This window comes from Platichthys flesus, chromosome 18, assembly GCF_949316205.1.
Source record: "Platichthys flesus chromosome 18, fPlaFle2.1, whole genome shotgun sequence".
Lineage (NCBI taxonomy): Eukaryota > Metazoa > Chordata > Actinopteri > Pleuronectiformes > Pleuronectidae > Platichthys > Platichthys flesus.
The window spans coordinates 16,604,662-16,735,910 of NC_084962.1; the positions used below are offsets into that span (position 1 = coordinate 16,604,662).

The 131,249-nt window shown below is 44.7% G+C and overlaps 4 protein-coding genes across 5 annotated transcripts; 2 read left to right on the forward strand and 2 right to left on the reverse strand.

Moving 5' to 3' along the window:
* The first annotated feature begins 3,811 nt into the window (after positions 1–3,811).
* LOC133973729 (mucin-5AC-like) lies at positions 3,812–13,742 on the forward strand. Of its 2 annotated transcripts, none has more exons than XM_062411753.1 (10): positions 3,812–3,868; positions 11,025–11,107; positions 11,214–11,271; positions 11,374–11,407; positions 11,523–11,648; positions 11,804–11,833; positions 11,922–12,093; positions 12,418–12,527; positions 12,617–12,791; positions 13,357–13,742. In XM_062411753.1, exons 3-10 carry the CDS (start codon positions 11,260–11,262, stop codon positions 13,451–13,453), a joined length of 756 nt encoding a protein of 251 aa, XP_062267737.1. In that variant the 5' UTR covers positions 3,812–3,868; positions 11,025–11,107; positions 11,214–11,259; the 3' UTR covers positions 13,454–13,742. The 2 variants fall into 2 exon arrangements, with proteins under 2 accessions (XP_062267737.1, XP_062267736.1); XM_062411752.1 differs by having other exon boundaries at positions 3,815–3,880.
* A 9,581-nt stretch (positions 13,743–23,323) lies between these two features.
* On the forward strand, positions 23,324–80,238 carry LOC133973810 (glutamate receptor ionotropic, kainate 2-like). Its single transcript, XM_062411867.1, has 16 exons — positions 23,324–23,850; positions 40,635–40,802; positions 41,496–41,753; positions 44,275–44,456; positions 46,049–46,102; positions 47,606–47,779; positions 62,653–62,796; positions 63,596–63,703; positions 63,843–63,956; positions 64,047–64,253; positions 65,012–65,235; positions 69,361–69,479; positions 70,369–70,586; positions 71,287–71,512; positions 74,773–75,023; positions 77,740–80,238. Exons 1-16 carry the CDS (start codon positions 23,724–23,726, stop codon positions 77,902–77,904), a joined length of 2,739 nt encoding a protein of 912 aa, XP_062267851.1. The 5' UTR covers positions 23,324–23,723; the 3' UTR covers positions 77,905–80,238.
* Positions 80,239–91,343: 11,105 nt separating this feature from the next.
* lin28b (lin-28 homolog B (C. elegans)) lies at positions 91,344–105,280 on the reverse strand. The gene is made up of 3 exons (XM_062411832.1): positions 104,779–105,280; positions 94,202–94,389; positions 91,344–91,656 (listed from the first exon to the last, which is right to left on the reverse strand). The coding sequence occupies exons 1-3, from the start codon at positions 105,220–105,222 to the stop codon at positions 91,344–91,346; spliced, it is 945 nt and encodes a 314-aa protein (XP_062267816.1). The 5' UTR covers positions 105,223–105,280.
* A 10,572-nt stretch (positions 105,281–115,852) lies between these two features.
* Positions 115,853–121,767, reverse strand: prep (prolyl endopeptidase). The gene is made up of 14 exons (XM_062411887.1): positions 121,594–121,767; positions 121,158–121,232; positions 120,659–120,792; positions 120,405–120,535; positions 120,035–120,244; positions 119,745–119,866; positions 119,551–119,656; positions 119,117–119,308; positions 118,818–119,015; positions 118,564–118,667; positions 117,804–118,035; positions 117,314–117,445; positions 117,058–117,214; positions 115,853–116,722 (listed from the first exon to the last, which is right to left on the reverse strand). The coding sequence occupies exons 1-14, from the start codon at positions 121,729–121,731 to the stop codon at positions 116,428–116,430; spliced, it is 2,226 nt and encodes a 741-aa protein (XP_062267871.1). The 5' UTR covers positions 121,732–121,767; the 3' UTR covers positions 115,853–116,427.
* Between the last annotated feature and the right edge of the window lie 9,482 nt (positions 121,768–131,249).

The window sequence follows — 131,249 nt, forward strand, 5'->3', positions numbered from 1 at the left end:
TCTGCACGATGGACATAATTATCTGAGAAAACATGTTTGTATTTGTATATTTAGAAGTAGAGCAGGTCTCATTCAGTAGCAGACAAATTTCCCTTTCCTCATATCAGTGATCATTTCCCTTTAACAGACAGGTAATCAGCGCAGACAACACTTATTGGGAACTGATTAACACTGCTGTCTGTCACACGGCGGCTTCACGGTTTTCTCACACATGAATAATGGAGGAAATGGTGTCGTAAACATATTGCACTGTCATTATCTCGGGCGGTGGAAAGAGCAAGTGAGGAGACAGGAATGAGGATAAACACGATGATGCTCATACCGATGTTTTCGTCTGCGTCTAATTAATAAACAGGTGGCGTCGTTTTTATCATGGCATCATTCTTTTTTAATCGGAGCTCTGTCACGTCGGAGGTGCCCAACTCATTCTGCACACCTACACCAGTTCAGTCAATCTCACAAACTTGTATGAAGCTCCAGGTGTAGACAGGAACAAAGCATTGACTATAATAATCTTCATTGCAGATAAACCAGGTAGGATGAGCACAAATGTCTGAGCCAATGGTCTTTTTCAAGGACACATCAACAGCAGAGACTTGAGCTGGATGAAGGATGACTTTTTGTCACCGAGGAGAATATTAGACGGGAAATAGTCCAAAATATTTCTGACTTTGTGAAGTTCAAGTTTTAATGAAATTTCAGCCACACAAAAAATTAGGATACAAGTACATGACCTTCTTATAAAAGTGCATTATCAGCTAAACATGTCTATAGTTTCAAATGAAAAAATGAGAGAGAGATATTTCTTCTCATGTTGAGTTCATACAAAAACTGATTGGAAACTTCAGTGATTGTTTTGATGACTTCAGCCTGGGAGAACAGGTGCTCCTTGGCTCCACATAAGCTGCAAATCCGCATTCTCAACATTTAACCTCATGAAGGCCAAATACAGTTCAAGAATGACTTTCTTTTAAATCTACATTCCTGTTTGAGAATGACACAGAGTCATTCAGTTCAACCTAAAGCACTTTACACTTATCTTTGAGTATGTTACACCTTTGATGGTTAAAAGGAATGTAGGCCTGTATGCAAATTCCAAGACAGAATGTTTATGCGTTTGTTTCATGTTTGAACCCATGAGCCTTAAAGGATGAGCAACTTGTATGAAGCCCCACACATAAACAGGAACGAAGCAAAGTTTGTTTCATTGGATAAAAAAAACATTGACTGTCATAATATTCATTGCAGATAAACCAGATAGGATAAGCACAAAGTTGTCTACCTTCACTCTGAATCATAGACTGTTCATTGCTCTGCACACAACGGCCAGCACATGAACAATGAATACGTTTGTTGTACAACAGCTTGAGGCAAGGCCGAGCAAACAGCCCATTCCAGACAGGCAGGTTTAGAACAGACACTGCACTAGTGTGTTCAAATAAAAATGCAGGTCTATCTTTCATTATTAAAGCAAACAAAAAGACGGCCTCATTTACTACACGCTTCCTTTTGTCGGGTACAAGACATCTGGATGTTCTGTCACAGACCCCCCCCCCCCGTCTCCCAGGCAGTCAGCGCCCGTCAGACCGTTTTTTAGGCAAAGAGGCCGCAGAGGAAAGGCTGTCAGCGGAAATGGATGCTTCCAGAGCTCATTAAAGGCCTGTCTGCGGCGTGCCAGGCTCGGGGAGACGGAGCCGGAGATAGAGAGCAACATCAGAAAAGAAATTTCATCTATCATGTTCCACCATGACATTAATATCTGTCACAGGAGTCTGACAATGCAATAGCGCACACCCGGAGTGAGACATCCTCCTGTCATGGCGCTGCAGCTCGTGCCACGAGGGGAGCGTTCATGTGCACGTGTCCCTGTGTACTTACAAGTTTGTTTGAGGGGAAGAGGGAGGATTTCTACATGTATTACTTCTCCTCTCTTGTTCACATTATTAAACATTGACTGTGATATCGCTGCAAGTGAATGCATTTTGTTGTTTTTTCCCTCCTCCCACCAGACTAGTTTCAGTTGGATTCTGCACCACGGCAGAGCTTCCAACGCACAAACCACTCCGGGCTGTTGAACCAAATCTGGAATTTGGAGCACTACTCCGGGATGTTTACAATGAAATGATTCATAATGCGCAATATCAGGGCGGAGCAGCCATGTTGAAGTGAAAAGCACTGTACTCAGCACATTATGGATTCAAATGTAAGTCCTTGCTGTAGGACGTGCCAGCGCCCCCTGTCCGGTCCCTTAACTGAGCCTCATGTGATGAAGCAGAAATGTCCCCAAAATTGTTTTGTAAATTCTTTCTCCCTTGCAGGCCTTTGATTCCCAGAGGAGAGATTCACTTCTGCATGACTTTCCAACTCTGTCTCTGCCCGGCGGGGATTCTGTCCTCCTCAGTGGTTCTCAAACCGGGGGGGGGGGGGGGGGGGACCCCCAGGACGCAGCCTCTGCAGGGCAGAGCACTTAAAGGACCACGGGGGAAACTGTGGAGTGAAAGTAAGTTGAATGAATTTGATTTATTGTTGGGGGGAAAAGCACAAACAAAAGATAGGGCTGATGCCACTGTGTTGACCTTTACTTCACTAAGACTCAACTTGGGTCCTTTTCCATTAGTTGCTTCCTCTATCTTTGTTAATGAATATTTAAAACTGTGAGCGGAGGGGACATTAACCTTTTTCAGCTTCTTAAGGGGGGGGCATGTCTGAGCCACTGGTCTTTTTCAAGGACACATCAACAGCAGAGACTTGAGCTGGATGAAGGACGACTTTTTGTCACCGAGGAGAATATGAGACGGGAAATAGTCCAAAACATTTCTGACTTTATGAAGTTCAAGTTTGAATGAAATTTCAGCCACAGCAAAAATTAGGATACAAGTACATGACCTTATTGTAAAAGTACATAATCAGCAAAACATGTCCACAGTTTCAAATGTAAAAATGAGAGAGAGATATTTCTTCTCGTGTTGAGTTCATACAAAAACTGATTGGAAACTTCAGTGATTGTTTTGATGACTTCAGCCTGGGAGAACAGGTGCTCCTTGGCTCCACATAAGCTGCTAATCGGCATTCTCAACATTCAACCTCATGAAGGCCAAATACTGTTCAAGAAAGACCGACACGGAGTCATTCAGTTCAACCTAAAGCACTTTACGTTTGTCTTTGAGTATGTTGTAGGAATGAAGGCCTTCATGCAAATTCCAAGACAGAAAGTTTATTGCACTTTGTGTCATGTTTAAACCCATGACCCTTAAAGGATGAGCAGTATAGAGGAAGGATGTTTTTTGAACTGGTTGGTACGGTGGTGCATTGGTTTTTACTGTGGGCTCACAACAAGAACGTTCTGGGTTCGAACATTGTGGCTGACGAAGGAGCATTTAATCATCATATAGTTGTTATCTGGGTTCAGCCGACACTTTAAAGACATTCAGAATATACGTGGAATAGATATTAAAGTGTTAACAGACCAATCTGGGCCGTTTACAATAAAAAAGTATTAACAACACTGTAAAAATGTGTAGTTTGAGTTATAATACAGTTTGAATACTGTGTTGAATCATATAACTGATGAATAGTTGGAGCACATGCTTATTAAGTCTCTGTGCTCCTTCAGGAGGAATCTTTGAACGATGCCGTTGATGAGCTTGACTCATGAACTCAGGTTGTCATCTCAGTCTCAGTTAATTACACAGTGTTTGGAGCCTGGAATGTTGCGTTACAGAAACCAGTTTGGTCACAAGGACCAGAACGAGAATTTGCTGACTGAGCATAGGATAAAAGAAGTGAACAGAGACACTGTCAGACAGAGAGCTGAGTCGTCCACACAGACGGAAGACGGAGCCAATCGGTCGGAAGCTGCTGCACTTCAGTTCCTACCACGGTAAGAAAAGTCAGTTAATATGAGTAATAATGACTTTTAAGACAGAATACTTTTAATATGTACATATATAACATGTACAACTATAAAATACATTTTCTGAAATTTCTATAATTGCAAAGCAGCACTGAGCGCGCCCAAGCACATGCATTTTGAAGCGTTGCAGGCGTTTTGCCCCAAAAATGTAATAATGACTGAGGAAATATTGACACATAGTGCTGCATAGAAGTTTGGTGGTGATACAACAATGCACAGTGGAGTTATGACAACATCTTCTCCTTTGGCGAAGGATGAATTTACTTCATTGCTTTTTTAATGCATTTTAAACGTCAATGCTCATCATGGGATTAATCTCAAAATACTATTGTGAAGGTCAATTTACTTAATGCCTCTCCACCTCTGCATTCTGAATATAAATTTTTCGAATGCGGCTTAAATCCTTAGCTGCATATCTTTTTCTTTCTGTATCATCATTTGACATTTAACATCAGGTCAGTAAATTAAGCAAATTGCAGTTTTTCTCCTTGGCAGCAACCAAAGCCTCTTTATGCTTTAACTCATCTGGTGTAAAGCACAGCCCTGGTGAGGCATCTGTTATTGATGTTATGGGATTATTAGAGACTTCAGTCCCCTTGTGTCGAGCACCGAGTCTCCATGTAAAACTCTTCCCTCCCTCCACCCCTCTCCGCCTAGGATCATAACCAGACTCAGCACTTTTCACCAGAATAATCAACCAATAAAACTGTAAATCAAAGCTGCTGTGGACGGCTTTTCAATTGCACACTGGTTAACCCCGAAGCATGTCCAGGGTGAGCTGTGATAATCACTATCGCTTCCTCTTGTTGCAGCAGCGTGCATCGATCGCTGCGTCCGGCCCAAGGATTATTTCAGTTTTTATGGAAATCGCTTTCATCCCCATCTCCGTCAGTATCTCGTTGAAAGACATTTTTACACAAATCGATTAAATGACTGGGTCCGAGACTGAACCTACAAAAGTTTGCGTCTGTTATAGAACTTTTTAAGGATCCTCAGATATATATATATATATATATATTTCGTGGACATCTTCTCTCCCTCCCCCCTTCCTCCCTGCTTGAGGCTCCCTTCCCCCCCCCCATATCTGCTCAGATTGCTGCAGCATCACAGGGCTGACTGCCTCTGACAGGACTCTCCTTGGACCTCTCCTCCAGGCCATTTGTCAGAAGGCAAGCCCCGCACGGCGCAGAGCAGATTGGCAGTTGGCTGTAACGGCGTTCGACGTGAGCGAGCAGGGGCCACTGTCAGGGCTCTGAAAGAGGAATCACACGGAGGCGAGCTGAATAAACACGATCCTCCGGCGTAATGACTCAGTTCATAGCACTTCCTTGACAACGGAGGCCTGTCGGGTATAAATGAAAACCCATGCATAAATATTCTCCCTGGTTAATATTTTATCAGCTACACGCCACACGGAACATCACAATGTTGATGAACCAGCATCCGTGCGAGCGCCGACCATATGTTGTTGCACATTTCTCTCTTTTTTAAATGTCTGTGAGCTTGTTTGCCACGTGTCTCTTCTTCCGAGGTGATTAATCATAATTTCAGACGTAACGCTGAAGTGAAAGAAAGAATAACAACACCTCAATTCTCCTGAGTGTTGTTCTGTTTTGCCGTAACACTCTTGCAGGAAAAAGCCTTTCATCAAACACCCATTTTGCAGCAGGATGCTTAAATCACAGCTGGCGTGGAAGCAGAGGTGACCAGTGTTTTTAAAGTAGAATGGAGATATGTGCTTCTAATTAGACCACTGGCTATCTCAGCAGACCTCCTGTCACTGTCGGTGCCCAAACCCTCTCTTTAATTACTCACAGAGGAAAGAGGATGTCAAGAGAAAATAGCGAGAAGGGGCCGTGTAAGACATGCTGCATGATTTCTGCTGCGGGCAGCCGAGATTCACACTACAGCACGGGGAAGGGTTCCCAGGCAGTTGACCGCAGAGAGAGGAATGTAACTTTGAAAGAATAATTACTAGAATAGAAATGTTTTCTTTTAAGTAATTTTCATACTAGCATCATTTCTCTAGACACTGTAAGTCGGTTGCTGAGCCTGAAATATCTTAACAACCATTAAATCTGCTCCAGACATTCATGGTTCCCAGAGGATAACTCCTAATGATTGATCCCCTGACTCTCCCAACATGAGGCAGACTTTTGTGTTAATGGGCGTTAAGTTGATTGCTGCACACATTCAGGTTCCATTCACGATAAATTGTAGTAACTCCCCTGTTTTCTTATCTAGCGCAAAAGATTTGATTCGTTGTATTTTGTTTGTGAATACTGAATGTTTAGCGTTTAACGATGGACAACGTTTCCCAGATAAGATACAGGTTCTGCCATTTTGCGATGTTGATGTCACTTTGAGCCAGAGCCGAGATCGTGCCTGAACCTCAAGTACGAACTCTTGAGCAAACATCGGTGTGATAAGAACTAACTAAAGTGTCAGAAGCCATGTTTGAAAAAAATGGATCTAACATGTAGGTTCTCCCCCAGCCACCAGGGGGAGAACAAGATGATTTGGCTCCAGTTTGTAATAAGTATAACTTGGAGTCGTAGCTTTACAATATGTCCCATCATATATATCAAATGCTACCATGCTAATGTGCTAAATTATGATGATAACTTAATAATGTACCAAAGAAAACCCCATAAAGGCTCCTTCTCTGCAGGAACCTTCAACAACGGCTTCATATTGAATGGTGTAATCACGTTTTTTAAAGCAAATGCACTTTTCTTGAGCACGTTTTCGGTTTATAATGTTTTGACGGATTACAATTTCTGGCAGTAATATAACAGTAATCAAACATTATTACCGTGGTGCACAGCTCCGTGTGGTTGTGGTGCTGCAGCAGATTCCACAGCCTCTGCTGGGTTACTATAGTGTGGAGATTTTCCAGGCTGAGATGTGATGGGAGAAAGCTTGTACTCTGACACCTGTGACACATCACAATTACCCACAAGCCCCAGGATTCTAATTGCATGTGTGTGTGTGTGTGTGTGTGTGCGTGCACGTGTGAGACAGGTACATGCAATCCTGCTCACCGGGGGAAGAAGAGCCAGATAGAAAGAAATGGGGAGAGACAGATAAACACAAAGTTGATGTTTTCACAGTGGAAAAAAAGAAAAAACACACAAAAAAACAAACAAGACAACACTGCATTCTCCGGCTTGTTGGTGGGTCGCACACCTCCGCAGTTACCATGGTAACAGTCATCCCTGTGGAGAAGAGTTCCGGCTCCATCCCTGAAGCCGGCGTTTGATTGAATGGTTGTCAGGATGCAAGACAAATGATGACGTGTCAGAGCACCGCTGACAGACGCGCCACACACCGAGGCACAGTTAAGAGCAATGAAAGGTTTACGCATATATGTGTGTGGACAGCGTGTGTTAAAAAGCGGGTCATCAGGGTGTGTTGGGGGGGGGGGCCTAGAAGGTTTCTCATATATATTTTTGCCGCCCTGAGAAAAATATCAATGAGTCCGCTCACTCCTCATCCTGGAAATACATGCATGCATATTTTATGGCACGAATTCTCCCTGAGTAAATGCACGCATCAATAAAACAACCCTGCGCTGTGTGTCTGTGTGTGTGCCGGGGTTGGATGTTTACCGCGGCTCAGATTTTGCATGCGCAGCAAACGCAATACTACCTTTTAACAGTAATGTGCCGAGGTTCTACGAAAACACCATTCTCCAAATTGGAAAGGGATTGCTGTCGTCTCTTCGAATCGTGCCGCCGCTTCCTCGGCAACCTCTTGCCTGCACACGCTAATAAGCGAGGCCAATAAATAAGGCTTTTCGCGCGACCCGAGACGTGCCAGACACGGGGAGCTGCATTTAAAAGGCGCATTATCAAATCTGTGTCTCGTAAGTGCCTCGCTTTTGTTGCCTTTGTGCGATGTGAAGTTCATTTCCAGTGATAATTAAACCCTTAGCACATTTTCATCTTCTTACCTCTACTTTGCATAATTATCCTCGAGGCCACTTTCTACCGCTAAGGAATTTTTTAGCAGCTGGATAGTGAAGACAAAGGCTCCTCTCGAAGGATGTGATGTGTGTACAGAGGAAAGAGACTTTTCAGCTCTGGGCACGTCGGAGCAGTTGGACTCTTATTGTGGCACCGAATTAAATCTGTTGATCATAACAACATTAAAACCCTCATGCAAACGAAACACTGTGAACACCAAGGATTCCTTATTCATTTATTTTTTTAAAAGGCAATCAGCCGCTATTTGGTCACGATGATTCCGGCGAATATCAACAAACACGTTCACTAACAATTGCACACAATCCTGCTTCTAGAAATACAAAACCATTCCAAAATCCACAGATATTACAACCCCCCTCCCCCCCACCCACCCGAGCTCATATATGCATTTTGTACGGCTGGTAGGAGAGTGCAGCAACAGTGGGCTGCCAATTGCATAAGTGGTTCGCTAATGCTATGGTTAAGTTTATGACCCCCGAAACAGGCTGTTTCATTAGAGGTGAGTGTGGAGCAGCGGGAGGTCAAAGATGCGTTTTATAATATACGGCACTTACCACAGCCGAGTCCGTGCACCTGTAACTTTTCATCTGTGAGCTATTACAAATGGCCTTGTGCCTTGCGGCCACTTTAAGCACTGAGGGGGCCCAGATATTCAGAAATATATATAAAGACAATGGAGCAATGCTTTGAGTTTGTTCTAAAGGCGACTTTCCTGAATTTGCGACCTTAATGGGTGAATCATTTTGTCATAATTTCTCTTTTCTGAGTTTAGAGTTTAAGATTCGAGGTTAAGATATTGATAAGTAATCATTTACAGCAGATACAATGCGTAAAGCAGAATAATCCTTTTCTTTGAGGTTGTAGCCTTTCGAGCTACATTAGATTCATAACACATTATTTTTTGTTGTATACTGGAGTAAAAAATTTGCTTCACAATTTACTAAATTATATTAAATAAGCTAACATGACCAAAGATGAAACACCCTCAGCTCTTTGGAGCGTGGCGCCAACTTTCAGCTTGTTGTTTTAAGTCCAGTCATCATTTTAAAATGTGGCCTGTACTCATTTTGTGTGTTCAGCCGCTGCAGGCTGATTTTTTAAGCAGAGCAAAATACTTATTGTGCGCTTCCTCCTCAGCTCAAAGACAAAGTTAAGCAACTTGTTTGACCCAGATTTTCACTACAGGAGTTGGTAGAGAACACAAGCAGAGCTGAAGCAAAACTGTAAATTCTAAGTCCTGTATTTTGTCTGACTTCCTTTGATATGTATGTGAATCATCCTGATTATCATCTGGCTAAACAAGACTTAGTTATTCGTCTCATTGATCAAACACCTTTAAATTATCAACATAGGATCTGGTTTAACTTGAACGGACTAAACACCCCCCCCCCCCCCACTACACCAATGACAATGAGGCTTATGAGCTCACATTCAAGGTCATTTTCCTCATGTGACAGTCAACACAGGGTTACATGACATGTGAACGTATGAAGAGGAAGGAAATAACAAAGCAACGTAAGCGGAAACCATAATGAGCCCCCCCCCCTCTCAATAACTAGAGTAAAGTAGAAGAAACACGCACACAATGTCAACTTAATCAACAGAGAAGCTTTAACACAGTGTTTTTTTTTTATACAGACGACCTTCAGGTATATATCAATTACTTCATTAGGATCAAGACTGTTTATTGTCAGTGCCCCGGTAGAAATCTCTGTTGACTACTAGAGTCCACAGTCATTCATCACCTGACCTCCACTCACTCACTGATCACTGCATAATGTCCCCGTCACACCTCCTCCTGCATTAATTGTCACCCGTGCATCCGCGTTACATAAGTATCAGGTCTCCGGTTGTGTTATAGAATGAATGCAGTCAAGAGAAAGTGTGTGGTTTCCATCGAGGGAGTGACTGCGGGTTTGTGTGTGTGTGTGTGTGTGTGTGGGGGGGGGGGATGGGTGGGCGGCGGCGGTGAAGGGGAGATGATAAATGAGTCCCACACCATGCTGTCATTTGTAGGTTGGCATCCAGTCCAAAGCACAATTTAGTGTAAAATATGACGCCGGCTCCTCCAGATGACAAAGTTTAATGCTGATGTATGAACAGACAGAGAGCGTCGCCAGCTGCTATTGAACAGAAGGAGGTGGCCATTCTTCTCAAAGGGCAATTAATTAGCGCGCACACAGGCGCCACAGAGGACGGACTCTGCTCTCGTGGCTGTAACAACAACAACAACAACAACAACATGCATTGTTTCAGTTGTTTCTCACTGTCCATCAACCGTCCAGGGAATTCAATCCATAACCCTAACCCCCCATTTTTTTTACAGCATCAAACAACGAATTAAAACAATATTTACTTTATTTGAACGTGTTATAAACATCAGTGTTGTATGAACTTAAGTGAAAGTCCCTGTCCCACTCACTAACATGGAGGAGACAGGGTTTCACGTAAAGGTCATCGTCAATGTCTGGGAAGATCCCTATAAAAACCTGTTTCGTTCATTTTATCTCTACGCACCCAAACGGGGCATCGGAGCATTTTGTTCGTACGAGATAAATCGTCACACAACCACAAACAGCTTCTCACAGGGTATTGACTCGGAGTCCAGGTGCAGTGAACTGACTCCTTTCAGCCTCTCGCACTCGAAACATCCTTTATTTTTTTAATTGCACAGATATCATGACAGATCCCAAGAGGAAGTTAAATTTACATCTGGATTTTGGCATTTCACTGCAGCTGTGCACTTTCAGCCGCCACCAGGCATTCTGCAAAGGTAAACGCTCGTCATGTGACATCTATTTATCCATCGACGTGTGATGTCAGGAAGGGCAGCAGTTATTTTTTTATTTTTTTTAAGTAAATAAACATTAGATTTACACGCCCCCACACCTCCTCACAGCTCAGGTGGTTTTCTGGTTTAAATCTCGGTCGATGACACAAATTCATCATGAGTGTAAACAACCTACACATTCCCTACGTCCTATTGAGCCTTTCAGAGAAAATGAAACCTTATCTTCAACTATTATTTACAACTCGTGGAACACAATCCGCCTGTGAACTTCACTTTTGCATGTTGTCCGTAACTCATTGTCTTCCCTCTTGTGTTGGACACTGTATTTAAGGTGGGAGATATTTTCACGAAGTCCAGACACGGTCCTTGTTCTTCTGAGAGGTTCTGCGGGTGAGAACGACAGAAACAACTACAGTAAGTGGCATTAATTAATCTTTAAAAAAATATAAAATAACTTATTTTGATCCTGCACAAATTTGTCATTTTATTCTCTTTTCTTTATTTTTACAAATACCAACAGCTCCGCTAGGAATCGCAGGTCTCAAGCTCCGATATCTTCTGCAATCATGATCAAACTGGTAATGCATAACTCTGTATTATGTCTATTAAGTTTTCTATATGCACAGTTCGTCCTATTCTGTAAGTGCAACCTATCTAAATCCATATTTCCCCTCATATAGTTGTGTGTGGCGATTGTTGCTGGATTGGTTTTCGGTAAGTTTATCTCTTCACCTGCAAAGACCCCGATCATTTGTCAAATATATTGATGGCATTACAATGTACGGGCACAATCACAAATACACAACATTGTTCTGATTATCTTGACCAGAGAGCAACCAGCAGAGACTGGAGGCCAAGAAACTGGAGCCAGAGAAACTGGAGCTCAACCAACTGGAGCCAGAGAAACAGGAGCTCAACCAACTGGAGCCCTTTTTAGTGAAACCAGTTCCTACAAGTAAGTACCTTTTTTTTGTCTCACGTCTGATCAGGTGTTGTTGAATGCAGTAAACCGAATTTATAAGCATATAAAGTACAAACTAAACGATTCTGTGGTTCACTTTGCACGGAACAGTCTGACAAACACATTTCTTTGTTTTTACCTCCATCCAGAGTTTCCCTGCGACTATCCAACCCACATCCGTGAGAACCTTCAGAATCTCTTTTTGGACATTTCACAATAACTTATACAAAGGACTCAACTTAACTTAAATTAAATATCTTGTTCCAGAGTGCTGGACGGACTGGTTTGACAGAGATGACCCCACTGGATCTGGAGACTGGGAATTGCTCTACAATCTTCGTATTGAGAACCCAGGAAAGATCTGCCCCAAACCAATCCAAATCGAGGCCAAAACTCTGACTGGTCTCAGTGCGGCTGCAGCCGGGGATGTGATTTTTAAGTAAGTATTATGCAATTAGCCTTTTAGATACACTATTTACCTTTTGCTTTTTTTGTTGAACTGGAAACATGTATTGATTTGCCTTTATTATAGTATTGTTCTTATATTGAGTAATAATCATCAGATAAGTTAATGACTTCTGATATTGAATCTGAGCTATGTGCCAATATTACAGATAGACATATGAAAGAATGGAACAATGTGGAACTTTTATTAAATTCATTTGTTGTATTAAACTGCAACTTTAAAAAAACGTTTTTAAAAAGTTAATTTCTATCCAGTTTATTGTCTTCAGTAATTATCTCTCTTTGTTTGTTTTGTCAGAAGCGACTCAACAACAGGATTCATCTGCAAGAACCAGGACCAGAAGTCCAAGAAGATGTGCAACGATTATCGCGTTCGCTTCAGCTGCCATCCCCCGTTCTGTGGCGGAGGTACTGTGTGAGCACGCTCCACACCTGCAGAGTTAAGTTGTTTCCCTGCCGTGCAGTCGTAACATCTCTTGTTTCCTCACTTCCTGCAGTGTGCTGGACCGACTGGTACGACCGGGACCGTCCCTCTGGGACAGGGGACTGGGAGCTTTTGAGTAACCTGAAGAAAGAAAACCCAGGACAGATCTGTGACAGCCCGATGTACATTGAGGCTGTCACCACTGACACCATGACCCCAGCTATCAGCACAGGGGAGAACTTCCTCCAGTAAGTTTCTGTGATAAGAGACGAGAGATAATAATCTCTATGTGGTAATTAATGACCATCAAACAAAGTGTCCTAATCATCAGGATAAACCGCCACAGAGCTGCTGCTGAAACAGTGAAGGGAAACTTTGTAAACGCACATTTACATTAGACACATTTTAATGAGCCCCAGGAGAAAACCACCTACTTCCACTTCCTGTGTGGTGTGAGGGGCAAGAAACATGGCCGCTCAAATTGAATGCTGTGTATTATTTATTTAGTTTTCTTATTTATTTTTGTACTATTAGGGTTAAATGTTAATGAAATCAAAACTAGAAGGGCCCTCTGAGTGTCTGTACCTTTATACATTATCACCTTATTGCATTCACATGTATTGGGATCAAATATAATAATAAAATCAGTTCAGTAGTTTTGACGTTGCCCAACCGACAGACTGACAAACCAATAAAATCATATCATTCTTGGCAGAGGTAAAAAGTTGTGTTTTAAATTATTTTAAAGTGAGAAAGAAAAAACTGATTCCTCGATATTTGACTGATTCTTCATGACCTTGGTTCCTTTTTCAGCTACAACCCAACTGTAGGATTCGTTTGCCGAAAGGCGGACCAGATAGATGGCGAATGTCTCAACTATAAAGTGCGGTTTGGATGCCCGTGCAAGTGATTCCACGGAAACACTGAGGTGCCGCGGCGAGAGAGGAACCCTTTTCCAATTTTGATCTGCTCTGTCTTTTCTCGTTGATTATATGATTTGCTTCTCCTGATTGAGAAGCACACAGAAATCTGCCTTTGTCACAGTAAACTTGTGGTAATTTTATCATTTAAATTGATTATTTTCCCGTTGTGAAACCAAATTTGTATCTTCAGTGGAAAATAGGTCTTAGGTGCTCTTTCTCTTTCTTTCCCTGATCTCGTGTGATGACGACTGTAGAAGACAAATCACTATCAATAAAATAAAATGATAAAAAAAAATATGAAATCTCTTTTCTCATTAAGTTCCACGCTGCTCAGCTTGTTTGCACTGCGCTAATGGGCTCACAGGCTTACGTGGGGCTGTGGTTCGGTGTGAGCAGTGCAGCCGTAGTATATGTCAACAGATGGCACGAGGCACAGACGGTGGGAGGTGCCGGGTCGCTGGGGGAATGAGGAAAAGTCAGTGAATCTAAATCTGAAAACCTCCATGTGGACACTGACAAGCACATGTACAGCAGTAGCAGTAATCATCTGTATTATCAGCACATGTTCCATGTCCTCTTCTGGGGTGAGAGGTCGTCAACTAACTAGAAGGTCGGGGGTTCGATCCCCATTCCCATTCCTTAGGGGGATGGATGCTGCGATACTGTAACGCGAATCCCTCCTGGCAGTGTGTGAGTGATGCATGAGAGAGAAAGATGCACTGTTGGAATGTGAAAACACACGCAAACAGGAAAAGGACACGTGCAAATTATTTCATCAATTTGACGACACACAAGCTGCAAAAAGTCACAACACGTGCAAATACAGAAACAAGCTGCGAATTGAGAAAACGACACCGGAGATGTTTCCAGCTAATTTGTGCTGTAAAGTTTTTGGAGCGACTACAAAACTTCAGCCACGTTTCCCTCAAAGTCGAACGCTCCTGCAGAAACACGAGCTCCAGCGAACAGAAGCAGACACACACGCCTGGTGAGGGGAACATGAAGATACAAGGTGATCGTCCTCAGGAGAAGAACACTTGTGATAGGAGCTGAAAGAAACTCATGATGCGCAGAAAATAAAATGAGGGTGTGACCACTTCCTCAGCTGTGGATTAAGGTGTTTTGCTCACACTGGCACCGCATCGATATTCCTATAGAATCCTACTGCTCTGTAGCTTTGAACGTGCATGTCTGTCCTCTGGTGAGACTACGGTGAGGCGGTAAACGTTCCCTCGTCCCCATTTTGTTATGATTAAAACCCAAAAAGGGGAATTCTGACAGTGGTGGCGAAAGCAAAATGAACTCTGCACTAGTACAGAAGTGTCGGAGCTCCGGAGCGTTATGGGCGTTCCATTCTCTCCCATTAATCTCCCGATATTCCATGGCTGTGAAGGCCTATTTATAGAGCAGGGGATGATTAAGTGGTGAAGCACTGTGCCACAAAGGGAACCAAGCTCATTTTCTTTCCTCGTCCTCTCTCTTCTTTCCTCGTGCTCTACCTACATCCTCTTTTTCATTCCCTCCCTCGGTGTCTTAATGTTCTCTCTCGCCACCTCCTCCCTCTATCTCTACGTACTTTATTTTTTCACATAGATTTTATCATAACTTCATACTCAACCTTCTCTTGCAGAGCTGTCAGTGGAATTACAGCCTCGGGGGGGATAAGTGCCTAAATGCCTCTTTTTTTCCCTATCAAGAGTTTGACTGAAGGGTTTATGGACGTGCTAATAGTTCTGGGAGACGGCTTCAGTAAGAGAGGATGAGGGGCGTCCATTCAATGTGAATAGCCGAGAAAAACAAGTGCAAAGATGCAACTTGCACTTGGTTTTGCAGAGCGTCCTTGAGTGGAAGTAGAGCACGGCACAGCAGAAAAGGTTAAGCTAATTTTCAAGTGTACAGACGTGATTAATGGAGGAGGAGGATGAGGAGAGGATGAGGATGAAGAGGAGAGAAGTGACTGCGCTCATGCTCAAGAACCGGCCTCATTCACCCCCCCCCCCCCCGAGTTTGACGCTGTGAGGGATTGGTAGCAACGTTTTTCTGCAGGGTGGATCTTCTTCTGGGATTTCTACAGATGCTGAGCTCCTCTGTAGCAAGTGTTTGCACCTTGGAAACTCCACTGAGGAGTTATACGAGAAGCAGAAACAACAGAGAGTACTAGAGAGTAGTAGTAGTAGAGTGTCTGCGGGTATTTGACCAGTGGCTTGTTCAGATTCCATATTGAGACTTAATGTAGTAGTTTAACTCTTATATGATGAACTCTGAGCAAAAGAGACAAACGCTGTGTTTCTGTCAGTAACTTTAAGAACTATACTCTGTAAACAGACATTTACCATCAAATTACAGTAAAGCATTACAGTATTTTTATATATAATTCAAAAGTTATCAAACATTCAAGACCATCAATAACTTTAATAACATACATTTCTATAATGATGATCCTATTATATAAAACTTTTAATTAATGGTTGATTTTATTTGGTAAAGGTCTGGCAGCTGCATACATTCAGCTTTATGTGCATTTTTTACATATAGTTTAACATTTAAGACCATTCTACAATTGAAATGTAGTCATCCCGTAAAATGTAACTTTTATTTAATGATGAACATTTTTAATAAATGTCCACGTGTCCTTAAATCCACCACAGCTCCGTGCACCCATGGAACCGGGGGTTTGCATTTAAAGACACAATCGTCACACTTCCTGCATTCCTCTTTATCTTGTCCAGTATATTTCTGTCCCACTGCGGTTCTTGGCAGTCCATGAAAACACCGGAGCTGCAGAAGATCAGAGTCCATGAACCTCCAGTTATTTTAAATAAATCCCTAAATTTGACTCTGCTCGTGTGTCAAATGCCGGTTTTAATCTACAAGACACATTTATCACACTCATCGTGGTTGTGATGAATGCTGAGTTACATGTAAATGAGTCTCTCAGCCTCCTACACGACACCGTCTGGGCATCGAACACCAACTTTAAATCCCCCGTACCAAAGCAATACGAGCCTGAAAAGCTATTAGAGCATGACCCCCTCGGAGATGAACGAGACAAAGGCGTTATGGCTGCACCTCCGCGGAAGGTGAGAACAAATCCGGGCTATTTTCACTTTGAAAAGCCACATTAGTCGTGCCAGCTTCTGCCTGCCAGCAACTCCTGCGTGATAGCTGTCTGGGACATTTTTTTTCCCGGTCACAGTAGCTGAACCCTCCAGTGAAAACACAGAATGCTGAGAGGGTGTTATCCCTGTTTGGAGTTTCCGATCCTGGACGTCTGAGGCGGTTGATCCCCGGATCTTTGTGGAAACACAGTGGATTGCGTTGCGGAGATGGAGGACCTGGAGGTGTCAGGGCTGTGTGGCTGCTCTAACCCCTCGGTGAGAAGAGAGAAACAGCAGGAGTGTATGTGCATGTAAAGCAGGTTTTCTAAAGGACAAGTTGAGGCATCCCAACCTAATGGTGTCTGTCTTTGTGAACTCGAGAACTTCAAGTCCTGACTTTTCTTGCTGTCACTTCCTAAGTGACGTGATACAGCATTTAACTTTATGGGGGATTTCTCTGTCTCTGAGAAATAGGCTCAGGCATAAAACAATATTTGGGGACAGGAATTGCTTTTTTTTGGCAATCTTGAACTTTGAGAATAAGTAAATCAGGATTTTCTATTTAACGTTTGCATATCGAGAATGAACTTGAAGCATTTCTAGCGCAAACTTTTAAGAACACACCAAACTAGTAATGTACGAATGTGAATGCTTCTACAAGAAGGGCGAGTGAAGATGAAATTGGTGAAATTGGAAATAAAAACTGTTTAAACACAAACACAATGTGGTGATCAGTGTTCGGTCTCTGTGCCAACAACTGCGTCTGTTCAGGAGAAGAAACCACAGATGTTTAGAATGATGAACTGGCAGTCGTTCACCATTTTCAACTTTACTCTCAACGGTTCAACTTTATTCTGTACATTTTGAATGTTTTTCTACGTTGACTTTAATTTAACTACAAACTTACAAAAAAACTCTCCCTCTGATTTTGTTTGACTTATATTCTCAAAATCCTGAAGGGTTATATCTTCCTCTCCTCTTTCTCTTATGCTTGGCCCTAATACTCGTCTGTCCTTCTGTCAGCGGTTTGAAGAAACTGTAAGAATTAGATCAAGCACTAATGAGCAGCGATCCATTAACACCGCCCTGCATTCACAAATCACCCGTGTGTCTCCGCTTCCTCGTCTCCGCCCGACAGGCCGTCCCTTCGCTCCAAAGACGGAGACGTCTTCTGCTGAGGGCCAAGTTTGATTGGAGGCTTCTTTTCCTCCTGAAACAGTTTGTGAAGCCGTGTGAGTTCAGCTTTCATTCTCCCGTCTCTCTCCCTGCAGGCGAGTTCCTGACACAGACTGTTCCGATGGGGAAAGTTACTTTTAGCAAGCTGTGCCAAGATCTGTGTTTGAGGGCCAGATAATGGAGGCAGGCTGATGCTTCTGTCCACATTCTGTACTCTCATGCACACACACACACACAAACACACTCACATCCATGCACACACAGGGGGGCTGTTTCTTCATCATTCAGGGTGAGTACTGCCCTGTAACGATGTCCTTATCCTGCAAACCAGACTCCGCTGGGTGCTCTTTAATAACAACTCCAGCCGTCCACCGTCCAATCAGCCTTGCTTGCATGTGTACGTGCACGTGCGTGTGTGTTTGTGTGAGTTAGTGAATATAAATGATTTGATCTGAAACCACGGAGCACAAAAAATCTTTTATTCTTCTGAGAAGAACAAAGAATATATATTGCTTATTCAAAATGAATAAAAGGGGGAAAAATACATACATTTATTTATACTTACTTGTTTTTTGTTGCATTTAAAGGTTTATTATTAGAACCTCCGCATCTCACTGTGTATTTCTCACATAAATAATACCACTGATGCTGACAACCATAAATAAAATCCAAAGCAATAAAATAAAGATGTTTAATTAATGACTGCTCGGAGCATAGTGAGTATGTGGATGGACAGAAGCAACTCATATATACAGAGAAGTTGGAAGACCCTCTCTGTATTTAACACTGAGGATATATCTGGGATTCCTTCGCTGCAGTATTCAAAACATGACGCATGTTATTATAACGATCCTCATTTGTGCACGATGGATGCGCAGCTTTTATTTTGAACTTCTGTGCGAATGCTTATGGCCCCTCCAGGACGAGGAAGCATTATGCTTTACTGCCCTGTTCACTCTGGTCTGAAATTGTGATGCTATCTTTAACTAAATCTAATTAAAAATAATGGATCCGGAGAGTGAAAGAGATTTAATTTAAGATACATGGTGTGAGTTAAGTCTGAGCAGGAGCCAATTTAAAGGTTGCACAGGTGTTGCACTTCTTTTGCCTGATCAGACCTTTTCTCGTGCCACGTGGGGCCGGAGAGGAACGTGCTGGATTGACGTCACTGGAAGTTTGAGGAGTTTGTTCATTCCAGTTTAGCTCCAGAGACAGAATAAGCTAAAACTATCATAGGTGTCCAGTTGTTCTTCGATGTTTACTTGGCACAAATTTAAACCAGTTCTGCAGGTGACCTGATCATTCCTCCATTACTGCAATGATATTAATGATGATTTGTTAAGGTACCTTTTGTAAAGCTACAGGGGTTCAGCCTAAGTGCTTTACAATTGTAACAAAGGAAAAACAAAACCCGAACAGAACAGACAGAATAAAAAATGCATCGGTAGAATCAATGTTATACAGATCAAAGGTGTGCGTGAAAATCAGCTGATAGAAATGCAGAAAAAGACACAAAATATTAAAAGAACAAAGGGACAGCATCATAAGACAAACCGAGGCTGAATTCATAGCCAGGTTTTTAAAAAGGTAGGACTTTAAATTAGAGTTTAAATCATTGATAATGCAGCAGTACCTCATGTGGAGCCAGAGACTTCTCCTTCGTTTGGAAGCTGCAACAGAGAAAACTCATTTTAGTGTTTAAATACGAGATTAGGGGACTGATAAGAAATGTCAGGACGACCCGAGTGACCCAGGGGTCGAATATGGATCCAGGAGATCAGTGATAGATAAATGACAACAGATCTGGTAGAAGTTACCACGCTCAGCCATCACGGCACTGACTTACATACAGAGTCATTTTTCAGAAAGTATCGCCGCGGCAGAGAGAAGTTAGATGTCACATCTCAAAGTCAGGGTGCAGCAGCAGAAGTAAGCCTGCCTGACTGCAGTAGCTGGAGGTGGGGGTAGTGGGTAGGGGGGGGGGGGCATCCGTCAGCACTAACGGGAAGTGACAGTGTGCAGAGAGGTCCTAATTACTGTCACACTTGACTAATTGTCATCTCTGAAGAATGCAGTCCCACTTAGGTCTGAGGGATCTCTTTGACAGCGCCGCTCAAGTCACACGGGCCGCTGCTGACTTCAGCACGCTTCTGTTTAAAGGGATCCGCTGAAGCACGACCTCGAGCGAGGAAGGTAAATACGCTGAACGCCTTTAAAAAAGTGCAAACGATGGCAGGCTGGAGCGAGGCGAGCGCCTGGCACCGTGCGCTCACACAGGGGTGATGGCGGTGATACATCAGCAGGGTAAAGGGACCAGGTCCGTGCGGGGCGATTTGCATGTGTGAGCGCTGAAGGACAAAGTGTGTGTGAGAGTGATTTTTGTGGAGGCCCCTCTTCTTCTTCTTCTTCTTCTTCTTCTTCTTCTTCTTCTTGCCAAAGTGTTAAGACATCCTCAGCTACAGTCAGCCCCACATAATAGGCAGATGAAGTGAGACCATTGTGGGCTTTCCGGACCCGACCGTGACAGAATGAACTGGAGTCGCTGGGAATAATGCTCTGGAGATGAGGCTTTAGTACAGGGCAAGTGAAGTGAATGGATGTCTTCTTTTTCAGGGTCTTACCATGCAAAGTGCATCAGCTTCTCGTTTCCATGGTTTCCTTCCCTGTGCCAATGCTATCTTTCCACCAGTCCGCCTGTGCAAGAGAGCGAGGGAGGGAGGGAGGGGGCAGAGAGAGAGAAAGAGAGAGAGAGAGGATGACAGAAGGCTTTTAGCGGTGGTTATCTCTCCTTTGCATAAAGTCCCCTTTGCATTACCCAGTGCATGAATGGCATCTGAATAAACACACCAGCCAGCTTGTGTTGAAGCCTCCCCGGGTTACAAGTGAGTGGGTGTTTGTGAACTCATCTAATTCTGGGTCTTCTTCAAAAAACACAACAACAATGAAAAAACATGGTTTGATCATGGATTAAAAAAAACAGAGAACATCCTCCAAATGACACAGGGGCATTGTGCCATTAGTCACAACAAGCTCATGGAGCAGGAGTCATCACCCACTCTTTTCTAACTGGTTTACATGGAAGTGAAAAGTTTGTTATTTCAGGTCGCTCATCAGGGTATTTACACACAGAACAATTTAACTTGATGTATTTGCTCAGACTTTCATTGCTCGGACACAGACTAAAGAAGAGGAAAGAATATTCAGTCACCTGACACAGTCAAAGAATAGACAGGTGAGGGTCGGTGGTGTCTTTAAGGTCCAGTGTAGGATTTAGAAACATCCAGTGGTGAAGTTTCATGTTGCAGCTGAATCCCCCTCCGCTCCCCCTCCACTTCCAAACAGGAAATAGAACCTGTAGCCTTCTGTTGTCATAAAAACTCAAAAAGTGTTCAGTTTGTCCAGTTTGGGCTACCGTCAAAGACATGATGAACTCCGTAGAGATGTAAATACAAAATGTATTTAAATATAAAGGGGAAAGAAATCAACATTTGGTACAATTTAGATGAAACACACAAGTGAAAACATCACTAGGAATATTTCTTATTCAATGCCTGCCAGTAGAATCCTTTCCCACTGGACCTTTAATTCCGGATGACATGTTCGAGTCTAACCAACCTGATGGCTTCTCACACTTAGTGCAATGCCAAAGTGTGGGGCCAGAGGGCGCTGTGACTTCAAGAGGGGTGGGGGAGCGAGTCAGTGGCTGTGTCTTCTCCCCTAGCTCAATAAGCATTCCTTTCATGCCGTGTGAGGCTCTGCTGATACGGAAACCCTGGATTCCTCCATCATTATGCTAATGGTCCAGATGGTCGCATGACGAGTGCCGCTCTCCTTGGTGTTTCTCACACGCGCTTGCACAGTTGCTGGTGTGCCGACCCACGCACAGTGACACACGGCTCAAAGTCAACGTTCACACCACCCGGCTTGATCCCGTGGAACTGCATGTCATGTCTCCCTTTAACGCATACAAGCGCCCCCTTCACAATATGAAAAGTATTGCCTTTTTATTCGTGGGGGAGGGGTTGAACAGATGACAAAGTGATACGATTGAAATTTAAATACCCTTCACTAACTATTGCAGGACTTTTACACCACACACACGCTCACACACACACACACACACACACACACACACACAGGCCGTCCATTCACACTCGAGTCACACAGTGATAGTGTTCATCCAGGCCTTTGGGACGCTGATGGCTCCGATCAAAGGGCTCCTTTCACAGCCCTGTTGGGATTAAACAGCCCGGCACCTATAGCTCCAGCTGACGCACCATGGGCCCATGAAGAGCTCCTCACTGGAGGCGGACTCTGATAAGGTGCATGTAGTGTTAAATCAATGGCACGTGGGCCCACACAAGAGCTGCAGATATCCATCTCCTCAGTGCCACGCGCCGTACAGAGGATACACCCTCGTTTGAACCGGCTAATCAGATATGAACGCGACAATCTGGACAGATATGCTGTGGCACGTCTCCTCCTGTGAAATGTAACCAGCAGTGGAGCCTTTGTGTGCATATGACACCCACACGCACACCTTCACATCATCGGGGGACGGCTCTCACTCGAGAATAGTCTGTTGCTGGAAGGCTTTCAAGTCTAAAGTGGAGTTATTTGCATAGGTTAAATAATCGTGCCTTTCAGCAGCGTCGTGTCGATATGGCCTAACGGATTTGCTGTTCTGCCAATTTTAATTCCTTTCATCCCACTCCTCCCACATTCCTGGAATGATGGTGTGAATTGTTGAAAGGTTGGGGGTTGAAATCTCACAGAGTTTCAGGAAGAGAAGTTATCAATGGCAAAAGAAAACAGAAAGTGGACCTGCTAGCCTATTTGTGTGTACGGGAGAACAATGCTATCCTGCAGGCGTGAGATGACATCACTTGTGTGGTTGCCAAATGGACCGTGGGTACAGAGTTGTGTTCTTATGTGTCCAATACAGGAAATGCCTGTACAAACGGCCAATGAGCGTAAAAATCCGATTCAATAATACGTGTCTTTTCCCAAAGTTATAGAGCTAAGGAATGACTTAAATGTTTACCTTACGGAATCAGGACTTGTGCACGGATGTAGGAAATATAATTGAGTCCTCTGTATAAATTGGTGCCTTTTATTGCCCCCGATTTGGAAAATCCTAGCTCCGCCACTGGTCTCTGTCCATGGACCTGAAAAGAGAATATTTTAATAAACAGCGTAGATGGAGTTTATCACATGAGATGATCACGTTTGACTAGATTGGTCATAATCGATCAATTATCAAATAACTTTATATCCATTACAGCAGATTGCTTTGTTTTGTTGATTAGTGGTCACATGAGTGTTATAGAAGAAACTGATAGAAAAAAGCAGCCTAAAAATATGATATGAAATAAAGTTTTTCCCTCACCTTCCCCATTTTTTCTCCCCCTTCTCTACCTGTCTCTCAATCCATCCATCCCACCTCATCCCCTCTTTCTATCCATACCCCCCCCCCCATCTCTCCCTCTCTGGTGCGCGTTCACAACACTAACCTTGGCTCGACGTCAGAGCCTGTGCAGCAGTGCAGTATAATGGGAGCGCAAGCTACCCAGAGCGCCTCATAGGGGGCTGCATATCGCTGCTGTATCCTCTGCTCGGCGCTCTCCGGCTCCTCACCAAGCCTCTCCAGCTCATCTCCCACAGCCCATGCTTTGGGGCTCTCTCTCTCAGCCCCCTCCCCACTGGATCCGTACCCTTCGACATGGATGTCCCGCCGTCCCTCGACCCGGAGGATTGTTGTTTCTTGGCGCAGTGAAGGAGGAGAAGGAGACGGTGGAAGGGATCATGCCGGGACTGCTAATGGATTTAGGGAGAGCGCAAGTGACCATGCCGTGATCTTGCGCATCCAGGGCCGCCGTCACCCTGCCTTGCCCAGCGACCGGAGAAGAATTACGGGGGAATCGAACCCGCGCACCGGGGGGGTTTAAACCGCTGTGCATTCTTTTTTTTTTCCCACAACAACATGAAGATTACCTCCCATCATCTGATGATAACCAGTCTCGTTTTCAGGTCCAACCTCAGGCTGATCCCGCTTCTGCTGCTGCTGCTTCTTGGATACACTCGCGGGATGCCACACGTTTTGAGATTCGGTAAGATTTTGGTTTATGACCTGTTATCAGCTGTAGCGATGTGTGATCACGCGGTGCCTGCATGTATGGAAATCCACGGTGTAACGACACCGATGCTGTGTTCTCGTCCAGTTCTTATTCCTCGTCTTGCAATTGACGGTGGAGTCCGCGAAACCTGCATGCAACAAATCATATTTCTGGATCTTTATAATCTCAAAATGTCTCGTGACAATGTCCCCGTGTGGCTTTCTGCAACACGCATGACACAGCGAAGGGGGAATGGGGTTTTCCACAAGCCTTCAAACCGGTGTTACAGTAACTTTGGAAAGAAAATCAACTGTGGCTATGACCGGAAGGTGCCTCTCTCTGAACGCAACAGCTCGGGGACACGCAGCGGATGAAACTCGACCCAAACATCCAGGATCCTCACGGACTCGTGTATCTTCCGCTGCCTTATTTAAACTGCTGACACCCCCCAACACGTCCCCTGCAGTAAATGTTTACACGCAAACATTACGGATCGATAACTCTGATCTGTCACATGGGCCAATCGATAGACCAGGCAGCACCACTTTTTGTTATCCTTAAACCCAATGAACCGCTATAAGTGGTTTATTTAGATTCAGGTCTACTCTAGTTTATTGGCTTTGATTTAAAGAGCAGTTCCAGTGGTGACTGGCTGAGTCACAAATGTCCCCACATAACTGTTAAGTGCAGATAATCATCACTCTCACTGATCGGATGAAAGTTGATTGGCCACTTCTCTTCAAGAACTACCAAGCACCTATCGAGGGAGGAAATGTACAATGACCCTAATGTTGATTATTAGAGAATAGTTCTTCAGCTGCTGCTGCTCCAGTGGCTGTGTTGCTGATTCTTAGCAGTAACACCGCAATTAAAACCATTTCTCTCTGTTCCTATTACAAAAACACTGAATCGCGGCCTCTCGTGGTTTCAACTGTTGCTTTATTCGATCCGTCTCAGGATGGCTGCATTTTGTCGCATGTGCATGGGAACATCTCGGAGTGACAGGGGAGCCCCTCCTGACAGCGGATGTCATCAAGTGGTGACAACACATCCTCACAATCCCCCCCCCCCGAGGGCCCTGTTTAAGAGTCAGGCTGCGTCCGCCAGAGCCGCCGCTATGGCAACGGGATGTGCTTTTCCTCCCGCTGCCTCCTCGGCCCCGACGAGCGGTTTCCCGTCTCACACGTTGTCTGACAGACGCCCGGCGTCAGTAAAGAAATCCTGGGGGGGGAGACGGCGACGTCCCTGCGTAATAGTATTTGACACCAAAGTTTCCAAGCCGGCAAATAGGCTAATGACTGAAAACCTGGGAGAGAAAAGGGAACAATAGTTGATACAATATGTGAGGTATATATACGCGCCTATTCTGACAGGGAGAGATGTGAAGTGGACAGGAACACGGAATATATTTATCATTTTATCATCAAGTGTTGATAAAACTTGAGGGTTAATACTTGCTCTTTGGTTTAGCTTTAGAAAAAGGTTTAGGTTAGGGTTAGGCATTTAGTTTGGATGGTCAACGTCAGTGTGAGGGTCTATGGAATGAATTATGCTGATAATTGTCCCTATAGATTGAAGTACAAGAGTGCATGTGTGTGTGTGAGTGAGAGAATGTGGATAGACATAACGCGAGATGAGAGGTGATTCAGGTCACTGAAATCTTTTTGCTGTGAGGCAAAGCTCAGGTTTGATTATTTCATATTTTTTTCCAGTCTGTGAGAATATTTGACGTGTACGCAGCGATTCTCTCTCACAGGGAAACATGTGGAGCGGATACTTGAGTGACAAGGAACAAGGAATATATGTAATAATTTGTATCTTGTGTGTTTGTGTGGGTGCTGCGCGACGTAAGCAATATGTTTCCTGACATGTTGAATCTTCAGGGGATCTCTATAGACAGGACCACGCTAGATAGGAGGTGATTCAGTTGACGGAAATCTTTTAGCTCTGAGGCAAAGCTCATGTTTGATTATTCGTATTTGATTATTATTGTGTCTGTGAATGACACTCGTGAACACAGAGGCTGAAAAAACCTCTGATCTGTGTCCCAGTTTCTGAACCAGCCCCTGATCCGCCTGTTCAGGACCACGGACAGGGACCAACTCCTGATGTTGTTTAAAAAAGCTCCAGTCTCTTTTTTTTGTGTGCCTTCCCTTGACAGTCAAACATCCTCTTCACATCTCTCCGCTGTAAGATTGCTCCATTTCTTCGTTGTCTTTTGAATGGATGATATACTTATCTCGCTCGGTTTGCTTGTAAAGGGGCTGAGCGGAGAAAAGACAGATGAAGATACAGTTTTGTGTTTGGGACGATTCTTATCAAGAAAAGTAAGATGTATGTCAGTGCGTGTGCTTCGGGGGAGACGGGGGGGAGATGCCGAGTAGCGTTGAGAAACATCGGGGGCCCGCCGGTCCATTTCCCCTGCCCCCCCCCCCCCCCCTTGTCCTGCAGCATGTGCCTTATCAGCAGACAAATCCCAGCTGCTCCTGCAAGAGGCTGGCCATATGAGGAGGTCGGCTCCCCCGTGGGGCTGTCTGCTCCCTCCCCGCCCAACTTCCATTCTGGGCAGACAGGCAGTTCACATGGTACTACCGCTGTTCTCCTGTCAGAACGAGACCTTTACACGCACACACCAGAGCATAGTCGGCCCCTTTGTATTCACAGCACCGGTCTCACGGCGCAGAGCGACAAGTGTCAGAGAGTGAGGGGGGGGGGGGGGGGGGGGGCACACAACAAGAAGTATACGGGCCACCAGCTGCAGGCAAATAGTCTGAGCTAATTCCCAGACAGAATTGGATTATTGTGTTCAGGCTTCCTCATTTATAAATCATACAGGTAATTTGTTTAGTTAGATGCTGAAATGGACCCGGTGCAGCCCTTACAAGGTGTAATAAAATCTGCCTCAGCGAGACTGCTCTTTTTCTAACTAGCTCACACCTACACTTTGGAGAACTGAATGAGACTTTGTGGCTTAGGATCTCAGAGAACAGGAACAAAGTGGGGGAGGTTTGTTTGGAGTTGTGGTTTTTCTCTGAAGGAAAAAGCTGCAAAATGTCCACTTTACTCAAGAAATGAAATCTATCAGCTTCAGTCCCCGCCACCGACTCTGCAAGCTGAATCATGTTTGGCATCCATCATTTTTTTATTTTACGAAGCCATTACTGTGAAAGTTCAACCTTCTCGATTGCTTGTTAGGATCCAGTGAGGTGGAAATTCAGGGCTGCGTTCAGGATGAATTACGTTGTGACAACAAATTAACGGAGCTCATTTGAGCTCAATTCCATGGAAAAAGGGCCATATTTACATGATCTGTTTGAGCCTTCCCCACAACAAATGCTCAGGAAGCAGTGACTCATCATATCTGCCATTTAATTAGAGTTGATTGAGTTTTATTTACAGACCTGTCTTATTCATTAAATGTCAATTACACTGCGACAAAATCAAAAGGCAGCAAATGTCAACAGTGGAAATGAGATGGTTAGCTGGTGTGGTATTTTTTAATGTCCACAGTTGGTCTGCGGCGTGTTGTGGCTGAGTGGTAACACTATCACCACCTTCTACACACAACATTGGCAGATGCAGTGTGTCCCTGAAAGCATTGTGGACTCAGAGATGTTTGTTTATTTCCCTCTCATGTTTATGTTTTCCCAGCTCAGCCATGCCAGGGAATATTTATGACCCAAACACAACATTGTCTTTTGATTTTGGAAAAGAAATAAAATTCCTTATTTTATTTTTTTGTTTCAGTCTTTTGGCAAAGGACACAATCCCCGCTGGTGCAAGCTAAGTTTATCTGCGTACCTCCACAACACCGGGCCTCTGTTGTGTTCCCTAATATTTAAGACTCCCCCCCCCCCCCGTAAACTACTGCAGCAGAATAACAAGCTGTAAGAACAAGCAGGAGTATGGAGGGAGCAAATTCAAGGGGAGTTTGTAGTTAATTGACTTTATTTTGCGTGTCCTTTCCTTCAGCCTGAATTATCAGCGTGCCGGAGTTTAGTTTGGGTTCGTGGGAATTATGGATATCACCCCGTGCCCTGGCACTCTGCCAGCTTGTGCACGGCAAACACACTTAAATAGGCACAAAGCCGCTTAAAATATTCATGTGTCACTTGGCCCTCGCCATAGCTTATATGAAACTATCTCTCCTCTGCTGGCGAATGATTTCCATGGTTTAAAAATACCCGCTGTGGGTTTGAAGAACAAAGAGGAGATCTGTCGCACATTAGCATGCGGCACCACACATGGGCTGGAAGCAGGGACATATCGAGATGGATTTCTAAAAACATGTTTACAGTCCTGAGTCTCTTTGAAGGTCTTGCTGTCATGCCTCAGCTACAAAAGGCTCAATGGTGATTAATTCAGGTTGCAGATTTTCCTGGCATTTTGAAAATGGAAAATATCTGTGAGGTATGAAATTAGTTTTCTTGCAGTGGTTAGAATCAAGTCTCTTTTTTTATTTATTTTTTTCAGATTTAGCAGCTACATTGGAAAAAGATTATCTACATTCAAGGTGGCTTCAGATGATTGACTTTGTGTGCAGGGGAACCGGTTCCAACTCAACGAGCCTCCTCTGACAAATTGTTTTTTAGAGGAGGCCCGTCTGCTGCTTCGTGGACAGCTTGATTTCTGCACTGGCTTTCATTATTCACAGCCTCTCACTTCTTTTCATTGTCACTCTGGGAGTTCCCTGGATATCAGAGGGGTCATAGGTTATATGTGCGATTGTTTTTTGAAAATGTCCCCTGAGGAGTACCCTGCAGCGTGTCTGGCTCTGAGCTGACTGACGGTCAGAGCCGAAACTCCTCACAAGGAATCATTTCCCTCTTTTGCATCTTTTAACCAGTGCCGTTCTTCTCACAAGCCCGCCAAAGAAGAGGGGGGGGGGGGGGGGGGCAATTTGAAGTCACAGAGAGGTGTAAGAAAAACAATGAGTGTTTTTCGGAGGGAGGGAGGGAGTAAAGCGCGAGCGAGAAGGAAAACAGTGAGTGTTGAGACCTGCAGATACGGAGTAAAGATAGATTAGTTTGCCTCAGAGCAGTCCACTCTCAGCCCACTCTCACTTGTGCTCTTTTATTACTGTTTTTGTGATGGCTTCTCTGAAAAGAGGCCGGAAGGACAGTCGAGTGCGCTGTGGAAATGCAGTGGGAGGCCAGGAGTCGTGCACCGCAGCTCGGAATAAATGTCAGCAATGAAGCAAGCTGAAAATTTGCCCGAGACTACAGATTCCCACGAAGAACCTTTTAAAAAAGGGAATTTAAACTGCTTTAAAAAAAGAAACGTTATGGCACAAATATCCCTGCAGGGTCCTCAGGGGCGGGGTGAGAGGTCCAAATATGTATTTTCATTAGCCTCCAATGAAATGATCCATTAGGTCTCATTACGTGTTTGGCTGTCTCCACTTCCACTGGAGCGTAAGATGGCAGGAATCAATAAAAATCAATATGTTTGCATAGCGATAGAGGAGACGACAGAAACTGGCAGCGCGGCGATGAACCGCTGCCAAGTCCCACATGCCCCTTCCAGTGTGCGTCTATCACATGTTACCATCTGTGACAACGCAAACATGGACGCTGAGGAAAAAAGACACAAATATGTATTCTGAGGTGGAAGCGTAGGTGTTGATTTTATTAATGTGTGGCTTTGAATTGACGAAGACTTTAAAGTTCTGTCCGAACTCGGCTGCCCTCGCTCCTTCACTCTGAGTTTTGATTGTTCATACTGCTCGGCGCTTCAAGCCATTTTGAGAAATTCCCCTCGCTGCCGTGTCGCAGCCTTTCTCTGCGATATGAGATCTTTAACTTTGCAGGAGCTCACCTGTGGTAATTAATTATTAAGTGATCGCTCAGAGGCTAACAAACAGGCTTTTTTTTTTTTCAGTGGCTTCTTGTGGAAGCTGCTGATGATGCCGTCTGGGAGCTGGAGTAAATGTTTCATGTGTTTGCTCGAGGGCCCATCGATTGTCTTCTGCTGCTCAAGGGGCTCAGATGTAAATACGCTTTTGTGATTTCATACAACATGAATTCCAGCCTGCGTCCCGATGTGTCCTGCAAACAGAGGCGGCCGAGTGCGGATGCCAGGCACACGGAACCAAGTAAGCATTCTTGAAGGCACATAAACCCGTAAATGAAAGCATTGACGTCCAAACTACACGGGATTCAGAAGTCAATCGATTAGAGAAAGCCCTCCGGCGGTGGTGGGTATGATGTGAGGCGCCGATCAGGTTAGGATGCGGTGATTCGCCTTCATCCACAGCCAACGGAATAAAGGAGCGAGAGGGCGGAGGAGGAGGAGGAGGGGGGGGGGAGCGACTGGCTGAAAGAGAGAAAGCTGAATTCTCGGGCCCCCATTGACAGCAGCACAGCCCTTTGGATGTGAGAACGCGTCTCTGTCTGAATCAAGGACACACGGGGAAATGGGCTCTGGGGGAGGACGCATTGAGGCAGGCTTACTTAGAATCATGTTCTTTGAATCAGCATGACACTCTATTATACCACGATCCAGCCGGGCTATGCAAAACATCCCCCTGTGATGGGAAATTTCATTTTTCTGTCCTTCCTCTCCTATTCTCTTGAAGTGGTTCTGTTGGGGCGTTCTTTAATCATCCATCCAATCTTTCGGTGTTCGGAGGTATTTGCGGGAGGAAAGTTGAAGAGGAGACACGCGGGAAGGAAACCAGCGGATTTGTGTCTGATTTAGTGAGTTTAGTGTTAAAACAACGCAGAAGACGAGACGTTAAAAAGATCCGACTTCATTTTAGGAAACGTTTTGACAGAGATTAATGGCTGATCAGTCCACTGTTGGTCACTCACAGTCAAAACTGGAATAACACTCAGTCGAGCGCAGGCCTCTGCCAAGGCCCAGCAGTCCTCTTCAATTCAATCAAGCTGTCCCCAAAGTTCACACAATCATTTTCATCAAGATCCATGAATTTTTTCTGTGATTGCACCAAAATTGAAAAGGTTCTTCCTCGGCTCCGGCTGCACCCCCCTCCACTGAATTGAATGGAAATCGGTTGAGTAGTGTTTGGGTTATCTTGCCAACACACAAGCAGACAAAACAACAACCTCCTCGTGGGGAGGTAATAACACACGTCCCCCTTCTTTGGTTGACTCAACAATTGGCCCCTGAGACACACACACACACACTCAAACACACACACACGGTGGACTGGAGCAGACTCGGATTGATTTCCCATCTCACACACTCTGTTTTAAGTTTTCTGAGGAGGCATAATGTAGCCGGGCGCCTGCGTCTCCCTCGCCCGCTGAACGGTGAGATAGGCCCTCGCCCGGCCACCATGACAAAAGACTTTGAGTCCCCTGCTCGACGGGGTGTGAGTGAATGTGACAAATGGTGAAATAAGCGGCAGACTGCAGATCAGGAGGATTAAGAGCCGGACTTTTAATTTCCCCGACTGTTTCGCCTCCTCTGTCTTTTTTTTCCCTCTCGCACTTATCCTCAATAGATATATTTTCCCTGTGTGTTGTAAAGAAAATGAGCGTTCGTGTCGGTGGAGCTTCATTATTCAGTGATTTTTTTTCCATCATTGTGCTTCTGGCTATTTTCCTCTTTCATTTTCTTCCCCCCCCTCACTATCATCAAGCGCTTCTTCCTCTCGTCCGCTGCTCTCAGTGTCCTTGCACACAGAGGAACGATTCCTCGTTTGAGATGCACGTTCTTTCATCCCTCTGACTTACCTTACAGTGTCTCCCACGTATAGGGGACGTGGTCGGGGTCTGCACTGTATCTGAAGCCTGTCCTCACATTGCCTCCTCCAGTCTCCATATCATTTAATGGCAGAAATGGCTTTGATACCACAGATGCTGCAGTATGATAACTCTTGTTTTAACCACCAACCCGTGACTCTCCTAATGATTACAGTTTAACATTATTGTCGCATCTACTCTATATATTTATGTTTTACGACATCATTTCTTTAGCAGTTTCAAGTTCAACCAGCCTGGGTGTCACTTCCTGTCTCTATAAATGATACTTGTCTTCTGTGAAAGGATCTATTACCAAGAATCCAAGTCATATGTCCCCTTTTTATACCTCCTCTCTATTGTCGCTGGAAGAAAAAAAAAAAGCTGAAAGCCCAGCTGTGAGCATTAAAGAGCCGCCTCCTGAATTAATTCTTGACCTTTGCTTCTGACAGCAGATAACATCTGCCCTTCTACAAGAAAGAAAGTCTAATTTTACAGCCATTTTGTCCCAAATTACAACGGGGAGAGTGTAATACAGGGTCATTTTGATGAGCGCCAGAACACTGAGAATTAGAATGAGAGCAGAGAGGCGAGTAAAGGGGATGATAGAGTCTCATGTAATTTGCTGTGACCTAATTGCAGCATTATAAATTGAACTTCTTTTTTAAGCTCAGTACGCCGTGGTCGGCTGCAGTGAAATATATGTTAGATGGATGTAAGAGAGGGGATTTTTTATTCACTTTCTCTTCAGATGGTGAAATGTAAATATTCAGAGATGGCACAGAAGGGAGATGAGAGTCTTTGCCAACCGATTTCTGGCGAGGATGACGAGAGACAGTTGGAGATCCTACTGTTTAACTGTCAGAGAGTTTGTTTTAAGACTTGGAGATTACTGTTCCTCGGGTTCTCATCTATATTTATTTTGGAGAGCGTTACAGCTGGAGGGCTGGAGTGCTCGGGGACGCCGGAGACACGCCAGCCCGTCCTGCTTCACACGTCTCGGCTGCCGTAAATTGCAAAAAGTTGCTGGTGAAACGGCTTTTATCACGACGAGGAAATAGATTATAAAACCGAGAAGCACATGCACGGGCATAGCAACAATGTGCTCAAGGCTGGACTCCTGCCTCTCGGAGCCTGCAGTGGATAATTAGCATCTCTCACACGTGCTTAGGCTTGATTAAAACTCAGTTTGCAGGGAGCAGTGCTGTGAGGTCGCCATCTGTCACCTGCCGAGGCCACCGTGGGATGTTCTCCAGTCAGAGGCGGCGAGGAGGATGGTGTGTGTTTGTACATGGCGTCTTGATAAAGGAAAAGGAAATATGGGGAGATGGAAAGAGAAATGGCAGCGACGGGTGAAGGCATAAAGCATCAGGAGGCGCTCTGTTCAGTAGGCAGTCCCTCTCTCTCCTCGTGGCCTGTATATCACAGCTAAATCACCTGTTTCTGTGTCGGCGGAAAAAAGCTCCTGACTGCAGATCTGGGATTTGTCTTATTTACTTGAACTTTATATCTTGGGGGGGGCAGCAGTTTTGGGAATACTCATATACTATGAGGTCAGATATTCTAAGGGTTGAGTTTGCGAGAACTAAGGATCATAAAACCTACAGCTTGCGAAAGGAGCTGCAGTGCTAAAAGGTTTCTGCTTCTGTTTTGTCCCCATGTTACAGAATCTATCTGTTTGTATGAATTGAATTCCCATCGTTAAATCCTCCATTTCATGTTGTAGCCTGGAATAGGGTGAGGGGACGTTAAGGGAGGATGTGAAGAAGGCGTTAAGAAAAAACAAAAAAGCTGGAGAATCGCCATTATTCCCCGGTTTGGTAACTGACAGGTAAAGTGGAGAAAAGGATTTTCAAAGTGACCCAGAGAGATGCAACATGAGACAATTAGAAAGTCTTTGGTTTGCAAAGAGTGAAAGAGATTTATTGAAGCGTGACTGCTCCTCAGCAGTGCCCGAGGAAGAGCTCACCTCCCTGCATGTTACATTACAGACACTATAATGGCTCGTTTCTCCTGCTCTGTGTGCTTCTGCTGATTTGTGCACATCAGTAAAAATCTACACTTTAATCGTTTCCTCACGCAAAGAGCTTCTTCAGTGCTGGTGCTGCTTAGCTGGAGAGTAGTTGGCAGGAACATGATGTATTATGTGAGTTATTGTGTAGCGTGGATAATAAGTTTGAACGTATTGGATGAGAAGATTTGCTTCTTAGCTATGTGTACTGTGATTAAAAACTGATTAGAATTCCTGAGGTTTCATCTTTCACCTCCAGGAATAACAATGACAATTTCCTACCACAGAAAATATGAGATTGATTCATTTTTTTTATTTATTTCCTGTCTGACAAAACACAACACACTATTTTAAGACATCACTCTGGGTTTTAAAAAGACAAATCTATCTTGGGATGTTTTTGTGGATAACAAACAATTAATCAGTCAACTGAAAATAATATCCACCGTGTTATCTGACCTAATGATCAAAGGTAGCAGACTTAAATAGCATAATGGGCTTTTTTTTGCAAAATATTGATGGATCGATTTCAGGGAATGAAAGACTGAGTCCATCTTCACACTGTGTGTCACTGCATCTGAGCATTGATCGTTCACCAACATGTATGTTTCCACAAACGCTTCAGTAAGACGGTGCATTTTTATATAACACATCATCAAATAAAAACATATTTATGGCTTCATGTTTGTGAGAGTATAAGCTAAAGGAACAGACCATAGTGTGAGTGCATGTGCATTTAATGACACCACATAACCATCATAACAATCAAGCCTGTCTATTCTCAAGAGCCGGCACATATTTCTGTGCAATGTGCGCATATATGTGTGTGTGTGTGCGCGTATGAGTGTGTCTTTCTATTTGTGCAGCACGGCGAGCACTTAGCGCTTTGTACGTCTTATTTTCACAGTGGTTGGTATTTCTTTCCTGTCACAGTCACGACTCGAGAGCAGTGGAGGGGCTGGAGCCGTGTGAGACTCCAGCGACTCCAGGCCTGTGGAAGTGTGCTCACAGTTTGGCACAATTAGAACCGAAAGGGGTCCCTGCTTGACAAATTAGCACACAAAATGTCAGCCGGTAGTTTAGCACATCCACAGTGAGCCCTCGCAAATTAGCACATATTTTGAGGAGGGAGCTGGCACATTATTATGAATCGAGAGAGTCTGGCAAATTAGCACATCTGTTGCCAGTGCACAGAATGAAAACATGTTATAGGATCACTGGTTTCCTACTTGGAGCCGGGTCAGGGATGAGGGCTTGTGTGTTTGTGTGTGTGTGTGTGTGGTCGCTCATTATAAGAGATGGATGAGATTGATCTTTTGGCCACGGTAAAGCTAATTATTACCCTGAGTGCCGCTGAACAGAGGTGTCTTTGAATGCCGCCGGCGTGGGCTTTAGATTCTCCCATCAGTCACATTGTCCCTCGGACTCAGTTGTTTTCTTACCTGACAGGTTTGTTTAGGCTCAATCTGCCGGAGTGCGTGATTCTGTGTGTTCCACACGTGTCCGTGGTGGAGTGTGTGAGTCAGCCCGGGGCTTAGCGTCCAGCGGTGGCAGGTGACAGTCCAGACCAGTGTCAAGAGGCTTTAGGGTGACGGGAGTGATTCTATTCTGGAGAGAATACCAGTAACACGTAGAACAAGTCAAACAACAGCAGTTCAGCTCTGGTTCACTTGAGCTGCTTTCTTCTCTGGGTTCAGTTTCTATAACTCTGAACAGGGCGCTTGATTGAATTATTGATTTATTGCAGAGTCACAAGATTCATTGACCTTTTTTTTTGCTCATATGAAGTTGAGTTATCAAGCATGTTTCCAAGTTATGGATCTTTTGATGTCTTGATCTTTCATGCTTTATAACACCAGCATTCACCTGACTTTACCAGTGCAAGATTTCTAATAAATTTCTTTTACCATTCTCTATAATCTTAAGATAAAGTCATGGGTTGGATTCAACCACGAATATATCATCTCTGAGCCAAGACCTGAGGAAGTGGATAGAAAAGGACCTCACTTGTAAAGGATGAAGAACAGATGAAGTTCTACCCTGTATCTGTACAAACAGCTGTCCGGTGACTCTCATTCAGCCGTCACCAGCGATGGCTTGTTTGTGTGATACCACAGCCCCGGTGAGCGCAGGGCTCAGTTGTTGTATCCCGTGCCCTGGTCAGATTTCCGGGGATCTACAGGGAGAGAGAGAGAATTGGCCCTCGTGCAGCGCAGGAAGGTCAGTCCACCACAAGGGGAGCTTCAGATTAATGACCAGCAGCGGCGACTCTCCACAGGCCTTCATGCATCATGTCCCACTCACTGACAAACATGTCACAGGAGCGCACCCACTGGGAATATCTGAGATATTTACGGAGCCTTCTCCATCACTTCTGCCGGCTGCCTGTTGGCTCCGAGCGGTGGTCCTCACTGCCGCAAGACGGGGGGGAGGCAGAAGCAGGCCGGGGGGGGGGGACAAGTTTGCTAGCTGGTTACCATGGCAGCCCCCCCCAATAGCCCACCGCCGTCCTGCAGCTATGCTACTGGTCATTAGTCACAGAGACAGGCCGTCCACGCTGTCTATCTCAACGCCCTTCCTCCACCAATCAGCTGCTCCGATTCCAAAACTGCCCGTGTCATATAATAGATGCATCAGTCGCCATGGCAACATGTGGGCCTCTCGTCTTCCTTTGCAGCCGAGCGAGAGAGAGAGTAATGAGAGCTAAGTGTAGTTTCATTCAAAGATAATCCTCCCTGCTGTTATTTACAGTAAACTGATGTCACTAATGTCTAGAATATGTAGGTACTGAAAATATACTTGGTACTTATACACGGTACTGTATGATGTGTGTACGACCTTCAGGGGCGAGTGGTTCCTGTTTACGGGGACTAATTTCAAATTAACTCCATTTCTGTCAGAAACCAGTTTTATGATCAATCCACAATGATAAAGTGTGAGCAAACATTAGAAGAGAATAAAATGTACATAGAGGAGACACCCTCCCTCACACAACACTTTCATTTCAACTTTATGCCCTCTCTCTCTCTCTCTCTCTAACACACACACACACACACACACACACACACACACACACACACACACCGAGAGACACTCTGTCTGTTTTCTAGTCAGGGTGATTATCCAGCTCATAACTCACTTAGAGCTTTCATTTGCACCATAATTCACACCAGTCCCATCGACGGCAGCTCCATAATTCACACACACGCTGATTATCTCAGCTGTAACTCACACACCTGCAGTCGGAGAGACGGCAGCAGCGAGCGGGCGAGAGGGAGGACGGATGAGACTAGACACGGGGGGGGGGGGGGCTCGACCTTAAGCTAAATATACATTACAATCTATTATCATGTCTTTTTTCCAAGACGCTGAAAGTCCAGTTTGGGGAAGAAATATCAGACTCAGCATTCAATAGAAACAATATTGAAGATGTGTTCTCTAAAAAAAAGTCAACCATACGCTCATGTAACATCCAATCTTACATTTCTTGTTTGATTTTCCATGTGCCGTCATATTCCAAGGTAATCCAATGTTTGAAATCCCCCTGGAGACACTCAATGTGATGTTGCTGCCTCCTCTGTGATCTCCAAAAAAACTATTTCTTTGAAACTAGCGTACCCGAGCCATACATCGTGCCAAAGAAATCCGATGAACATAACTTGATATCCTCCCGCTCCCTGCTCTCTCTTCTCAGACTCGCTGAGCAGGCCGCTGCAGACCTGTCTGCTCCCTCAGGGCTTCGGCACAATGATGATTTATCAGGCCGGACTGACGTGATTCCTATCATCTTTAATGGGGATTCTTAGGTATTCATTCCTTAGGAGATTAATGTGGCATCTCAGTGTAATGAAATGACCATGAATAGCAACGTGTTCACATCGCACTGCTGGTGCATAGCGCGGGGGGGGGGGGGGGGACACATGAAAACTTCATTAGTGTGGCTCACTCTGTGCTTTGGTGAAACACAAAACATGCACTTGAATGCCTCGTCTGTAGCTCGTATTGGTGTGTACTTGTTTGTAGGACCTCTTCCAGAATAAACATCGACCTTGTCAGGACTCGTGGACCTCATGGGGACCAAAGCCCGGTCCTGATGAGGTTCAACGTCTGAGGTCCTGGATTATGTTTATAGTTATGCAAGAACTGGCGATGGTTAGGGTTAGGCATGAGTAGGTTATGGTCAATGGTTAAGGTTTAAATAAGGCATGAACTGGTTAGGGTTAATGTCAGGAGTAAAATGTGAATTGTGATTAGGTCCTGGTTCGGTCTAGGCTTGAATTGTTCCTGGCTAAGATTAAGGGTTAGCCATGACTTGGTCCTGGTGAATGTCCGGGGTTAGGGTTTTGGTTTGGTTGCACAAACTGTATGTATGTGTGTGTGTGTGTTTGTGTTTGTGTGTAAGAAAAGACAATAAAAAAAGAAAGAACCATAAAATGAAGACAGTAAAGACAACATCCAGTTTGACTGTAGCACGGTGACAGTGAGAAAGCTCACCTCCCTAAGTAAATGACATCTTCTCTGCCCTCCTGCTCTCCCTTTCTATCATTCTCTCCTGCTATTTATAGCCACAGTCCCTCTCACTGCAAAGCTCTCTCTCTCTCTCTCTCTCTCTCTTTCTCTCTCTTCCTCCACTCCCTCTCTGTCTCTTCCTCTCTCCTTCTCACTCTTCCATCGCTTTCTGTAATTGAATCAATAAACAGGCTCTAAACTTTTATTTTTGTCTTACTTTGGATTTTCCAGCCGACTCTCCGTCCTCGGAGAGGGTGGGAACCGCGGTTGGACTCCTGAACTCTGCCTCTTGTCTCCGAGAGGGTTTCTCAGAGCGGCTCTCACAAACCCCTCACTTTCATCTTTTCTTCCCTTTTCCTCCCCTCATCCTCTCTCTTTTAAGTTTGATTTCTGAAAAGCTTTCTCAGGATTTAGTCCGTCCTCAAAGGTGCAGGAGCTGTTAGAGCTGTTTTTTTATTACCGTGTTTACTTGGAAAGTTGAAAGTTGCTTCTTTATTCTACAGCTGTTTGAGCTGTTTGACATAGAAATGTCTCTGGAGTCATTTCATCTTCTTACTTTTGACCCACAACATGGCAGCTTCACTTCAGTCCAATGATTGTAGAGTAATAAAACTTTGTCATCACTGAATCCTTTCTCTCCCGTAATTTGTAGAAATTTTATGATACTGATATCAGCATCATGTACCGCCGAAAAAAGGTCAGGTCAGATATTGGGAAGTAAACAAATCTATGTACCGTATGTGAGTATTAAGCAATAGTTCACTTTGGAAAATGTTGACGTTTAGGAGTGTTGCCAGTTACAACAGTAGCAATAAGCCATACAACAATGAAAGCAGTCATCACTTCCATACAGCGTTAGTACTATGCAACTGTAAAATATACCTTATATAAGTAATTTTATGTTTTTTCTGAATGCACTGGTATTGGGACTTTACTCTGTATCAACGGATATACAAAGTCTGTTTCTCGGAATTGGTATCGGGAACTGGGAGAGGAACTTCTCTAGGAATAAGATATATTCCAAGTGACTGGCTACGACAAAGTGACAGGGCCATATTGAAGAAAAACTGGTTTTGAGAATAAAGTAGTTATATTCCGCGAAAAGGAGAGAAAAACGGAAATAAGTCGGAAGGTAGAACCCGTGCTCGCCGGACCTGTAACCTCTTTTAATATCAGGCAGACATAACCAACGATAACCTCCGAGTTGACCGTTGCAAAACACTTCCTCCTCCAGTAAAGAGGCAATTTCCTCCAGGTCTGTGTTCTTCTTACGTCCTAAGACAGAAGATTCATAATTTAGTTTTTAAACTCGCACTAAGGTATAAACTCGGCTAGATGCTCCACATTCTTCATTTTAATGCGGGCTGCAGTCAGATCTTCAGATAATCCACCTTTAAAATATAACTTCGTTCTCAAAGTCTCATCCATATAAAGGCTTGTAAAATACCGGGAACAAAAATACATACGCTTGATAACACAAGCAGGTACTTTGTTTGAAGTTACTGACGTGCATTCATTGTGATTTAAATAAATCCATTAGTCGCGACACAATCTTGAAATGGAGACACACGTTGGCAGTGGGTCAGTTGGATAGCCGTCTTCCTTTGTTTAGGATTCTGAAGCACGCTGACGGGCCATCTGGAGCTTTAAACGCTTTCTCCTAAGAATAACGAGGACAGGTCTGAAAGGAGCCGCTTCAAGTCGATGGCGTCGTACTTTGTGGGCGTTAATTATATCGTCTGGCTCGCGCGGCAGTGAAACAGGGTTTGTTGTTTGTTTTTAACGTGTTGAGGCTGTTTACACTTAAAGAGTGTAATCGCGAAAGGTGTGATTCTCATAAATCCAAAAGGTAACAAGATTCCTGAGGCAGTCACAGCGTGGTACTCCGACAACCAAAGCAACAGGGATATAGAGTGTGCTCAAAATAGTTTTAACTTTTAATGATTTTATTAAACAGTATCCTTTCTTTTCTGACTTGATTGACCTTCCCTGTCCTTCTTATCTTAACCCTCTTTCCTTTCTCCTTCTCCTCTTTGTGTCTTTTCGCCCTAATCTCCTTAATCCCCGCGCTCTTGTTTTTCTTTGCCCTCCTCTCATCTGAGAATCATTAGAATCAATTGGGCAAAATTGGAGAGTGAACCTTTCTGTCAAGGCTGAGTGAGGGAGTTAAAGAAGGGCGCCCACCCCTGAACTCACCTCCCTACGCAACTAATTGCCCGTAATTACACTGACGACTGCCACGGAATGCAAATCAGCCCCGGATCTCAACACCCCGAGATCCGTCTCATGTCAGCACGTGACTGAGCTCTGAACCAGGCTGAACTCGATTTCATCAATAATACAAGAGCACATATACCCGGAGTGTTGCTAAGAACAGAAAGACGATAGCACTGCTCAGGCTGTAATGGCCTCGATCAGGTCCATCATTTACTTGATTGTCGCTCGTGTTAACAAATCTATTGCAATCACAGGAGAAGGAATTGGCCGTTGTGAGTTCTTGAGTTCTTGAGTTCTTGAGCTCATATTGTTTGTTTTTTCCTCTCGGCCCACAGGAGGAATATTTGAATCCATCGAGAGCGGCCCCTCCGGAGCAGAGGAACTCGCCTTCAAATTTGCCTTGAACACAATCAACAGGAACCGCACCTTGCTCCCTAACACCACGCTGACCTATGACATCCAGAGAATCAACATCTTCGACAGCTTCGAGGCCTCGAGGAAAGGTGAGGCCGGAGGAATCACAGGCACATCTAGCAGCCCCTTGTTTGGTTTGCAGTTAAGCACAATGGATTATTGATCAGTGGAGTTATCTTGATAAGTTAAACTGTTATTTAGTTTCTCATATAACTTTATAACATGACAGGGTTTTAGAAGTGAAGAAATCAACTTTTCATGAACAAGGTTTTTTTATTAAGGATTTTTTTATGTACTAGTTTATCTCTGTGAGCTTCTGCTGATGTGATTCATATTTTCACATTCATTAATATTAATAAATCTAATTTCTTCACAGTATCTGTTGGTTTGTATGAGTTGGGCAATAAGAATCAGTTGATATGAGCTTGAAAATAGAAATTATGTTTTCTTTTTATTTATAGTTAGTTATAAAATAGTTAATGCTTAACTTGTGAAATATCAGGCCTCAATTACATTTGTTTTTAATTTTTAATTTGTATGAGTTTGATCATTATATGTAGATAAATATTTAAATCGGCTGATATATCAGTATCAGACATTTTTTAACTCCATAATATCGGTATTGGCATCAATCCCCAAAACGCCACATCAGTCGGTCTGTGGTCTGTTCTGGTTTGTTTGTTTCTTTGTCTTGACGAGGACTGACACTGAACAGTAAGTGTTTAAAGGTGTTAAATATAACAGAAACAAAAATCCTGACTCTCCTACTTCTTCCCGACCAGCATGTGACCAGCTCTCCCTCGGGGTGGCGGCCATTTTTGGCCCCTCGCACAGCTCGTCGGCCAATGCAGTCCAATCCATCTGCAACGCTCTGGGCGTGCCCCACATCCAGACCCGGTGGAAGCACCAGGTGTCGGACAACAGGGACTCGTACTACGTCAGCCTGTACCCCGACTTCTCGTCCCTCAGCAGGGCCATCCTGGACCTGGTGCACTTCTTCAAGTGGAGGACGGTCACTGTTGTCTATGATGACAGCACAGGTACAGGTACAGATGGTGTCCGTCTTCCTCTTCACGTCCTGTGTGTGGTTTCTTTTTGTGTGTGATGATGAATGCACAGTGTGTAAAGCCCTGCACCCCCCAGAACTGTCCAGAGCAGCAGGAGGGCACCAGGTGAACTCCCCCCAAAAAAAGAAAGTATCACTGCTGCTCAGAGTTCAGCGAGTGCTTTGTAACCTGTCAAGTGAATTCAGAAATCAATAGCTTACTGTTCTGCCTCGGTCCTCCAGGTGCTGCCCACGTCAGTCTTCCAGGAGAGTGAGCAGCAGCAAAGAAAGAAAAAAAAAGAGAACCACATTACCCAGAATGACCCAGTGTCTCTTCAGATTAATGCAATGCAGAATTGTAGTCTGTGGGAGCTGACAACAGCCATTAATAACACGGAGACACTTGATCTCTGAGGGTGGCTATCAAATGTGTCTGCGAGCCATTTTGTCTATCCCGTGACTTTGTGGAGTGCCTCATAATGTGCATTCTAAAAAGACCAGTCGTATTTTAGCCAGAGTGCCGTGATATCTTTACGAGGTAGAGTGTGTGAGCGCCGTGGAGAAGATAACAATATTCAAATGCGTATTCGCAATTTACGAGCGATTTGGCACGATGTGCCTGACAAGTTAATGTAAGTAAATTAGACAGAGTCGAGAGGTCTGGATTCTCGACAGGTTGCATAATGAATTCGCTCTCTTCTCTGTGAAAATGAGCATTGTCTAGCGGGTTGACGTTCTAAATTCTGCCACTAAATAGATATTTAAAACCCGTTCCTGCAGCTTTTACCATCTAATGGCGTCTCAGTGATATTAGCTTTACCGTCGGTCACCGGTACGTCTAGTTTTGCAGCTGTTGCATACATCTCGGTAAACAGCCAGTCCTGCAGCATGCTAGCATTAACCTTGGATGATATCCCAATGACTCGTCCCACTTGCCACATTACCCCGGCTCATCTCCTTGACCTCTCTTCGCCTCGTGCCTCGCAGCTCAGCATGTTATCACCCTCGTTCTCCGGCGAGCTGCCCCAGGCCTCCTCTCTCTCTCTCGGTCAGACCGGAGCAGCCCGGGCCTCCTCTTCGGGAGCAGTTTCGGCTGCAACACACCTGACGCTCTGGAAAGTGTGACAGCTGCATAGCCGCACCGCATCCCCCCCCGCCGCTTCCACCCAGTCCCAGGCTGTAATCACACAGCTTCATGCTCCAGGGCCCCACGCTGCTGATTGGAGCCTATCTGACGGCTGGCAGGAAAAACTATCGGAGGGGATAAAATATTCACACACAGCCGTTAGAAGATCCAGGGGGAAAGTCTGAAGGCATTAGCCAGAGACCACAAACATCTACGCTGACAGTGTTACCCAAACGTTGAGCTCCCTTGACAGATTTTTTTTTTCTCCCCTTGCTTAACACCTCCGAAAGTGTCGGCACGAACTAAAACAGGAAGAAGCAGACATGACCTAGAGTGGGGATCTATTGGGATTACCTGTGGAAAGCTCCAGGAGGTTCAGTATTCCTCCTACAATGGTGCTTTTCACAATAAGACCTGCATGTTCCTATTTCACACCAATCTTTCCATAGGCCTCGGGGAGACCCAGCCCCACTCACATTAACACCATTAAACTGCTCACACAGCACTTCATTTCAAAATAAAAAATAGGCCGAGCTATCTTAAAGTGGTTGCATGGGAAGAAAGAAAGAAAGAAAAAAGAAATCCTATCTCTCTCCAGTTCTCCCTCTCGAACTCTCCTCGCTGCTCCAGCCATTTTTATACCCATGACAAGTAATCATCTCTCCCATCAATCCAGCCTCTTTCATCCCTGAACTCTGAAGTTCTCTACTGAGGGAGAAAGTCATTGTAATCTCATCACAGCATCTCCCGGAGAGCTTTCTACCTGAGCGTGTGGTCGAGAAATGAAAGGTGAAGATTGTCGCTCGGTATGCGGCGGTGGCGGTGGCGGCGTCACGCTCCCCAGGGGCAAGAACGAGCTGGGCAAACAGAGCCGCCCTCATCAGAGCACATCTGAAGTGTGTGAGAGAGACAGGCGAGACCGGATCGGCCGCGGCTTTCCATCACGATCAAATTGAACCTACTCATTGCTACTGTATCGCATCGCACTGCGGACCACGAGAGCAAATCAACATTCGGGAGCCTTTCGGTGGGATTGGAAGTTTCTGTCGGGGTGGGGGGGAGCGGGGGGTTGCAAATCGACATTCTTTCTATTCCGTGCTTTTGGTATAAACGAGTGCAACGTGCTGGCTTGCTGTTAAATTCTCTTGATAGGTCTGTGGCAGGCTGTTTGCTTGCCAGGCACGAGTGGGAGGATCAATAGGCTGCAGATTAGGATGGCATGCATATGAGCCGTTCTCTGCTGAGAAAAACTGACACCAGTTGTTTCTCTTTTTTGGCCTCCTCAGCATCGGAGACAGAACAAAATGGCGGCGGATCAAACACGGTCCGTTGCTGCATCTTTTCTTTCAAAGTCCCCTTTTCACGCTTTGGGTATCGTCTTTGTCTGCAGGTCTCATTCGACTGCAGGAGCTGATCAAGGCGCCGTCACGATACAACATCCGTTTGAAGATCCGACAGCTGCCCACCGAGACCAAGGACGCCAAGCCCCTCCTGAAGGAGATGAAGAAAGCCAAGGAGTTCCACGTCATCTTTGATTGTGGCCATGAGATGGCTGCCTGGATCCTGAAGCAGGTGCGAGCCCACCTTAATGAGCTACAGTAGAAATGTAGATTCACCAACTTAACCAAACGTGTGAGACCTAAGGCGTCGTCAGTACTGTCCCTACAGGTTTTATATTGTTAGTGGAGACAAAACACACAAATCCAAAACGTAACCTTCAAGTCTGAGTCGTTTTCAATCATTGAGCAATAACTAATAATTACTTTTCATTAGCTGCAACGCTTTTAATTTATATTCACCTTCAAGCTCAATATGTATAGACTGTTTATGAAGATGGACTTCATGATGGCGCCAACGCATCTCCATTGCTAACAGTATAGGTCATAAACTCCTCCTCCTCCATGTTACCAGATGGGACATGGACCAAACCAAAATGAAGGGACCCTGCTCCCTCCGACCCCCGATAGGCAAAATGGCGGCGTTCTTATCCGGGATATTTTAGCTTCACCTCTGGGTAGTGGAATGAAACATCTTCATATACGGTCTATGGTAAACAGTTCTATACCTAGAGTTGATAGAGGAGTTTTGCTGCATTCGGCACGAGACAAGTCATTTTATCACAGCAAAATCGTAAATTTAATTCAAAGTGAATTAACTGCAGCGCCAACATTTACATAATTTCCCCTGAAAGCGACGCAGACCTGGCACATCGACTCGTAGTCCATTCATTATGCACATGTCCTCAAACAATAAGCTCATGTGTGTTTTACCTTTATTACTTCTCCTCTCTCTTTAAGCAACGATGCGAGTGATTCAGAAACCTACTCTCTACTCTCTGCGTTCTTTTTAATCTCTCCACGGTTTATATGAGATCTCTGCGACTGACCCATCATAAGAGACGCACTCCATTGCACAGTAAAGGATTTTTTTAATTAGAAAGTCTAATTCTGCTCACAGGCATGTTGAATTTAATTTAACACAGGCACTTTATTTATGAGAACTGCGGGGGGGGTTCTTATTGAATTGAAGTCTTCTCACGAGCATATTGCGGCGTCTCCGTTCAGCTGTATGTCGACAGGAAGCAACCAGAAGGATTATTTATTGATGGTGGAGACTTCAGAGGACAACACAAATACTTTATGTCAACAGCACGGTTCAGCGCATTCCTCCGATATCTTCGAGTTGTGTTTCTATTTTTCATCGTGAACACACACACACACACTGTATTTTCTTTTCTTTCACAGAAAAACAATTTGTGTTGTTTTTTTATACGTTGTTTTTTTCCTCCTATCACTTCCAGACAGAGGTGTGAACTAAACAAAACCATATCAGTACAAACAACACGTTCTGTGTGAAAAGTAACTATTTAAAAAAACATTTAACGCTTTAAATGTGTTTGTGTGAATTTCTCTTTCAGGGGTAGAACATGGGGGGGGGGAGAATGGTTGAGTCTTTAATCACCTGTATGTGCCTCGGTGTGATGCTCAATCAGTAAATCATTAGTCAATCAGCACCGAATCAAAATGCAAGAGTCTATTTATAGAGAAGAGACGTCAGAAGTGACGGTGAAATAAAAGTTAAATGAAGAATTAAAATCAATCGAGCTCATTAAGCCATTAATCTTTGATTTATCAGCACCACCCACTGTCTTCTCCTCCCTACAGGCCCTCGCCATGGGTATGATGACAGAGTACTACCATTATATTTTTACTACCCTGGTAAGTACACCGGCACTTGTTTAATGTTGGTGGGGGGGGAAAATGCAATTACACACCATGCATGTTGCGTGTCTTTTTATTTTTTGCATGGCTCTATCTGCTGTTTAATGTGTTTGTAAGGTTGTGTTTTTCTGTAAATGCTCACCTAGTTCTGACTTGATGCAAGGCAACGAAACATCCATCTGCCCGGGTGTGTGTTAACAGCTTTATCTGCTCTGAGAACAAAATGAAATACCAGGAGCCGCTCAAAGGAAAACAAAATGCTCTCACTTTGTGTGGAGCATTTTGAACCTGAGCCACGAACCCGACTTGCTGCTCGAATAGAAACGCTCGGCCCTGAGATGCTGACCCGTTGTCATACTGGATTTTTTAAATAAGAAATTTGCATTTAAAGCATCCGCCACGGAAAAACAAAAGTTTTCCAACGCTCTTGTTTTTCCCCAAACTCTACAGTAACCTCCCTCACCCCACCGGGCTGTCCGCGGCTCAGAGCGCACAAAAAAAAACAACAAAAGCCGTTGGAGATATTTTATTCTGACTCTGGCAGCGATTGAAGTCCTCCAAAGTTCTTTGATGTCGCCACTACAAAGATTGCCGCGCTCCAGAGGAGGAGCCGCACATCTTCTCTGAGCACGCGGGGGAAAACAAGCGAGGACTGAGAGCTCAGATAATAGCCCCGAGCAGATGAGAGCGTCGCCCATTTGGTCCCATTATAGTTCTAACAAACAAATGGCCGCGCTGGGTGTGTGGTTTTTGGAGCACGGTCGCCAAAAGGCTGAGAGAAGAGGTTGGAGAGAATCTGACCCCGGCAAAAAACATAAATAAGGCATTTACCCGTGTGCAGGACGCCGCAGCTCCCCCGAGTGCAGTCACATAAGAACCAGGCCCTAGATGAAAGGGGGGAGGGGGGGGGGGGTGTTGACAGCGGGTATGTCATCAGGAAAGGAACGAGAACAGTGATTATAGTCGTGTTTCGGCCTCATGCTGCTGCTGCTGCTGGTCGAGATGGAAACATGCCTGCTCCTAACATCAGCCAGTGTTTGGCAGGTTGGAGGCCACCGCGCCGGCCAAAGCTGCCGCACACTGGTGCCGAGCCATCCGTGCGCCGCTTTCCGAATGGGACAGCAAACATTGACCGTGACACACACACACACACACACACACACATTCTGTATCCAGAGTTTTTTTGCTGCTGCTCCGTCAACTGTGTGGTTTCATCCCAGAGACATCTGCCTGGTGCGGTGCCAGACGAGCTGTGCGCAGGACAATCGGGTTGTCCTTTCACTTCCACATGATAGATGGCACTCCACCAGCAGCCTGCCTGTAACCTTGAGAGCTTCGCCTTCATCAGGGCGACTGCCTCAGCAGGAGATAGAATGACTCCTGGAACACCTTCAACCTAATGTTTTAATTTAAAATCATCCAGGTTGTGGAGAATGAGCAGGAATCTGTCATTTGTTTGCAGCTCAAAGGCGTCTGGACTTTTTTTGTTTCTGCTTTCAGGACCTGTACGCCCTGGACATGGAGCCGTATCGTTTCAGCGGCGTCAACATGACTGGGTTCCGCATCCTGAACACGGAGAGCTCTCAGGTGACGTCCATCATCGAGAAGTGGTCAATGGAGCGGCTGCAGGCCCCCCCCAAACCGGACTCTGGCCTGCTGGATGGATTCATGACGGTAGGCCCGACTTGTTTTGTGCAGCTTACGTAACGCACACGGCATGTCGTGCAGGCAGCAACACGCTCAGAGCTCGTTCCTGTGACCGAGTGGACCCGTGTGCAGCAGAGTGCACCTTGGGGGATATCGTGTTGGAGGCTCTTCTTCATGAGGGTGGATTATAATTGTATTGCTTTTAGAGGAGAATTAGTGAGCACCAGGTGTCGATCCGCGGCTCCATGGTGCTGGGCGCGTGGGGCTTCTGGGTTGGCGCTCGTGGGTCTAAATGCTCAGTAATGAGGCGGTGTGAATGGTAATAGCCGTTTATCTGCCCTCCTGCCTCTCACGACTCTCCTCCGGGAGCGTGGCCAAAATATGACAATCTGTCAGTGTTCATGCAGAGAGAGGGAGCAAATTGGATGGAAATTATGGCCTTGGATTTTTTTAGGATGCCGTCCAAAAGAGCCCGGGATAAGGTGATTTGAAAGTGAAAACTGGAATGGAGCTCATGGACGTTCAAGGTCCCTCTCAGTGTCTCTTGCTGTAAACAGTCAATTTACCCCCCCCCCCACACACACACACTCCCTCCCTCCTTCCCTCACGACACCTTCCTTGCAGACAAACACCTTATTTTTCTTTTTCCTCTCCTTCTTTCAGCCGCTCTCTTTCTTTCTTCGTGAAATCTGCGTAATGAAAAAAGTGTCTTTGCTTCAAGGACTTAAAGATGAGCCTTCATATTCGCAGAGGTGCCTGATGCCTGTTCATAAATCAGTCACAATCAAAAATGCAGAAAAACATCACGGCAACACAAGTGTTTTAACTTTACCTTTCCCTAAATGAAGACATGTAAACATCTTATCAGAAACGTGCACACTGCTGTAAATATAGAAATAACAAATCATATTTCCCTCCAGCGTTAGCATGTGCATTCCTGCTTTCTTTTTCCCGTGTGGCACTCGACTGCAGATAAACAAGCAAAGCAGTTATGTATGCAGAAAGATTAATGCAATGCACAAAGAGGTTAAATTACTTAATTTTTTTCCTCCCCTCCACCGGAAATTAATGGGTGTTTGGTGGAGAGGTTGAATTGATTAATTAGCATTGCATGAATCACTTTGTCAGATCCCCGTACCACATATTGACACATCTCACTGGACCAGAACTCGAGTTAAATAATAAATAATACGTCCAAAGCCTCGCGCAGGCTTGATAAAGTACTTCATTAGAGCGCTCTATTTACAAACCCAGCTCTGATGTGTGGTAGTCTGTCGAGCGCTCCTCCCTGAGAGGATTCTTCGTAACGAGCGAATAAAGAGATATCGGGGCGAGCACACATACAGCCACACATTGTCATTTTAATGCTTTATTAAAAGCATAAGCGGCTGTTTATGAAAAGCACCTCCTGCCTCCATTAGGAACGCATGGATTTAAATAAGATTTTTTTGGTTTCTCCGCAAATCGAATCTTCTTTAATTAATTTGTAGATGTGTCTGACATTTGATGCCGCGGCGCCCGGGGCTCGTGAGAAGCCAGGTAGGGGATCACTAAATTAAAATGTGGGAGGGCTGCAGCAGCCAATGAGTGACCTTCCACCCCCCCTCCCCTCCCCCCACCCTCCCTCCAGCCCTCTCTCTGTTTTCCCTCTCTCTCTTCATACCTTGTCGTTCCCCGCCCGTTGACCAGGCAACAGTTGTGTGGCGGCGGTGGTGGTTACCAGGGCGACGGCGTTCCGTGTCACCTTGTGATTTCACGAGGGATTGATTGATTGAGGATGGGGGGGGGAAGGGGGAGGTGAAGTAGGTAAAATGGTGGCGCAGGAAGCAGGATGTGGGAGCGGGTGGTTGATGATGAGAGGGAGGGAGTAGGAGCAGGATGGTCAGGGTGGGGGGTCGGGGGAGGGGGGGGGTTGTGTGATGTTTTCTCACACCACTGGCCTCCCATTAATGTGGGCTGGTGTAAAACCACAGTGACACTCGGTGCCTCTGGTGAGGCCGAGCGTCGTCCGCGGGGGGGGGGGGGGGGGGGGGGGGGGGCATAATGAGACGGCCTCTCAACTCTTTCTTGGACACGGAGCCACGCAGGACCCGAGCGGGGGGGGGTGGGGAAGCTAATTACTGGAGTTTGTGGGCGTGACCTCGTCGACTCTTCACTCAAATCCCCGGAGCTGTCTACAGCTCAAACTGTTTTCCCTCAAACTTCATTATCAGTGTGTGAATTAACGGCAGCCTGTGTGTTTTCGAGAGCTGGATCTACAGATTGGAATCTTTTGTTTTTATTTTACACATTTTAATCGGATCATTATTCCGTCCCATCTGCGTATAATCATCGCCTGCAGCTAATGCCATATTTGATTTGAATGCTTTGTTGTAATTTGAATTCTTTTAAATCCTCCATTCATTTAAACTAAGTATATACTTGGCTTTAATTGAGAGGGGGGGGGGGGTTGTTTCCCAGTGGTGTGTGTATATCTGAAGCTTTGGGCTGCAGCTATTTCCTCCATCTACATCGTTTCATTTTACGTCTTTCTTTCATTGAGCTGTAATTACCACAACAGAGGACTGGATTTCCTCCAGTGTCATCAACACAATTGAAAGTTCTGGTGTAATAGCTCATAATAATGACTCTGTTATTAATAGAGAGCAGATGTTTGGGGCGATGTGTGTGTGTGTGTGTGTGGCGCGATGAGGCTGCTCCTTTTTTTAATTCACAGTATAAAGAAGCTCGCAACACTAATACGAGCTAAATGACTCGGAAAAACACATCACGATACTTCACCTGCTTCCGAATGTGAGTTCTCTCTCTCCGTCATCAGCAGATCTGCAAACACACCCCTGAGCGATGACTTGAAGTCGGCACAGCTCTGTGTAAACTTTCCCAGGGTACTGTAAATAATTGCAAAATGACAATGATTTAAAGAGCCTGGCCCCTAATGCACGAGTGTAATTGCCTTTCTTCTTCCTCCTGCACACTGTGCATAATGCTTTTGTAGCTGTTGTGACACGTGGATGATTAAAAAAATATATTTTCCACTTCTATAATTCTGTGTACTCTGGTGCATCTTCAGCTGGAGCTATTCGCCGTGTTCGCATTTAGTTACTGTTTCCCTATAAAGTTGTTATTGGCAGTCTGCCGTGTCCCCCCCCCCCCCCCCCCCCATGGGACACAATTTGCAGACCCACGCACTAGGGGATTCGTCGATGCACGCGCACGCTGATGTCTCAATTCAGCAAAATCTGGAAGCGTGAAAGCTGTGATCTGCGACAGCAAATCATTTCCTACCCCGTTAATTTTGTGACACATTTCACTAATCAACACAAAACTCCCTGCCTGCAGCCTCGTGCCCGGCCAGAGCCCTGCACACCTGCAGAGATTTATCTGTAATCTGTGACCGACTTGACGTTTGTGAGCCGTGACGCTGCCGCTCGTGTAAATCTCTCCCGTGAGTCGAGCCCCTGGTTGTTGTTGTGAAAACTAAATCCAGAGCGTGCATGTACAGTATTTTATATTCTTTGATTCGTCATCTGTGTCATGAAGAATCCTCTCAGCCCCAGTTCCCTTAGTTACAGAGTTCAAGTTGTGTTTGTTTCCCCCCCGGGCATCAATACACGTGTCGTTTGGAGCTGAACTGAGCTACTGTGACTATTTGAACTTTTTTATTGCAGATGTTGAAGTTTTAAATGTGATATTTTGACTTTTGAAGGTGATCGACAAGTTGTTGCCTCGACATTTATTACAGTAAGCAAGATTAGGCAAAAACACACAAAAGACGCATTGTTTTAAAACCTGGTAGAAGGACCCGGTTTGGGTCCAGTGCAGGTCCAAATATAGATCTGGATCTAGTAAATTTAAATGTGGTTTTCATAAGGGGACCTACATGGGGGGGACGCACACTAGTGAGGACCATTATTCCAATGCACTTGTTATATTAAGAGGTTTTAATGTGATATTCTGAACCAGTTGTTTACATCTATTTACATGGCTACAGACTGGGCCTGTTTAAAAATCTTAGTACATTACCTCTCAGAACATATAGGAGTACATTTACTGCAGAACTACAGTGAGTACACTTTGAGTGGATATACCTAAACTCCATTTAGGCTTGAATTCTCTGTACTGTGAGCAGCGAGTGAAGTCCGAGGGGAAAACGAGAGGAAGCAGGTTTTGCTGAGAAATGCACAGCGAGAGAGAGAACAGACACCTTGCTGCATTAACAAGGACTGCTGGGAGTCGAGTGGGAGCCGCCCACACACACACAGAGAGGAGCCACCTCTCGCGTGTTTTACCGTGCATGTTTACCTACAAGCGTGTGTTTGTACCGTCCTCTACCGAGCTGCGATACACGCAGAGTGCACGGTGCAGGATGTCTGATTCAGTTCCCCACGTTTAGAGGCTCCTCTGAAGCAGGGAAGGTGGGGGGTGCTTGGCTCAGGTTTGGCCTCGCCGGCAGGTTCGTTGTGGGGGGGCACTCGGCTGCCTGTAGTCTGACAATAGAGGGAGAATCCCAACACATGGTCCCCTCTCCGAGCTGCATCCGTACAACATGTCCTCCCCATCAGGGTCCTCATCGCGAGTGGGGAGCCAAATGTGGTTCTCCCCAGTCGATGGTGTATTGAACAGAGGACATACACTTTCATTTAGCCTGATATATATCACTGCAGTGATGAAGTCTACTGGATATTAGATCCAGCATTTAGGGAGTTCTTTTTATTAGTTTGAGGCCGACTTCAGTCTTCACTCTGCAGATTAAACTCGTTCCTGCAGCACCTTCAATGAACTCATCTCCAATATCCATACGGAGCAGTTCAGTGCAGCAGATTCTGTTTGGATGCATCCACCAAGACATCAGCTTGACTGTGATTATTGCAGAGTTACCTCAGATATATTAGTATCGACATTTCAACCAATTAGGGAGAAGGAGTTGAGGCGGAGAAATGCCTCCAAACTGAAACAGCATTTTTCTGAAGAGCATTTGTAAGTTTACTTATTGTCTTTCAACCACAACACCCAGGCTAACACACGTTTTCCACATCTTCTCTTCTCATTCGTGCTTGAACTGTCCATCAGTAAAGGCAAAATACCCAAAATACATCTAAAACAAAACTGAAATATCCCCCTCAGTATATATGTAGGATCCAGAGCAAATCCTGGTTTATATATCAGATACGTTTTGGTCAAATGCAGCATATGCTCTGTTTACGTCTCTTATTAGGTATCAACGCAACCTGCTCTCCAGCTCTTTTTGTAGCTACATAGAACCTTGTGTTGTTTTGATGGAGCGTTTGATACAGGACGGGCCGAGTGAACAGAACGAGTGCACACATGCACCAGGTCGATTGCGTCCATTACGCCGATGTGATCTCACTCCGTCTGATCCCGGTTGGCAGAGGAGCGAGCCTTTTAAAGACAGCGACTGTGGAGAGCAGACACTCGATGCCCTGTGCCGGGCACCACCAGCTGGGCTTGGCGCAGCATCAACATTATTAGCACCACTGCTCCCTCGGTCCACAGAAGCCTTTTGTGGGCGAGAACAGGCGGAGGGAGCGGAGGTATTTAAAGGGAGAGATATATTATCCTTTGTTTTTTTTAGCACATTTCAAATTAATGTGTCTCTGATTTATTATCTTTATATACTAAAAAAGATAAAAGGGGATATTCAGGACAATACAAATGGCTTAAACCAAAAAAGGTAACACAAGTATCCTCCTGCAGGTCACATGCGACAGACATTCCTCGACAGTATAATGCAAGCAGGCGCCTGCTGATGTTATATGGGACAATAAAAGCCTGTGCAATCAGGGAGTACAACCATCATCAGATGAATATCACACAATCAGCCCCTGGAGACGGGTGCAGGCAGCGGGGGCCGAGTGTCATGGTCACACTGGTGCTCAGGGACATTGGCTGGCCTTGGGATCTTTAGGCAAGCTGTCATCCTTTGAGAGGCGGCTCCTCCCACTTCTACGCACACATGCTGTGCAGAATGTATAGAGAAAGTACAAGAACAGTATATATATAATCAGGTGCAGAGATTGTACTATATACTCTATAATTAGTTTCTAATTTCCCCAAAAAGTATGGAAAATTTAATCTGCACACCTATGGCTCCCGTGAATTTATGATTTATTGCCAGTCCATTTCCAGCACAAGGGTCTTTATCTTAGACTTCTGATAAAAAGTCTTAAATCACCACAATCTCCTTCCAACAAATCACGTCAGAGTAGATATCATATCATATTTTTGCACGTGCATTGTCGTGACCCACAAACGAAAATATCTCCAGAGAAATGCGTTGCATAAATAACTTCTCTTGCACACATGGAAAACAAAGAGGATTTCACGCTGTATTGTTGCACCATTAGTGCTACGTTCAAATAAGTGCATATTGTCACGAAATATAAGATAAACAAAAAGCTGTTCCTGCTACACTTTTTATTTTTAATTGGTAGCATCGGTCTATGTGGGGGTTTGTGGAGTGGCGCCCTGTTTGCCCACTGTTTAGGAGCAACCCAGATGTAATTAACACTCGCTGTGTTGTTTACACTATAAATCAAGTGCGGACTCCCTCCATAGCGCCTGCTTCCTCTCCACCAGATGGTAGCGAGATGCCAAGGACTGTTTAGCCATCACAACAAACTCCTCTCTCCTCCTCCTCCTCCTTCTCCTCCTCCTCCTCCTCCTCCTCCTCCTCCTCCTCCTCCTTCTCCTCCTCCTCCTCCTCCTTCTCCTCCTCCTCGTCCTCCTCCTTCTCCTCCTCCTTCTCCTCCTCCTCCTCCTCCTTCTCCTCTCTCCTCCTCCTCCTCCTTCTCCTCTTTCTCCTCCTCCTCCTCCACTCCGCAGCGTCCGGCGCTAACTGCTGTTGGCCCTAGCCGCCGAAGCCGGGCTCTTCAGTGACTCCCCGTTTAATCACAACTCGTGTCTTGGCTTGTTTTCGAGGGGGTTTGAGTTTTGAAAGCTTTGTTGCTGTGGAAATATCAGACAGTGTACGTAATGAACCGGGGGGGTGAAAACCCTGTGGAGTGGGCACCTACTAGCCTCTTTAGCTAGACCTGGCTGGAGGCTGATTAAATATGAGGAAAGGCCATCATGTTAAACAGCCACTTAATCAGAGGTAGGCTAGGCAGTGTGGTGCTAATTAGGGTGGACTCTGAAGTGGACAGTGCTGCCAACAGCATGCTGCTGCCTGGAGGCTCTGCTGGGACACCACTGCTCTGAGGATTCACCGCCTCTACTTTGACAAGTGTCATATTGGTGGCTCCTCGTGTGCAGCGCCCAGCAGTAACAGCCTGTGACATTTTCAGCCACACTAGTAGCATCGCTCCGGGGGGATCGCAGTGTCCGTTTGTCCACCGCACCAGTCCAGACCACGGACTGGATGTAAAGATGGACGACGTGTCTCCTCTTTCTCCCACTGTCCAGACATTTAGCCGAAAATGTCCTGGATACGACTGGTACCATCTTGTGCATTGGGAGCCAAAGTGTGCGCTAATTGGAAAATGTTTCAGCTATTAATCACTGTATTTCACCCCCCGTTTTTATGAATTAATTAACTCATCAGAACAAAACCTGCTGAATAAATTAGCACTTGAATATATTAGTGGGATAGGAACTATGTAAAATGACAGAAACCATGTTCGAGATGATGTCTGATCCAGACAGAAATATCTCCACTATTACGTATTCATGGCCTCCAGAGGATGAATCCTACTGACTCTATAGATTCCCCCGACCTCTCCACTAGCTTGACCTTGAGGTTCACAGCTTTGTTTGGATTAAAATATATGAACAACTGGAAAAATTGTCATGAAATGTACACACTTGAACTGTGGTAACTCTGGTTGATCCTCTGATGTTTCACTCATTAGCAGCTCAGATTTCAAATCTTGCCAATCAGACATTAACATAAACATGACTTTGGGTTCAGTCACTTGCCCAAGGACACTTTGGCATGTGGAATGGGGGAAACTGGGGTTGAACCGACAACCCTCTGGTCAATGAACCAGAATATGACCCTGTTCATCAATACTGGGGAAACTAAAAGGTGAAAATGATGTGGAAAGAACAATGTGAGGTCAGATTGGAATTTAGGTTCCAACGTTAAATCTTCTGTCAGTATTTGATAAGAGAAAGACAACATCAATACTGAATAAATGTATATTCACGTCCATCAAACAGACTTCAGCTCACTCTCTCATCACTCCCACAGGAACCTTTCTTTTTAACTATAGAATTCTCTGCTGTCTAGTTCTTTATCTGTCTCTAAAGTGCACTTAAATCTACAGTAGAGCCATGAATGTGCTTTCACATAAATCCATAAATCAATGGATCCGTTACCCAGGGGTCCTCATCGTGAGAAAGCCGGTTCTTACTTCTTTTCCCTGTGACAAAAACCTAATTTTTAAAAAAGCAGCGAGGCTGCTCTGTTGCCTCAGCATGTGGAAATGCAATGTGAGAAAGGGATTAAACCTCCAACGCACAAAAGAAAGAGTAGAAATGACAGTGACGGCGCTGGCAAAGCCTCCACATATACCCACGGCTCAGTGAAATACTGGAGAGAGCAACCCGGGGGAAGAAGAAGGAGACAGAGGTAAGATGCTAAAAGAGAAAAAAAAGGAGAAGAAGGGAAGGAGAGACGGAAGTGAGCAGGAGGTGAACAGGCCGTCAGGAGGAAGAGAGAGATGGAGGGAGAATTGGAGACAGAGAGAGATGACACCAGGAGCCCCAGTCACCTGAGGCCCCCCCCCCCCCTCTGTTAGGAGGCCTGGAACAGCCGTAATGTGGCCCATGAATCACATGTGTCACATTTCACTGTTTCTCAACTCTTTTTATTTTATTACTGGAGTGAAACTTCTCTACACAGTGACAAGGTTTGGTCCACGAGGGCCTCACGTAGCAACCATCACCAGATACACTGGGTACCATTTTACTTTAAGGGTTACTGAGCCAACTTGAACAAAGAAAGAGGGATAGAACAAATCCAGAAAATAAAAGTAGAGAAGCTAGATATGAGACAAGTGGAGACAATGACATTTTTAGACACTGTAAACATGTGTATCACAGTCATATTGTTTTTTATCTCCACCAAGGAGGTTAGGTTTTCACCCCGGTCCATTTCAGTGTTTGTTGCTTTGTTTGTTTGTTTGTTTGTTTGCATCTCACGATTCCCATGGGCCTCAGTGGAGGGTTGGGACATGTGCCAAGAAAGAACCCATTCAATTTTGGCACGGATCTGAATAAATCCTGGAAATGTTTTATTCACGTCCTTCAAGTTTGTTTTTTTGACATTTTCACCATTTCTCACAGGAAAACATTCATGGGTCTTGGTGAGAAAGATCACACATATTTCATGGACTGATATCTGTGAGTGTTTGGTGCAGCTTGATTGGATCGGTTTGGGGCGTGTTCTGGACAGGAGCCCTTCAGGTTCAATATATGTGAGTGTAGTAACGTAGAATACAGACTGGGAACCTTCTTCCGGCCACTAGAAAACAAAATTTGCCTAATTTCAATAAGATATATACACATCTATTTGACTGGCCCTTACTCCTTGTCTGCTGGACAGGAAGGGGCCAGTTATTTCACCCTGGTTTCAGTCCTTATGCGAATTTCCTCTCTGCAGATGAAGTTAATAATTAGCTCGATGCGGTTTGAATCTCCATTATCCCAGAAATGATGATTTAATGGTGTCTTTTTCTCACGTGACGAGTGAAGGTTTAATTGCTAAAGAAATCATGAAGTTTAAAATAAAATGCGAACATTTAGCTGACAGCGTAATACTACGAGGGCGATACGTGCGCTGCGCTGACCGTGTGCGGTGAAGCGGCACAAATACACATAAACTATGGAATGAAATGAATAATCACCTCCCTCTTCTATCAAATCATCAAACCCCACGGGCCTGTCTGTGATCTGAGGGCTGAGACTTCACGCTCGGAGAAAACAATGAGGTTCTCATTCTCTCTCTCTCTCTCTCTCTCTCTCTCTCTCTCTCTCTATCTCTTCCCCTGATGACATTGTGACTCTGCTGCTGATGGCGATGCTGCCAGTGTGTGTGTGTGTGTGTGCGTGTGTGGTTGTGTGTGACGCTGCCCTGTGCCTGGCAGCTTCAGTCCAGCCATGTGTGGTGAATAACAGGTCAGTGTTAATCTTATTAGGGCTAATCAGATGTATGTGATACGTACAAACAGTGGAGCTCCACTGTACACAAGCAGCCGCCGCACACGTCCATCTCCAGACGGGTAGTGGGGCGTGAATGCGTGTGTGTGTGTTTGTGTGTGAGTGAGTGTGCGAGGAATGCTGGGTAAAAGGGTGAGTGATTGAGAAGAGGCGAGAAGAGAAAGAGAGATGTCGTTTGTCAGGGTGCTACGTTATCAGAGGAGTTATGGAATTATGCACAGGTGGAGAGCTGCCGTGAATACTGATGCCGTAAAAGAAATGAATATTTTGGTGTACACACACTCACACAGACAGACACACACACACACAGCAGCTACTGCTCAGTGGAGTTTGCAGCTCACCTGCTCTAAAGGAGGAAACTGCAGGCAGATACGACAAATGAGGCAAACGCCTCTGGGAAGCCAGCAAGTTGAGTTTTGTCACTGTGTGTTATTTTGTGTACACACCACATCCTGCTAATTGGTTCCGGCATGTGTGTTGATATATGCTCCTCACGTAGCACGTTCATGAGAAGAGAGAGAGAGAGCGAGAGAGAGAGAGAGAGAGAGGGAGAGAGAGAGAGAGAGAGAGAGAGAATGGAAAGATGAACTGAGATATCAAGGCCTGGAAAAGAAAGATGTAAAGTGGGGGGGCGGGGATGTGAGTCATTTGGCGAAGGACAGGGTCATCTACGAGTACGTCTAGTGAAGCGGGGGGGGGATGTGTGATTTTGAATGATTACGTGGGTGTTGGAGAGAGAGAGAGAGAGAGAGAGGGAGAGAGAGAGAAGTGAGGCAGCAGAGGTCCTGGGCAGTTTGTCTGAAACCTTCCATCTCTGTCCGAGTTTCCCCCCGTGGTTGAAGATTGGTTTCGCATTAAGCACTTAAAAACAAACGCCCCACAGGACCTGTGCTTGGCTGCGAAATAAATACCGCGATCGCTCTCAGATTGTTTTGAGCTGAGCGCAATCTGTCGGTGGTGTGAGCCGTCGTTTTAACTCCTCACCTCTCTCCTCCTTCCAGCGACCACCCCTTGTTTTGTTTTTTTCGCTTCCATCACGAGGGGATTTTTCAGGAATTGTTCTGCACCAAAGGCAAGTCGGGGAAAAAGATCTTTACCGCATAAATCATCTGAAGCCGGGGCGATGTTTGATATATCACGGTGGGCAAAAGTTAAAAGATGGGGGAAATATTTCCAGGAAGGGTTGTTAAGTCGGCGCATGGGGGAGCTAACGGAATGACATAAATCATTCAAACAAAGAGGCTGATGGGGGATTCAGGGGAGTATTTTGGCCTCGGAGTGCAAACACAGGAGCGACTCAGATGTGTTTGCACTGAACAACATCTAATAAACTGTTTCTCCTCCTCCTCCTCCTCAAATATAAACGCTTCCATCTTTGTGCTACAACAAACTAATTCCTGTCTCTAATGTCTCCCAGATTAATCCTGTAGTAAACATATTAACTGTCAGTGTTGTTGAGAGGCCATTTCAAAGTCTACATCTTGAAACTAGATTCCTAAACAAATACTGAATGTGATTTATCATGTTGGAATATGTTATCACTATTGGTATGTATATTTTGTGATCGTACATTTTAATGACGCCCCTACGGTGACAGCCAGTAGCCGGGGACATTGTGTTTTGTGGTTGTACATCCGTCCCATACTTGTGAACATGAAGTCCTCCAAGGAACTTCTTTAAATTTGGTGCAGACATTCACTTGGACACAAAGATGAATTGATTAGAATATTTTGTTGCCTTGTGAACACGATATCTTACGAACTCTTCTACAAATTTGGTTCAAATATTCACTTGGACTCCCAGATTAGGTGATTCGAATTTGGTGGCTGTGGGTCGATGGGCAAAGTCACACTGACCTTACAAACACCTTTTTATGTCTTTTAACTGCACCATCTCAGGAACACCTTGAGGAAATGTCTATAAATTTTCACTTGGACTCCAGGATGATGAACTGACTCGATTTTGGTGATTGGACATCGAAGTTCAAGGCCACAGGAACCTCTCAAATCCCTTTTTGTCACATGAATTTGTTATCTTAAGAAGTAATTGTTCACTTAGACTCACGGATTATATGATTCGGTTTGAGTGGTCAAAACCTGTTTTCGGCCTCATGAACATGATTCCTCAAGTCTAGCTTGAGGGAATTTCTTCAAATTTTGAATAATTGATTGCCATGGTTGAAGGTCACAGTGACCTCATACATTTACAGTGGACTGAAGCTGCACTGGTTGTTGGAGGCATACAACCGCAGGCTGGTAATTATCCTTCCACACAGAGCTGCATACAAAAATATAAAACTGTTCTAGAAGTTAATTAAATCTCACATTTATTCATAAAATCTTCCTTCTCCCCGAGCCATGTGAGATTCGTGCCGCAGGAAAATAAATCTTCGCTGGTTTAAATGTTTTTAGTTTTTTTTATTATTATGTGCAGGGTATTAATACCTTGAAACAAAACAAACTGACAAAACATATTCATGAAAAACAAATGAAACTGTCTCACCTCCGGCTGATTCTGATGCAAAACCCCGACTTAAAGACGACAGGAACAAACAGATCGAGCCTGATGCTCCTTGTGCTGCGTGGAGTTTAGGGAGAGAACAAAGTGGTCCAGCACATCCTGTAGTCAAATGTGGGAGGTGACATCTGCTGAGCTTTCATCAAATTAATTAACAGCCTCCTTTCACACATCAAAGTTCTGCTAAAATATCCTCAGCCGGACTTTTTACTCTACGCATTATATGAAAAGAAAAGTAAAAATAAACTTCCAAGCAGAGATTTGAGACAGCGTCTGTTTTTAGCAGACGAGTTGTCAGATGTTTTTTTTGTATTTGTTTTAGATATTTATAGCTGTTGCGATTAGTTTGGCCAAATAGAATAAAGATGGAGGAATAGAACGTGATAATTGTTTGGGGAAAGGACACAAGCAAAACTCGAGTGAAGAAATATTTATTAAAAACAGATTTTGTGGAAGCAGAGGAGGTTTTTTTGGGGGGTTTGGATTTCATGACTGTAACTATTGAACATCCAAACTGAAATTAACTTAAGTTCAAAACACATCCTGTGCATTTACAATGGACGGCGGCGAACTGAGTCTGAATGTGATTGTTACAACATCTCTTAATTCACTGAGTAGTTTGCTTTTGAAAATGCATCTGCAGAAAAAAAAGAAAAAACCTAGATTCACTCCAATTTTGTTTTTTTTTTAAATTTTTTTACAACGTTGGCAACACAACAACTGGATGATTGAAGATGATGAACTTTCCCTTCATTGGAGAAAAATAGTGTTTGGATATTGGCTGTGTTCTAAAAAAAAATCCTCCTCTCTATCCAAGAAATAGATTAGTGGAATGGCAAACTCTTTTTCCTAATCAGCATTTGCCATGAAACGCCACAACCGTGCACACACACACACACACACACACACACAAACACTTCGTCCACACACAAGCCGACACCGGGAGAGCAGATACGGCGCTGTAGCTCTCCCATTTCCCAGAGAGGCAGCGGGGATGAAAGAGTGCAGAGATTGCTCTCCCATCCACTGATCTGCATGCTGCCTTTGACATCAGCAGCCACCAACTCCAAAAGCACAGGAGGACTGGGGTGGGGGGGGCTAAAATCTGACAATCGGCCAACCGCGGTAACCACACTTGAGCCCCCCCCCCCCCCCCCCCCCCCCCCAATCCGCTCCATACGCTCTATCCCCCCTCCTCCCTGCTGGACGGTAGATTTATTCCTTTAATTGGCCTGCCACCATAAATAAGGTCTGGAATAAATTGTACATGAAGCATCATTTTTCATTTTGCCCCTCCCAGACCCCCTCGTCCTCTTCCCCCCACGTGGATGGCATGTATGCCTCACTGCGCCTATGGAGACAACATAGGGAACTGATACGCGCTAAGCAGCAGCTCAGCGGTCTCCTGCTTTTTTGCGGCCCGGCCGAACCGAAGCGCGGATCATTCTCCCCGACAGCCGGCACATCCGCAAAGACCCTATAGCTGCGGCTACTCTGTGGCCTCAAAGTCGTTTCTCATGCTCCCGCGCAGGTTGGTCATCCAGGACTTGTCAAATAAGATCACCACAGTGGGCTTCAGCCTGTGTGGGACCACGGTAAAGAGGATCTGCAGAGGGAACGAGCACAGCGCACGTTCCAGGCAGCAAGGAAAAGATAAAGATAAATCTCAGCACAGCAGCGTGTGAGAGATTTGAGCTCGAGCTTTCTTACTCCTCTTGATGACTTGATTTCTGGCGTTGTGTGAGGCACCGTTCTTCACGTGTCCCTACTCTACTTTGCGTGTGTGTATTTAGCGTGTTATAGCGAGTGTGCCAGTCACAGTTGTCCCATCTGCACTGGTGCCTGTTTTGCGTCGCCTCTCTCTGGGGAACAGGCACAACCATCAGGAACCATTAGTCTTCACACTGACAGGCCGGGCCTTCCACGGAGAGACTCTCCCTGGCGGAGCCTTCGCACTGCCTCAGACAACGGCCGGGTATTTTTACTAACAGGCTGAGACACCGTGCCATTTGTGTGCGGGGCGTTTACTGCTGGCGTTACTCCTAATTTACGCTCCCTTGCCCCGACTAAGGAGTAAAGCAAGTCACCCGATTTCTTATGCTCCCCAGCAGGTGAACGAATTAAACGGATTAAAGGTCATGTGGACGGAGGCCCTTTCGGCGATTGCTCTAAAATGCCTAATGATGTCACCTTCCTGTTTGCAGACGGACGCGGCGCTGATGTACGACGCCGTGCACGTGGTGGCGGTGGCGGTGCAGCAGTCGCAGCAGATCACCGTCAGCTCTCTGCAGTGCAACCGCCACAAGCCTTGGCGCTTCGGCGGGCGTTTCATCAGCCTCATCAAAGAGGTACGAGTCCATCACTAGTGTCAGTGCACACTCTGCCTTGACCTTTGACCTCTGGGATCTGCTGAACCCTGTGGCTTGCTTTTTGTGTTGTATTGATTTGTGCAGTCACGTGTGTTTTGTGAGTCTCCACTTTGTAAATCACAGAGACGTCTTTAATGAACAGAATGGCACATTAGGCTATTTGCACATTTCTCTTGTAGTAAATTGTGATGATGACATAAACGTCCCAAATCTCCCGATCCTTTTGTAGCTCTGCATTATCCACAATAACCACGTTGCTGTTTTTTTGTGATCTTTCATTCCCTTTCTTCCGCTTCCTCTCCACTCCTGTTTATATCAAAGCCTCTGTACGTCTCCTTAACTGCAGTCAGCCATTTGCTTTGTTCTGCAAAGCTCTCTGGATGGTATCATTGCAGGTAATTTTCAGAATGAGCCATTGTGGTAGCTGGAACTCCATCCCCCCCACCTCCCCCTCCTGTGTCTGCTGTCGCTCTCCATGCCCGTCTGTTCCTCCAATGGCTTTGAAGTGAAACTTCAAGCACAATGAACCACATGCATAATGAAGTCTTACCTGTCAACCTTTCTTCTCTCCCCGCTTCTTTATTGTCTCTTGTTATGTTGTTGAGAGAGACAGTGAGGAGAGGGAGCCGGCAGGAATCCGTAATTGGGGAGGAAAAAGTTTTACGGTTAGAGGTTGGATTGATATTGCTGAGGAAGACGATACCTTAAGTTTAATGTAATGGCTGCACTGGAGAGCTCAGGATATTCAGATTATTAAGCTGAGTTTTATTGTTTGCAGGCTCACTGGGACGGCTTGACGGGACGTGTTCTCTTCAACAAGAGCAACGGGCTGAGAACGGATTTCGACCTGGACGTGATCAGTCTGAAGGAGGAAGGGCTGGAAAAGGTTTATCACCCGTTGATGTGTAGATGACGCTGATGTGGTTTCTGAATCTGTCGGATGTCTGGGTCTTTGGAAGCGTTTTTATTTCCTATCCGTGGACGAGACAAGGTGATGTGAGCTTGACGCTGACTTGTCTCAACAGATCGGAACGTGGGATCCTCCCAGTGGCCTGAATATGACAGACAGTCACAGGAGCAGGACGACCAACATCACCGACTCTCTGGCCAACAAATCCCTGCGTGTATCCACGATACTGGTAGACACATCCAAACAAAACAACAATCTAATACCTGACACACACACACAGAACTCTGCACACTAACACTAACATACACTCTCTTTACAGGAGGAGCCGTACGTGATGTTTAAGAAGTCGGACAAGCCCCTGTATGGGAACGACCGCTTCGAGGGCTACTGCATCGACCTGCTGAGGGAGCTCTCCACCATCCTGGGTTTCCGCTATGAGCTGCGATTGGTGGAGGACGGGAAGTTCGGCGCCCTGGACGAGAGCACGGGCCAATGGAACGGCATGGTGCGGGAGCTCATAGACCACGTGAGTCAGCAAACAGGAAAGATTCAGACAATTCAATTTGCTTCCAAAGCAGAACTAATGGTTTGGAGTATTTTCTCAAATCCGTTTCCTTATTTTAAATCCACAACCAACTTGATTTGTTTTTATAATTTAAAGTTGGAGACATGAAGAAGAAAAGGCTCAGTACACTGGTCTGTATTGTTAGAGTAAGATTTATTATCCAGACCTCCTAGACAATATATTGCTTTAGACTATATAATATCCATAAATCTGAAATAATGCATTTATAATAAATTATTTTGTAATCAAACACAATGGCTCTATTTCTCAGGGGGCTAATGGTACACAAATAGTGCTAGTAAACAGACAAAGAACCAAAACTGAAAAGAGTGTCACAGAGTTTCAGAACTATAAGGAAAGATAAACTGTAATAAGTATGGGCTCATCTTGTTTTGCCAGGGGACAGAGAGTTAATTCATCGCACAGACTAATCTTATCCTAAAATTGTAGATTCGGTGACTCACCTCTGTCGCCGCATAAGAAGGATCACATGCACGTCTAACCTGTAATTTCCTGAAACCCCCCCCCCCCCCCCCTCCTCCTCCTCCTGATAACCCAGCCGAACTAATGACCCCGGCCTATTTCCTCCTCTCCGTTGTGGCTTGGCCTCCTGTACATATTGACCAGACCAGTCGCCGACAAGAATCAGATGTTAATTCGATTCCGTTCAATTGCTCTTTTCACAAACACCAGTCACCTCCCGTGTTATCTCGTTGCAGAAAGTCGACCTGGCAGTGGCTCCTCTGGCCATCACCTACATCCGGGAGAAGGTCATCGACTTCTCCAAGCCCTACATGACGCTGGGGATAAGTATCCTGTACCGCAAGGCCAACGGCACCAACCCCGGGGTCTTTTCCTTCCTCAACCCCCTCTCACCCGATATCTGGATGTATATTCTGCTGGCTTGCTTGGGTGTCAGTTGTGTGCTGTTTGTCATAGCCAGGTAACATGTCCACCGTCCCTCTCTCCGTCCTCCCTCCATGTCTCACCTACTTGTTCTGCCTGCTTTCACTAACATAGCGGTGGCTCCCTCTGGAGCTGAAGAGGATAATTCATCCTCTGAAAAATCATCAAGCTGTGACTGGTAGAAAAAAAACACACACAATGCCATTTACTCTTGTAAATGGCAGTGGACGCTTATTTTATTCTATGTTGATGCAGATATGGTCTACGACAAAGGAATATAAATCACAGTAAATATTTAAGGAGAACCTTTAAGGAGCATACCAATGTTTTTGACACATTTGCTTTAGCTTTACACAACTGATAATCATTTTAAGTATAACCAAACATTTTGGATGATTTCCTTATCTCAAATTTGGGTCATTTAAAAATACGAATGCAATTTTAGATCTAACTAGGGTTGGGTACCAAAGTGCGAATGGCCGAGATCTACCAGAAGGAATCTTCAAACTGCATCGAACTCAGGTCGGTGTGACAGCAAAATACCTAAAAGCCAAACGAAAGTGCACGTGAAAGAAAGTCCAACATCAGGGCGTGCAGCAAATATTTCAAAACAATTCCGTGTAAAGTGAACAATGACACAAACGTAATGGAAGAACACGTCTGGAAGAGTACGTCTGAACGCAGATGGATGCTTCGTACTTGACCTCTCACGTGACCCCATCACAAGCACATGAGCCGGGGCTGTGAGCGACCCTGACCCCTGCAGTGGGGGGACAATTTATGATGAGCATATACCTTAGCATGAAAACAGTATTATCTTCTTCTTCATTTTGTGCTTTTTTTAGGAGATAAGCATCTGTTCTGGCACCATTTAAGCATCAATACATTTTTGGGGGAAAAACCCAAACGATACCCAACCCCAGATTTCAAAAATATATTTGTTTTACATGAATTAACAGGGAATGATTAGAATTAAATAATCCAAAGGAAATTAGTATCGGTGATCAGTATACAAGCTTAAGCAATAAGGAAAACACTGGTATGAGTCTTTCAAACTGATTCCTCACACGATTCCAGGCGTTACTAACACACACGTGTCACAAAGCTCTGCATTATTAATCCGCTGTAAGAATTGTCCAAGTGCAATGTTGACATTGTGCGAGCGCGGCTCTTACCACATCTGGATGATCCCACCTCCCTGAACCACCGATGCATGAACGACACAGAGACATGTGTGTGTGTGTGTGTGTGTGTGTGTGTGTGTGTTAACCCCCGGGGCTCCTCGTCTTCCGCTTTGATCCCCGGGAGTGTTTGGGTTTAACACACAACTCATCAAATGTTACCGGCAAAATGATCACATGAGAGGAAGGCTGCAACTGTCACCTAAGGTAGCTCAGAATATGCAAATTGCATACCCATAGCCCTTTTGCTTCCACAGATGTGGACGTCAGGGTAAGTGATGAGCATGTTATATGATGTCTGTTCACCATGGCAGTGAATGGTGTGTGTCCTCAGCGACCAACACAATGTTCAGCAAAGTTTAAACCTGAAGTACAGTGTTCGCTGCAGGTCACTGAGCCGGTTCTTTCATAATTGTATAGTATTGATCACACAACCAGCGATTGATCGGTCAATCCCCCGAATGCAGAGTATATCATTTTCTCTAATCCCCTGCAAATAGAGCGAGTGGAGTGAGTTTATGAAGTCCTGTTGTTGTTGGGTCTTTTTTTTCAGTCTCACCAGGGATTCACAACATCTTTGTACCACTTCCCACACACACACACACACACACACACACACACACACACACACACACTGTTTCTCTATCTCATTTCAAGCTCCAGAGAAAAACCTTCCACTCAGCGGCTGCTTCCAGCTCTGTTTGAGGATGAATTGATTTCTCTCTTTGTTGGCTTAACAAATGATATTCTCTCAGATTGCAGAAAGGAAAGAGCTCTTCTATGGAATGGCTGATTTAAATTGCATGATAACATGTGTACCCGGTCGCTGCAGGTTTGCAGCCCGAGTCGCGGACTCGTGTGATTTTAACATCCCCCCCTAACGCAGCCTCTTCACTCGGGCCTGAGAGGAGAAAGGCAACAGATCTATAAAGCCAGCCAGAGTAATTGAATCCAACAGACAGTTAATGGAGGGAGCGGGTTGTGTTATTGTGGCCAGGGACGTGCGAAGAGGAGGAGGAGGAGGAGGAGGAGGAGGAGGAAGGGGAGCGGTGGGGAGAGGGGGGAATCTTTTTAGAATTCCGAGTGCAATTCCACGTGTCCCTCGTGCTCGATGTGAGGAGGTGACCTTACGTCTGCGTGCTCCACGTCCCCTTCTTCCCGGTGATCAGCGTGCAGTACACGGCCCGCAGGAATACGGGCCAGCTGCAAGCAAAGGTCATACAGAGGAGGCGTGGGGCCCGGTGCACGCACAATACACATGTATAGACACAAACGCAACGCAATCAAGTGTGTGCTTTTATAGATTTACACCCACCACGTCGTCCAAACAGCACGTATCTCCTGGTGTCACCCGCGGTTCGCCTCGGGCTGCAGCCGAACATTATATGTGACATCTGTGAGCAGCATGAATAAATCATCACAGGAAATATTTGACTTTGAGATGAATTTGATTGAGCCAATGCAAATACAGTCGCTAGCACCGAGAGCCGCACTCCCACACGCAGCCATCAGGGCGCATGCACAAACAATCATGCGCCGGCAGCTTGATGCACCTAGACATGAAAACATACACACAACCACACAACCACACACACACACACACACACATTGCATTCCGCTCAGCTCCACAAGGCCACTGTGCCGTTCCTGTTGCCTGTGGTCCCAAGGAGACGGAGCTCATTGACATTCCAGTAAATCAGGCATCCTGATGGAGTTGACGGGGAGAATTACAGTGTGTCATCGCAGCCGCCACCACGTGGAGGATCCTCAAGGGAGCGGCGGAGAGGAATAGCTGTAAAGGGGGGAACAAGCTGCATGAGAAAAAATGGTGCCACTTTCACGACGCTTGTAAAATGAGGCTGTTAATTGGGCGGCTGCGGCAACAAAGGACGATCAAAGACAAATCTGTGGATGGAGATGTACAGCAGTCTGGGCGGGTGGGGGGGGGGGGGTAAATAATGCCACCGCTGATTATATAACATTTGGTTTTGTAATCTGTAATGCTACCCTGTGTCTGTGTGAACACGTTGAGGACATATATAGAGTCATATATGTGTCCGCGGGATTGTTAGCATGGGGAGCGGCGTCTAAACAGCCCTACGTGAAGGACCCCTCCACTCTGCATAAGCAATGTTCTCTCCATCAACCTACTCCAGCACACACTCAATCAGTCCCTGATGCTTAACGCACACCCAATCACCCCGCGCTAATGCCATGCCACTTTTACTTAGGATAATAGATGAGAAATGTCCACGACTGACCTGAAGACACTGACAATCAGCTGAGGCAAGCAGCAGGAGGATTGGGGAGGGGGGGGGTGGGGGGGTGGAGGACGGCGGGTCGCAAGGAGAAGCAAGGCAATCTGGGAAAATAAGAAAATGGAAAATGAGGTGCGGGTCGTTGGGGAGGGAATGGTGCAGGATATGCAACGGAGGTGGAGGTGTGAGGGGGAATGTGAGAAAATGGGATAATCAGCGTGGGAGGAGGAAGGACAGAGGTGGCTCATCGGGGGGAAACGAGAAGGGAAAAGGAGAGACCAATTCCCACTTTGCTGGTGTGTGTGTGTGGGGGGGGGGTGTGTTGCATCTGGAGAGTAATGGTGATTGCAGTTGCTGGCGGGAACGTGTAAAGGCTCCTGAGTCAGTGAATCCAAATGAGCCCCAAAGATCCTCACGTACTGGGACATTATCGCCAGTGACAGGGTTATTCCAGCCTATTGATCTGCTCTCACAATAAACTGATGGCATTTGAATATGCCAATAAGGGGATCTCAGCAAAAGCTTGAATGATTCTCTTTGGCCTCTGCAGCAGCTCCGACCCTGAGGCCACAACACAGGTTTCCTCACACATTTACATTCCCCTTGTTCCTGCCCAGCGTTTCTGAAATGTATAATTTGTTCTGCTGTTTAATCTGCGCCAGCGAACACCCTGTTCTCTCGCTATGTCCTGACTGATCTGTCTCTGTTCTCTCTCCTTTATAGGTTTAGCCCTTACGAGTGGTACAACCCGCACCCCTGCAACCCCGACTCAGACGTCGTGGAAAACAATTTTACGCTGCTCAATAGTTTCTGGTTTGGAGTTGGGGCTCTCATGCAGCAAGGTAGTTGCCTCAGCCTGTGGCTGCTGTCGCTCTGTGGAGCTTGAGCTCTCTATATCCCACTGTCTCTGAGGGACGGGGTGTTTTATGCACGCCAGCGGCAACAGAGAGACCTCTGGGGGTCCAGGCGGAACTTAGAGTAAATGTGCATGTAATGTTTTTTTAATTTAATCAACTTAGCTCATAGGAACGCAGTAAAGCTACAGTGAACAGTGGCATGGAGAGAGGGATGCATGAGATGGATTTAAACATCCCTCTCATACCACTGGAGTTAAATCGAATTACCTTTGTTTTAAAAGATTATGGTTTTAAAAACAATGTTTTAAAAAAACCAGCAGCACAAACAGTCTTTGAATCTGCTCTCGACGCATAGCAGCGAGAGCACGACACCACCCATAGTCCTCTCCTCTTGCCCCTGGCCCCCCAGCACCTGGAGATCAGTGGGGTGTGGAGTCAGGATGTGAGGTTACCTTGGGTACATGACTCTCTGGCCCAAACAGCCTGTCACCTTCTTCACACTGTCCTGATTGATGAATATTTAAAGTGTTTATTTGATTTGATTGATTTTTGCTAAGCCCATTTCCCCTGGAGGACGTTTTAAACAGCAATTCACCGTCTCCAGCGTTATTTAAAGCACCGGCTGGAGACTGAGACCAGATCATTCCACTCGTCGTCTTGTTTTGAGAGCTTCCTCAAGTGATCGCATCTTCAAGTGAGCACACGTGCCTCCGCTGACGACTTGAGGCGAGCTCTCGAAACAAGTTGACTTGTTTTTTTAACCGATCACAGTAAACAATTAAATGCAAGACTGGAATCATGATGTGCAGATTTGCTGAGATGAATAGATTTGCAGTTGTAACATTCACCCCATGCCACCTCCCTCACACACCAGGATCAGAGCTCATGCCCAAGGCCCTCTCGACTCGAATAGTGGGAGGCATCTGGTGGTTCTTCACCCTCATCATCATTTCCTCGTACACGGCCAACCTGGCGGCCTTCCTCACCGTGGAGAGGATGGAGTCGCCCATCGACTCGGCCGACGACCTGGCCAAACAAACTAAGATCCTGTACGGCGTGGTGGAGGACGGCGCCACGATGACCTTCTTCAAGGTAGCTGGGTCAGGGAGCTGTAGAGTCGTCCAATGAGGAGTCTGTCGCTCTGCTAGAATCTTTAATTAAACAGTACACGAAAGAGCGTGTTGGCCTTACGGTGACAAATTGATGTTGTTTCAATCAAGAAATCGATGGATGATAACAGCGGCTGCAGCCTGATATGATTCTGCACACGGTTGCAAGTCGTTTTTCACACAAAAGCCCCCCCACTGTGCTTTGGAGGTGTGCTACCTCGCTGAGAAGTTGGAGTTTAACACAAATCCTCGTCTGAGAACTCGGCTTTGCTGCTCTCCTTTGTGTTCCTGCTGTGTTTTTAAAACTGATCTGGCGTCAAAGAAATGCTGCAAAAAAACTGTTTGTTGTTTTGTGGATGCATTTTGTAGATTGAATTTCACAATAAAAGCCCCCCCTAGTTTAACATTTTTAGCATGAAGCAGCAGCTCAGCAGTAAGTTAATGCTGCTCTGACATGGTGACGGGGATAAAACTAAACCAGATGTGGCAGTGAGAAGCCCTCATGCCAAGGTAGCCACAGAAACGACTTTATAAACAGGCAATCAATATTGACTGTCTAACGCTGAATGACAAATAGTATCAGTAAAATCTTGTTTCATAAAAGTATGAATTTACTTTGCTTTAGTTTTTCATGATTTGACATCCGTCCTCATCCGGCCCCTTCTCCCTCTGGTGACTTGCAGAAGACGAAAATCTCCACCTACGACAAGATGTGGGAGTTCATGAACAGCCGGAGACAGTTCGTGGTGGTGAAGGACGTGGAGGAGGGAATCCAACGCGCCCTGACCTCGGACTACGCCTTCCTCATGGAGTCCACCACCATCGAGTTTGTCACGCAGCGCAACTGCAACCTCACGCAGATCGGGGGCCTCATAGACTCCAAGGCCTACGGAGTGGGGACGCCGATGGGTAGCTGACCTCAGATATACAGTCTGTGTTGTGATAATGTTTGAATGGCTCTGAGTCCGAGAGAGATTCTGCAGATGCCGTGCGGTATGGATGATGGATAAGCCCTGAGAATGGAAGGGTTGACCTTTATTGATGGGGTCGCGGGTATAATGGTTCGACAGAGTGAGGTGTAAAAGGTTTAGCTTAATGAAAAGTGAATGGCTGAAGAGGTTGAATTTATGGATAAGGTTAAATTGTGCCTAGGGGCAAAAAAGAAAAGGTAGCTTCAATGATTTTCTCCCAGTTTTTATTTACAGAAGCAAACCTGGGTTAAAATCGAAGGCTCACGAATACGTTTAAAGTCAAAACTGAATTTTAACCGCGGCACAATCACAGGAACCCAAAAGTCAATTTGGTTCAATTCCCTGTGTGATACTTGACACTGTTTGAATTGGGTTGTGCGTCGGAACACAACAACAAAGCCCTTCAGAAAGTATAAACGAGCCCTAACAACTGTGTTAAACTGCTTATTCGACCCAGACACAGTCAAACAAATGTGCCCTGGCATTTTACAGCTGTTCTCCTATTGTAAAGCAATCGTTTGTTTTTTTTTATACACCAAAACAATATCACGAATCAGACATTATCCACCGAAAGTTTTGCCGCATATGTCGCATTGATGACAGAGTTAATAAATGTGCAGCTCACGACCCTGGCACTCGCAGGGACCCCGGCCGAGAGCCGCAGATAAGCCAGTGATGGTTCCAGCCCCCGGTGTCACGGAGGTCAGAGTAGTCATGACGAGGCCAGGGAGAGCACTGCGACCCGCCGTAATGGCCACATCTATCACCGGTGATATGAAGGCCATCAAAATATAGAGGATTAATTCTGGCCATCCACATCTGGACCCCGGGTGCCGCTGATGAGTGCGAGGCGGTTATGGATCTGCCGAGAAGCCGTGATTGCCGCGGCGGTAACAAAGCCGAGATGATGCTGTGAAATAAGGTCCCACTGTGGCGCCGTAAGTGCACCAGTACTTACGCCGACGCCCTTGAGACGGACGCACCCCCGAGAACGTCTCTTTTTTTTTTTTTTACAATCATGTTGCAGCACAGTGTATCAAATATATGACTGCGAAATAGAGCCCAAATCATTTTAACTCCGCCGTAAGTGGTTTAGTATTCAAATGCATAAAAAAAATAATGATTTAAAATGTCCCCCTCTCAAAGTTATGACTGCCCGCTAACTCATTTCAATCTCTAACCCTGATGTTCATTGCGCGGTATTTCAGAAATAAAGCGGATTACAGCCTGTAAAACGTTTCCTCTGTGATAGAAGAGGGCTGGAGATAATTGCTTTATTAGTTCAGAGTGAGCTCTGTGTGGGAGCCAGTGTTTCCTCTGCAACGAGAGGGAACCCTTGTTTCCCTCTTAACTATTTTGGGGCGTTCTCCCTCTGTCCTTGTCCCAAACCCGACGGAGACCTCCACCCGAGCGTCAACCTTTAGCCCATTACTTTTGCCCCGCTGAGCACTGGTTAGCGGCTCATTCCCCGTAGAGCTGTTACGGCAATAAACCAGAGAAAGCCGTATAATAAGTCTCAACCGTTTAGCGCTTGTCGGGGTTTTCACACGTCCTGTTCCCAGAACGCAAATGCGTCATCTGCCGCTATCGACTTAAACTGTGATCGCATTAATGCTTGAAGCCAGACAGTGCGGGAGTGATGGATGTCCTCTGGTGTTGAACATCTGTCAGGTAGTTGTGTATGCGCGGCGTGTCAATCGCGGCGCTCCAACATTCGCCCGGGCCCCACTCTCCATATCCTCCTCTCGAAGGAGCCGTCCCATTAGCATTTATCCAAGGCCTTCTTTGTTAGGCCATCATTAATCATTTGGAATATGAGCGACGTCGGGATCGGGGGACTCGGATATTTGATAGATCTCTCATCTTCAAATGAAGCGAGCATATGCCTCTCACATGCAGAGACGGTACACGACTGCGTGTTCGGGGGGGGCTACAAATCTGCTGCACATGCACAGAATGTAAAGATGCTCTTCAGGGTCCCAAACTCGAGCACATCACAGGGACACTCGTGTTTTTGAACAGAAGCGCCGCTGTTCAATGTGGTTTTCAGTTTTCATCTCATGTCCTCCTTGGTCAGTCTAGAGACCCAGAGACTCTGGGATGAAGGGGTGATGGATGGCGATGGATGAAAGATGGATGAGACAGAGGGGGAATCAACCAAAGGGGCTGACAGGCAAAACTGTTCCGGGGCAGCAGACAAAGTGATGCTAGCTTCTACCTGCGGCCAGATGCAGTTCAGCTCCCCGAGAGCTTCAAGAGCAAGTTGTGAAATGATTGTTGTTGTGTTGAGAAAATACAAAATCCCATTTCACCAGTGTTTCCAGTGTGTTTCCAGTCGGTGTGATTGAGCCGAAATGACTGAAATGAACCAACAGCCTTCATTGTGTATGATTTCTGTTATCGCGTAAATTCACTAACAAGCCTCTAAAGGAGTCTATAAATGAAACATGAATGTTCACAGTTTGTATTAATCTAGCTGTGTGGGTGTGTGTGTGTTGTGCGACGCCTCGTTGTGTCACACACGCTGTGGATAGGAAGAGAACACGACCCCACTCGGGTTCTCCGCAGCGTTTACTCCTCCTTTGATCACGGCAGCACCTGCTGTGCTTTAATGCCTCGTCGCTAATTCTGGCGCCTTCCCACTGTCTATGGATTTCGGTGCTTTTACTCAGCATGACATCGACATGCATAAAAAAAAAAAAAAAAACACACACACACACACTCATAGAGAAACCCTATCTCCGATTAACACATATAATCCCAAACCCATGTGCACCCGTGTAGCGTACACCCCACCGGGCTGCCCTGATTTGCCTGTTTGCGTGCAGCACTGATGGCGTCTGGAAGCGCGTGCAAACAGCAGCTCATTCGTCAGAGTCAACAGCAGCTCGGCAGCACAAAGCCACGTCTTTGTTGCCAACTCCCTGTGCGTTATAATTCACACACTGTGGAGAGGAGGGAGAATTTTGGAATCACTCTGTGAATGTGGGGGATTAGTGGGATTTGAAGGAGGACTTACCAAAACATAAAGAAACTCCTTCTAAGCAGGCAACAATAACATGATATAGGATCATACACGATGCAAGTTTTACATATATATATAGTGTCTTTTCAGCGATGACTATGATATACTTTGGCGTAATCTCTTATTTTTATATGTTTTCGCCCGTTATTCATGTTGTGCGTTTGTCCCTGCAGGCTCTCCGTACAGAGACAAGATCACTATAGCCATTTTGCAGCTGCAGGAGGAAGGGAAGCTGCACATGATGAAGGAGAAGTGGTGGAGGGGGAACGGCTGTCCTGAAGAGGAGAGCAAAGAGGCCAGCGCTCTGGGGGTGCAGAACATCGGAGGGATCTTCATCGTGCTGGCGGCCGGCCTGGTGCTGTCAGTGTTCGTGGCTGTGGGGGAGGTCCTCTACAAGTCCAAACAGAACGCCCAGCTGGAGAAGGTACCGGAGCCATTTCTGACACATTCACAGCATCAGACACTCGGCTGTGTTTTTTTGTTGTCGTTGTGTTTCAGTCAATTCCTCTTGGGCCGTGTGACATTTCGAATTCTCCCATATTTACTCATGTGACACTTTATTTTGAAAGGGGGGATAGAACAAACAAAACTAAAAATCGTATAAAACTCAACATGTGTTTAATTTGCAGGTCCGTTCTCTTTTATGGATCCATGATAGGTTCTTATAATCAAGTATACAGACAAGACAAAGTGAGGGAACTTGAAGGTTATTTCCAAATGTTTATGAACCCAGCCCCACAACAGGACATTGACTGATACTCTCCTCACTTGATTTGCTTCACTCAGATCTGTGAAACCTCATATTAGCACCTGCTGCACTTCATAATCCATCTTTGCCACCTTTATATAATTTGATATCGCTTCATTAACCGGGGTCAACGAGAAATATCCATCAACCCTCTAAGAACATACGAGCCTGTGAGTATTGTTTTAAAAATAAAAAATAAAACATGATCTTATCCTTTAATCACATGATTTATATGAAGTGAAAACACACATATGTGGAGCCTCTGGTTATGTTCCTATAGATCCCAGCCTCTTCCATCCGGGCTCTATTTCAGTACACATGATTCATCTCAGTGTGGAGTGTTCAGGTGCATTTGAACTTGTGCAGTGATGTTGTATGTAGAAGGTAACGTTTTAATTATTTACATCCACAGAATTACAGCTCTACGGTGTTTTACTTTATTGCCACGGTTATGAATTTCTGGTTGTTTTTTTTTACGGGCTGCATATGTTTCCGAGAACATCCTTGATGTCATTAATCAAGAGCTGCAAGACTGGGTCAAACATATTCAGATCATTTTCAAATGCCACAGTCTCTGGGCTACGAAGGTGCTGGTAATTCACATGCTGAGGACAAGCCCCTCCTCCTCCTTCGGTGTTCTGGCCCGGCCCACCTCCTCCACCGCAGCATCACCAGCTCTTCTGTTGTGTTTTTTCCATCAACCTAGTTGCCATCATTTCCCCGTCGGCCTAATCCATTTCCCTCCTCATTATTTTTCACCATTATTCCCCCCCGCTCAGCCTCCCTGACCCTCTACATTCCGTAATCACTCATCTTTTTCGCGAGTGCACAAACCATCTCATTCGCATGCCAGACAGACAAATGTAAAAAAGCAAAGAGAAACAAACAGAAATACCTGGTGCATAAGCCACCCACGGATATCCATTTGACACACCCACACAAACAGAAAAATAATAGCTTCACACTTTAATGCTCTCCCTCCTCTCTTATATATCTCCTCTCCTCCCACACCCTCCGAGAATTTGAATTAGATTTTGCATAACCAGTAAGTGAACGTGTGTGAATTCGTCTTCGCGGCGTCGGCGCACACAAGCATATTGGCGTTTTATGGGATTTCACGGCGCATGCATTATGCAGGGACAAACAGACGCTCATATTACAGAAGTTACATAACGCGCGTCAGTGTGAGTGGGTGATTGATGCTTTAAAAGAAGCTACCAATATTTTTAGGGGGGGGATTTAATCCGTTGAAAGTGGATGTTCTCGTCTTTTCTTGCAGCGTCTTAACATTTTCCCTCTCGCGTGCCAACAACTGCGAGTGTGGTTGAGCGTGTTCAGCTCTGGATGTAGCTCCTGGCAGCGAGCGACAGCCTCTGGATCAGCGTCCAGACCTTTGTGTGACAGGGAAGTTTAAACAGGAGCGAAATCTGGGACACATCAGACCCACTGCATTGTTCAGTCAATCGGTGAATAGCTTCGGCTTCGCTCTGAGTGTCCGTCGCTGGAACTTTGACTTTTGCAGCCTGGTCACGCCCACACAGGTGCTTCTTAATTACTGCGGCTGATTGGACCCGCTGCTCAGGTTAAAAACGGGCGGGACCGCGCAGGAGATTTATGATGTCACTAATCTGGGTGCACCAATAAGAGTGATGGTAGGTCAGCGAGTCGTCCCGCCCCAGACAGGTGCTGCAAAGTTAACGGCAGAGTGGAGCTGTCCGTCAAAACCCAGTTTGTCCACACCCCCGCGGTCCTGAGGAGACTGGAGATGTACAGACGCCGTTAAAACATAAAAAATAAATCTATTATTACATGTCCCTACCTTACTTCCAGCTTGATGATTATAAATAACATCATTAAATAACTAAATCTTGTTTTTTACATGTCACATCTCCATCTATATTGTTTATTTTCACCTTTTTGAAATCCCCGAATGCAAGAGCTTATAACTTGATAACTATTAGGTCATAATGCAGGTATGACAACTAATTTGAACAGTATCAACAACGTCTTTGAGAATGTGGCCAAAAAACTACATCAGTTTGAACATTGATCAAATATTTGGGGTATTGGGGTATGACACCGGTTTTAGAACAGTCAGTTTAGTGGAGTAACACACTAAACAACTCAAAGTGCTTAGAGAATGAACCTTTTCCTGAAAAACAAATGTCTTCAGAATTGACCTTAAAATGCAAAGTCACAATCCAATTGTCCACTCTGGACAGAGCAAACAGTGTTGCTACACATTTCCATCCTGTTGTCCAGACATGTATCCTTGGAGAAACCTCTACCCCAGCATTAGCAGTACACAGTAGAGTTGTGTTAGAGTGTGTAATGTGCCAGATGTCACGGCGTGGGCCATAACTTTTCCTTCTGTCCCGTTTGCCTCCTGCAGCGGTCGTTCTGCAGCGCCATGATGGACGAGCTCCGCGTGTCTCTGAAGTGCAAACGCCGGCTCAAACAAAAGCCTCAGCCGCCCGCCATCGTTAAGACCGAGGAGGTCATCAACATGCACACGTTCAACGACAGGAGACTCCCGGGGAAGGAAACCATGGCGTGAAGCGCCGAACGCACCCCCCCGGAACACCCCGCCCCCCTCCCTCCTCCCCAGTAAAACCAACAAGAGGACAGGGGGACACTGGGAGACATTAATGCTGACTTATCCCCAAACTGAAGTTAGTGGTCCAAAAAAAAACAACAGGATTCCTTTTGAACCCACTCGCTTACGTAGACGGATGTTTCCTGTGGAAATATAGAAACCTGAGCAGTGTCACCTCACTGTGACGTTCACTACTTTGAAAAAGGACGGACTCTTGGGGGGAGGGGGGGTTGTTGTGCCGATGACGTGTGTATTATTGAAACCAAGTCCAAGTACGTTTGGGATAAAAAAAGAAAAAAAACATAAGTGTGAACACACACACGTAACACATGTATGCACACACATATGCACACACACTCATCTGACACCTGTGCAGAAGGGGAAAGTCTATCGTGAGAGTAACACCCGATGTAGTTTTTTTTTTTGTTGATGTCAATGCCCTTTTGTCTTACCTCCATGTGAGTGTGTGTGTGAACCCCCCCCCCCCCCCCCCCCTTCGTTAACTCCCTTCAGTGGCTTGAGTTCCTTTCTAATGATTTTGATCAAAAACGCTAATCTCACACCAACAGCAGGGGGCGGTAGACTGACCCGAGCGGTTTGCTGACGTGGGACCGATGTATAAAAGTGATGTTTAGTTCGGATTCATCTACGCCGACCTTGTTGACCACCCATCGTTTTCTTCTGTAACGCCTTTCTCGTGCCAAAGGTCTGCCATCGTGTAAGAACCTCCCATCACGCCGCCTTCTATGTTCCGAAGCCTCCAAAAGAAAAACGTACACTGTCAAAGTCCTCATCCGTGTCCTTCCGTGTCCACGCCCGGCCTGCGGTTCTCACTCTGTATCGGTTGTTGTTTAAAATGCAGTATTTCTACAAAAAAATGTTTTTTTTTTGTACAACAACAAGAGGTTTTGTAGGACTTTGTATCATGGTAGCCCCTCCCCCCCATGGATAAGATATGTAGCAGATACCAACTCAGCCATCAAACTCTGCTGTGTAGGGTTCATCTCTGTCTCTCATCGCTCAGAGAGTCGGGCCTTGTCTTTCCGTCGGTCTCGTGGAGACAGCGATCAGTGTCTGGGGACAAAGTGGTGGATTTTGCCGGGTGTGTAAGAACAATGAGACCGTAAACGAAGGTGGTGACTCATCCTACAAATTGCAACTGTCAGCACAGTCCGAGCGCGGCTAACTGACAGCTAGCTGTGGTGAGTCAGAGTAGAGTTTAGCTTGTAGGTACTGGGCCATGGTGTTGCTGTCACGCTGCATTTTAGCCTCAGGAAACTGAAAAAGACAAAAAAATGAGATGAGATTTTCTTTTGTTTTTGTATCTTACCATTTTAGATTAGTGAATATAATATAATAAAAAAATATATGATAATACAACACACTGTTCCCTACACTGGGTTTTCTGAGGTCATAGGTGATGATGAAATATCAGCCGCCAGTATTTTTTAAATATAAATGGCTCCTCTGGTCACGCCCCCAAAATCTCATGAAAACTATTTGAGTATTATTTTGTTAATCCTGCTAAATAACAAACAAACAACTACATTTGATATTGATTCATACAAACCAGGACATGTAACAGTGAATCAACCTGTAGACGTTCTTTGAGGAAAACAAACATAGTCTAAACCACCTCAGACTTTTATTGCAGTTTCTTGTCACTTATCATTCCAGAGTATCTGCTCTAAATTAAGATTGGCCTGACCACATCATCAGAGAAGCTCTATTAATAATTGATTATAATGATAAGAGTGTGCTGTTCAGTTAGGGGTATGAATAAGGCCATCAAAAAAATGTTATTCCAATTCTGCATCACTATCTGGAGGTAAAGAATAAAGACTGATGGGTCGACTTGAATAAAGAAGTTTAAAAAAAAAAGGAAAATGGTTTTAAATAATCTCATATTTTTCACTTATCTCAGAAACCTTTCCTTTAGGACTCGATGATGGACAGAAATGACGTGAGAAGATGTCTGTACTTACGCCACACGGTCTGTTGAGGGGCTCTCCTGGAGCTTTCTGTCGTTTCACCCGGTCATCATCAGGACCATTTGAGACGTGTTAACCTTTTTTCAGTGTTACAGTTTTTCTGTGTATTTATAAAAGTCTCTCAGACAGAGGCTGAAATTAAAAATAGAAATTCTGAACCTGAACATGAGCAGCAATTTGTCTCCTTCAAGCCAACGTGAGATGAGAACTCTGACCATTGGCTGATGACGATCGTGTCATAGGACCAGCAGCTCCAGTTTGGCCGCTTAACGAACCCTGTGGTGATATCGTTTTTTATTTGTAAGCTCAAGAAGGAATTTATAAGCTACTTGTCAATGTGTGAAACTTTACAGCTGCAGATGTGAGAATAAAGACCAGTGACGAGGCACTTTGCTGTTTGTGACGTGTGTCTCGCCTCTGCTCTTACGCCAGCCGATGATGATGATGATGATGATGGTGATGATGGCGGCGGCAGCGTGGGGGCGGAGTAGATCATTTATCCAGTAATTGTCTCCAAACGTGTTTTCTCTGCCCAATCACACGTGGCCGCGCTGCACCATGTTGAGAAATGACAAGCATACCCGGGAGGTCACGACATCACTTCCCCTGTCGTCTCATTCCTTTGATCTGTTGTTGCACAGATTCCACAAAATCTAAAAAAAAAAGATTAAAACACCTCAGCTGTTCATGGATGGACATAGTTAATGACTTATTTCATTTGCACATTATGAAGATTGACAGAGGAGACGTCCGCCTGGAACCCGAGGGCGCTCTCACCAGTGTGGCTTGTCATTTTCCACTAGTCGCTTTAAGCCGAACCGATCGAGAACCCAGAACATCCTGTCGAAAAAAAAACAAAGAATGAGCTCATGGAATTTGACATTGATGCAAGGTTTTACAAATAATGTCATTAAAAAAAAATGTCATAATTGTAGTTTTGCCTGATATTATTTCCATATTCCTGCAGTGTTTACATTTGATTTGGTTAAGAGGTGCAGCAGAGAACTGGGATTTGTTGTGGGTCCTCATCGAGGAGTGCGTTCGATGATGAGCTCTACGTCCTGCGGGGTTCTGAAATGTCAGACTCTTCCTATTGATTAAATGCCCCAAGACTTGATTTGTATTATCCAAATGACTACATTAGGTAATTGCTAAATTGTTAATTCAATTAGGATTGTGGGGTATGTTGGGGCAGCTGTTTTTTTCCGGACTGGCTGTCGGGTGCATCGTTTCACCTGGCTGTGTGCCGGGCTGAAATCAGGAATCCAGACGACTGTAAGTGTGAAGAACTCACAATGAAACACAGGAGGCTGCACAAACAACATGCTCCCTTCCGACTCTCAGGTTTTTTCCAGTGTTTATTGTTATTTCCCTCCCACAGACGACAGCGGGCGGTCAGACAGCTCCAGCCTTTTTTGGTTTCTTCTACGCGGGTAATGATGAAAACTGATTCTGCGGGCCGACCTCTGCCGCCACAACATAAATGGCCGCCCTGTCTGCCCTCCAGATTGACAGGGAAGGTCAGAGCATGCGTCGGTGCGTTCAGCCGCGGCCGTTTAGTCTGTCACACTTGTTTCCATCATATTAAGTCTTCTTCCATCTTTTCCTAAGTGGTCGTTGGAAAGGTATCCTTAGATAACATCTTGTTCATTAGGCAATTAATGGCTGAGATTGCGTTGTGGACCCAAAATTGCTTTCTGGATGTGACTTTGGTTTGTCAAACAGATATTAGAGGGTAATAGCACCTGCCACGGAAGGCTCGCTGGAGGAGGAAATGTATTCCTCAGCTCATTTCCCAGCGAGTTTAATAATTCAGGATTACAGAGCAAGAATCGTGTCGACACACTTTGATCTTCCTCAGTGGAACAAGAAGCAAGTATATGCACTCATAAAGTCATTATGTACATTAAGGGGGGGGCCATCAAATATATATCATCAGAGGTTTTACCGTAGTTTATACTGGGGATTTTTATTTTCTTAGAATCTCAAAGAAAAAGGGCACGAATCCTTGAGAGGAGCTGGTTGTTTTATTAGTTCTGCTTTAATGTGACAGTTCTGTCACGTCATTGTATCCATAAACACTTTTTATTGGCTGCGGCTCTGTTGATGGTAACGTCAGTCATTGGTCTGATGGACAGCTCATGTTTTCATTGGGATGAGGGAGAAACCAGACTTCCCTCTGGCGCCACCAGCAGGACACTAGATGTACTTCCTTGATATTAGGTGACTTTTCACTTCGCATCAGGTCAGATCTCTAATTAGTCTGAGGTCACAACCAAACACTTGCATCGCGTTCCCATGAGCCTCTGCTGCGATTTGTGATCTGCGAAGCAACTTGTTTGCACTGTGAGCATCTTGGCATGTTGAAATTAGCTCAAATCTTTCACTCGTTTTAACTTAATTCTCCAGAAAATGAAAATAAAGAACATGATTAATTTGTGTGTTGACAATTGAAGTTCATTTATCTCCTTTTTCAATGAAATTAAAATTCAAAATACACAAAAATGGACCGAAACTTTTAACAGGAAAAGTATTTTACTAACTAATTTATTATGTCATTGCGTTAAAAATATGAAAACATTATGAAATTTGAACAATATATATTCCAAACAGACATTTCAGCTAAAAGTGAATTAAAGTACTGAGTGCAAGGTATCCCTGTTGCCAGGAAAAAGGTAAACTACATTCATTTAATTCTTTATTCACCTCCCCTCAGCGGAAAGCGATCACTCCTGCCGTGCTCTGCATAAATAATTCAATCACTTGTTACTGTGGGGCTCATATCAACAAAGCCGGCAGCAATCGTCGGTGCAATATTCTGTTTTTTATATTCGGTTCCCCGACAGTCGACACTTTCAGCTCTCCTGTCTGTGGACTTCAGCATGGATAATAGGAAATCCTGGGCAATAGAAACGGGGAATTGCAGTCGCTGGCTGAGGCGTCGCTGGTAGAAAAGTGATGATTTGATACGCATGAGGATCCTGCCCAGCGGTGCCATGTGTCTGCCCACAGATAGCACTTGGGGGGTGGGGGGGGGGCATATTTGAAGAGCCGCCGGCCACACACAAAGAAATCGAATGGTTTTACTGCTGCTAAGTGTCAATCTGTGTGTTTGCGTGACGACTTTCCCGCCATTTGCCACCTGTAGGTCTCACACGTGAACCCGGCGGGGACAAGCCCTGTTTTCGGCTGCGAATTAAGTTCAATTCTACCGAGTGATCCTTCGTGTCACATAACCATTCATTTGGATTTGATTTTTCTACCCGAGTGTTGTTGCTTTTTTTGTTTATTCTTTGCCGTGGCAGATGTGTTATGGTGGATGGCAGCTGCAGAATGGAGGCGCGCAGCTTGCTAAGTGATTCACCCTGCTCCTGGCGTCTCCGTTACCCCATGAGTCTTTTCACTGACAATGTTTTCATTTCTGTTTTGCTCTATGTGTAACTAGAGTGGCTGGCTCGGTGCTTTGACAGCTCTGTCAGAAGGATGACGGCGACCGGTTGTCTCTCGGAGCGCGAGGGGGTGAGAGAAGCTAATGGGGCGTTCGGAGGCCTATTTCATTTCCAGGACCTGTTTGCTGCACTTGTTCTGAGGAGGAGGAGGATATGAGACTAAAAATCACATTTCAGATGGATGCGTTGACGTCTGATACAAAATCCCCCTGATTGATGCCGTGTGTGAGCAGCTTCTGATGATATCCGCTGCCATTTCTATCAAATGCACGAACTGGAAATGACGCCGTTGAGTTTGGAGCTACAGTCACATCTCCTGACGGGGGAATCGCTGTTTTGTTCACTGCTGTCAAACAGCACTCTCGTTCTTCACCAAAATACCCCATTAGGTTCTCTCAAACAAATGTTCCATTTCTCCCTCCTCCTCCTCCTCCTCCTCCTCCTCCTCTCGTCTTCTCTCCCTCTCTCTCTCTCTCTTTCTCTGCCTTTGAGTCATTCATAGTGTTGATTCCACCTCTGGAGAAATACATCAGGCATAAGGCCCTTTTTCTTTCATCAAGGCTGCAGCTTTAAAGTAATTTCCCCCCCTCTCATAGGGAGCCAAATGGAGATGAGAAGATGTCGATCCTCTCATCTCTTTGTCTGTCCCCTTTGATCTCTTTCAACACGAATTCCCAATGCACAGAAAGAAAATTGGATTTTTTTTTCCTCCTCTCCTGTCTTTCTCTGGAGCATGGTTGATCATACGAAATTGACCAGAAATGACTCCTAATGACCCCTGTGTTTTACTCAAGAAAAGAAAAAAGAATACCCCAAAACACACTCATGGCCACCATCACCCATAGTGCATTTTAATGAAGGATGAATAATTCAGGGTGCACTTGTAGATGGTAATAGCCCAGTGTGCCAATGGTGTGAGCATCTTCATGGAGGCACAGCCGAGGAGGTACAAAGCTCTCCGCGGTGCCTCCTGCGTGCCGGTGTGTCTTGTTGTCTGTGGCATTAGCAGACAGCGGTTGTGATTTATCTTGTATTCCCAGCGCAGGGGCCCCCGCTCTCTCGCTGGAAAGGTTAAAGCATACAGCCTGGAGGCGGTACTACAAAGGTCAACACGCAGTTTAGGAATGAGGAATAGGAGGACAGGGAGAAGGACGGAGATGAAATGTACCCCTCTCATCTCGCCGGCCCGCTCACATGCCTCTGACATCGTGCAAACACACCCCTCTTACCGTCTGCAGCAAAGGCTCGGCAGCATTTATCCTTCAGTTCTCTCCATCCTTTCTCCCCCCAACCCGTCCTCCTCCTCCTCCTCCTGTTCTTCGTATCGCCGCTTCCCTGTGATACCTCCAATATCACAAGCTGTAAAAAAAATAGCTGACCTTGACGAAGACATCTCCGGAGATGGTACACGGGGAGGGGGGAAAAAGGGGGGGGGGGGGGGGGGCACTATAGGGAAATGATGGTGGGTAACGAAGGGAAACTGTAAACAAAGAGCGTGGATTTAATGGACCCCCACAAGCCTGGATGTGCTGAGGAGGAAGACAGTGAGAGACACAGCTGGTTATAAAAAGCAAGGCGCTGGGCCATTAAAGAGGAGCAGGAGAATAGAGAGACGGCTGTGAAGGAACACCAGCGTGTTTGGTGAGTCAGATGTGTTGAGGTGATTAATCTGCTCTGGCTGTGTTCTTCACAGGCCTGGGGGGGGAGCGAGGATTCAACAGCACAAGGTTTCCCCCTTGTGGGCGGAGATGAGAACGGACGGAATGAAGAGAAAAGGCATTTTTCTCTTCTGTCATCAGATGTCACATCATCAGATCTTCCACATGTTTGAGTTCAGGCCTGAAGACAGCTACAGGCCAATTGTCAGACTAGGACACAGCGCCACCTACTGGGAACAGAAAATGTCTCTTTCTCTTCTCCTACAGCAGGTTTCACAGATGAGCTTCAGATTTGGTATTGTGAGAAAAATGGTCTTTTGATTTTCCAGAAGCAACACTGCAATGGTAAAGCATATTTTTTCATGTAGTTTAAAGCAATTTTTAAGCTTGAAAACTAACAAATTCCCTAAAATGTGTAGGGGTTATTTGGTCAATGAAGGGGGATGGTGTTCGTCCCTCACCTGGCTCTATATGCAGTGGGATCAATAAGTCTGAGACCACTTTCACTTGAATGGGAAAATGGATTTTAGCCTTTTGGAAACCACTGTATGTGCATATGTGTTGATGTTTATACTGAGAAGCTTAGAAGCCAAAGATATGTCTCTTGTTAACCGATGTTTGTACCTTTGCACCATACGCGTTCTAAATGACGAATGATGATGGGTGTTGATTTCAATATTAATTAAGAAAGTGTTTCAGCACCAGAACAGTTCAAGAAACTAATACATATATATGTATTTAAGGTATAAAGATAGATAGATAGATAGATAGATAGATAGATAGATAGATAGATAGATAGATAGATAGATAGATAGATAGATAGATAGATAGATAGATAGATAGATAGATAGATAGATAGATAGATAGATAGATAGATAGATAGATAGATAGATAGATAGATAGATAGATAGATAGATAGATAGATAGATAGTAGATAGATAGATAGATAGATAGATAGATAGATAGATAGAAGCAAACATCTAACCACTCCAATGTCTAGTAGGAAATTATACATACTTTAATGCCAATATGATATGTTTATTTTCCAATCAAGTAAAACATTTAAGACATATTTAAAAAAAATCCAATCCAAGATTCATAGAGATTAAAAAGGGCAGTACACTTATATCGGGGCTAAAAATAACGAGTGATATGCACATAGAAGAACATTTTCCCCGTTCGAAAGCAATCAGTGCCTGGCTCTAGACGTACTCCAGAGGAAACGAGCTCAGAAGACTCCCCCTGGCCGTGATGTACAGAGTGAGAACACACAGACGAACATGAGACCTGCCAGGTTACGAGTCAATACAAGGAGGTATCTGCACTTTAAACTGCCTTGGTTGGATTTGAGGTTCTTTAGAGGTCCAACGGTTCAGTATGATTTCATGTACATAAACACAATAAGAATCCAACAAAATACAGTTCAAAAAACAAAACAATAGTCATCATCCCCTTCAACACATTGTTCTCCAGTCAAGGCAAAGCACAGAGCAGTTGAGGTATGTGAACTTCAGTCATCTGGGATCATGGCGTGATACATCCTGTCCGTCTCCAAAGGCGTTTCATACATCTTTAATGATAATTAAGGTTTTCATATTCATTACATGAATGTAGGCCTATTTTCTATATCATTCTTGGGTCTTCGTGTAGTTCTTGGACCAGGTGTGCGTGTTTTTTATTCAACGAAAACAGACTTTTCCTTCAATTTACACATACAATTCACGTTATTCTAATTTAATTAGCGTTGAGTTTTTGTCCAATGAAAACCGTGCATTGCCAGATTTTGTGATTTGGACAAACTGAATGTGTAAAGTCTATTTTTAAAAATTAGAATTTCAACTTCATGCTCAATGGAAAAATTACCATTGGCTTGACTTAGCTTAACCATTAACAGGAAACAGCTAACTTAGCTCTCTCTGGCATAAGCATTAGGGAATGCATGCTAATAGCCAGCAGCTGGTTAGCTTAGCTTAGCACAAGGTCTGTTATCAGCAAGTTGGACTCCGAACAAGGGTAAGCTAATATTTCTGCTTAATTAGAATCTGTAGTGTTGCTTTAATAAGGTGTAAAGTAAAGATAAGATTAAACAGACTGAAAAATGTTGGTTTAGCCTTTTTCACAAATGTTAAAAAACCTTTTCTTGATATTTGGAGATGCACGGTTTTCACGGGACAGCAACAAAAATCTAAAAATCTACTTTAAATACAGGATCATGAGACCACAAAGATATCAAGGATGAATTTCATTTTTTAGAAAAGAAACACAACGACAGAGAAACCCTTATTTCACTACATGTTCAAAAAGTTTCCTGATTTATCCCAGTTTCTCAACAAACATATGAGCGGATCAATCTTCCATCTTTTCCCTCTTCACTATCGGAAGTGAGTCTCAGATTGGTATGAAATCCAAATTAACTTTGTGAGAACACTGATTGTATTCCTCAGTATATACTGTGTCTGTGTATCAGAGTATATCTGACACACCATGCTCACTGGTCAAGGTTTTGCTGAGCTACAACCGGTACACGCGTGATCAGAAATGTTCCATGTTGGGTAAAACCTTCTGCAACATTTATGATGATTGCATGGATGGGAGTCTTTGCATGTGTCGTCTCATGTTTGCAGGATTAATAAGAAAGAGTGGGAAATATTTAAAAAACACCAATTTGTCATCCTACATGCAGCCTCGACAAGCCATGTGATTATTTTTAAGTTAAGGGGATTATTTCCTCGGTTGCGTTGAATACTGAACAGGACAATAAACAAGAGATCAATCAGTAGTTACATCGATTGGAAGAAAATATAAAGCCACTAAGAACAATAATATTACTATATTTGACTGTGGTTGTGTGTTTTGTTCATAACTGGCGAAACTCCATAGTGATTCTCTCGACTGTAATACTGAAGCAAAAAAAACAAAAAAACAATCTTTAATGTTATGAGTTAGTTTTTTTTAAAGTAATGATAATAGTCATCTTCATAAACCTTGCTTTTTTTAAGAATGACGTCTATGCAATGTCACCATTAGTACAAAAATCTACTGATTTCATGTTAAGTGTTCACAATGCAACAAGAAGGGGCATCGTCTCCAAACCACATAGAACATCTGATTATCTGGGGCCGGTAAAAACAAAGAAGAAGAAGAAGAAGAAGTCTGACACAAGGCCGTTAACACAGAGCCCAAAAAGAAGAAAACATCTATTTGGTAATAAGGTCAGACAAACTAAAAGATAAGAGAGATAGGCAATCCTATCCTTCTCCAACTTCAGCCCGTCACATCAAGTGGTTACAAAAAATGATAAAATACTTACAAACTAAAAACAACAGTACATGTCTTTTCAAATATGTGTTCACACAGAAATGTAAAATATCTCATATTTATCAACGAGCGGAGGTAAACTCACTGGCTAGTCTGCAGCTGTGTACGTGATGAAGGGTTTACACCCCCGGTACAACACGGAGCTGGCAGATAGAACCTCACCCTGGATGTGTGAGGCAAACACGCCCCATTCTGAAAACTTCACAAGGGCCCTTTTTGATTGTAAGATATATTTGGAGTCACGAGTGATGAGCCTGCATCGAGGGCTGATTCGTTGAAAATGCCGCGAGACTCTAGTGCGATGATTGGCAATTCAATTAACACACGACTGCATGGAGGAGGTAGAGGGGCCTGGGAGGAGGTAAAGAGTGTGTGGAGGAACAGCGCGGATGAGGTAGGCTTTTGCTGTAAACAAAAAAAGAAGAGTTTCTGCAGTAAAAAAAGAAAAGAAGGAGAAAGTAACTTCTGTAAAATCTGGGGAGGAAGACCAGGGGAGTCTGTGGCAACACCAGGGAACGTCTCACACGACACCTCGGTACAACAGAGACCTGCTGCTAACCATACAAGCTCATCACAACATATACAGAACAAAAGGAAAAAAATAAGAAATGCACAACTATGTGTAACTCAAGAGGTAGTTGCTAATATCAGTACATGAACTGGTTACATACGTCTCGTAAACCATTGCTTAACAGAGTTTGCCGAGTCAGTCAGTGGATGATTCCCAAAAGAACACAATACATTTTTTTTTTGGTTAATTCCCTGAGAACAGTTCATCATCCTGAGAGGAATTGTGTGTAGAAATGTAAAAAAATACATCATACAAAAGAAAGATGTTGTTTCCGTAGAGGTCAGAGCGTTGCCTGTGCTCCTTCTGTAGTTTGGTCTTTTTTGTGTCATGCTGCATTGTTGAGATTCGATTTTTAACGCACGCACACATTCAAAAAGCTGTACATAAACATTTAAAAAAAAACGAGTCAGCACGTCTTAACGTTAAATGCCTTCGAAAAAAAAAAGCCAAACTCTTTGGTATAGAAATATACCCAGAAAAAAGTTGGTTGTCTTAGTCGAGCTTCGTTTGAGAAAAAAACACACAAGCTTGAGATCATCATACAAAGTTATTTGATTTGTCAGAACATTAAGATACGACCCCGGCGTAAACTTTGTGAGGAGTCGGCTTCCGGGGGTGAGCTCTTTTCACATTCAATACGGTCAGAGAAGAGTTGTAAGGTCACAGATAAGTGCCACTAAAGCCATACTTGGGATTCAAGTTGTACCAAAAGCAGCACGCCATCTCTCTCTCTCTCACTTTGTCTCTCTGTCTCTCTCTCTCTCTCTCTCTCTCTCTAGGGAGCCTGAGCTGCGCCTGGCTGGTGCTGACTTACAAATGGGAGGCACAGATGGAGGAGGAGCAGGTGTTTGGATCGTACTGTCAAACAGCTGGGAGAGCAAACGGCCCGGTGACATTCATTTTTTCCCGAGAGGAAAGGAAACTGGTGGCGGTATTAAGTTAGCAGAGCAGCTGTTGTGATGCTGTCACCTGCGATAAGAGCCGGACGAGTCTGAGGTGATCATCGCCGATCTGAGGTTATCGATAAGATGGCGTGATGATAAAAAAACGTTGTCGTGGATGAAAATGGTTAAATAGAGAGAGAGAGAGAGAGAGAGAGAGAGAGAGAGAGAGAGAGAGAGAGAGAGAGGGGGGGGGGGGGGGGAGAGAGAGAGAGAGCAGTAGGTTTTCACACGACAATAAAAAGTATCCCACGCAATACACACGACTAGTCACCTACGTCTGAGCTAACTCCTTATATAAGCATTACTTAAAATCAAGAGAATTTCAATTATATCTTGAGGCTTTAACGTATATATTAATGACATATACTATGATTTTATAAACTGTAAGTTATTAAAAGCTAATTATACAACAATCATAAGTGGAAATCTAACAATCGATACAATCGGTAACTATGATCTAACGTTATAATATGATGTGGTTTTTTTTTTTCTTTTGCTAAAGGCGTGTCTATCTATCATGGTAGGAAACCGAAGGGTTAATGATGTTGACCGGCCCGTGAAGAAGAGGTGCAACAGTCTGACAGTTTTTACACACACACACACACACACACACACACACACACACACACACACAAACACAGACACAGACACAGACAAACACACTCTGTCAGTCGTGCACCACATATCCACGCTCTTTTGACAATCAGGTGGTCCAGTCTATTTCAGGTAAGAGAGAGGTATGTAGTGAGTGTGTCAAGAGCAGCAGCTCACGTGTTGTTTAACAAAAATTACAACAATTAAAAATTCCCTCTGGAATCAGTTTCCCTTGAGATCTTTAGAAGCCGAGCGAACGATCCTGTGGGTCTGGATTATCACTCAGAGGGTCTCGAGCTTTTAAGGAGTTTTCTTCTAATCCCACGTTAAACGAGTTTCCGTGTGTGCACTCTGATTTCGTTGGAACGATTTTGGGTCGACGGGATATTAATTTGCGGCTTTTAAAAAATAAAAAACAAATGTGACCACATCTGGGAGGAAAGGGCATTCAAGATGGCCAACACTTAGGTCCGAGGGGGGGGGGGGAGGGGAGTAAGGAGAGGAGAAATAAAGATTCACACCACGTTGTTTCACTCTCCAGCTGCACTGATTGAAACAAGAACAACAGTCATTCCCTGCAGTCACCATTCCAGCGGTGGGTGCCATAGCAGCACCAGATGACAACCGGTCGCACACATTCACACTGGTCCGTACCCCACTGATGGTTGCCATAGCTGCGCTGGTTAGAAATATCAAAACATTAAAAGCAAATAAAATAAAAGTAAAAGAAATTAAGACCTCCCATTTCTTTTCACAGGTGCGAGGTAGATGAGGGGGTGGGGGGGGGGTGGTGGGGTGTTCAGGTATCCTTGATTGAGGGGAGACATGAGGGTCGGGGGGTAGCGGTGAATGGATTCACCTCTGCAGGGCAGTTTTCAGGATTTCCTCCACCTCTGGGTCCGGGGGCCGTGGTGTGTGTGGGGCTCCTCGGGGGAGGAGGAGGAGCCCTCCAGGGGAGAGGAGCCGGAGCGCTCCTCCTCCTCCTGGGGGCCGAGGTAGGGCCCGGCCCCTGGGCTGGTGGCCGAGGTAGACGCGTGTTGGTCCTGAGAGCCTGTGGGGGGCGCCAGCGCCTTGTGGGGGCACTGAGCCACCATGTGCGTAATGCTCTGGCAGTAGTGGCATTTCTTTGGCTGGGGGGGCAGGCCACACTCCTTGGCGTGGTGATCCAGACCTCCACAGTTATAACAGCTATGGGGGGGATGAAGAAACAAGACATGGGATGAGTATATGCAGAGATCATCACTACATTATTTTCATGAATAGAAAAATACAATTGGTAGAGATTCATTTGTAAGTGGAAGTTATAATTTCCATCAGAATAAAAACATGTGGCTGAATATGATCTTTTCTCAGCCCTTCGAAAATATCTGCTCCCACTTGGATTCACCACCAGATGGCGGTATGACACACGCTATGGCTCTCTCGCAGTGTGAGTGGCACTCTGTGACGTGCCAGACTCCACCATGTTATTAAATTTGACAAGAAACACTGGAGTGCTGAAAGGGCAGCAGCGAGATCTGCACCTGTCACGACTCCACCAGTCCCTCTGGCACGGTGTCAGATTAAATGGACATCCATTGCTTTAGGCTTCAGATGCTCTTATCTAGTTTTATTGTTGGACTGCTGCTCAATTCTTAATAACACTTCATAGGTTAATCTAAAATTCACAATTTGAATACATCATTATTTCCTGTTGGTTTTAAATTAACAGAAAAACAAACTCATGTTGTCCGAAAGCAGCTGAAGCTCATGGATCAGTGGATCAGGATTTTCAGATGAATCTGATTCGACAGCCTAACGTACAAAAATAGCACGAACAAAGTAAACATGTCAGCATATTACTTCCACTACATAAGAAAACACAGCTTTTACTCTAAAGCTCAGTTCAATCTTTGTTGCCTCTGTAAATTACTTGCATTATCTCCAGGAAGCATTTAACAATAGTTCTTTCTTTCCCTCCAATTAAAAATTAACTCCTGTGGAGAATTAATTAAACAAAGAAGAATAAGTATCTGGCATCTGTTTCTTATAAATCAAGAACAGTGTCTCTCTGGAAAACAAGTTGTGGTTATTGAATAAATAATATTTAGGGGAAGGTTTAAAAATGCAAATAGCAGGTTTGCTAACAACCTAGATTCACTGAACTGGGACTAAATTAATTGTATTACAGATACTTTGATGATTGATCTTTAAATTAATTAAAAATATGCTTTTTTATATCAAATCAATCGGTAACAATGGAAAATACATTATTCTATCAGCATTTCATTACAAAAACAAACAATTATAATAATAAAGGTTTCACTTTATTATTAATAATTAATTAAACAAGAGGGTAAATATAAAAACATGGTTTAATCAGTTATTTGCATCCAAACCCTGAAAACTATCGACATCTTAACATTTACAGAAAATATTACAGTCGGATATTAAATCAAATTGTTCTTGGTAACAATATTTGTGCAATAAAGAATAATGAGCACATAATGCAGCACTAATGCCAGAAACTTTATTGATACTTTTTCACACTGCTCAATAACTTGTTTTATCTTAAGATGTTTTATAAATTAAGAATCATTTAAAAAGAATATTAACTTTGATATTTTGTATTGATGGATTTTTATAATTCATGATTATGAACTAATAATAATGAACTATATGAAATAATAAGAACAATAAAAAAACACATTTGATATATCTTCAACCACCAGTTTTAAAGATCCTCCTTTTGAACTAACTTTCATAATCAATGTCTTATTACTCACACACATGCACATCAAACACAATTGAGAAAGCTGTGATCTGAGGAGCACCAGTGCAGAGACTGGACCACACAATGGTTTTTATTGCATGACAGAGTGACCAGCAGGGGTCAGAGCAGCTAGAGATGTCCCACTGAGCGTGCTCACAAAAAAGCCGGATGATATCTACCTTACATCTCTGAATCGGATCCACCCTCCACCCAGAGGCAGGAGCTTGAGACACTTGACCTAACTCTGGATCAATTATCCCCAATAAGCTGAATTATTCAGCTGTGTAAAACAATCAGGGAGCCGTCTCTCCCCGATACTGTTTCTCCCTTTCAGACTAAAGCATCTCTCTTCACACCTCCGACAGAAACCGGTCGGCTCCGGGGTTCCTCCGAGGTCGCACCACCAAAACAGAGCTTGGACTTTTGAGTGATGCCTTCCTACAGCAGATGCAGCACTCTGCTCGGCTCTGCCCAGCAGGGGTTTGCAGTACATCAAATGAAGGCACGCTCTGTCCGCCTCCTGTGCTCGAACCACCGGGCCTTTTCAAGGAGCTCCATATGACTCGAGCAAAATCACCCTTCAGGATTTGGCTGAGGAAAAAAACAATTGATTGACCTACCGCCACATTGAGACGCATATAGGGCCAGGCCGTGCCTCTAATGTAAAAGCCTGCAAATTGATTTGAAATAGCAGCAATGGAAAGCAAAGTGCCCTATTCAATACCTTATTATGGCGCACAATAACCATAGCAACAGGCATGTGCTCGAGCAGATTGAATAGATTTGATCTATAATCTCAGCCCACTCAGAAAAGGCTTGGTGCAGTGGGATGATTGTGTGTACAACATGTCTTCTACTAAGCAGCTCTGCCCTGCTCTGGAAAATGAAGCGACCAGCGCTCACACACAAAATACCACATTGCTGCAGACACAGAATCACGAGAACACAGATTTAATTTTTCCTTGTTATCATCACACTCACCGGTCTACCTTTGGTTTGCGCTTCGGGAGTGGGACCTTCCCCTTGGGTCTCCTCTCGCTGCCGGAGCAGGGTCCCCCACCTGGTCCCGTCACCCGCAGGGACTCCAGGCCCTTAGAGGACTTCTTGTAGGTGAACTCCACCTGCTCACCCTCCTTTAAGCTGCGGAAGCCCTCCATCACCAGTTTGCTCTGTGGGGGGAAAAAAAAGAAGCAATTAGCTATTTAACAGAGATTTAAAAATAAAAGACAATTAGTCACACCAGAGGGTAAAAGTGCAACAAAAGTGACTTACATGCTCTCTCATTTTAGACTCAATTGATAAGATATAATCTATATAATAGGAATTTTAATAGAAAATATCATAAAAACACATTTCAGTGTAAAAGCTGAAACAATCTCTGAGTCATTTCAATGATTTTGTAACTCACACGTCCTTGAGAAGTGATGAATAATTTGGGATTTAGTTAATGTTGATCAAAAATCTCAAAACACATCAATCTAAAGGTTTTAAATACACAGTGGTATCTGTTTTACCTTCACTGGTTCTAATGGGTATTTTTATTTTAACTTCAAATAATGAAACGGAACCTACAAAGGCTGCAAATGCTTTACTGATAAATTGTTTAAAAATAGCTTTTTGTAACGAGATGACACGATTCAGTTATTCACGTCCACATCCATCAGATCAAAAAAAGTGAACAGATACAATGTGTGAGTGAACAAACAACCATCCAATCAACACTTTGTCTCCAACGAACTGTCACACGAGAGACGAGACTTATCAACACGTGCATGTTGCTCTGGAGGCTGGTTGCTGCAGCACACACACACACACACACACGAGCAGGGCGAACACAGGAAGACGTCATTTTCAAACATGGTGGATCAACTGTATGTGGTTTGAACCAACTGTCGAGGCAGCCTGAGCACAGAAGGACTTGCTGTTCTCCCTTTATCTACCTTTCGCAGAAACACCACTTCCTATTCTTTCTTCGGGGAAAAAAAAAAGACGAGATTGTCTTTTCCACCGGTGCAATCATTTCCCATCAGCCCCTCCACCATCTGTCTTATCTACATGATCGGAATCATTGATTTGGTTAGTGCATAACCACCGAACAATGATTTATGTCTCGTTGATCACACAGAGGAGACGACTGAGAGGCGCTGGATCCTCGACCTTCATGAATCGCACCCACCCCTGCAGATCTTGGCATGTAGGTAAACACACACCCACACGAGTGCAGAGTGCACAGCAAACCTACCTGCAGCCTACTATACACCCAGTCCTCCCTCCTCTATCTCGATATATATAATACAAAGTGTCTGTGAATGCATGCTCTGCTGAAGGCTGAACAGACACGTGTAGGAGACAGGAAGAGAAAGGAACAAATGATCAGAGGGAATCAAATGTGAAACGAGAGGAAGGAGCGAAAATTAGCTCTGCAGCATTTTTTTTTTTCTATAACGTCTGCGTCGCCGACTGCAATTACAGGAAGCTAAAAGGGCTCTATAGGGGCTTTATTTATAGACGTAATTGAATATGTGAGAGAGACATTGTGGTGTTGATATATAAAACAATGCAGAGTGACTGAAGCTTGTGAAATGATTTCAAACTAAGAATAGAGTCTAGAAATCTGATTATCACTATACAATGAATTTAGATCAAGTCAAATTTTTGAATAAAACAGGGATTAAATAAGAGTGAAAAATATATTTGAAATAGTTTGGGTTTTATTGTGTGTTTCTGAAAAACTAGTCTGATGAGAATAAACTTGGTTAAATTATTTTTTAAACCTTTTTTAGTAACTAAAAACCTTATTTTTAAGAAAATAAAAGCATTGGCTTGACACCCTCAACTCAATATGAACACAAACTCTTTATGAATTAAATCTAAAGGCTTTTACTGAATCAGAAACATATCTCAAGAGTTTTTCAATCCTAAACCATTAAAAAAATGTAGTGATGTAAATTTCATACACAATCATATTACTTTGTTTATTATATTAACTTTATTTTACATACAACGTTGATTAAATACCTAAAACTATTTTAAAGACAACATTTTTATTAACGTGAAAATAAGGTTAATACAATTATTTCCGGTTGATACTGTGAGAACTGAAAAATGTATACTTGTGTATACTGTGGAGAAGGGGGATTTACAGAATTCTGTTGTGTTTTTTGAAAACTTTAAAGTGAATAAACCCATGGACACAGATTTGTCTTGTTTTAATTAATTGTAAAGAAATGTCGATATTAGGTGTTTTCTATATTTTATCTTTTATTCAATCAGTCTTGAGTAAATATCTTACTAAGGTATAAAGTAAAATTCAAGAGGCACTATCAAAAGAAAGAACTGCTTCAAATGAGTGAAATTGAATTAAAAACTTTATTTAATTTATATTCTAAAATCTCAATCATCTATATTGCCCATAGGAAGTGTTCACAGATCAGCTGTGACTTCTGCTTTCGGATCAAACTTCTTTTAAACTAGTTACTTACGCACTTTGACATTTACCCATTTTAAAAAGAAAGGGAGAAAAATAACCGGTGTTGAAATATTCAATACAAGTCAATTGCCATAAATTAATGTATTCCACTCGCTCAGAATTCTTCTCCCCTCTCTCCCTGCTGTTTGTGAGGGATCCAGCCAAGGCCACTGTGCTTCTGGTCAATTGCTGACGGACGACTCATTCATGTTGTGCGTTCGGGTATTGGATTTGGCTTTGAGGGACGAGGATGGGGGGAATGCAAAGGAGGGAAAGCGGCAGAGTTTGCACAGCAGATGTTAAGAGGAGGGAAGGAAGCAGAAGGGACGAGGAGCCGAGCCACAGACAAGAGTTGATCTCAAACGCCTGGAGGCTCAGGATTGATCATTTATTAATTTCTCAACCATTTACATTTTTTTAGGAACAAAAAAACACAAGCACCTCAAGCTGTTTGAACATTCGGATTTAAACTGGTTTTATGACTACCACGATTAAACCGGCCAAGTCACAGACAATCCTGCTGCGTAAATCGGTGAAAAGCAAAAATAAAAAAAGAATCGCACCCATCAGCCATAATGTTTTCTGAATAGTGATGAATAACCATCGACTGGTAGCACAAGCTCTTCCTCTTCCTCTCCTGTCCTCATACAAGCAGCTTGTCTCTCCAGGTCAAAGTTGAGTGGTTGTCTCAGCACCCTACCCCCTCTCCAACCCCCTCAATGCCCACAATGCATCAGTGAGGAAACCACACAACCTCTTTTGTTCTGTAGAAATGCAGGAAAACACACATATGCACACACACACATACACACACACTCACACACATGCACAGACCTCCTCCATATAGGATGTGGTATCACTATCATGCATTCGTGTCTTTGAGAGTTTAATTTCTGAAGCAAGACAGCTCAGTCGGCTACATTATGTTATGAGAGGCATCATGTGTATTTACCTGTGTGTGCATGTGTGTGTGTGCGCGTGTGTGTGGATAAACAAAAACAAAAAAGACTTCACAAATCAGAACCTGCAACCCGAGTCCCCCCCCTCTCGGGTGACCTGGCGGGTGTCCTGACCCGTTTCACTTTACGTCCCGGGGTCAGGAAAGGGCAGCGCTCAGGAGAAGGAACGAGGGAACGTCACAGAGAGAGAGAGAGAGAGAGAGAGAGAGAGAGAGAGAGAGAGAGAGAGAGAGAGAGAGAGAGAGAGAGAGAGAGAGAGAGACAGGGAGGGAGGGAGAAGACAAAATGGAGGAGTGGCCTGGAGCAGGGAGGGGGCTATAGCGGGATGAGGGGGCTCGTTCGGGGAAGGAGGGGGGGGGGGGGTTCATGGAAATGCCTCCAGCACATTCTGTTCAGCTCCAGTGGAGGAGCAACTCCTGATCAGTGGCTGGACTTTCGGGGAACCCGGGCACAGAACCCCCAATTGATCAGGAGCCCCACAGGTCAGCGGCAGAAATCCCGAGGGTCAGCGGTGAAGCAGCCCCCCCCCCCCTGCCCGAGCGGGGGACCACACCAGCTCTCTGCCATTCACCACAGCCCCCCCACTAACACATCCTGCAAAACTGAAGAAACTGATCCAACAAAATGGACACCAACTCTAGTATTGCTTGACTTTTCTTTCTAGATTCCTTATATGTAATACATATCTTCCTATAGCTCACTCTCTCTCTCCCTATCCCTCTCTCCCTCTCTTTCTCTGTGTGTGTGTGTGTGTGTGTGCGTAGGAAGGAGGCAGCGATCAATACGGACGCCAACATCCTGGATAGAAATAGCCCTCCCTTTCATTGGCCAGGCCCTCGTCATCACCAGGTCCCAGCAATCAATACAGGAAGCTGTAACATGAGGGGATGGGGAAGTGGAGAGGAGACCCAACAGCTATGGAGGGGCTAATTATGGGATGCTTTAAATCAGAGGTGGCCCACAGAGAGCCAATCACCGCGGATCGAGCTCGCGTTAAGAGGGGAAAGGGTGTGTGTGTGTTCGGGGGTGAGCGCGAGGGAGATGGCGGTCACCATGTGGCGTGGTGCCATTAAGTAGCTTTTTACACACAGGAAATGCTAAGTGGACAAAGCTGGGCCAGATCAGCTCGGATGGACGTCACCCGACAGGACGCGTGTACACCAGAGGAGAGAGAGGGGCGAGGGGAGAAGGAGCGAGAGGAGCCGGGAGCGAAGGGGAGAAAAGAAAAACAAACTCGCAAACACGGCCGAGGAGAAAAAAAAAACACCAACTGAGCCGCTCTCATGGTGACGCTGACATCCCGGCACTCCTCAGCACGTTGTCATTAGTGGCCCTGACCCCTGAACCCCTCCCAACCCCCCATCAAACACTTAAAAGCCTTCATGTCTCCCGTGCCTCAAATTAACAACATCCAACACCCTGCCCCCCCTCCCCACCTCCCCACCTCCCCTGATTATGACCGGGGCAAATATTTGATCCGTGGGGGGGAGTGGGGGGGGGGGGGGGGGGGACACTCGATCATCTCGCTATAGGTTTATCAGCACGAGAGGGGAAGTGAGCCTAGCTGAGGTGATGGGTGATAAAACGCACAACCCTGCCAGTTCACAACCGGATCCCAACGACAGAGCGTCAACATTCTATCAGAAAACACTGGTGTTTGTAACAATAAGGTCAATTTGGACCATTTGAAACTTTCATATTTTATCGATCCCATTAACACAAGCCTTATTTTTATTATTTACATCCTAGGCAGCACTTTTTGTTAAGTTATAAAGATGGATGTGGTTTTCTAGCACATGGTCTGAATCACAGTCGTTGCTTCATTGATTGATTGTGTTACACTCGAACCACATTTGCAGAAGCAAAACAAACAGCAGCTACTGTTTTTGTCCCCGTGTTTGTTTTGGCAATGATCTCAAAACCGCCACAGAAAAACATGTAATGACAAACAGTTGGTCAGTCGTGACCGAGGGAGGATGTGGGTCGTTAACCGCTTTACTCGATAGTCACAGATAAGCTTGAGGAATATTATGATCAAATGGACGTCAACACATTTAGATATAAAAACTGGCTTCGTAAATTGTCTTTGCCCCTTCACATCTTGTCTCCACACGTTATCTTCTCATCAGTGGAAACAGTTTTTAATGTATAAGCAGTATTTAACAACCTTTTCTCTACACTATTGAGATGGAATTTGATAGTCGATTATTTGGATTTCAAAAATCTTTCTGACACATGCAGTGACATAATCCTACATACAGTATATAGAAGTTTTCTACCCTACCAAGGAGATTATGATTTCACTCCTTTATTTGTTGGTTTGTTTTTCAGCAGGATTACGTATAAACCTGGAGGAAGGATGGGATGTGAGCCAAGAAAGAACCCATTAAATGTTGGCATCGATCCGGACAAAAGGTGCAGAGCCAGGATTTAAATTTTCTACCAATTTCCAATCTCATTTATCTGGATGAAAAAAGCAGGTGTATTTTTTTATATATACATTTGTCTGCAATCATTTTGATCATTGTTTTTTTTCAAGCAAAAATGCTTTTTACAGCTGAGAATGCTGTTCCTATTTTTTTTTAATCTATTATTATTTAATTGGGGATTTGATTGTTTTACTAGGATTTTGTATTATTTATCTCATCAGCAAAACTTTAAAATGAGCGCACAAAAAGCCTCTTTCAAATGTTTTGGGTTACTTGCTTTATTAATCAGATAAAATACCAGTAATGTCAGATTGCAGCTGAACTGGCTTCTGTTTGTGTCTCAGGTGACCTGCGGCCTGTTTTCAGCTCCTGTGCCGCTGCCTTCTCCTCCGCCACCTTTCCAATTACCAATCACTTTGCTGTATGTGGCCGGCTCCTCAAAAGGAAGTCATGTGACCGCTCTTTCTCCTTCTCTTGCCTTTTTTGATGTGCAGAAGAGAAGGGTGGGTTGGGTGGTGGAGGTGGAGAAGGAGGCGGAGGCGGGCGGGTGCATTGGTGGGTGGGGGGGGGGGGGGGGGGGATAGTGTGGCTGCAGGAGAGACAAAGCCTGATACTTGCTATCTGGAGGCAGAGATGGGTGGGGCCTGCATGCCAAACGGTGACACGGACCAGAGGTTAATCTCACTAGGGGCCCACTTTAACCTCGCAACACAAAACACACACTCTCCCTCATGCACTCACACATGCATACACACACACACTCAAAAAAACCTAGAACATCTTTGAACGGCTCACACATGTAGACATCGACTACCTGGTTGTTCGAGAACCACGCACACACACACATACACACACTCACACACACCTTCTCTCAGAGGCTCCATAAATTGAACACACACACACACACACACACACTCAGGAGAATAACCACAACAGCAGCAAACTGTTCAACATTTCAAACTGATTACCGACAAAGGGCAAGCAGCCCCCCCACCTCACCGCCACACACCCCTTCACCCCGCCCAACCCTCATGCCTTTTTGTCTTTAAAGAAATTCCTCTTTTAAAGAATGCCTGAGGAGAGAGAGAGGGGGAAAAAGAGAGAGAGAGAGAGAGAGTGCACCCACACACACACTTCCCAGCAGGAACTCACATGCACGCACACTTTACACACGGGGGGGGGGGGGGGGGGCACAGTGAGTGCAGGTAGAGAAAGGGGGTCGACAAACAGAGATAATGAAATGGCCTGTGTGTGGAATCACAGAGCAGAGAGCTGGAGTGGGTGAAGAAGCTTAATTACTCTCGCTCGCCCTCTCACGCACACGCTCACCTTCCGAAAGGAAATGATCAGATAGGAGGTCTGATGAAGAGGCCTCCCAGGAAGAGAACTCGTGGTCGGGCGGGGACCCTCTCGCTGACTCACACACATGCACACACACACACACACACACAGACACACACACACCCTCTCTTACGTCCTGCCCTTCGTCTTTTTTTCGAACCTTTTGCTCATGTTTTCCTCCTCGGCTACCACTAGCACACACCCCCACTTTTTTTTCCCCACATACCCCCCCCCCTCCCCCCCGCCCCCCTTTCTCCTGTCCTCATACTCCCTTTTCCTCTCCCTATAAAAGCTCTTACACCTCTCTCTCGCTCTCTCGATTATCTCTCTCTTTACATTTCAGAGTCAGGAATAACTCTGTTGTCTTTCCAAGGCTCAAATTTGTATTTCTTCAACATGAAATTCCTCCTCATATCATATCATTAATGCAGGAAATATCTCCCGACCTATGCGTCAAGTCAACTCTCTCTTTTTAAACAGCGTGTATTTATGCAGATTTGCTTGTTAGCCCGCCGCTGATTAAAAGTGTTTCTTTCACTGCAATCAGTTGTTATGTTCAGCAGCAGCAATTAGAGCATTTATCAATCAGAAGAAAATGTAACGGCAACAATCTGGTTTCTCAAATCAACATTTTATTCCCTTTGAAAGATAAAACGTCAAACTAATGCTCGATGCAGTGTCGCAAATAAAGATCCTTCTCTGTTTAATTCATGGAAGGAAACTGAATCTGTTTCGGATGAAAGTCCAGTTCTAATACATTTCCATTGGTGAATTGGGAAATTATGATGGACAGTTTTCATTTTTATAAACAATAGATTAATTGAGTAAACAGAGGAATGTGAATTGTGTCGCCCATATTCACAAATCACAGGTAGCCTCATGGGTTTCAGGTACAATAAAGGAAACCATACGGAGAGTTACATGTGAGGGATCCCTTCTCCCAAGACAACAGAAATAAAATAGATGTGAATTAATGGATTTATGTCAAAAGAAAATGTCTGACAGATGATGTGAGAGAGAGGGGGCTGGGGGGGGGGTCTGATCTTATATATCGATTCAGGAAAATAAAAATCAGCTTCAATTGCAGCCGCACAAAAGCATTACAACATTCACACTCTGATCCAGAAAGCCAAACACACACAAACGTAAACACACGGAAATATCATCTATATGTCTGATTGACTCCCGGCTGCCAGCAGACACACAGGAGGAGGAGGAGGAGGAGGAGGAGGAGGAGGAGGAGGAGGAGGAGGAGGAGGAGGAGGAGCAGTCACACAAACTGAGTTAATGAGAGTCTCGAGATGAATGCAAATCCTGGTATGAGAATGCATATCGTCTGCTCTTTGTGCTGAACGACACTTACATCACTGTAAACACAAACTGAAGCCAGAGACGCTGGGCTGTACAAACATTGTTTTCATTATATTCTCGTCAATCATGAACGATTCACAATTTGTAACATTCTAAGAATTAAACCACAGCTACACACGGTTCACGAAAATCCTAATCTAGAGCAGAAGCTTGACTTCATCTCTACACCTGATTATTATCAGAGCACCTGGACCGAGCCTGTTGGACCACATCGTTCTTCAGAAAAAAGAAAGGAACCTACATGGCCCATGCAGCCACATCCTACAAGCTTCTGACACACACACACATGTTTATTTGACTTGTGCTGCAGCTCTTCAGGCTGGTTCCCAGACTATAGACCACCACTCCCTCTTCTCCCCCGACTGATTCACTGCTAAAACATCTCTGACGAGGAGCAGAGAAATGTGGAGCCTGCACGTGTGGAGTCAGTCGACAGAGACACGACCCGACCGTATTGATCCACAGCTGATCATCAGCCGGCTGCTGGGATTCAGCCTCTGCTCATTCTCACAGCAGGGCTCACAAATGAATCATAATTAAAAATGCGATATATGATGTTGACACGATGATGCACATTCATGCCAACAACCAGAGAAGGTCAACGTGTAGCTTAAACAAAATATGAACCCTGAACTATATCTGACAGCTGACTGCACGACTGTTTTTTAAAATCTCTAAATAATTAAATAATAATAATAAACTTGGCCCAAATGTCCCCTAATGAAACCAGATTAAACTCAGTAGATCCAAATCTTTATTTTGATCCGCACCAAATTGCACACACACGTAAATATCAGTCATCAAAAAATGTCAGATGATTTTCTTCCAAAATCGAGAAAACAATGAAAAGTTCTTTTCTGAATCATTCAGCATCCGTATACCAATACTTTGTGGTAATCCGTCCATAATCCTGGTAACAATCAAACATAACTTCCTCAGTGGAGGTGGTCAATGTCAGGATAAATGTCAAATAAAAAAGAAAGTCATAGGTTAATTAAAAAATAAGGGGGAGTGAATGTGTTGACAAATATCACAGAGAAATAACAAACACGGCAGAGTCACAGATCCAATTTCATCAAAGCAAACAAAAAACATCATTATTCAAGCAATTCAAGAAAAACAATCCAAACCCAGTCAATTTTCTAATTTTGGCCCAATCACACCACAGATATTGAAGTTCCACCTCAGAGAAATGGGCTGATGAGGAAATTGATCAATGCCGGAACCCAACTGCTCAGCACAGCATCCAGTGAGACCCCAGGAGGAGGAGGCGTCGACACAGAGAGATCCTCATCATCCTCACTCACTCCTTCCTCCTCCTCATGTATTTTAAAGCCACTTTATGGGGTGGTAAAGGGGGCGATTTAACAGGAGGAGGTGGGGGGGGGGAGCTGAAAGAAGGGAGGGACGAATAAGTCGAAAACAAGGCCTCTGAAATGAACTCCTTGCACTGTAAATCAACAGTGGGGGGGCAGGCTGCAGGTCACTGGAGTGAGGAGAGGGTGATGGTTTGGAATAAATCAGCAACACACAACCTGCAGCCCCCCGATGTCACAACCTGGTCTGAGGGACGCTCTGTTGTGTAGTTCGGGCAGGAGTGTGAAAATAACCGTGTCAAAGCCACATGACGTTTCACAAAGCAGGGGGGGGGGGCCGTGCAGGAGGGAGGGACGCCGCTGGACGCATGTGGCCTCGAAGAGGAAGCCCAACGTGTTGTTTTTCTTTTCTTTCTTCAGGCCCGTGCACGACACGTGATTACACAGTAACGTGTCGAACAATGCAAAACATCCGGATGTTGCCTGACATGCAAAATAAAAGACCGAGGGAGAACAAGGGGCATCGGAGGAGTGACAGGGAACGTGTTCAGAGGAACTGTGCGTAATTCGCTGCTTTTGTGCGTATCCCCAACACATCCTGGAGGAGGCCAGATTGTGTAGACTGGATATTGCATCGTGCTTGATGTGTGTGTTTGACTTTTCTGTTTCTTACTTGGTGGACGAACACATCCAGAGGCGGATCGACCGGGCTCCCGTCGCTGCTCGTCAGTGAGATAAATCCAAAGCCCATCCGGACGTTGAACCACTTGCAGAAGCCGGTTCCCGACAGGACGTGAGGCCGCGGCCGGTCCTCCTGCTCGGCGGCGGGCTCTTCTCCGCCACCTCTACCCGGCCCTCCTGGAGACAAGGGGACGAGAGAGCGGGTTAGGATCATTCCACACACACACACGGCCTTTGGATCACGGGGGGGAACCCACCTCCATGCATGCGCGCACCCTGTTTTATATAAGTTTAGCAGGGTTACAACTTCAAGAGGCGCGTGCGTGTGTGGAGGGGAAGGGGGAAATCCCCAGGCACTTGCAAACGCGAAGGTTTCCTGTGTGCTACTGGTCCAGCCATCACACCGGGGCGCGTGGTGCTCTGATCCTGTGTGCATCAAGACACACGCACGCACGCACACACACACACACACACACTCTCTCTCGCTCGCCCTCCCTCCCTCTCTCTCTCTCTCTCTCTCTAAAGAAAGTCGTTTATTTCTCCATGACAGATGTCTGCCTCTGGCTCGTGCACAGGTCCACTCGTGCAGGGCTGCATGGGGTCCAGAAGGCAGGTGTACACAGACACACACACACAGAGACACGCGCACATACACATCCACACACACACACACACACACACACATGCTTCCTGGAGCTACTGTACAGCTCTGACAAATCCATGCAGAGAAGCTCGCTCTCTGAACGCGATGCTCTGTTGTTTTTTTTGTGTTAAAGATTTGGAACAATAATCACGTTGCACCTTGCCTCCCCCCCCCCCCTCTCTCTCTCTCTCTCTGCTCCTCTCTTCTCTTCCTCCTATACTCCTACCACTCCTCCCTCTCCTTCTCCTCCTCCTCCTCCCCCTTTACTTCCACGCGCGTAGCAGATTCAGGGAGAGAGAGAATGAGAGAAAGAAAAACTATGAGCGCGGCGGAGGAATAGAAAGAAGGAATGAATAATGATAGAGGTAATAATTGAGGATTCGTAACCTTCGGCCATGTTTCCCCGCGGACCCTCTGCGCCCAAGTTGCGTTAGAGAAGCTTCCTCTGCGAAGACGGGCTGCGGCGGTCACCATTAATCCGACATCCTCGATCCCAGCGGTCACCAGTTCCGCTCGCATGGTCCGAGGTGCGTTCTGCCTCCAGATCCGTGGATCATGTCTCTCTCTCGTCCCTTCGATCCCTATCTCCACTCACACCACCTCTGTACTGTTCTCTCTCTCTCTCCCTCCCTCTCTCTCTCTACCTCTCCCTCCCTCCTTCGCTCTCATTCGCTCGCGAGTTGGCTGTGCCCGTTCCCGTCGCGAGAACACGTGACTCCGCCAATTACACGCTCCCCTCGCCCCGCGATTCCCGGGTCGAGGGGAGTCGCACCCGCAACCGTCAAACACAACGTGTCGTGCGATTAGGAAATACAACAAGTCATATTTTGCAACACAACAACATTAGGGCAACTACACGCTAGGTGCAATATCACTTTGGCTCAGTCGCAATATTAACATGCATGTGCAACAGTACAACTTTTCGCATCATATAATGTTATATTACATGTGTAATATTACTTTATTAATGTGTAATAACACTTTTGTATGCTCAGTATTACTATTCATATGCAATATTACTACATCTAGCATCATATTATGCTCAATATGTGCAATATTGCTTTCTCCTATAATTGTTAACACTACTCTTTTCTCTTGAAGCTTTAGTAATAGTTTACTGTCTCACATAACTCATCTTATTGATATTGTTATTTCTATAAGGCACTGGTTCTGCATTACTCTTGATATTTTATTGTCACTCATAATACAGTTAATATTGTTTATTTTCCCTATTTTATTCTATGGTACTCTATTGTATATTCCCCGTAACTTAATCAGCTCTGAGACTTAATGTTGTGTAAGCAGATCCAACACAAAAAAACACAAGGAAATAATAGAATAAGCCGTTGCAACAAAAATAATCAATGATTTTAAATACACGATTAAGCTTATCTAGTTCTGTCTTGTCTTATTTTGAAAAGATTCCCCTTCCAAAGGTGCACATATCCATATGCAGCTGTGTGTCCCGTGTTTTGTGTTTTGTGCTTCATGGACCTCTCCTGAGTAGAAATACAAATCTGCACATTACACCAACAATTGCTTAATTTTCTAGATCCCAGCCCACATGAAACTCCCTGACAGCGGTGAAACATCTGTCCCACGTCAACAACATGACTTCTTACACACATCACAACCAAAGAATTCAGTTCAATCATCTATTCTACAAAACAGTGAACTCTCAAAACCATGAGCCTGTAATTTCTGTCCACAACAAAACTCTCTGATTGCTCCTGCGACTTGTATTCACATTTATTTTAGTCATATTCCTGTTTTTACCTTTGCAAACAGCCACTGCAACTTTGCACACTATAGTCTCTTATTCATATTATTCATGTCATCTTTTGTGTTTAGTCTCTTGTTGTTGTCTCTATGTGCCATGCCCTTGACTTTCTATCTATCTATCTATCTATCTATCTATCTATCTATCTATCTATCTATCTATCTATCTATCTATCTATCTATCTATCTATCTATCTATCTATCACAATACCAATAGCTTACAAACTGTGTTATTTAGCCCTCTGATATCTGACTGCAGAACTCTGCTCTTAAATGGTTTAAAAACTTAAGCTCAATATATGAAAAAAAAAAATAAACAACAGAGAGAGAATTTACTGTAACTAAAAGTTGAGAATAACTTGAAAACAACACAGAGTAAACTGGACGTGATCACTTTCTCTTTTTGCGTTTCCATGCATGGACTTGTTGTTGCTGCAGCTCGTGTTCCCCACATATATACGACCAGTTACCTCCCAGCATCCTAGTGGGCACCAGAGGAGAGCTGAACTCACAGCTTTGGAATGTGATGGAAAAAAAACCTGAGAAAAACAAATGGGAGAACTGATGTGTTCAGTCCTGTGACGTGAAGCTGTCAATGGGAAATCAATCCTTTAGGCGGAGGACATTTGGATTTAGTTTTTAAGAATCTGGAGTCTAAACTGACCTGTAGCTTGTTTTCAATTCTGCGTTTCAAAAGCACAAAGATACAGCTAATAGAAGACCTAATTTTATTTTAAGTAACTTTAATAAGGCAATAAAACGCCATTATTAATCAAACTTGATACTTTATGATGCTCAACACTTTACTAAACACTGCAAGTATCATAAAATGTCCCTTATTCCGTTGAGAACCTTTTAAAGTGAAAGTGTTGCACAGGTTTAAACAGCCTTGCCCCTCTCACTGCTAATTCAGATGCCATGTCCACCATCAGCTCTGGTGAGACCACACACAAGATCAATAACAACAGGCCTGGAGAACATGTTCCCTGAGACCCTCCCCATCTTATCTCACATCTCCCCTGGTGGCACGTTTGTCAAGAGGGGTTATTCCCGGGTATGAGGAGAAGAGGGGGAAAAACACGTTGGAGGAATGAAACAACAACAAGCCCCATCTCCACCCACCGGGGCCACAGAGCCCACCCTCCGGAATTCACGCTCTTTTTGCCCCCTACCCCCAATCCCATCCATCCCAGCCCCCCCCCCCCCCCACGCGCGAAGGCCTGTTTTTGAAGATGCTTCCAGAGGAGGAGGCCTCCGCAGCGGCCAGAGGAATTACTGTTTGGGTCACAGGGTTGGATGCCAGTGTCAGATGTTATCCACTCACTCATATCCTGACAGGAGCTTTCTGATTAGGACACGTCAGTGGGAATCACACAGCGCAGCTCACTGACACGTGTGTGCACGCTGCTGACAAGTGGAGCCTGACGTGGACGAGCCTGACGTGGACGAGCCTGTTTGTCACAAGAAGCAGCGGAAACACCAACAGGAGGAGATTTTAAAATACTTTAACCACTTATTAAGTAATTTGTCAAGTGTAAGGGAAACATCCCAAATTGAGTTTAATTCTAAGGAACCTTTGAACTTTTATTTTCTTCTGTTGGTGGTAACACCAGCTGGAAGTTATACTTTACATCCACCTTAATAGTTGCTGTTAAACTGGGGGATCAAATAGTTTTGAAATCAGTTTTAACGACCAATCAGATTATTTTCCACTGTTTTATCATGGAGACAAACACATGGACTAAAAGGAGCAACTTTTCAGAAGAACATTCTCAAAAAATACTTCTTGAGAAATTGTTTTTTATTGTTTGTTATTTTATTTGGCGGAATGCTACTGGATGAGATTGTTTTATTAAACTTGTTTCAACTTGTTTCTGTCTTTTTTCCACTTTTGTCCTTGTGGAGAAGAGAATTAAATCATCAACTCTTAATATGAGATATTGAAAACAAAGCAAAGGAAGTTAAAGGACATATATATAAACTCAGAATGCATCTACATTCTTTGGTTATTCTTGTTTTATAACAAAGCCGCCTTTTTAATAACTTTACAACTTCTGACTTATTTTATCTCAGTTTTCTTTTATTTATCCAACATTATTTCACAAGTGGTTTTGTAACAAAAAGGAAAGAAACTGACACGACATCAAATTAAAAGTTGATCTGAAACTGCATTTCTTTCATTTTCGTTATTTTTCAATAGATCGTGTTGCTATGTGATGAGATTTTTTTTCATATGTTACTGTACATATTTCTTTTATTCTCCAGGTGATTTTTATATTAAGTAAAGTTCAGAAATTTGATACATAAATATAAAAGGTATTTCACACTAGTCGTTTTTCTTACTATCAGCACCACCCCAAACAACAACAGCCAAACATTATCCTATTTTTTATTAGCAGGAAAGATTATTATATTTTCATATAACGTCCTTTAAATGAGGATCTATAGATTTTTCCCTTTCTATTTATGAAGAAATACAGTGAAGGTTTTAGAAGAGGAATTTCTCAAATGAACTTAACTAAAAGTTAAGGAACTCATTTTAGTAACTTGAGAATGAATGGGCCTATTTTTTAAATGAAATGAAAACATGTCATACTTGTCTTTACGCTTCAGGATAAGATTGTTTTCAAACTTTTTTTTAACTTCCGATAAATAGTTTCTTCTGCTTCTGTTTAGGATCAAACAAAACCAGAAACTTTTCATAAGAATTTCTGCAAAACGGTAACAGACCCATACTCGATCCATATATAAGATATTTTAGACTAATTCTACATTTTAATTAGCTTCACTGTGAGACAAACTGCTGTAGGATTAAATAGTTTTAAATGTAGTATTTAACTTCACGTTTATCAGTTCTCTTATTTTCTATTAACTTACAAAGGTATTTGGACAGAAGAGCAACTTCTTGTATGTTTTGCGATGAACTGGCCTAAAAGCTTTGATAATAAAAGTCCAGTCATGAAATAAAACGATTGATTGATTGGGGGTAGAATGAATGAATGAATGAATGAACCTCTGTTAAACCTCTATGGAAATTTAGTTTTAGAATGAGCAGGTTTTCTTTGGTTTGGTACTTTGACAATATCTGAATAGATACAGCAAATAGGAGAATTATTATTAATGGTTAAAAAGTTCATGTTCTAGACTTATAAAAATGTAACTTCTGGTGTTTTTATCAAACCTATGTCAGATGAGGAAATACAACTTAAACAGAAAAAAAATAAAAATTCATTTATCCATTGAAACCATTTTTGAATACAGATTTTTTTAGTTTTTTTTATAGATAGTATATCAACTCTAAATGATAATTAATCCACAAAGATTAGGAATAAAACCCAACACGTCTCCGTTTGAAAAGCTGAAGCTCAAACTATTTACTTGTTTCAGTGAATTATCCAAGAAGGGGGAAAAGCCTTGGAGGTAAAATCTCTGCAAACTGAACGTCGGGCTCATCTCTGAGTCTTGAGCAGAAAGTGGTTGATGGTGATGATTGAGCCCCGGTGCCACACACACAGATTCCTGAGCTGTTTGAATACCAACTCTCCTGAGCAGACTTTAGACTCCCTCACCCCAGCTAACCTCACCCAACCCCCACTCCTCACCCTGTAGGCTCCCAGAGGAAATTTGCCTTTAGCCCAGCGTTGCTGTCAATGCAGTTCAAAGGGTTCACTGGGTTCGTCTCTCTCTCTTTCCTCCTTTCTTTCTCCTTTTTAGTGGAGGGGTGGTTGGGGGGGTTGTTATTTGTCGTTCACTTCATGCATTCCAGCCCCCCAATCCCTCACTTTTTACATCCTTCCACAAGAAAGTGTAAACAGAGTTGTGCTCACGAATTAGCTTCATGCAACACACAGGGTTTCACCCAGAAAGAAGATGAAGCGTCTCACAAACAGAAAAACATCGATTAAAAGAGTTTATTATGTTTTTAATTCTGATCCGGCCTCAGTCACTACAGCTTCAAACCACATCCTCTCTCAAGCTCTGTCTCCTGCTCTGGGAAAAGAAGAAGAATAATAACTTTCTTCTAAATCAAAGTTGTTTCTTTGACATATTCACGAATTTCGTTTGGAAATATTTTCAACCAACGAATAATAGGAGTTTAGAACCTCTCACGTGAAGCATGTGCTCCATACTTGACCACAAAGGTGACCCACAAGTCTCTGTGGTGCATGTTCTACACTCTGCATTTCCCCCAAACGCCACTAAACCACTCGTTTAAAATCATATTTCATGTGATAATTAAACATCTCTTCGGCGGAAACACACATTTTTTACAAGAGCTTTTCAATCCGACACATTTTGAAGAAACTGAGAACTGTTTTTCAACACTTCTTCATCTCAATCTCTCAGATTCACTCACTCCTGCATCAGCTTCACTCGGACAACAACAACCACGACGATCACTTAGAGGTGAGTAAATGTTCTACTAAACCACGTGCTCCTCTCTGTCCTTAAATTCCTCCGTGTGCTCCGACGGGTGTAAACAGCCTGGAAATATGTGAATGAACGTATCGGTGACGTCACAGAATGAGAGAGGGATAAAGGGAGGGGGGGAGGATGGAGAAGAAGCGCCTGTGCAGCCGGTGCGCACAAAAAAAATGCGCAGAATGAACGCACAAATATCCGCATTTCATCGCTTTATAAGATTTGTTCGTTTCCCTGAGATTCCTCAGGTCAGTGTGTCTCCACGTGTTTCTTCCAGACGCTTCATCGGAACCTGATCAAAGTTGAAATGACTCCTGAACGAGGCTTCAGACCCGATGAGGGATTCGATTCTCTAACGGAAGATCTCATCAATATCCCTTTAATATTCGTGCAACAGCTTTAGCATCGATCCTGGAGGAGCTCGATCACATTTGATTAACAGGTGGTTTTCATTCTGGTGCCTTTATTATAAGGTCTCGAAGTTTGCACGTGATAAAACCCACCCCTGTTGAATTATGGGTTTATTAAAGGCGCCTTAATGGATCCATAACTCCACTGTGGCACCAGAACCAATCACTCACTCTGTTCACATCTGCATTCGGATCAATGGAAGCTGATTGTGCAGATGCGCGTCATCCTGCAGCTCAATAACCACATGTGTGCAAAGTAAAGACGAATAAACCCCAAGAGGAGCGTTTCTGTAGAGAGTTCCAAAAACAAGGGACTCACCTGTAGGAGCGGACATCCTCCCTGTTTCCCCCCGTGGATGATGCGATGGTCCCGGCGGAGCAGTGCGCGCTCTCTGCGTCCCGCTGCTGGAGCGAATGAGGAGGAGGGGAGGGGGGGGGGTTGCCTCGCAGGAGCTGGAGCCTTCTCACCGTCGCTGGGGTTCGAGTTACATGTTCAGGCTGCGCGACTTGTGAACCTGCGTGGACGCCAAAGTGACCGCGCTGGAATCAAAGAGAGACTTTCCATGGATGAATATTTTATGGTGAAGCTGTAACAGAATCTGCAGCAGCGGCGGCGGTGGAGGAGGAAGAGGAGGAGGAAGAGGAGGCACATTCAAAGCGTCTCCACAGAAGTGAGCCTGCAGAGATGAGGAGCATTTTCAGGGCCGCTCCTGCAGCTCTGAGGTCAGCCCACTGGTCCTGAGGTGAGGAGAAGGTAGAAGCTGCAGATTCAGGGGCTTTCAACACTGAGTGGATATCAGAAGAGAACCCTCTGCTTGTGTCTGAGCTTATCGCTGCTCTTCAAACCATGTGGCACCCCCCCACACCTCCCTGTGGGCTGCCAGCCATCCCCCCACCTCTGTCCCTTGTTGATAAAGATCAATACTCCACATCCCCCCACCCAGCACCCTCCTTATCCTCCATTCAAACCCACAGTTACTACACTTTCCTTTCATTTCCCAAATAAGTATGAAACCTTCATTCAGAAGGTCCCCCCCCCCCCCCCCCCCCCCCCCACACACACACCTAAATGTTGGTAATTGTCCTCTTCATTTAACCTTCCTCACCGAACCGACATCTGCTCCTCATGCATTCACTTCTCCTGCAGTGGCCACAGCAGAACTGACCCCGGATCAGCTGATATAGGAGCTAAGGGTATTTGATTTAAATCGCTGCAGACATGAAGTCCCTGTAGCTTGGAGCAGAGCCAACATGGCGGGACCGAGGCCCAGATCACGCCTCTGTTTTTCCGGGAAAGACGTGCGATCACACACAGAGGCGGCAAAGTACCGGTTTGTGTGGTAGTGTGTAAACGTGAGTGATTATTGGGCAATAGTACAGGGTCTTTGTCTTAAAGGGACCAATCACACGCAGCGACCCTGAAGCCCACCCTGAGAACAAGCCCCCCCCCTCCCAAATCCCCCCCATGAGACCTAGATGGGTTTTTGGGCCTCAAGCTATTTCAGAAAACTTGAGGTAAATACTTTTAATAAAGAATCATAAACTGACAAAGTAGATGTTCTCTAAATGCAATTCACAACACAAAGGAATAACCTTTCTACTTAAGAGGATAATACAACTAGCTGTAATAATAAGAAGAAGAACAACAATAATATTAATAATAATAAAGATAACACATTTGTCATATAGATTGAAATATTTCAGTTACATAGGAATAAATATAAAGAATAAATATTCAGGCATCGAGTGAGTGGTTTTCCATGTTGCTTCTTTAAAACAGAATTGTATTACTTTAGAAAAGTTTGCTCTTCTCATCTCCTCAGGTTGAAAACTTCCTCCACAGAAAACAAATCAATCATCTAAAAAAATTATAACAACGAGGTGTCGTTGTGAAATATTTAATTCGTTGCTCATCCGCTGAGGAATATAGTCCCTCATATAGTCCCTCCGCCGTATCCGGTCGGCGCATTAATATTTCAGCACGGCCACAGGTGTGTGCTCATTGGATATTTGTGAGCGTCTTCAAACGTGTCAGCCAATCAAAAGCCAGGAGCAATACAACTTATTTACGTGTTGAAAGCAGAAGATGAAAATGTCTGAATCCAAATCTCAAGTGTAGACAAATATAAATATTATTAAATATTAAAATATAGAATCTCTAATGGTAAGTAATTGAAACGGTCTATAATCTATAACGTATAAACTGTAACATATAACATTTAATAGATAATGTATAACAGCAAACCAAATATCATTTATAACATAAAACATGTAATTTAAAATCGATAATTTATAATCTATAACAAATAACAGATAATCTATAATAAACAATATGGCGTCAGGGCCAGATAAGATGACATATTTTTTGTTATTTATATATGATATATGTCTATATATGTTTATAATTCGGAGCAGATAATCAGCCTCAGACTCATCAGTCTCTCTGGGCCTGCTGCAGTGTCACAGGGCTGCACAGCGCCGCCTGGTGGTTCACTACTCTCATGCACGCTTGAAGTGAGGCCTATATTTGATCAATTATTTATGTTTGTACCAGATGAGTAAATGTGCCTTTTTCTGGTCAAAATTAAACTGTGCAAGGGATTTAATTGATATAATTTGTAATGTGTTTTATGTGTGTGTGTTTCTGGCTTCGGAATTGTTTTATTTTCTTTGGTTCTCTGTGAGAAACATAAAAAGTTCTGACAACTTCATCTCCTGCTCTGTGTTCTGTTAACAAGTGGGTTTTGAAATAACTTTTTAAAAGTACATTTTATGTAGGACTGAAATGAGAGAGATCTAGTTTCCTCGTTTAAATGTTAAACTCATTACCGTTTGTATCTTGTTTTACAAGGTTTTATTTATTATTTGATGAAATGGAAAGTTTGTTTTATATCATCTCAAAGTTTTAAATTCAAACTAAGGAAGTGAAGCTTTGACAAGAACAATAATTCTAAAGTTATTTTGCTCTGAGCTTTTCTTTAGCTGAATCATATAAAAGCCTCTAAAACAAAATCAAATCATTTCCCCCATTGAGCTCAGATGAATTTATACTACTAAACATTTAAAGATCTGTATTTTCTCAAATGTCTCCAACTGGTTGAAATGTTGGATTTAAACTAATTGGTTAATTTAAAGGACATAAATGAGAATGAAGATCTGTCATTCAAAGACACTTCAGTAAAACCTGCTCTTCTCTACTTGATTCTTTCCTTTCAGAAATGTTTAACTTCTTCAAATACTCATTAATGCAGGGAAATAAAACAGGAAGTTGATTATTTCTAACTGATAAAAAAAACTAAAGCACTTTTCATGTATTTCTTTGTAAATTTATATCACAAGTTAAATATAATTTCTCACAGAAGTGGTGAAATAGAGGAAATATTTTCTGAAAAGAATTTCCCTGAAGTCCCTGAAGTATTTCCTCTATAAACAGGAGAGTGGAGCATCAGTGAGGTTCTTCAACACAAAACACGTATGTTGAGTAACCCACATGGGGCACATTGTCAGACCACCCTCACTTTCTGCTCCTGCTGCACGTGTTGCTGTCTCACAGAGACTGCCCCCTGGTGGACGACTGGACACCTACACGCTCACAAAAACACCAGCAGCTTCACATGCTCCTGCTGTCACTTCCTTTTCTAAAAACACAACTTGTGGCAGATTAAAATATAATACAACTCTTATTGCTCAATTTGCTACTTAGCAAAACAAAAAAAGTAGTAGATTATCTGTAGATAAAGATTGATGACCATGACCAAAACACAAAAAACTGCAGTCTCTTTTTCTAAAAAGAATAAACAGACAGGAACAAATTCACTGTTTAAAAAGTTGATTTATTGTAGTTGTGGCATTGTGTCCTGTTCCCTTTTGAAGGTAAACAATCAGCACATGTCAGGAGGTAGAAATCAACGTCAGTTTGAAAGAAATGTAGGGACTGACATTTGAACACACGCTCACGTCATCTCTCACACACACACACACACTCGCACACAAATACTGTCAGCCACGGCAGTTTTCTCATTTGCACAACACTGTCTCGTTAGAATCCTACAACCCAATACCAGTCAACATCCACCATCCTTTCCAAAAATAAATAATATGCATGGTGTTGGAGCGGAAACGATCAAAATCAAATAAACGTTTGCCACTTAAACCTCAGGACTGTAACGGCTGATTGGCTGATTGCTGTAACTGTGAAGATGAGCCTCCGTTTAAAAACACCCACCAATGGAAATGTAGTCGCTTGGTTTTCAAAGGACTACAAATATGGCCAGGACTACAGACATGGTGAATAGTGATTGGCTGGGTAAACATAAGCAAGTGCTGCTGTAAAGTTGTAAAGAAGTGAACAGTATTCCAAAAGATGATGTTGAGTAACAAAGAAAAATTATTTGACCCAGGAGATGTTGAGACAGCGGGCGATGAAGGCGTAGGTGTCCGCCACCTCCTGGATGACCTTGCTGGTGGGTTTGCCGGCGCCGTGGCCCGACTTTGTGTCCACGAGGATGAAGAGGGGGTTCGTCTGCTTGGAGCTGCGGCCGACAATGTGCTGCAGGGTGGCGATGTATTTCAGGGAGTGGAGGGGCACCACGCGGTCGTCGTGGTCTCCGGTGAGCAGGAGCACTGCGGGGTACTGGACCCCATTGCCTTCTGGGATGCGGATGTTATGGAGCGGGGAGTATCTGCGGCACAGAAAGAGTGGAAAGTTAGAGAGGATAAACACTGGCTTCTTTTTAACAAATATTGTAAATGTAAGTTTTAATCTGTAAAAGAAGAGTTTTCAGATCAGCAGCTATTGGCCAATTCTCAACTTTCTCAGGGAATAATTCATAATGAAAAAAAATCTGGCATGTTAAGAGGACGGATAGTTATGAGGGTGCAGTTTCAAATCAGTGCAGATCCAAAACTAAAAATCTGCATCTAGTGAATTTACATGTTTCATAAAAATTAAAATTAGATGTTAAAGGTGAAATGCTTATTCCAGCCTTTGACTTCAACTCGTTCTGGGAGCACTTACTTAATGAGCCAATCAAACTGCGTTTTGTCTTCTGAGCAGCCGAAGTCCGTGGTCCAGGCGTGGCCGATGGTGAACTTGTGGAACTTCAGCATGTCCATGACGCCGACCTGAGCCACAGCGCAGCCGAACAGCTCCGGCCGCTGGTTCACGCAGGCGGCTGAGAGAGAGAGGAAGCAGTTAGACACGTCCTCGACTGATCACTGTGCAGCTCGAACTTGTGTTAATGTTGATCTTCAGCCAGCGGCAGCATACATACCCACGAGCAGACCCCCATTGGAGCCTCCGTTTATAGTGAGTTTGGACGAGGAGGTGTATCCCTCCTTCACGAGATACTCCGCTGCACACTGGAAATCTGTGAAGCAGTTCTGCTTGTTGGCCAACATGCCAGCTACAACAGAAAAACACAGGGTGGAAGTATGTAAATGAGGCTTGTGCTCTCAGGATGGATGACCCTGACTTGACAAATAAAGCTGTTGGACCTGTTTTTATTTGAAATCTGTGGGACTAATATCATCCTCAACACGACTACCAGTGGAGGAGTGGTGTCAAAACGTTAATAACACTTCCCCGTCATCTGTGGCCCAGGAAAATAAATCTATTGTCGTACTGTTCATTGTTGTTTCTCTATTTTCCACAACAGGCTGCAGAGAAGACAATCTTCTTCCTATTAACTCCAGCGCACAAACCTGGACATGAATGGTCACGTGATCCGATGTAATATCAGCGTGTCCCATGTTCAGCCTCACCTTTATGCCAGGTCTCCCCATACTCTCCTCCTCCTCTGATGTTGGCGACGGCGAGGACTCCCCCGAGATGTCTGACGAAGATGAGGCGGGAGACGCTGAAGCTCGGTGTGATGGAGATGTTGAAGCCCCCGTAGCCGTACAGGAAGCCTGGATGGGAGCCGTCTAGCTTGATGCCCTTCTTGTGAACGATGAACATGGGGATTTGAGTGCCGTCCTTGGAGGGATAGAAGATCTGGAAAAAACATGGACAAAGACAGGCTGTCAGGAACCGTTCAGGGACAACAAAGCTTTATCTTGGATCTTCTTCTGTTCTTGAGTCAGAAGAGAGGAGTAGAAAGGAGGCACAATAACAGCCTGTCCTCAGTGCCTCCCTTTATTCACATTTACAGTGTTATTCACTGTCCTCAGCAGGGATCAAACAATGAATCGGATTCTGAGAAACTGTATTATAGGCTCAACTGCTTTCATTTGAATAACAAAACATGTTAAAAGATCTGTTTGGAAGTTGAGAAATATGACATTAGGCAGTTTGAAAACACCTCCGGTCATGCATTAACAGGCTTTTTCCTCTCCTAACAACTCAATTAATACATCCAGTCGTTGCTTCAGAAAACCAGGTCGAGGTCGGCTGACGTTACAACTCGATGTAAACACGTTTCCATTAAATGTCTCAGGGAGCACTTCAGTTATCAAGAGCACAAAAGAAAAAAGAATTGCTTGCCAGAAACAAAATTCTGAAATAAGACAATTCTCAAGTCACCTGGGTGGTCTGGTAGTCGGAGGTGTTGAAGCCTTTGACGGTGACCTCTCTGAAGACGTGGGGCTGCAGCGGCTCCTTGGTGAGGTCGCAGTGGTAAATGATGGCTGGATGGAAAAAAGGGAAAAGAATCATTTACTTTGTTCAAGACAATATGTGAGAAACACGTAACCCACGTGATCAAACCAAGTGATCACAGCTGCAAGATCACATAAGTCCCACTCAGTCGGTACAATGTCTCGTGCGGATAGTGTTACCTGGAGAGAGGAAAGACGTGAAATAGTAGAAGATCTCAGAGTCTCTCTTCCGTCCGGTGAAGCCCACCACAGAGCCCACGTCCAGGGGAAAGGTCCTAAGCTCCTCCCCCGAGCTCAGCTGGTACATTTTCAACACGTTCTTCACGTCGTGGAGGAAACACACAAACAGGAAGCTCGAGTACGTGCAGGTGGCGAACACTGTGGGTGACACATGGCAAAGGAAAGACGATGAGTAAGAAGTTAAGAATCTCAGATGATGTTTTAGTAATACAGTTGAGGTGAGTATGGCAGCAACTGACCGATGACGTCCTTGTCGTGCTGAGGGATGAGCTCCTTCCAGCTGCTCTGGGCGGGCGAGGCAAAGTCGATGTTGATGAGGCGATAACGTGGGGCTTCCAGGTTCGTCTTGAATGTGAACAACGTGCCCTCGTTGGTCACATACTCATACTCGGCGTCAAAGTTGTCGATCAGCTTCACCCACGGCAAAAGTCCTGGAACATAAGGAGTGTTTTAGTCCTATGAAGAAGGCGAATCATTACCAGGGTTGCATCACCAAGCAACCCTGGTTCAGATCCTACATGGCTGTCAAATCAAGGCTGAAAATGTTATATGATATATTAATATGGAGGTGCTGAACAGGTACAATAAACACAAACCAAAGCTATAATTGTAGTTTAGTTGTCACATAAGTTTAAATGTTGAAATGCTTGATAAACCGCAGTGCATAGCATACCTGTAATACCCTGAGGAGTGGACTTAAGATCACAGTACCACAGTCTGTTGACTGGATCACAACCTTCCCTGATTGACAGCAGCAAATATCTCCCATCATCTGATACCTGCAGTGCACAGTGTCTTACATCAATAAACAACACATCCTCTTTGGGCGTTTCTTTTCTCAGAAGCAAATTAACCTTCCGGTCGTACCTCAGCTCCACTCATCCACTTGGGGTTGTCGGGGAACTCGGCACACAGCACGTCCTCGGACTGCGGGGTCCCCAGCACGTGGAAGTACAGCTTCTGGTGCAGGTTGGTGGAGGTTTCAGTGCCTAACGGAGACAGCAGGGTTTAGATTCATCACTTCCCCCCAGTGGTGACAGAAAAACACATGATGAGAGTAGAGAGGAGAAGCGAAGTGAGAGGGTGTGTGCTGCAGAAAGATCAGAGATAAAACACAGCTGTGTGAGGGCAGAGGGAAAGTTACATCTTGATCTCACCATCACTCTTGCCCTTTTGTTCAGGGTAGGAGTTGTAGAAGAGTCCCTTCCCATCATGGGTCCAGGACATGCAGCTGAACTTGACTCGCTCCAGGCGGTCCTCTAGAGGCTTGGCACCTTCAACCCCTAGGAACTGGATCTCCACCCAGTCGGACCCGCTGGCACTGGTGCCGTACGCCAAGTACTCCCCATCCTCAGAGAATGCATAGCCTCAAAGGAGGAGAGACATAAATAGAATATCAGATAACAGCACAATAAATAATTTATATGGCCGCCAGTGTGGACACTATAAATAGCAAAGTATTTTTGGACATCACAGAATCTATTTTTATACCAGATCAAACAATCATTGTTCATGTTCATCCCTTACCTCTCAGGGCAACTGTCCCATCATCAGAAAATGTGTTTGGATCAAGGAAGACTGTGGGCTCAGCTTCCAGGCTCTCCTGCAAGTACATCACACTCTGGTTCTGGAGGCCGGTGTTGTAGAAGTGAAAGTACCTGAGCAGTGGAGCAGAAATCCATCCAGGTGAAAAAGGAGGCTTCACAATTATACAATATAGAGGCTTTATTGTGTTAATGAAAGAAACCCTAAGTAAACCTGCTGTTCTTCCATCAGCTCACCTGCTCCCCCTCTTGAAGGGGCAGCTGTACTTGGGGTAGTCATACAGCTCCGTCATGCGCTCCTTGAACAGGTCCCGGACCTCGCACTGCTCCAGGAACGGCAACGTCAGCTGGTTCTGAGAACCGACAAAGGCCTGGAGGAAGAAGAAACCAGTATGTTGATGTTTTACACAGCGCTAACATATCTGTGATCAATCCCAGGAGTCAAATCTACTGATATGTGAGCACATTTTCAATAACCAGGGTGTTTAAAGAGGACCTTCTCCAGATCTCTTAGTAAACCAGCTTCGGGCCGATCACATCAACAAAACATAAACCTTACAGAGCTCATGCACTATGAATGACAGCCTTATCCGGACAACACGACATGACAACACATGGCATAGGCAGCACAACACTTACAAAACAAGGCTTTAATTATACAGCTGTCTTTTGAGGACGTTATGTGCCAATCTGGCTTCATGTCATTACGATGTGTGTGATTTCTCAGCTGATCTACCTGCGTCTTCTCGCTGTCCGGGTCCTCCAGCCAGCTGTATGGATCTGGCATCTTGCTGCCATGGTAGTCATCCACCTGAGGCAGATGACAGATGTTAGAAGCATGCACCAGCTGGGTGTGGCATCCAAACAGCCCAGACAGCCTGGTGCTAGCGAGCTGGCACTTCCAGGCTAGCTGTTAGCCCAGTTAACTGAAGTAGCAGCGAACATGCTAGCCAATGTGTGTCAATGTGAAATTAGCATTAAAAACAAAAACTAGCATTAAAACGCGTCACATTCATTTGTCAACACAGTCAGGTCTGTGCTGCAGGAGCCGGCTAAGCTAACTAGCATGCTAACAAAGCAGACGGCTCGCTCCAGCGAATGAATGAGCGTGATGATTAAGCATCCCCGGCTGGTTAGCACGCTAGGCTAGCCGGCTAGCTGTGTGTACTTACGACTGCCTGGTCGCGGTACGCCTGCGGGTACTGGAAGGACATGCTGGGAACCAGTGTGCGGGGAGTGCGGGACAAGAAACGCGGCCTCAGGGAGCGAGAGAGAGATTTGACAAGGACTCTGTTGATCCAACAAAACATCAACTCGGGGAACCGCAGCCGAACAGGAGGAAGTGACGTCAGCACGCACAGACAACGAGGGAAGACAAGGAGAGCGACGCTGGGAGAAGTGTACACAGCGCCACCTGCTGCGAACAAACAAGAATAGAAGAGTTAATTAAGCGGCAATGAATTCAGATTTAGTTTAATCATCGTGTTCTAGGTTTAAATCAAATGACACAAAATTAATCATCCCACTTTTATAAACCTGCAACATAGTTATAAAGCAAATTAAGACAATAAATTTGGTTTGAATTCAACGGAGCAATATACCTTTTTTGATTTCTGCAATTTCATAATTGTGTATAATTGTCCATAATGAGGTCTTACCTCAGGCGTGACTTTTTTGTAAATTAATATTGGTACATTTTTCTATTTCCTTTTTCTTAAATGCAAAACATAAATATTATGCTTCTACGTGGAAGGATATTACCCTTTTTATACAAGTATGTGTGTGTGTGTGTGTGTGTATGTGTGTGTGTTTGTGTGTGTGTGTGTGTGCGTGAGTGTGTGTGTGTGTGTTTGCAAGTTGAGCAAATGCAGGAAAGCAATTTCTCTGCAGGGATTTAAACTGTCGCTGAATTTAAAACAAAAGCTGAAAAGGACTTGTTTTTGTTCTACAGTCCAAAGTTCTATTGTATCCAGTGTCACTAATGAGGTTGAGCCTCGAAGATAAAGAACATAAAGTAAATGACACTATGGCCCAGTTATTTCAAAAACCAAAAGTCTAGACTTGGTGCAGACAGTGAAGTTGTAAAAGGTGACGTGTGCCCCTCCAGGTAAAGGTTATCTGAGCCCACTGGAAATCTCCATCACCGCTCTTATCTGCGTGGCAGCAAAGGAGAGAGGTCAACCCTTCACTCCTCTTTCTTACTGCTCATCATCCTCCTCTTCTTCCGTCCTCTGTTTACTTCAATCAATCAATCCTGACTCCACCGTCATTACCGCCGGCACCTCCTCTTACACAATGAGTGATAGTCGAGGGTAAAGGACGCAGAGGTAGCACGCACCTGAGGGATCAACCGAAGTGAATGATTTATATTTTTGCATAGATTTTGGATTAATCTCTATTTTGATGAAGTTTCCTCTCAGTCTGCCGATAAAGAAACCGGTCTCCAGCTCAATTCAATTGGAGGGCTTTGAACAGAGTCGGCCCTGTTGCATGTGTTGAGTTCTTTCTCCAGTGACGCGACACTGTGGCTGCGTGTCATCCTGCAGCTATGCAGATAAGAGCCTCAGGGGCAGGTTTAATTACACAGCAGCGTTTGTTCCATTTCGAAAAAGGAAACGCATTGTTTGGATACCACGGCTGATCAGACAGTAAGATGTCTCCGAAGAGTTGTAACTTTCATATTCGCCTCTCGGAAGCGTGTCAGAGCTGTCGTGCAACTCAGCCCTCGGATTTTTATGAGAGGAGCCAGGCTCTTCACGTGACGTCCTGGTGTGGACGTCTGCACAGCGAGAGTGGAGAGAGACAGACGCAGGTGCAGGAGAAGCAAGAAATGCTTCACCTATGTTGAAATCAGTGTAATCGTGGGTGGGTTGCTGATCTCAGGCCTCCTCTGATAGACCCTCGGTATCGGAAATGTTTGTAGGTGGATGTTTTGGGTCAAAGGATGATCCCGGCCTCCTCCTCCTCCACACCCCTCCATTCTTCTTCTCTTCCTCACGTGGGAGTCAAGAATACCCCTCATACGCTGAGGGGATCTCTTCCTGTTTGCATATGTCGGGCTCAGACGTGGGTCACACAACTATTGTCCTGTGGGATGGAAAAACACTGACAGTCTGTAGGAACGTGTTTGCGCTTGTGAAATATGGACTTTAATGCTCGGAGTGAGTGGGTGGGTTCAATGCATCTGTAGAGAATGGCCGAGTGTCCATAGACCACCTCCTCCTCCTGTTTTCCCCCATTGTCCGCGGTCAGCAGTGATCTGTCCCCACCCCCCCACAGTCGGAAGCACCTGTCTCTGCGGACAAAGACGGATGACCACCTGCTGTGTTTCACTACGCAGGGTTACCACGGGGTTAACTCGTTCATAAATCTCCACGCCCTTCACTCCCAGTCGCTCCTTCAGCGAGAGAGAGAGAGGTGTTCATTTTGTTTTCCTCCACCTCCTTGTGAAATAATAAAACTGAAAGGAAGCAGTTATCATGTCAATCGACGGAGATCATTGAACACAACATAAAAATTCTGACATCACTCGACTGGACGAACCAGTTTAAGATAACAGGATGAAACAATAAGTGCTGTGGGCCAACCAAGGCCACATTTAAGACTCTCTGAGTAATCCCTCTTTATAAACTGACGCACTTTCACGTGGGTTGTGTAGTCAAATTCAGAAACAATATGAAACAGTAAGGTGACACCTTGTTCAAATATTAATCAAGAGTTTTGCAACAGGTGGAGGTTTTGAGACACCTTCACTTGTAGTTTCATTATTCAGATTTCCAATAACCTGCTGTGAGTTGACGGTTCGAGCCTTTTTCCAAATGTAGATTCAACAATAATATTTTATTTATTAAATATCAAATGCTATGGCCACTTCTGTCAGCTCTGTTCACGTCCATGTCTCATGATGAGCCCAAATGTTGTCTGGACCTAAATGAACTGTTGTGTTGCTCTTTGTGTTTTGGGTTGACAAACAATCGACTCATGTGATAAGAGTCTTGACCCGCATGTCTGCACCAGTAGCCCCCAAAATATTTGCTGTTGCTCCCAGAGGCTATTTCATTGAAGCTCTAATGGGAATATAAGCACTGTGAGGTTCTGTGTTCCAACTCCAGTTTGATCTTTCTGTCTGGAGTTGTCATGTTGTCCCTGTGTCTGCCTTGGTTTCCTCCAGGCTCCTCAGTCCACACACATGCAGTTTAGGACTCATGGAAGAGCGTGAGCATGAATCATTGTTTGTCTTTTGCCGCTGTGATAGGCTGGCGACCAGTCCAGGGTGTAGCCCGCCTCCATGGCCCATTGTAAACTGAGATTAGATCCAGCCGAGATATAGAGCAGGACTAGATAATGAGTGGATAGAGGTTTCTAGGAGCCACCGTGAGGTTGATTGTTATTTAATCTGTTGGATTCCCATAAAAGAAACATTTTTTCATGACTTTTTGTATCATTGAGCAGGAACACACAGTTTTTTTTAGATTAGATGGCATTTATTTCATCATTAAGGGAAGCCCATTGTCCTTTTGTGATATCCTCAGCAAAAAAATCCACTGTAACAGTCGTGTCACAGACCTTCAACTTAATAATAGTGCTCTTAAGGGATCCCCGCGCACCGATACAATACAAAAGCAATAATAAGGACGCTTTTAAATACAGAGATCACAGGGGAGAGCTTCCTGCCTCTTTCTCTCATTCAGCTGTCATTAGCCAGGGCCGGAATAACAGTCCCTGCTCTGTCCCGCGTGTGATGTGGTGGAGGGTCAGTCCAACCTGTCCCCTCAGATGTCCTCAGACAGCAGGATGTTATTGAGGATCCAGTCAAAGGGAAATTACAGCTCGCACGGAAGACGGACGTGATTGGAAGCACAAATTATAGGAAATGCTAAATGCGTTTGTCATCGTGCACGTACAGCGTGTTGGCTGAAGGTGAAGCTGGTTCTTTTGTTCGAGGCCGGGGCCGTTTCCACAGAGTTTCTCTGGATAAAGGAAAGACAGGGTGACTAATATCGTGTGTAGATAATCGACGAAAGAGCGATCATTACTTTTTATCCGAGCGGTGGAAACAAGTCCGGCTTCGTCCACCGGTGACTTCACCTCTGTCTGTTTTTGAGGATGATGCCACATCCCAAAAAACAGATTCTGTCAGTATCTATTCAGACCGTCGTGATCTCTTTCAGCAGAAAACCAAACGGATAATTAAACCCACATAAGACCGAGACAACCAGCCTGAGGAGAAGTGAAGTTTGTCATTGTTTGTACTGATCATGTTGAAAAGGGAAAGAGAGCACTCACGTTACCCCATGAGCCAACTTGGTGAAAGAGGAGATTGCTTGTGCATGCACCGAGTCATATTTACACTCACAGTAAACCACTGGTGTAAGTCATTTCAGTGAAAACACAAAGCTGAACACAGCTCTTCGTCTCTCCGTCTCCTTGTCAGACTTGTCACATCTCCAGACGGAGACACTTTCATCGCAGACATCTGGACGAACTTTCTTGTCTTCATGAGTAGGGGCGAGGGCGCGAGCTTAGCCGGGGGGGGGGGGGGGGGGGGGGGGGGACAAAGCTGGGATCTAAAGACACTGTGGCCCCAGGAGAGGGTTTGTAATCACCGAGGTAAAGTCCGCACTGACGGACTGAGAAACAGGCTCCAAACAACACAAAGTCCCCCCCCCCCCTTGTCATTACACAAACACACAGCACCAGTGTGCGTCCGTCATCTCTGCACATCTCATCCGTCTCTGGGCTTTGTCTTTGAACCTCACCTGCTTTGTTTTCTGGGTTTGTCGAAAAAGAAAAGAAGAAAGAAGGGGGGGGGGGGGGGGGAGAGAGAAAAAAAATGAACGTACCGCTTGCGTGCAGACGGATATTACCCTTTTAAAAGCAAAACAAATATGTGTGGGTGCATGCCCTGTAATTTCGCTGTTGACATGTGCACTTACAGTGGGGATCTGGGACCCTTGTAATGACTGGGGCAGGTAACACTGGAGACAGGTGGAGGATGGTGCTGTCTGACTGCTCCTAAAAGACAGTGTGTGCGTGTGTGTGTGTCCGTGTGTGCGTGTGTTTACGTGAGTGTCAGCACAGACACAGAGATGTGCAGACAGACACAGTGGCACCCGGTGATGTCACCGGCGTTGTCACCGAGCGGTTGTAAAGTTCCCCTTTTATAATGGACACCATTCCTGTGCAGATAACTCACAGCATTTAAACGGTACCAGTCTTCTAGTTGTGCTCTGTCGGAAAAAAAGATGACAGAGCGACAAACGCTGTCGTCAACACACCATGCTTGACATGACGTGTGTATACCTGGAAAATTGTTTGACATTTGTAACATGACATTTGTAAGAGGAACTTGCAGAAAGATGGTATGACTCTTTATCTGATCTGTAAATAGGCAGCTACAGACAGGAGGACACTAGAACAAGTTAGAAAGGCTCTGTCCAAAGGTTAAAACACATCAGAGCAATGTCCAGAAAAAGCCCAAGTGAGCCCATGTGAGAATACAGCAGGCAAATATCTATTAATATCTCAGGATGACAAAGAGGAGCCAGACACGTAAGACGAGATGGAGATGTCCACGTGGAAAAGACGACTTGATTCCAGAGCTTTAGACGATAAGGACCAACGCTTGTGTCCATGTGCTAGTGTCAAAATGCTCATTTCAGGGACCACCTATCAAAATGCTGCTGACATGTCCCTGTTGTTGAGAACGTGTCTGACCCAAAACATGTCCTGCTCTGTTCATGTTCATGTCCGAGGGAAACTCTATCTTCTTCCACCAGCTCCGTTAAACGGGTTTCCCTTGATTTCTTTGTTTGATAAAAGGTTTTTTTAAAAGGGGACAAAAAGGCTATTTTTATCCACTCGGCTGTAAATAATTAAACAACTGTCAAGGTGAGATCCGGGTCAATATCGATCTCTGCAGCGTCACAGAGATGAGCGACAAGAGGAGGAGGCACACGATGATGTAAAGGAATGAATACGCATGTGAAGGGATGAGAGTTGGTTCTTCCTGTAAGTCTTTATTTGGGATGATAGGAAGGATGTGTGTGTCTGTGTGTGTGTGTGTGTGCGTGTGTGTGTGTGTGAGAGAGAGAGAGAGAGAGAGAGGGAGAGGAAACTCTACCCTGTGTCAAAGTGTGACAACATGGATCAGGTTCACCTCTGTTTGTTCAGCGGCCGTCCAGAAATATGGCAGGAATCTGAGAGCAGCGAGATACCAGAGGCTCCTGAGAGACACACACACACACACACACACACACACACACACACACGCACATCATTAGGCTCAACAGGACAATTTTCTTCAGCTGGATAAAACCTCTATAAAACAGCAGGATGTTGAAAGGAGTCTGTGTTTGTGTGTGTGTGTGTGTGTGTGTGTGTGTGTGTGTGCGTGCGTGTGCATCCTTCCCGGATGACGTGTTGCCCTGTTGATCATCATCTCGGTCTGCCTTAGTAATCAGGGGGGGGAGACAAAACAATGTGAGGAGCTGTGTAACACAGGCAGGTGTGGCTCCTGGGGGCCGGACACTGCCGACCACATTAAAATGTCAGTAAACCCTGATTAACAGTTACATGTATTCATACATTTTATATAAATTCTAAATAAAGTTAGCATTTTCAGCAGTGGGGGGTCCATTCAGTGAACGTAAGATAGAGGATAAAAAAATTAATTAAAGTATTAATGATGTGTTGAGTCAGATAATCAGGGTTGAAAGGACTGTGGGAAAAGGAAACACTTGAGAACTGCTTGAGATCAAATACCCGGAAAAGGATTCTACTGTAAAATGAAATCCGTGGCCAGCCACAGTCAGCTGAGTTCCCGGAGCAGGACACAGCGTTCACAACTCTGCAGGTTGTGTAGTTCTCATGTTTGTGCGTTACTGAGTCTGAGTTTAATTGTGTGTCTGCATATTTTTTTCTACTTGCAAATATTTTAATAGCCAACCAGCATTCTTTGCATATCAGATAAAGTCTGTGGTGACCGAAATCAAAGATTACATTTCAATTCAGGATGTGTTTTCGATTCAGAGAAAACTTTGGAACTGATCCCAGCTCAGCCAAGGGCAGCTCTTTGTGCCACACATTATTAAAACCAGTAGTGTACTGCCACTGTACTTTACATCCCTGTAAGTCAAGTTTTGAGTCAACCCAATATAGAATTGTTTCACTCCTCTTAGCATGAATTTTGATGTTGTAAAGTCTCATCCTTCATATTGGGAAGGGTCAAAATCGTTGACCAGGAGTCAGGGGACAGGCGACAGAAGATCAAACACACACACACACACACACACACTGTGGGTCAGCTGAGTACAGTGGGAGAATTTGATCATCATCTCTGTGGGTGGTTTTTCCTGGATTGGAGCAGACATCTGTTGTGAAGCGCAGCAGCATTCCTCTCAGCCCTGAAACCATGATAATTGCCCTCGGCCTGTCAACGGGGGATCATGCATGAACGGGGGGGGGGGGGGGGGGGGGGTGGTGACATTTATTCACATTCACACCTGAAATGGAAAAGAGGAGGGAGAGGGCCAGACGGAGAAATGCAGAAGGTATTTTTCTGCTCCTGCTGTCGTGTGAGTGAAGAACACGTGACCTCGGCCGAACTGTCAGACGTTCAGATAAAACATGTGTGTGTGTGTGTGTGTGTGTGTGTGTGTGTGTGTGTGTGCGTTTACTTGAGCAATTTCTCAAACCCGAGTCGAATAGAGTGCAGGGCAGAGGAAATCACTTTAAGTAACCTGAAATGGACGGGGAGGCTGACATGGTTGACAAGGCGCATAGCGGCGGGGGGGAAAGTGAGCGTGACATGGGTGGGATGTAGAGGGTCTGCGACAACAGGCTACCTGCGAAATGTTCTTTCTCCAGTCGGCCATTAAACTTAAAGGGAGGCAGTGGCGGAGGCTGAACTGGGTTATAAAATGAGCCGCTCTCTGCCGTAGACCAGCATCCTCAGTCTCGGGGGGGGGTGACAGGGAAGGAGTGGTCACCTTCAGACCGACCGCGAGAAATGACCCCAGGCAGGTGGAGACTCCAGCATGAAATTACAGAGGTAGAGCTGCTGGATGTCACTTACAGAGCTCTCAAAGGGGCCTTTGTACAGGCGGCTCTCTGCGCTAAGGCCATTAACTACTCTCTAAGAACCCTACTGTAAATAATAATATATTCTCGTCCTTCTACCCCTTAAAAGTTACTGTTAAAAGGTCAGACTCACTCTCCTGTGATTCTCTTTAGGGTTATCAATGTGTGAGAACGTTCCAATAGAAGCTGTTCACTGTGTGGATTAAAGTCACCAGAGGATAGTATGTCTGGACAGTTGTTCAGTGATGTGGGCTACACAGGAAATTCAAATTCACCTCCATTACTCTGCATAGGAGAAATATTAAAGGTATCACAAAACCAAAACTGGTGTCTGGATACCAGTTGAGAGGAAACCTGCAGTGAGACAAAGCAGCGTTTGACACAAAAAAAAAAATCACAAAGAAAATCCACAGCAAATCAAGAAAACACATTTTGTCAGCATTTCCTTCCTGTTAACAACACGGACAGTGTGTTCATCCAATCAGCAGCGAGCAGGAAGCGTTTCCACTAGAAGTTAACATGTTTGGTCCCTTGCCATGTTTGACAGTTTGTTTTTAGAATGTGTTGTTTTCTTGTTTACTGTTGTGTTTTTGATTTGTGTTGTGTTTTCTTTTGCACCGTTGATGACATTTGCAGCTCAAGTCTGGAGAGTCAATCGTGAGTCCGTCTCAGCTGTCAATCATGACATCTCACTTCCTGTGTGATAACAACTACCTCAAATGTTTCAGACGCACGACTTCAGAAGATCCAACTCTGCTTCAGTCACTCAGTGATCCTGTTTTCCTTGTCCGACATACAAAACATGCAAATCACACGGTGGTCACACTTCTTTTTGGCCTCTTCGTGTTTCCATAAAACCTCCCTGCTCATCATCTGTCAATCTTAAGAATGTTGTGCCAAATATCCTGCAGGCCAATTAACCACAGCGACACGAGAGAGATCATGTTGTCATTACGGGAATTACTCACAGTGCGTGTTGGATGTAGGGATAAGAAGGTTCTGATAGAGAGGCAGCGGAGAGGAAGAGCAGGAGGAGGAGGAGGAGAAAGAGAATGAACGCTGAATGGAAGGTGATGAATGAAATGACTGAAGGCGAAGGGAGGGAGCGCAACACGGCGAGAGAAAGAGAGAAAGAGAGAGAGAGAGAGAGAGAGAGAGGTGGATTTTAAATTACACGGTGATTCTTGTCAGCAGCCATAATGAGTAGCTTGGTCAGGTGTGGTGAGCGGGACAGGAAGCATGAGGGGAGGACAAAGAGCCGCATGATGACGGAGAGCCTCCGAGGAACAGGTTCGACCCGACGGTGCAATATGAATTTCCCCAAAGTGGAGAAAGTGAAGGAGGAAGGCGAGCGCACCTAGGAGATGAAATCGGATGGCATGAGAAGCGCACAAAGGGCTGTTGTTCACAGTGAGTCGCGTGTCAAGCGTGTGGATGGCAGGTCTGTGAATTCAGACGACTCGTAAGCCGGCTGGCAGCCTGTCAAGCACAACTATTCCCTTCAGTGAAAAGAACAACGGGGGGGGAGTTGGGCTGCAGATAAACGTACTGCATGACATGGTGTAGCTTCACGTTTTCATGTTGAATCATTTCTGAAAGGGGAATTGAACCGAGTAGGGTGCGTATACCTCCGCCAAGGCCCAATAGTCCCCATCAATGACATCGCGCCTTCCATCTCGGCATTGGTGGCACTTACTGGTTTCTTGTCTTGTTTACCACAGCTGCTGAAAAAGAGCCTGCACCCATT

Coding starts and splice junctions, on each gene's coding strand:
- prep (XM_062411887.1), bottom strand. CDS start 121,731: ATGTTTTGTTGGATCAACAGAGTCCTTGTCAAATCTCTCTCTCGCTCC. Junction 120,245..120,404: donor TGGGACAGTTGCCCTGAGAG/GTAAGGGATGAA, acceptor TCCTCCTTTGAG/GCTATGCATTCTCTGAGGAT. Junction 119,309..119,550: donor CACTCCTCAGGGTATTACAG/GTATGCTATGCA, acceptor CTTATGTTCCAG/GACTTTTGCCGTGGGTGAAG.
- LOC133973810 (XM_062411867.1), top strand. CDS start 23,724: ATGAAGATTACCTCCCATCATCTGATGATAACCAGTCTCGTTTTCAGG. Junction 63,704..63,842: donor AGGAGGAAGGGCTGGAAAAG/GTTTATCACCCG, acceptor TTGTCTCAACAG/ATCGGAACGTGGGATCCTCC. Junction 63,957..64,046: donor TGCGTGTATCCACGATACTG/GTAGACACATCC, acceptor CTCTCTTTACAG/GAGGAGCCGTACGTGATGTT.
- lin28b (XM_062411832.1), bottom strand. CDS start 105,222: ATGCACACAGGATCAGAGCACCACGCGCCCCGGTGTGATGGCTGGACC. Junction 94,390..104,778: donor TGGATGTGTTCGTCCACCAA/GTAAGAAACAGA, acceptor TTCCCCCCACAG/AGCAAACTGGTGATGGAGGG. Junction 91,657..94,201: donor CGCAAACCAAAGGTAGACCG/GTGAGTGTGATG, acceptor TCCCCCCCATAG/CTGTTATAACTGTGGAGGTC.
- LOC133973729 (XM_062411753.1), top strand. Junction 12,094..12,417: donor GCCGGGGATGTGATTTTTAA/GTAAGTATTATG, acceptor TTGTTTTGTCAG/AAGCGACTCAACAACAGGAT. Junction 12,528..12,616: donor TCCCCCGTTCTGTGGCGGAG/GTACTGTGTGAG, acceptor CACTTCCTGCAG/TGTGCTGGACCGACTGGTAC.